The sequence below is a fragment of the Antechinus flavipes genome, chromosome 2 (genome assembly GCF_016432865.1).
Source record: "Antechinus flavipes isolate AdamAnt ecotype Samford, QLD, Australia chromosome 2, AdamAnt_v2, whole genome shotgun sequence".
Lineage (NCBI taxonomy): Eukaryota > Metazoa > Chordata > Mammalia > Dasyuromorphia > Dasyuridae > Antechinus > Antechinus flavipes.
In genome coordinates, this window is record NC_067399.1 from 114,987,724 (window position 1) to 115,131,902 (window position 144,179).

The 144,179-nt window shown below is 36.0% G+C and overlaps 2 protein-coding genes across 3 annotated transcripts; one reads left to right on the forward strand and one right to left on the reverse strand.

The window, feature by feature from the left end:
- Window positions 1–8,315: 8,315 nt before the first annotated feature.
- Window positions 8,316–45,650, forward strand: CEP68 (centrosomal protein 68). Of its 2 annotated transcripts, XM_051975394.1 has the most exons (7): window positions 8,316–8,481; window positions 21,136–21,563; window positions 25,212–26,726; window positions 28,135–28,257; window positions 29,927–30,023; window positions 39,686–39,846; window positions 41,725–45,650. In XM_051975394.1, the coding sequence occupies exons 2-6, from the start codon at window positions 21,150–21,152 to the stop codon at window positions 39,838–39,840; spliced, it is 2,304 nt and encodes a 767-aa protein (XP_051831354.1). In that variant the 5' UTR covers window positions 8,316–8,481; window positions 21,136–21,149; the 3' UTR covers window positions 39,841–39,846; window positions 41,725–45,650. The 2 variants fall into 2 exon arrangements, with proteins under 2 accessions (XP_051831354.1, XP_051831353.1); XM_051975393.1 differs by lacking the exons at window positions 39,686–39,846; window positions 41,725–45,650 and having other exon boundaries at window positions 8,319–8,481; window positions 29,927–32,354.
- Window positions 45,481–93,383, reverse strand: RAB1A (RAB1A, member RAS oncogene family). Its single transcript, XM_051975395.1, has 6 exons — window positions 92,931–93,383; window positions 68,559–68,631; window positions 53,414–53,509; window positions 52,277–52,372; window positions 47,881–48,012; window positions 45,481–47,461 (listed from the first exon to the last, which is right to left on the reverse strand). Exons 1-6 carry the CDS (start codon window positions 92,951–92,953, stop codon window positions 47,264–47,266), a joined length of 618 nt encoding a protein of 205 aa, XP_051831355.1. The 5' UTR covers window positions 92,954–93,383; the 3' UTR covers window positions 45,481–47,263.
- Between the last annotated feature and the right edge of the window lie 50,796 nt (window positions 93,384–144,179).

The following is a 144,179-nucleotide window of genomic DNA, read 5'->3' on the forward strand; positions in this document are numbered from 1 at the left end:
GTAGAGTCAGCATTTGGATCTAGGTGTTTTGATTTCAAATACATCATCTTTTCACTTCATTATCCAAGAAAGCAATTCCTGTGAAGAAGGAGCCAGCCATCCTCACCAATTGCCAATCATTGGCCACACACACAGGTCAGGCAAAACCAGCCTATCTGGGCATCTTGAAGGAAAGACAAGAGGTAACAAAAACTGAGTAAGTCAAACTACCACCTTTGATGAAGACTTTCCTTAGAACCAAGAAGTAGATAGCCAGAATAATATAAAAGTGAGAGCTCGCACATTCTGACTAACAGTATCTTTCTTTTAATGATCCTTAACTGTGGGCTCCTGCCTAGCCGTTGTAGACTCCAGTTTACCTATATCTGGTGCTGTAATCAGCTTTAGACTAGTCAGAACTCAAAGCCAGGTACTACATAAAGCAGTGATTACTGTCCCAAAAACTTCATTGGGCTGTTGTGGAGCTGAGGTCTTATAATTGCTATGGCAACATCCATCGGGTCTTTTCAAACATTATGGGTTTTGCATTGAGAGAACAGCCTTGACAAATAATTACCAAAAGACCGGGTTTGTGGCTCAAAGGAAAGGGCTTTCTTATAGAAGCAGACAGAATGAAGCAGTCTCAAGGAACTGGTTAGTCTGAGGAACTTGCCTGTGATGTATATTTAAAAAACTCCCAGGAACAGTTAACTCTTCAAACATTGGTTGGGACTAACAAGAGCCATAGAACTTGAAATATTTAGCAAAAACCACATTTCCTATACTTGGCTTGGGTAGGTAACAGCATTTCTGCTCCCTGAAATTAGCTGTCCACAGAGTCCTGCTGGGGTCTATTCCAGGTTTTAAACATTTGTTTACAATTTAACTTGTTCTAATAGAATTTGCTGATTAGGACAATTCTGGAAATAAGAGGGGGTATGGGCTATGGCTAAAGTGGTGGATTTAGTGTATAAGAAATCTGGATTCAAATTCTGCCTCTGACACTAATTAAATGTATAACCATCAGCATGGCCTTATCATGAATGACAATTAACCTAAATGAACTTCAATTTTTTCATCTGTAAAATGGGAATAATAATTAATTGTAGTATTGACCTCACGGAGTCATTGTGCGATTGAGATGAGAAAAAACATACAAAACAATATATAAACTTCAGGAATTGTGGATGTCAACTAAGTCAAAGGCATAAAGAAATACCGGCTCCAGATTTCCCATTGGTCCAAATGGCATATTTGAATGTTACAAGCACTATAACAATAAAATGTCTAAGAAGTGGATTATTGCATACTCAGTTTACTCCAGGAATATCAGTTAACCTAATGGAGGAGGGATAAGCAAACAACTATTTACAAATAAACTACATGAGGATAAAAAGGAAATAATCAGTAGAGGCCAAGCACTGGAAATAAGAGGAACTGAGAGAAGTCTCCTGTAAAAGATGAGATTTTAATTGGGACTTGAAGGAAGCCACACCATTCCAGTACCTTCCTCAAGAAAACCCCAAATGAGTCAGTAAGAGCTGGACTCCATTTAAATGACTGAACAACAAATGAAGAAAGCCATGAGGCAGGCATATAGAGGGAGAGTGTTGGAAAGGGACAAAAAACGACCAGAGCAGGAGAGATGGGAGTGTTTTGTTCTCAGAACAAGGTCAATAGCACTGAACCAAAGAATGGGGGAGATGAAGGGATAAGAAATCTAGGAAGGTAGAATTGAGCTATATTTTCGAGGGCTTTGAATGTGAAACAAGGGTTATCCCTCAGGGGACAGTTTATTTAGAGGACCGTGATAAGGCAGGATCGAAGTTTAAAAGAATATCACTTTGTAGTGAAAGCAAGCAGAAGCAGAAAATTGTACACAATAACAGCGATATTGAAAGGATGATCAACTTTGAAAGACTTGGCTACTCTGATTAAGACAATGATTCATCACAATTCTAAAGGACTGGTTGAAAATGCTATCTAAAATATGGAAATATATCTAGGAAAATTGCACAAATTTTACGTATATTGGATTACTTGCTGTCTAGGGGAGTGGTTGGGGAGAAGGAAGGGAGAAAAACTAACCTCTTCTATTTCAATATTCATCATCGCTCCATTCTAGCCCTATCCATTGCCCTCACAATTTGAACACCTTTACCCATGTCCAATACACTCCTAGACCTTAATCTAGGACTCATCTTCGTTCTTCTTTATCAGAACTATCAGTGTACTCAATTTTATGGTCAGGGTGAGCATCCAACTCAAAATACACTCTAATTAGGGCCCTACGAGCAGTTGCACAAACAATTTCATATGAAGTATCACTAGCTATTATTCTCCTCTCAATCATACTAATCAACGGCTCATTTACCTTAAAAACACTTTCAATCACTCAAGAGAAGTAATGACTTATCATTACAGCATGACCACTTGCTATACTACGATATATTTCTATCTTAGCAGAAACAAACCAAGCACCCTTTGACCTAACTGAAGGGGAATCCGAATTAGTATCAGGTTTCAACGTAGAATACGCTGCTGGCCCCTTTGCTATATTCTTCCTAGCAAAATACGCAGATATCATTGCCAGGAACGCCATCACAACTATCCTATTCCTAGGTCCCTCTCACACCCCCAATCTCACCCACATAAACACCATTTCCTTTATACTAAAAACACTCCTCCTTACCATAGCTTTTTTATGAGTTCGAGCCTCATACCCACATTTCCGTTATGACCAACTAATACATATCTTATGAAAAAACTTTTTACCTATAACACTAGCAATATGCTTATGATTTATCTCCCTTCCAATTGCTTTATCATGTATTCCACCACAAACATAGAAATATGTCTGACAATAGAGTTATCTTGATAGGGTAAAAAATAGGGGTGTAAGCCCTCTTATTTTTAGGACAACAGGACTCGAACCTATACCAAAGGACTCAAAACCCTTTGTGCTCCCATTACACCACATCCTAGTAAGGTCAGCTAAATAAGCTATCGGGCCCATACCCCAAAAATGTTGGTTCAATCCCTTCCCATACTAATGTCCCCCTATGTACTCATTATTTTAACACTAAGCCTCTTTATTGGTACATGCCTAACCTTATTCAGTAATCACTGATTTACTGCTTCACACAAGGTTTTTCAAGGGTAAATGTTAAAAAAAAATATCTTCGCATGTATTTTGAAAATAAAAAGCTATTTAATTAAAAAAAAGAAAAAGATACTATCTACCTCCAGAATGAGAACTAATGGATTCTGAGTACAGATTGAATTTTTTTTACTATTTTTTCTTACCCCCTTCCCTTCTCTACCATGACTATCATAGAAATGTTTTCTATAACTTCATATGTATCATGCATAGGTATCCTATTTCTTGCTTTCTCAATGGGAAGGGGGAAGTGAAGAAAGGGAGAAATTTTTGAACTAGAAATAAATTTTTTTTAAAAAAGTCATGTTTCCACTACCCACCTGTCAAAAGATAATGACGAATATTGGAGGAGATGTGGGAAAACTGGGACATTGATGCATTGTTGGTGGAGTTGTGAATGGATCCAACCATTCTGGAGAGCAATTCGGAACTATGCTCAAAAAATTATCAAATTGTGCAGTGTTACATTAAAGAAGGGAAAGGGACCTATATGTGCAAAAATGTTTGTGGCAGCCCTTTTCGTAGTGGCTAGAAATTGGAAATTGAATAGATGTCCATCAATTGGAGAATGGCTGGGTAAACTGTGGTATGTTAATATTATGGAATATTATTGTTCTGTAAGAAATGACCAGCAGGGTAAATACAGAGAGGACTGGCAAGACTTACATGAACTGATGCTGAGTGAAATGAGCAGAACCAGAAGATCATTATACACGGCAACAACAATTCTATATGAGGATCAATTCTGATGGAAGTGGCTATCTTCAAAAATGAGAGGATCCATTTCAGTTCCTTTTTTTAAAAATTTTTATTTAATAATTACTTTATATTGACAGAATCCATGCCAGGGTAATTTTTTTTTTATAACATTATCCCTTGCACTCATTTCTGTTCTGATTTTTTACCCCTCCCTCCCTCCACCCCCTCCCCTAGATGGCAAGCAGTCCTTTATATGTTGGATATATTGCAGTATATCCTAGATACAATATATGTTTGCAGAACCGAACAGTTCTCTTATTGCATAGGGAGAATTGGATTCAGAAGGTATAAATAACCCGGGAAGAAAAACAAAAATGCAGATAGTTCACATTTGTTTCCCAGTGTTCTTTCTTTGGGTGTAGCTGCTTTTGTCCGTCATTTATCAATTGAAACTCAGTTAGGTCTCTTTGTCAAAGAAATCCACTTCCATCAAAATATGTCCTCATACAATATCGTTGTCAAAGTGTATAATGATCTCCTGGTTCATTTCACTTAGCATCAGTTCATGTAAGTCTCGCCAGTCCTCTCTGTATTCATCCTGCTGGTCATTTCTTACAGAACAATAATATTCCATAACATTCATATACCACAATTTACCCAGCCATTCTCCAATTGATGGGCATCCATTCATTTTCCAGTTTCTAGCCACTACAAATAGGGCTGCTACAAATATTTTGGCACATACAGGTCCCTTTCCCTTCTTTAGTATTTCTTTGGGATATAAGCCCAATAGAAACACTGCTGGATCAAAGGATATGCACAATTTGATAATTTTTGGGCATAATTCCAGATTGCTCTCCAGAATGGTTGGATTCGTTCACAACTCCACCAACAATGCATTAGTGTCCCAGTTTTCCCGCATCCCCTCCAATATTCATCATTATTTTTTCCTGTCATCTTAGCCAATCTGACAGGTGTGTAGTGGTATCTCAGAGTTGTCTTAATTTGCATTTCTCTGATCAATAATGATTTGGAACACTCTTTCATATGAGTGGTAATAGTTTCAATTTCATCATCTGAAAATTGTCTGTTCATATCCTTTGACCATTTATCAATTGGAGAATGGCTTGATTTCTTATAAATTTGAGTCAGTTCTCTATATATTTTGTAAATGAGGCCTTTATCAGAACCTTTAACTGTGAAGATGTTTTCCCAGTTTGTTGCTTCCCTTCTAATCTTGTTTGTATTAGTTTTGTTTGTACAAAGGCTTTTTAATTTGATGTAATCAAAATTTTCTATTTTGTGATCAGTAATGGTCTTTAGTTCATCTTTGGTCACAAATTTCTTTCTCCTCCGCAAGTCTGAGAGATAAACTATTCTATGTTCCTCTAATTTATTTATAATCTCATTCTTTATGCCTAGGTCATGGACCCATTTTGATCTTATCTTGGTATATGGTGTTAAGTGTGGGTCCATGCCTAATTTCTGCCATACTAATTTCCAATCATCCCAGCAATTTTTATCAAATAATGAATTCTTTTCCCAGAAGTTAGGGGCTTTGGGTTTGTCAAACACTAGATTGCTATAGTTGACTATTCTGTCTTGTGAACCTAACCTTTTCCACTGATCCACTAATCTATTTCTTAGCCAATACCAAATGGTTTTGGTGATTGCTGCTTTATAATATAATTTTAGATCAGGTACAGCTAGGCCACCTTCATTTGATTTTTTTTCATTAATTCCCTTGAGATTCTCGACTTTTTATTGTTCCATATGAATTTTGTTGTTATTTTTTCTAGATCATTAAAATATTTTCTTGGAAGTCTGATTGGTATAACACTAAATAAATAGATTAGTTTAGGGAGTATTGTCATCTTTATTATGTTCACTCGGCCGATCCAAGAGCACTTAATATTTTTCCAATTATTTAAGTCTGACTTTATTTGTGTGGAGATTTTTTTATAATTTTGCTCATATAATTCCTGACTTTCCTTTGGTAGATAGATTCCCAAATATTTTATGGTATCAACAGTTATTCTGAATGGAATTTCTCTTTGTATCTCTTGCTGTTGGGTTTTGTTGGTGATGTATAAAAATGCTGAGGATTTATAGGGATTTATTTTGTAACCAGCTACTTTGCTAAAATTATGAATTATTTCTAATAGTTTTTTAGTAGAATCTCTGGGGTTCTCTAGGTATACCATCGTATCATCTGCAAAGAGTGATAGTTTGGTTTCCTCATTGCCTACTCTAATTCCTTTAATATCTTTCTCAACTCTTATTGCTGAGGCTAGTGTTTCTAATACGATATTAAATAATAATGGTGATAGTGGGCAACCTTGCTTCACTCCAGATCTTACTGGGAAAGGTTCCAGTTTTTCCCCATTGCATATGATGCTTACTGATGGTTTTAAATATATGCTCCTGACTATTTTAAGGAAAAGTCCATTTATTCCTATGCTCTCAAGTGTTTTTATTAGGAATGGATGTTGGATTTTATCAAATGCTTTTTCTGCATCTATTGAGATGATCATATGGTTTTTGTTTGTTTGGTTATCTAAACTTGAAATTCTAAAAATAAAAGGAGAGATCAATAAAATTGAAAGTAAAAAAACTATTGAATTAATTAATAAAACTAAGAGTTGGTTCTATGAAAAAACCAACAAAATAGACAAACCCTTAGTAAATCTGGTTAAAAAAAGGAAAGAGGAAAATCAAATTGTTAGTCTTAAAAATGAAAAGGGAGAACTCGCCACTAACGAAGAGGAAATTAGAGCAATAATTAGGAGTTACTTTGCCCAACTTTATGCCAATAAATTCGACAACTTAAATGAAATAGAAAAATACCTCCAAAAATACAGCTTGCCCAAACTAACAGAGGAAGAAGTAAATATCCTAAACAGTCCCATCTCAGAAAAAGAAATAGAACAAACTATCAACCAACTCCCTAAGAAAAAATCCCCAGGACCAGATGGATTTACATGTAAATTCTACCAAACATTTAAAGAACAATTAACTCCAGTGCTAAATAAACTATTTGAAAAAGTAGGGATTGAAGGAGTCCTACCAAACTCCTTTTATGACACAGACATGGTACTTACTGATACCTAAACCAGGTAGGCTGAAAACAGAGAAAGAAAACTATAGACCAATCTCCCTAATGAATATTGATGCTAAAATCTTAAATAAAATATTAGCAAAAAGATTACAGAAAATCGTCACCAGGATAATACACTATGATTAAGTAGGATTTATACCAGGAATGCAGGGCTGGTTCAATATTAGGAAAACTATTAGCATAATTGATCCATTTCAGTTCCAATTGATCAATGATGAACAGAACTAGCTACACCCAGCGAAAGAATACTGGGAAATGAGTGTGAACTATTTGCATTTTTGTTTTTCTTCCCAAGTTATTTTTATCTTTCTAAATCCGATTTTTCTTGTGCAACAAGAGAACTGTATAAATATGTACACATATATTATATTTAAGATATACTTTAACATGTTTCATATGTTTGAGACTGCCTGCCATCTAGGGAAGGGGGTGGAGGGAAGGAAGAGAAAAGTTGGAGCAGAAGTGATTGCAATGGTCAATGTTGAAAAATTACCCATGCAGATGTTGTCAATAAAAAGCTATAATAAAAATAATAGTCATGTTTCACTTGAGTAACCTTTAAGAATGAAGGCTCGTTCCCATACTGATAAAGCATTTTATAGAACTTTTGTAAAGATGTTTTTAACAATTCAAGTATTCTGTCCCCACTCAAAAAAAAAAAAAATAGCTTAAAACTGCACAAAGACCTTTGAGACACCCTGCATCTTTTATAAATTTGGGTCATGTCGAAAAGTACCAAGAAAAATAATAGCCACCATTTATGTAGTGCTTTAAGGTTTGCAAAGCACATTACAAATATTCTCTTATTATTTCCTCACAAGGACCCTACTATCTTATTATCATTAACCCTGTTTTGCATAAGAGGAAAATGAAGCAGTGTGAGAGACTCAGTTCGGGTGAAAGACGGGAGATGTCTGAAAACATTTAAATTCAGTTATGTTCATATCTGTTCAGATTCTAGGGCCCGCGCTTTACCCAAGAGGGCTTGCTAAGTAACTAGCTGGATGGATGGGTGGATAGCAGGATGACTAATTGAATGTTTGAAACTGTTAAACTGCACTCGTTAGGTCGTTTCCTCTCTTCTCCTTTCGATGCTCTTCTGTCCCCAGCCTTTCCCTCTCCCTAGGAAAGTACGTTACAGACAGCTGCGTTCAAACCGCAGAACTACTAAGAACCGACTTCCACAGAGCAGCAAGCCGAGAAAGGGGCGGTTCGAAAAGACGAAACTTCCCATTGGCCAAGGCCTATTGCTGGAGAGCCGATTGGCTAAGGAAGATCAGCCTGGCGCCAGATCCGGGGGTTTCCTTCTGAGGGGTGGGGCTTGGCTTGGCGGGGCGGAGCCTTCGCCGCGGGGGCGGAGAAGTGGAGGGGAGTAGCGGGATGGGGCGGCCGTGCAGCTAGAACCTCTGGTTAGCGAGTCCCCGCTAGCCCCCTCCCCCTCTCTCTGCCTCATCTTGGGGCATCGGGACCCCAGGCCGTGTGGAATTGGCGCTGCGGCAGGACTGCGGATTCCTGGAGGCGGCCGGTAGGACCCGTGAGGTTGTGCGTGTACTGAGCTGGGAGCGGACGCGGCTCACGCCGAGCCCTGGCAGGGCCACCCCGCCCTCCTCTAGGCGGAGGCCGAGCCCTCAGCCAGGCCCCCTTCTGTCCCCGGCCCGGCGGCCGTCTGTTGTGCGGCCTTTTCTGGAGTTGGGCCATGAGAGCGTAGGCATGTGCGGCGTCCTCTTAGGGTGCACTTCCCCCTGTTTGTCTTTCCTCCATTTTGCAGGTGGTTGTTCTATTCACTTGGAGAGAGCGCGCACGTGTGGATTGTACGTTCAGGGGTCTCGGGCCAGCGAGAGGGGCTGGACTCTGAAGAATAAAACACGCAGAGGGTGGATCTGAGTGTGTGTATCAACAGGCTCTGTGTGTGTGTATGTGTTTGTGTACGCGCGCGCGCGTGCATGCGTGTTGTGGAGAGGGGGCCGAGGGAGGTCGGGGCTAAGGCGGGCATTAAAGAGTTAGCACTTAATGCTTTATTTCCACCTCTATCCGTCTGTCGCTGTCTGTCATCTTTGTTTCTTTCTCCTATCTTTATTATTTATTTATAGTTGTCTCTCCTTAACTCTTTATCTCCAGCTATTTATTTGAATGTTTTTGTTTTTGTATTTCTATTTCCTATTTTTATCATGTCTCTACCTGCCTATTTATTCTGTATCACTAACCATCTATCCAAATCTTTACCACCTAAATACACTTCCCTATATCCCTATCTTTCTGTTTCTATCATCTGTTTTCTGTCACCTGTCTACCTTCCTATATCTTTACCCACCTATCTCTACCTGTCTATTTCATTCATTCATTCATCCATCCTTCCATCTATCTTACTCCATTTCTATCTGTCTGTGTGTCATTTACCTATCTTTTTAATCTCGTGATGAGTAATGCCGAATCATACCTTGATGCCTTGGAAAGGATAGAAATTTTTTTTTAAAAGTGCGAATCTCCCAGGTGAGAGGTGGTAGTACATCTGTTGACCCTTTCTGAACAGCAACTTGACTACACACTGTGATTGGTGGAACTCAATTTCCTTTTTGGATTGTTCTGAAGCTCCAGGCTCTTTTTTTCCGGTTTTTGTTCTTTAGGGGCCTGATATCCCGGATGGGAGTGAGGCTTTTCTGCTTGCTCTAGTTCCAAATAATTATTTTGAAAATCAGCCATCATGAAGGCTTGTCAAGCAATAGGAAAAAAAATGAATTTTTTTTATTGTTAGCATTCTTCTGAACTTGACTGTAACAGCCTCAGATAATAGAAAATGTTTACCGCAAACTCTCATCACCAGATCAGATAGAGGACAGGAAAATACAAAACCTTTGATAAAGAAAGTTACTAGGCTGGTTTCAGTTAAGCAGCAAGCATATTGTATGTAATTAAAAAAATAAATAAAGGAAATAGGCCAGTTTCAGTTAGTGGTGAGGTAATAACAATTTATAAAAGTTTAGATAATAACTTGGGATTGGGTGGAAGTTTAAAAAAAAAAAAAAGCCCCAACACATACTGTAGACTACAATTTTAGAACATAGGAGGAAATTACTTGCTAAATAAATTGAGTAGGAGGTAAGAGATTTAGATTACAAATTTTATATGGTCATAGACCACAAATAGATTGTTTCTTAGAGCTAAGGATTTCATGTATTTTGTGGTGGTTTGGAGTCTGAATAAGTGTGATGATAAAGTGATAAAATAACTGGCCCATTTTCCTCTAACTGAATAGTAAATTAGAGGAAAGAGTGAAATCATGTTTTTCATTTCCTGCTATTCTCCCTAATTCTCATCTAGCTCCCTTTCCTCCACTTCTAGCCTCTTCAGACTACTTGATTCAGTTTATTGGGAGAAGGAAAGAAAGAATTGTGGATTGAAATCATAGACTTTTAAGATTGGAAGAGAGGTCATATATCTAACTAACCCTTTCAAATTACAGCTAAGAAACTGAGGCACAAAGATTTTGTTTTTAAATCCTAAGCTCTTGTCAGTAAACCAGATGTCTCACTAATTAAAATGGGTATAAGAAAATTCTCTCCAGCTAAATTAACTGAACATTTTTTTAAGTAAATTTTATTGATTTGGGTTGTTTTTTTTTTTTTTTTTAACATCATCATTGTTTTCCCCAATATCTCTCTTCCTTTTTCAGAGAACCATCCCATCTTCCTGTAAATAAATTCGTGGAGGTATAAGCCCAATAATGCAGTGATAGGGTCAAAAGTTATGGATATTTTAGTCATATTACTTGCATAATTCCAAATTGCTTTCTAAAATGGTAGTATACTAGTTTATATCTCCACTACATGTATTAGTATGCCTATTATTGCTATTTTTTGTCATTTTTGCCAATTTTCTGGTGTGAGGTAAACCTACAGGGTTGTTTTAATTTGCATTTCTCTTAGTATTACTGATGTGGAGCATTTTTTCATGTGATTTTTAATACTGTGCAGGTGTGTGTGTGTGTGTGTGTGTGTGTGTGTGTGTGTGTGTGTGTGTTTTAAAGTTTGTTTATATCTTTTGACTACTTTGGGGAATTAACTGAACAATACTGTATAATCTTCTCTCCAGTCTTTATCTCCTTTTTTCTAGCTATCCCAATTTTTAAAAGTCTTAAACTCTTTCATTCATTTTCTTTTACATGATGAAGTTTTTCCCAGAAATAATCTCATGTGTGCAGGGCCTCAACTACTATTATTAAATGCATTGCAGCATAGGATTTGATATATTCTTAATCTAGAGCTTCCTAATGAAACCTCGAGTTACCAAAAAACACAGCTGGTAGGGGTAATTCTCATTGGAATGTTAATAAGTAATCTGCTGAGATTTGGGATGATGGATGTGAAATATTGCATATAACATAGACAGGATTGAAGTACTGGTTTTGCTGAACTATTTTCTGCCCCACCTTTTCTACTAATTATTACAAGGAATTGGGGAAAGAATATAGACAGTTCTTTCTTTACATAAGTAGACCATTCCTTAGACCTCTAGGTCACGAAGCAGTAAAATGATTTTTACATAGTACAAATTTGCCCCTATTTACATATTTTAACTTAGCTTATATAACAAAGGCATACACAAAATAATACCTTTATGCAAGTCATAAAAAGTGCTGTAATGCAGGCATTAAATACTGTACCATTACAATAAACAGAATTATGAAATTAAAGGTAAAATTAATGATAAAAGTATGCCCAGTACTGTGAAGTTAACAGAGGTGTGCAGTACCTTGCCCCTACCCATTGCACCTAGCCTTTGTCACTAGTATTTAGTTGTACACAACTTTTTTTAAAATGAAGCTATGGAGAGGTGTTTGTGCAGTGGCTTCTCCCTTCCTGAATCTGATGATAGAAAAGAAAATTAACCTCTATTAGTTTTTGAACTTTTAAAAATCCTGAAGTATTTGGATCTATCTTTTTAATAGAAGAAAAAATTCACTCAAATGATGAAATGTTTCTACCAACTGTTTCATTGTAAATTCCTTTTGGTTTGACCTCAACTTCCTCTGCTTTTTCTTTTATAACCTTTGCCACGAGCAGCTCTATGGGATCCTCATTCAATGGTTCTCTTTTCAGACTCAATCAATTCCTCCAAATCATTTTCATCTATTTCTAGCTCCAATTCTTGTGCTAATTTTTCAGTCTTCTTTAAACATGATCTTTGCTAAATTCATGAAAACCAAAGTGTGGGCGCACTTTTTTTTCTGTTCTCTTTGTACATATTTCTGTTAAATTTTCCTATGCCTTAGCAATATTATGGATTGCATGATAAATATTAGAATTCAAGAAAAAGATTCAAATTCAAGAAATCTCTCAATGTCAAGTCTTTAGATCCAAAGCTGCAACTGGCTGGGCATATGAAGTGCTACCTTGAAATTCACAATCACTCCCTGATAGTAGTAATAATGAAGTAGTGTTTGGGAGAAGGTAAACCCCTTTTTGCATTTTCTTTAAAGCCATCTGGATGGAGAGGGTGACCTGGGGCATTATCCAAAATAAGTTGAATCTTGAAAGGAATGGCATTATCATTAAAAATTTCTCAATTTCTGGAATAAAGCAGCAGGAAATAAGGCACAAGTAGATCACTTCAGTCACTACTTAAAGAAATTAATTCATACTTTTCATTGGAAGGAGAAAACTAAAGCTGATGCTTAAATACTTTGACCAATACTTTGACTTGTTGGGGGGGGGGGAGGAACTGATATTAGGAAAGATTGAAGGCAAAAGGAGAAAGGGGAATAAGCAGAGGATGAGATGGATAGTGTCATGAAGGCAATGAACATGAGCTTGGACAGACATGGGAAGTAGTAGAATATAGAATAGCTTGGTGTGATATGTAGTCCATGGAGTCATGAAGAACTCAGGACATGGTTGAACAAATGACAAGCAAGTGTTGCCTTGCTAATTCCTTTCAATGCTCTGGGATTTTCAGAATAGCCACAAAAACAGGCTTTAATTTGCAAGTCTCATATGCATTCGTTTCCAGCAGAAGAGTATTTTTCTAAGCTTTGTACCCTGACATTTGTGTTTTCTTCTGCTGGGATGTAGGTTCGAGATAAAATAGCCTAGTTTCATCAGCATTAAAGATTTACTCTGGCAAGTAGGGATTTTCATTCATCTCTTTTTTGCAGAAACTCTGGAGCCTCTTATTTCAATATCTTCACTAGTAGGCTCTCCTGACACTCGCATATTATAAAATTCTGTATGATTTTAAAATAAGAACAGGAATGTGGATTTCTTTCAGAATTTTTTAAAGTCAAATTTGCATAATGTGAATTTAGGTAAAGTGAAAAGTCTGCATTTAGAAATGAAGGTGGTATGAATCCCAATTTTTAAAAGGCATCAATAAAAATTTAAATTTGTGACCCTCCACCTCCTAACATGAGGGAAATGTTTTGGTGGCTTAGTTTTGGAGAGAGCATTGAACAATGAGGGATGAGAAGACAGAGATTTCAGTGTGGCATTCATTAGCTGTGGGACATTGGAAAGTTTTCCTGTTTTTTAGAAGGTCAGTTCTCTCCTCTGTAAAGTGAGGGGATTGGACTCTTTCATTTCTAACATTCTATATGTGATGGAAAGTGATAGTTTCTTTGGAAAGGACTTTTATTTTCTCCTCTTAAATTAGCCTTCATGGAGGAGAAAAGTCAAATCTCTTACAACAGAAAAAATGGGAAAGATTTTTGCTGTTCTAGAAAAATGGTATCTAAGCAGCACAATCTGGTAGTTGCTGCCTTGGAAGATAAAAGGTGCAAGGTACAAGAGAGGATATTATCTCACTTCCAGTTTTGTTTTGTTTTTAACTAAATAAGCTTTTTGAAGAGCTAGATTTTGAAATTTGAAAAGGAATAAGCTGAAAAAGTCATGGAGAGTGGGGAGGAGGGGACTGGACCTGCCCCAGATGTTATAATCTGTTACAAATTATTTTGTTACCTCATACAGGAGCCAGTCTTACAGATGAATTTTTTCTCTCTTTTTCTACTATAAATAACAGAACTTGAGCAGTTTTGCCTCAAAGCAAGTTCTTATCTAGCCATGGTAGAAATCTGCCACAGAGCTGTTAAAAGGCGACATTGTCCCTAGCCAAATAAACCTCTTTGGAAACTTGGTATCTGATTTTGCATTAGGCACATTTACTTTTCACTAGTCGGGATCTGTTTTAGTAATGTAGCTGCAAGAGTCAGGTTTGACTTACCTCTGGGATGTAGAGAATATCTTACTTTGGGGAAGATGTTTCTTATTGTTGAGATTTTTGTAATTGCAGGTAACATTTTTCTCCCTTTATATTGAGAACAAGTTAGATCTATTTGGCGTGATCTATAGCATGAATGTTTTAAGCTTTGTTACTATGCTCATCAGCATGCAGCTGAAGTGGCAAGAGAAACTGGAGAGTAGGGGGATTATTCACCCAAGTTCTTTTGTCCTTGTGGCAGCTGCATATCTTTCATGGACATTTGAAAGCCTTACATTGACTAGTTTGCAGACTAGCCTTCCCTTTCCTCCTCCCCGCCTCCTTAAGAGTGAAAGTCATTCATTTAGGGTGTTCTTGTAGTTGGAATCAGCAGAGTGGAAAGGGAGACTGAATATAGGTAGTTAAACAGTAAATACTCTGCTTCTCTGAATTCTTGAGACACTGCCCTCAGCCCTACCCCTCAGACCAATAATAATAATGCATGTTTCTATAATTCTTTAAGATTTACAAAATATATTCTTTAAAAATCTTCAGTGCATTAGGTACAAAAACCACTATCCCTATTTTAAATATAAGAGAGCTGAGATTAAGACTTATTTAATGCCTCACTGGTTCCTAGAAAGCTGGAGTTTGGTTTCCAGATGTTCAACTCTCTACTACACATTACCTTCAAAGGGGAAAATACCTTTTGCTAAGCAGGGACTTCAGAAATAGCTCTAGCTAGCAAGAAGAGGAGATATAACTACTGGTATTTATTTAAAAAAAAAAAAAAAAAAGCCAAGACCTGAACTTCATAAAGCAAGAACCACATGTGATTATGATTGAAGATTAGATATCTATGGGAAATGATAAACAGGATGCTCTCAGAGAAACCTGGAAAGTCCTCCATGAACTCAAGTAAAATGAAATATATTGGGTACAAGTAATAACAGTGTGTGATGATCAGCTGTGAATGATTTTGCTATTCCCAGCAATACAAAGATCCATGACTACTCTGAAGGATTTAGAATTTTTTTTAATGCTATTCATACCCATAGAAAGAATTGATTGTATCTGAATATGAATTGAAACATTTACTCTATTTTTATTGAAGGTTTTTTCTTTGTGGGGGGGGGGGGATCTGTTTGTTCTTTCATAATATGACTTATGGAAATGTTTTTGCATAACTCTACATATGCCTTCTTAAAGAGGTCTGCATAAGGAGGAAGGGAGAGAATCTGGAACTGAAAGTTTTAAAGCAAATGTAAAAAATTATTTTATATGTAATTTGGGAAAATAAAAATATTTAACATTTTAAAAATGAGAATTTAAAAAAACCTAGCCATAACAAGTCTCACCAATTTTCATTAATTCCTTCCCTTCTCCCTAAAAAAATCAAGGAAGAACTTTTTCCTCTTTTTTCTGATTTTTGAAAGTTTTGGATTTTCTTTCAGGTGACAGTTCTCAGGATGTTTCCTGATATAAAATATATCTATTACAAGATAGAACCGAAATGCCATTCCTCTTTCTTAATCTATCCTTAATGTAGTTACTTTATTCTCTCACTTCTTTTTAGCATTTCCTTATACTTTTTTGCTTTAAGTGTTCTGTAACAGTGAGCATCGACCCTTTTCTTTTTCTTTTCTTGGAATGAAACTACATTGTGATATGACTTCCTGGATTTCTTTGTTCTTCCATATATTTCCTAAGACATTTCTTTTGTGGATTATTTTTCCCTTCAGAGTGGCCCTTGATGATTACTTTTTTCTTTTTACTTAATATAGTATTTTTTTCAATTACATATAAAGATCATTTTCAACATCATCTTTGTTTAGATTGTGAACTCCAAGTTTTTTTTTCCCCTTCCTCCATTTCCCAAGACAGCAAGTAATCTGATGTAGGTTATACATGAACAATCATTAAACATATTTCCACATTAGGCATTTTGTGAAAGAAGAATCAAAACAAATGGGAAAACCATGAAAAATAAAAAATAAAAAAATGAAAATAGTATGCTTCCATCTGTATTCAGACTCCATAGTTCTTTTCCTGGATATGGTCACCATTTTCCATTATGAGTCCCTTAGAATGGTCTTGGATCATTGCATTGCTGAAAAGAGCCAAGTCTGTCATAATTGATATTGCTGTGATCTCCTGGTTCTGCTCCCTTCACTCAGTATCAGTTCATGTAAGTCTTTCCAGGTTTTTTTTGTTGTTTGTTTTTTGACATTTGTCTGCCCATCATTTCTCCTAGCACCATTACATTTGTACACCACAGCTTGTTTAGCCATTCCCCAGCTGATGGGCATCCCCTCAATTTCCAGTTCTTTGCCACCACAAGAAGAGCTGCTACAAGCCTTCTTGTACATGTTGGTCTTTTCCCCTTTTAATGATCTCTTTGGGATACAATAAACTTAGCAGCAGTAGTGCTCGATCCAAGGGGACACACTTTGAGAGCCCCTTGCACAGAGTTCCAAATACAGAATGCTGGCCTGGATGGCTGCTTAGCTTGACTTCACTTAGGAAATGTTTGGGAAGTTGTGTATACTGACTTTTCCCGTGTCTGGGAAACCTGATATAGAGGTTAGGCCTAGGCTGCCCTTGGGGAGTGCAGAAAACAGCTGCTGAGATGGGTGTATTTAGCTGCCTGTTCTGGCTCTCCAGCTCCGCCTCCTTCCTCCCTCCTCGACCAGGCTTCTCTCATGTTTGACTGCTTTCCTTTTCTTGGCTTCTAGTCTTTATAACCCCACCTCTTTTTCATACTCTCTCTTATTACCAGATCCAACTTCCATTTTAAAGTTCCTCTCTTTCATAAATCTCATTCTTCCAAAACTTTTCATGCAACCTACCACACCCAGGCTTTTTTTTTTTTTTTTTTTTTTTTTTTTTTTGGCTTTTTCCTGTGCTTGCCTGGAGGGTCTTTCCTAAGGTAGGGTGGTCTCTCTGTGGTTAAGTACTCTGCATTTTCATAGCACTTAGTACTTCAGCCAATTGGCTGTCATTGTTGCATAATTGAGTTCTGACCTTAATGCTTACCAGCTAGTTGATCACTGGCAGCCACAGTTGCATTTTCTATAAAATGTATATAATAATAATTATACTGCCTAGTTCATGGGACCCTTGTGAAGAAAGCTTTTTAAAACAGATAGATGACATTGTAGATAGAGCCCTGGGCCTGGTGGCAGGAAGAGTTGAGTTCAAATTCACCCTCAGAAAATCACTAACTGTGTGACTCTGGGGGTGTTATTTAAATCCTGTTTGCTTAATTCACTGGAGAAGGAAATGACAAATCACTTTAGCATCTCTGCCATGAAAACCCTTATGGGTTCACAAAGAACCAGACACAACCAAACAACAGCAAGTTTATAAATGTGAGCCTTTTTTATTCTCAAAAATCACAGAATTGATATGACTTGACATCATAGAACTAGAGCTGAAAACCTTAATTCTAGTCATCTAGTCTTTTTACAAAGGAGGAAACTGAAGTTGAAGTGCTCAGGGTTACACAGGCAGCCTAAGGTAGAGCTGTGATTCTTCTGGGGAGCTGTCCCTGGATATTCAAGTTTTCATAAGCCTGTAGAATTATATATGTAAGGGACCCTCTGCTTCATTTCATATAATTGATATGTTGTTCAGGAATTTGTTCTAAGTAAAGTCATTTTAATGATCTTGTGATAAAGAGAGCCAACTATACCCAGAGAGAACTCTGTGGGAATTGAGTGTGATCACACACAGAATTTTCACTCTTTTTGTTGTTGTTTGCTTGCATTTTGTTTTCTTTCTCATTTTTTCCCTTTTTGATCAATTTTTTCTTATGCAGCAAGATAATTATATAAAATTTTATATAAATAAATACAATTTTATATATTTTATATAAAAATTATCCATGCAAATGTTCTGAAAATAAAAAACTTTAATTTAAAAAAAAAAGTAAACTGAACCAGGATGTTCATTGAAATACTGAAATCACTCTTATTTTTATAGAAGGGAGCTCTCCCCTAACTGATGCCAGGTTTGTTAACCCCATTCAGCACCTTCTCTCGGCTCTGTACAGAGGTGATGTACACAGTCTGTTAGGGACCATAGAGCTGGGCTGCCTCAGACACCAGATAGCCAGCCATTCTTGGCCAAGTTAGAATCATCAGACGGGTAATGTGTGTGTACATATTTTTACTGTGCACTAAGAGCAGACGGGGCTGTCTGGCTTCTCATTGTCGGGTGAGGACAGAGCTCCTCTCAGTTGCTGCAGATTTGGATTTTTACAAGAAAGGTAGTAATCAAGTTAAGTTTACTAGGATGTCTTGAAAAATCTCTGAATTATAGCTGGTTTTAGACTGGAGAGGGGAGACAGATTTGGTTTTGTAAGGATTCCTAATAGGTTGACCATGGGACTGCATTCATTATTCATGTAGAGTCTAATGTCCTCTCCTCTTACTGTTGTGAGAGTGAGACTGTCTGGGAAAATGCTTTGTCAGGCACTTGTATCATCTGGGTACCTAGCTGAGAAGCTTTACTTACTGTTGTGACGCCGTGGTCTGGAGCCCCGGCTTATTGTCCAGGCCTTGGCCTTCCTGCTACTCTCTGTGACCTTGGGAGGTCCTGCCGGCCCTCTGATGGCCTTGACCTCCTCTCCTCCCTCGGACCCCAAGGATCTGAAGCTATTGTATATATATAAAAGTGGTCATACTGCATTCCTTTTAAAAAATAGGATAGAGGCTCTGTTTTAGATTGTCAGACTCAGCCCAAAGAAAATAACTTTTTTTAATACAATAAATGCTACCTTTGTGGAAGAAAGGAGAATGTGATGGGATGAAATAAGTGTAGAGGGTTAACAAGCAGATATGTCAGGATCAACGATTTAGAGCTAGAAAGATCTTAAGAAGTCCTGTGGTCCAGATCACTCATTTCACATAAAGGAAAGTTTAAGTGACTTGTCCAAGTTACAGGGAAGTAGGTGGTCAGGGTCTCGAAGGTCCTCTTGTAATTAGTGATTAGAAAAATTATATTTGCTTCAGAATGCAGATTAAAATGTGCCCAATCCTGGCTTCTGTCACCCTTTTGTTATACATCTCAAATTGGATAAGAGTTTAGAAGTAATCTAATCTGGCCTTTTATTTTACAAATGAACCGCTCAGAGAAATTAGTTCATTGGTGCAAGGTCACACAGGTAAGTGGCAGGTTCAGAATTTGAACTAAGTCATGTGACTCCCAAGTCCCAAGTGTCTGTCTACTATATAATTCTCCCTACCAGGAGACATGAGAGATTTTATAGAGTTGAAATAAGATAGGTTTGCTTCTAAAACAGAAGTAGGGAATGATTCCTGCATAAAGCCCTCAATTTAATTTCATCTATTTTAGGGAAGTTCTTGATCTTTTTTTATGTATCATAAATTCCTGGCAATGAGGTAAAGCTTATGCCCCCCCAAAAAAAAATTTTTTTTAAATGTACAAAATAAAAGGCAGCTAATTTTATTGAAATAGTTTTCAAATCAGATTCATAGGCCCCAGGTAATCTGTGCTCTAATTAATGAGAAAAGTACAGAAAAACTTATAACTCTTTATCCCCATAGTTATGGAACTATAACATGGAAATTGTCTTTTGCTGTAATATTCTAAAATACTACATGATGAAAAATTTATGAAAATTTGTCTACTTTTGTCTCCTATACTTGTCTGCTTTCTCAAGCACTTTTTATGATTACACTTGCTTCTATCTGATACTTTCCCTTCCTAGCCTTTTATGTTGCTTTTAAATATAATTAACCTTGAAACAAAAACTTTTGAAATTATTAATACTTTCTGACTGACTAAAAAAAATTTCCTCTTTAACTACTACCAGTTTTTCAGGTCTTTTTAAGAGCTAACTTGCCTTTGATGATTTTGTTTTCTAATCTCATTCTGTAAAACAATTTGTTCATTATGTTAAAAGGCAGCTAAGTGAACAGTTGGTTGATTGCTATGTCTGAAATCTGGAAAGACTTGAATTCAAATCTAGCCTCTGACACTTTCTGGTTATATGACTCTAGAGAAGGAACTTAACCCTCTCTTTGCCTCAATGTTCTCAGTTGCAGAATGGGGAAAATAATATCACCTACTTCACAGGGTTATCATAAGGATTCAATGAGATAATATTTATAAAGTGCTTAGCACAGTGCTTTGGCACATAGTAGGAGCTTAATATATGCTTATTCCCCCTTCCTCCTTTCCTTTTTTCATATCGCCAATATTTCCCTAATGTCCCTAGTTCTACTTATTCCCTACTCTGAAAATATTAACAGTGAAAATCCACATTTATATTTTGTAGTTTTGGGCTATGGGGAAACTGATTAGCAAATAATCAACAACAAATTAATGAGGAATGATTTTTTTCCCACAATTGGGTGTCTTGGGCTTCATAGCAAATACAAATGTTTCTGACCTCTGTGGTAAATACTGGTTAGAGTTGCTGTCCTTAGCAGCATGAAAAGTTTGCCCTTATTGCCTAGATGACTTCTCAGGTGTTTTGGGAAGCATGGTTTGTGGTCTAGGCGTGCCCCAACTTGTAGTATTGCAGGACTGCCAACGAGAACTGGTAGTCACAACAGAAGAGCTAGCAGTGCTGGAGGGACCCTTCTTCTCTTCCCCAGTTAGAGCAGGAAGAGGAAGTGTGAATAAAAATCTGTTGTAGAAGATCAGAATCCTGACTGTGATCACAATAGGTCTCGAGGTTTATTTCATTTGGCTCCATTTATGGAGTCTGCGGAGTCTGCACCTTATGCTGGAACTTATACTAACTACTCTAAGTGCAGGTAACAGAATGCTGTTTTCGCAAGCTACTTTGGAAGGATTTGGTGCAAGAGGAAGTTGTGACTTCAGATTCCCAAGTTCCTTTTGCAAGTAATGCTTATGGCTTTAGAGTTTTTTTCTTCTTTAGTTAAATTCTGTGATAGGTGGAAAGAGAAGGTACATTGAATTATAAGAAAAATAATTACTTTTTTCCTTTTTCCTTTAGGGAGCTAAAAGCCAATGGGCCCTGATCTAGGGAGAAGAAGTCTCTCCTCAATGGCACTCAGTGAAGAAAAGACTTTGGCAGAGAGTGAGACTGAAGCAGAGACAGTGCTGGATGGGAATGTGAAGCCCCATGGAAGTTGGAACAGCCAGGAACTAGAGACAGATTGCTCCATGGCTCTGGGCAGCTTGCAACATTTTGTAGATGCCAGGGGAGGAAAATGTTTCCCACCGGGGGAAGAAGAAGAGCTGACCAATAGGAAGGCTATGCCTGATCACATTGTTGCAGCTGGAGCGTGGAAGAAACACCATAGCGAGGCTTCAGAGGGAGAACCCTTCATCACTGAACCAGAACCTGTATATAGTCATTTGCTTCCTGAAGACAGGACTGCAACTGGAACAGAAAATCTTTTGTTCAAAGTAGGAGCCCAGGTAGGAAATTTTGTTTATGATACACTGGCTATATAGATTACCTTTCTTTCAGGTTGCTGTGGCTTTTTATTCAGATCTTGTTTTATTTGTTCACTCCAACCATTGTACAAGCTGAGATAAGAATCTAAGTGCCTACTTTATGGATGGAAAAACTGATTCATGATGAGATCAAGTTAACCTTCATCAAGTCATCTGTATTTGAGTGATTGGCTTCTGAGATCAGTAGAAAGCAAAGGACAAAGTTAAATGTCATCTCTAAGAGATAGAAACTTGCCCCTGCTGTGGAGAGTACATCACTCCCTTGATGATGCCTCATATCCCCCACCTCAAAAAACATTTTATTTCTGTGTCTGTCCTTTTTATTTACTTACTTGTATAAGTGTTGACCCCTACCACCACTCCTTAAAGGGCAGGAGCTTACTTGCTTTTGTAATTATGTCTCCTCTACTTGAACCATTGCTGGCACTTAGTAAGCATACAATAAATACTTATTGTTTTGGCATCCAGGGAGCCAAAGGAAAAAGTGGAGGTTATCTGTAAAATGGGGATAATGATAACTGTACTACTAATGACACAAGAGCTTCATCACAAGATGATTGTGAAGCTTAAATAAAAGAGAGTAAATGTATGTAAAATGAGCTTTTGAAATCTGAAGTGCTATAAATATTACCTGTCATTATTAATGAGACCCTGAGAGACTGCTAGCTCTTGTGCTCTGCCCTCTGATGGCATAAGATAAGGAGTTATGAAGGATATCGGGTCTTCAATTATTCTCCTTCCTGCCCCAAACATGGCACCCCAAAGCCCAGGGTGCCAGCATTCTAACTTGAAGTGAATCTTGTGCCATGACCTTAGAAGCTTCTGGGGTTTGGGGTATATCTGCCGCCTTATTCATGACGAGAAGGGGGCACATGATCAGAGCCTTGGGAGAAACTAAGGATTCCAGAAGGGTGGAGGTGAGGAGGGAAGGGCATTGTGGGCATGGGGTCAAAGTGCACAGAGACTTGGAGAACTTGGGTGAATGCCAAAGGGAGAGGAATAGGGCACCACTGAAGCTTTCTGAACAGAGAGGGGATAAGGGTATGCTTTGGGCAGATCCTTTGTTAGTTGTGTGGAAGATGATGGGGAGCAGGGAAAACTCTAGGCTTAGAGATATGGCAACAGTTTTTGTGAAAGGGATGGAGTTAAAGGACTAAGATAGCTGTGCTCTGCATAAAGAGAAGGTACAGATGCAAAAGATATAGCAGTACAAGGCAAGATTGGGCAACTGGCTATGTGGAGTGAGGGAAAGAAGTGGGGATGACATTGGGCTTACACAACTAGGGTTTCTGTTTTGGACAGGCTGCATTTGAGATGCCTATGGGATATCCATTTTGAAGTGTCCTAGTAGGTGATATAGAACTAGAAGGAGCTTTGGAGATTGACAAAAGCTAAAAATCTAGATGTTAGAGTGATCTGAATAGAGATAATTGAGCCCTTGGATGTTGGTGAAGTTGATGTGGTTCTAGTGGTAGAGAATTGGGGTGTGAGTATCCCCTCTGGCACTGGTCCAATGTGAACGAATTCACAAACCTGAAATCTGAATGTGGCAAGGAAAGGGATTTTTATTGGCACTCAAAAGCCAGCTTTGCTACGAAGACAGACTCCGTTGTGACGAAGTCCTGTCAGAAATAACAAAAGGTTATCAATGAGAAGAGAATGTCTTCACAGCGGGCAAGAGTCCTGGCAGGCAGCTGTGCCAAGAAGAAAGGTTCCTTGACAAGGCATACTCCTGCTTCGGACTTGAGATTTGGAGTTCAGAATTGTCCTTTATTGGTAGTCTGATACTTATCTTGGAATTTCAAGCCACTCAATAGGAATAACAGGTGGAGATCTCCAAGTGAATAAGACCACTTAAGTTCGAGCTACCAGGAGTGGTAGCTAATCTTCAACTCAATAGAGGGTGCAGCTAGTCCCCTGCCAAAATTTCCAACAGAACCAAACCACTCAACTGCCCTGAAGGGCAAGTCTCTGTCAGAGGAGCTGTTTCAAGGTTCACCCCCAAAGTCAAAGGGGATACAATTTGCATCAAAGTCACTAAATGAGAGGGTATAGAGAAACCAAAGAGCCCTGGACAAAACCAGGGTACCTTCCCTGGGTCTTTGTTCATTTATGTTTATCTTCCCTTTGAAATCTGTTGACCCTGTGTCCCATGAAGAAATCAAATGTCAGAGAGAAGACAAAAGGATGTAGTCTAGGATCTGTCTGTATTATTCAAGAACTGAATAGTCTGAAATGCTCTGGCAAAGTTATAAGAAATACAGCCTTCGATTTCCAGGGCCCTGGGGCTCACGAGAATCAGAGTTTTGCAATGTTGTTTGTTCCAAGAGCATTGAGTTTAGCATTGTGTTTCTGCCATTAGACTACTTGAAAATGTTAAAGGGAAATTTTGAGATTTTCTTATTTTATTTTATTCTTAAGAATTTTTAAAAAGTAAACCTTATACTTAATGACACAGGTATCAATAGTAATTTATCAGTAACTTGCTACCTTTCTGAATTACATATTCACTCCTATGTATATGTACTTACTTAGTAATTTAAGGGAGCTTTAATTTCAACCAACGCCTCTTCCATTGACACACTTCACTATTGTATTCTAGAGCTGCTGTAGCTGAAAAATTCATCAACGTAGACCTGATGATAAACTTTCTGAAGTTAACAAAGCTTGTCCTTGGATGACACAGTCTTGGAGTCTTTTTTAACTTGTGTAGGATCTACATGCCAGGAAACCAGGAGTAGTACACTCCACAAGGAGGCCTTAGAGGAGAATTTCCCCAAAAAGTGTCATCAGCTAAGAGAATCAACAAGACCTAGAGAAGAGGGTACTTCTTGGATTTCAGAAATAGCTGAGTTCAAATCCTCCCTCCAAAATTTAATGGCTGTGACCCTGGGCAAGTTCACTTACATTCTTCTGTGCCCCAGCTACTTTCTTAGGATTTAGATTTGAGTTACCATTGGGTTGCAATCTAATCCATATCACAAATTCTGCCTTTATCTTTTAAACAAAACTATGAGTGGTACTCCTTATTCTGCTTTTCCTTGATTAGAACTATCCAGTATTACAAAAATCACAATCCCTTGAAATAACAAACTTTTATTTCATATAGGAGAGCTGAGTTATACAATGGTATTTGAATATATATCTCTGCAGGTTGCCTTTTGCTAGTCCTGGGATCACAATGAAGAAGATTCATAGATAGAATGAAATCCTTTCTTTCTACCTAGACATTTCTCAAAATTTTTTTCAAAAGAGGATTTATTCTGTTTTCAGGAGGGGCATAAATTTGTTATCATTCCTCTCTGTCCTATTTGGCTATTCCCCCATCCTAAATTGGCAGTTTTACTGTTTTATCTGTTGAGAAAGAAATCCTTTGAAAGCTGTTTTCTCTATTCAAAGATAATAATATTGTACTAGTGACATTAATTAGATTCTTTGAGTCTTACAATTTGGGAATCCTTGCATTTGCCATTCTAAAGGGTTCTTTTCTTAAGTTGGGTCTTGTGGTTGTCATCCAAATGCTAAATAAGAGTCTTTGGCCCTATTGTTATATTATCAGATTGCTTCGATATGGTTATGTTTTTTCTTTATCTTCCTTCTTCACTACAGATTGAAGAGAAATTATGTCTTGATTCTCCAGAGCTCCTTCAGAGTATTGCTGATCCTCTAGCCAGGACTCTCAGCTCAGGAGAAGTTGCTGATGACGAAGATGACCATTCCAGTTTGGAATCCCCCCGAATCCATGATTCTAGGCAACAAACCTGCAACTCCAGTTCTTTCTCATTGAAGTGGAAATCTTTGTTGAACCTAGATGTATCTGCCCTTTCTTTTTCCAGTCACAGCTTTCCCACCTCCCCTCCCCCAAATGGCTGCCTACAACAGAGAGAAAAGACAGGATCCCACAACCTGTGGCCTGCTACAAGCTCCTCATGTGTGCCATCTGGCTTGCTGAGCTCTGCATCGGGCCCCATGCCTTCCGTCCCTGGAAGCAGCGGAGCCATGGCTGAGGCAAGCAGGCGGCGGTCCTCCTTTCAGGCTGATTATTGGGCTTGTGTGCTGCCCGACTCCCTGCCTCCATCTCCTGATCGCCGCTCCCGTCTCTGGAATCCAAATAAAGAGTACGAAGATTTGCTGGATTATACATATCCTTTAAAGCCCAAGGCCCAGCTTCCAAAGCAGCTTCCAAAGCATGCTGACAGCCATGTGCTGGCCGACCCCTTCCTGCATGATTCGGGGGTTGACCTGGACAGCTTCTCCCTGTCTCCGGAGAACACTCTGAAGTCCCCCGCTACTATGTCTCATGACTGCCTTCCAACAGAACCAGATGTCCAGCTTCCTTCAGAACCCAGAAATTTTGAGGACAGGTTTTCTACTATGGTGTCCCAGACCCAAGGTGGCTTGAGACTGGCAGCTTCTGGTCACCTTACATCTACTCCCAAAGCCAGTAGTAGACAAGCTTTTCAGAATGACAAAGAGCACTCCTTAATGAACCTCAGGAAATCTCTACCTGTGGGAAGATGCCTTGAGGCTCACTTGCCATCATCAGGAGAATGGTCCAGAGGCAGTTCTTTTTCAACACTTTTAGGAAAGAATGGTGCTAGTAGTGATCTCCAGAGTCTTTCCCATGAGGCTTCCATGGAATCAGGGTGGAAAACACCAGAGGATATTGAAATTGAAGAAGAGTATCTTGCTCTACCCCCTCGGCTGACCCAGCTTTCCAGTCTGGCTCCATATCTGTCCACCATTCAGATGAACAATTCCCAGCCTTCTGTAGCCACTAAAGGGCAAGATTCACCAGCTGCCTCTAGTGAAGAGCCAACTCCCCTTCTGCACCCTAGCACCCAGAAGTCTCCTGCTTGGGAAAAATCCAGAGGGAAGTGGGGTACTGCACACAGGGATTGCTGTACCCAGATCCCCCACTATGAGTTTCAAGAACTTGATAGAGAAGGTGATATTAACATATTGATCAGTCAGGACCCAAGAGGCCCACTCAGTCAGCCAAGGACAATCTCCTCCTTAAGGAAAATGCTTGCTGGGCTGACTTATTCTGACTTAAAACCAGAAGGTCAGCATTTAAAGAAAGAGAGGGACCAAGAAAGAGAATCCCTTCTCCAATGTGTAAAGGTAAGAAAAAAGATATGTAGACATATACATGAAGATCTCTTTTAACACTATTCTCCAGCCCCTCAAGTGAATTTAAATTTTTGACTGAGTCAAAGCTAAGGTTTACTTTGCAGTCTTATTATGTGGGAGATGATCTCAACTCTCACTTCAAGACAGGCCATTCTGATCCAGCCTCTTGGTGTTGGTTATAAAACTGGGTGTTGGTTGGGAAGATGCCTTGAGGCTCACTTGCCATCACCAGGAGAATGGTCCAGAGGCAGTTCTTTTTCAACACTTTTAGGAAAGAATGGTGCTAGTAAATCCAAGGATTTAGACATTTTATTGTAGACTCATAAGTTCCAAGTCAGACTGATCCTTCTTGGGACAAGGGGAGAGATTATGGAAGCTGCCCCACCAGATTTCAAATACAGAAGCATGATTTCATCTGCTACATGCTACTTTAGGAGGCAGAGGGTACATGTAGGAGGACTTCCTTGATTCTATCTGTAGTCTGCCACTTAAAAGAAAGTATTTCATATTTATGGGAAGCATTTTACTTTCTATAAACAAATCTATTATCTACTCAAAGGAGATAATGCTGGGCAAATAATATCCCCATTTACAATGAGGACATTGAGATACAAGAAAGTTGAAGTAGCTGGCTGAACCAAGGCTATACCCAGGGACAGAGCCAGGATTCAAATCCAGGTCTCTCAGATTATGGTGTATATGGTGTAAAAGCAATAAACGGAGAGTTGGGAAACCCAAATTGTGGTCTCAGTTCTACACCTCAGGTAAGTGACAATCTGAAGGCAGAGCATTTGTGATTGGTCAGTTGCTGTTGGGCAGTTCTCAGGGCTTTACTTTTCTTACCTATAGAATGAAACATCAGAAGTAAAGGATTTTCCACATCTCTTTCAGTTCGGAGATTCTGTGATGTGTTAGTGTTCTGGTCCTTAGGTTTGTGAAGAAAGGTAGAAGATGCAAGTTTTTATAATTTTTAGCAATGTTTTAAGACCAGGGGTGATTGTAGCCATTTGCTTTAGGCTAATCTTGTTCAGCAGAAGTAGCTCCTTAAAGTTAACATGCTATATAAGCTGACATTTATGTAGTGTTGTCATGATTTTTCCCAAGCAATATTGCATTTTCTCAAATTAGATTGGCATCTTTTTTGGGGTACTAACTCAGGGGGGCAGAGATACTGAACTAAAAGGTTAAATATTTTTAAAGATCACTGTGATACAGGCCTCTTGCAGAACAGTACTTCAGAAGTACAAGAAAGGCACCAAAGAAAGATGAGGTCTAAGAATCCTTATTCATACATTAAGTAATCTTGGATAAAGGCCTGTGTCTGCAGTAAAAAGAGGTTTGTCTTTATATAGGTTTCACCTAGAAATAGATAAATAACAGTTATGTTTGGCCTCAGTAGACATTTTGCTGTCACCTGGAAGAGCTGATTTGCTGGCTGTATAAAGTAGCTGAAGTTACGGACAACTTGATTCCATCAAAATCTAATCTTGCAAGTCTCAAGTCTTCCCTACAGCTTTATCGGGTGAGTGTAAATAAAACCTCATGTGTTTATTGTTGCAGTATCCACCTTTGAAGATGAACCCTAGTGATCTCTATGGGAACTTTCTTCGGTTACATTCTTTCTCCTTTGCCTGCTTGTCTTAAAACATATATATATATATATATATATATAACACTGCTTGTTATTGTAACCACTTCTAGTTTTGGGGTGTGGGGGATAGTGCCTCTGGCCTTAGGTCCCCTCCTTTCAGTTCTCCCCTCTGGCCTCCTGTAGGCACCAGCAGCCAGCAGACTCCCTCCCCCACTGCTTCTCCAGCAGCATAGCTAGGTCTGGCATTCCTTGTCAGCAGAGGCTCCATCTATCTTCCCTGGAGAACTAGCTAGTCCCAGGGCTCACTACTTGCTGTTTCCTTTAAACTGGCCTGCAGGTATTTTGGGTGTTTTTCTTTAGATCTTGGTTGTTCTGGGAGGACCACCTTCTACCCCAATTCTTGTTTTGTATGGCTGTACATTTGCCTTGAGGTGACATCTGGAGAGCTTGGAATTTTCTGATCCACTCTGCAGTCTTCCCAAAATCCTTCCCTTTTTAGAATGGTCCAGTCTTGATTAAAATTAGGATTTAATCTGGTTAGAGGTGGTGAGACAGGTTTGTCATGAAGCGCCAACTTGATCAGGATTGTGGCAGAAATAATTAGAGGCTGCCTTCTGTCTATGCCTCCAAAATCCACGAACAGTATCATGAAAGCAAAGCAGAAAGATTCCAATCCTGGCTCTTCTACCACTGATGCTCAATAAATGCTTATTCCTTTCCTTTTTTCTCTCCCTCAGAACAAAGTCACCCCAAAGTGATGTGAGACTGTCTCTAGGTGGTTTTCAGAATGCCATCATTCTGCTCTTCTCTAAAGACCCTTGGGTTGTGGTGCCTTCAGATATTTTATCTTCCACTCTCCCAGTGGGGAGATGATCTTTCACTGCATTATATTGCAGTTTGGAATTAGTCTGCGAAGAAAGACATCCTTCTTTGTCTCAAATAGAACTGTCTAAACCTCAACAAAAAGTTTTGCTTTGTATTCTCTGGTATTTGAGTATATATATTTTTCAAAGCCAATTAATTAAAATTAGTTTGCTTTGAAAAGTTCATTAAATACCTTGAGACAATTTGTAATGTTATGAGGTATGGGGGTGGGTAAGGAGAGTAAAAGAAGAGCTAGGAATTTCTTCTCAAGACATTTGAAAGAGAGAAGAGATGAAGATACAGATGACTGTGGTGGATTTGGTATGTGAAAACCTGGATCCAAATCCTGGCTCTACTGCTTATTATTCAGATACAAAATAGAGAGGTTGGACTAAATGAAATTTAGCTGCCTTCTAGCTCTAAATCTGTGCCCTTTTGAATGACTGTCTCAAACTGCCTATGAGCTGTGCTCTGCCACTGCAGTCTCATTCTACCATCAAGCAAGCATTATCTAGCAAACCACAGTGAAATTTGTCCCATATTTTTCTTAGTTTCAAAGACTCTAATGCTAAGCAAAGACATTACTCTTGGAGTAGAGGGTTTATTTTTTCTTCATCTTAGAGCTTAATGTGGTTTCTTTGTATTATTTTGATTTGGGGGAACTTTTTCTTGTAAAAACTTGTTAAATTATGCCCATAAAATGTTATTTTTCTTTATCATGATACCCTTTTTTCAGCAATTTAAAAAAGACATAACTGAACACCAATCCCTGACTGAGAGTGTCTTACAGAAAGGGGAAATTCTACTCCAGTGCTTGTTGGATAACACACCAGGTGAGATATTTAACATTTTGCTTCATATAGACTATAATTGTTATCACTCTCCTCTCAAGAAAGCAGTATTTACAGTGGATAGAGCCCCTGCGCTGAAGTCAGAAAGACCTAAGTTCAAATGCAATCTTAGACACTTAATACTTTCTAGCTGTGTGATCCTGGGCAAGTCACTTAATCCCAATTGCCTCAGCAAAAAAAAAAAAAAAAAAAAAAGGAAGCTGTATGTAGAACCCAATATTTACTTTGCACAGAGATAAGAAACTAATATTGTACAAATCCTAGATCATATGTCTTTAAATTCTCCTTGTGGTAGCTAAACATCTATACTACTCATCTTGCCCTGAAACTTCCTGGCATTGCTTAGTCTTTCTACTTAAAAGCATAAAAATGTAACTGATTTGGCCCTGAAAATGGGAAATTGAATCTGCTGTAGACAGTATGTGATGATCTCTTATTTTTATGTCCATTGAAGCTTGGTTTTTAGAGAAACAAGTATGATTATGTAAGGACAATAATTATGTTTTTAGTCTAGAGATACACAAGTACATCATTGAAGGAGGAGAGAATAATGAGTGGGTACACAATGGCCCCACAAAATATGGCATAGACTGATGCCAGTGTTGTAGGGAGGTGATGGTATAGATCTAAGATTAGGGAGAGGCAAGGCAGAGGGAGAGGTGGAATGTCAACAGATTGCAATGAAAAGTTCGTAAACATGGAAGTGGAACACATGATAAGACAAGATTGAGCCTTTGACTATCTCTGTGGCTGCAGTGTGGTGATGGATTAAATCAGAGGAAATGAAGAGCTTCAAGATTATGGTATTTGAGTTAATGTCATTATGAATGCTGAAGCTTTAGTATAAAGGCAGGAGCTGGGGAAGAGAAAAAGAGCCCATTGAGGAAAGAAGGGGAATGCCCTGGAGTTTGGTAATCAGCAGGTACTAGAATTTTAATTTGGTGTCAAAATATACATTAAGTGAGTCTCAAAGGAGAAGTTACTAAGTGGTGTGGTTAGGAGGAGAGCTTGGAAGTGACCATGAGAGGTAAAGTTTATTCCAATTCCCCTACAGTAAATTAGATTCAGTGAGTGAAAAGTACAACTAGCCCTGGAAAAAATGGCCAGGAAATCGATGTCTCAGTGAGATCCAGAAGGTGAAAGGGGCAAGAAGGAAAAGAAAAAGACTTAAGATAAAAAGTAAAGGACTCGAGAATATTTAACTGGATCTTGAAGCTCAGAGGAAGAAGTATATGTCTATAAGGATTGGTCTTGTTGGGGAAGATTTTATGGAAAAGGAATAGAATGAGTGAATGAAATCAGAAATAAAAAGAAAGTGTATCTGGAACAGTGAAAAAATGAATCTGACTAGTTTGGGCATCCATGTTGGAGAGGAAAACCGTTAACTAGATAGATTGAATCCTGATTTTAGAACAAGCACAGAGAAACTTAGATTTGATATAGTAGAAAATAGGGGGTTCATAAAAGACTGGTATAACTCCAAAATTGTGTCAGGATCTAAATCTTTGAATGTGAATTCTTCAAATAAATACTTTCCCCTTCAACTTTCCATTTAGCTATTTTCTATTTCACCAGAGTGGTAGTAGGAGGGGATAGAGGAAGTTAAATGAGGTGAATCTTTGCTATTTTTGTTAGCATTCTTACTTAAAGGGTGTAGGTGGGAGGAAGAGGCATAGAAGGGGAGAAAACAGATGTAATGGTAGGGAAAATTTCTTAGTGAAGATTATATTATATTCAGGAGGAAAGTTGGATCTCTTTATTAAAAGTTTTTGGTCAGTTACAAAAATTTTTATTATTGATTTCATTCTTTATATGTCCCACCAGTAATAGTTGTCTAGTTAAATGTTTACCAACCCAGATTCAACTGTAGATCAGGTAAAATGCCTGAGTATTCTACCCTCACTCTACCTCTATAGTACTGCAATTCTCCTACTGCCTTGGAAAAAGGAGGGAATTGGAGATAGCAGGAGCAGGATGAAAAAAAGAATAGGAGGACTTCTAAGTAAGTAAGGAATAGTAAAATTTTGTGCATTGTTTAAAAAATTGGATGTGAACTGATGCCAAATCATCAACCACATGGAGACACATTGATTTGGATAGGTTTTATTGTGTTGGCTATATTATTGTCTGGGAGAAGGCCATTTAGAAAGATAAAAACTTGAGCTGAAAAATAAAAAGGAATTATGATTGAGAATTGCCAAATATTTGAAGTGTTTGGGGTTTCTGTAAAATGTTAAAGTTCTAAACTTAGGAAGGGGAAATTTGGAAGAGCTTTAGGGAAATTGAAGGTGGCAAAGGATTATAGCTGAAGGAGGAAGAGGGAAAGGATTTAAAGAGAATTTGGGACTAGTTGGTAAGACAAAGGAAAGGAAATTGATGAGGAATGTGATGGCTCTACAAACAGTTTACTATGATAGTACTCTAGAGGAGCTACTAGGAAAGTCAAAAGGACTGCGGATCTTTACTTCCAGGAATTTGAGAGATTTGGAGGAATTGTACAGGGACTTGCATAGTATTGGTTGTTTCTATTTCTTCTGTGGCCAAGTGATTACTGTCTTTTCTCAGGGTTCAAGCTGATCTTTCTAAAAGAAGATAAAGGGACATGAATGCTTCTCTGCTGTACAAGTGATCAGAGAGAATGAAGTAATGCTTTAAAAAGGGGAGGGGGCTTTAATGTGAAAACAGAAGAAAAGAGTTCTAAAAGGGGAGAAGGGAATGGAGGGTGAGGAAATATCAGAGGAGAAAGGAAAGTAGGACCGTTCTCAGCTTCTTGAAGCTGAGAAAAAAGCTATGAAGTTTTTCCGGAAGAGGAAAGAGCTAGACCCTCCATGAAGAGGAAATGGCAGCCCGTCCTTAAAGGAATGAAGATATAAATGCATAGTCATTATCAGGTGAGAGTTCCAGTAGAAGTGAGAGGGGGGAAAAAATGAGTATTCGTGTTTAGTGAACCCTGAGGAGGTATATTGAGACAGCTCTTAAAAAACCACCTAACTGTCTTCCTAGGGCATCCACATAGGTAATCATAACAGAAAATTTTCCAAAGTTTATCATACCAGATGACTTCTGTCCCTTCTAGTGATTCAAATAGGCACATAGTCATATTATCAGGAGAAACTTAGAGAGCTACACAATTTTGGACAAGTTCCTGAAGACCTTTTCATACTTGCTTTTCATCAGAGAAGCAGCACATTTAGGAAGTGAACAGCTGGTGAAGAAAAGATGTCTGAGAAGAGAATATGGATTTCTGGACCACAGCTTAATTGATTGCAGTGACATAACTGTTGTTACGTCCATCCAGAGATGGAACTAGAAGCAAAATAGATGCCCATTGATTGGGAAATTATTAAACAAATGATGATATAGAGATAAAATAGAATGTTACTGCATCATAAGAATTCATGAATATAAAGAATTCAGAAAAGTCCTGCAAGACTTGTATGAACTGCTATTGAATGAAGTGGAAAACCATATTCCCACTGTCTACAGTAGTACAAATAGAGCAGCAAAATTAAACCTACCCCTGGCTTGGTCTCAAGACTATCTTGTAAGAAAATGTATCTCTTTCTCTACCTTAACCGAGGTGGAGGACTATGAAGATGAAACATTGCGTATTGTTCAAGCTTATCAGTGTATGTTGGTTGCTTTGTTGAATTTCTTTTTTTTCTTCTTTAAAAAAAAATTTTTTTTTGTTAAAAAAGGATGTCTCACTGCACAGAAGAGACATATTAAAAATTTATCTTGCCTGGATTCCAACAAATCGAATCAGAATAATTTTAAACTTTGAAGTCAGCTGCCTGTATATACATCCATCAAGCTAGATACCATTAAAAAGAAGCTACAATGTAGGAAAAAAAATAATAGTTGAAAACACCTTAGAAATTCACAAGAGAGAAAACTGAAGAAAAGAATCTTCAATAATGCGTATAGCTTCAGATACCTATATATAAATGTCTAAAATGTTAATAAGAACCCAAATGAACTACAAGTCCCAATGTAAGAAGGCAAGTTTAACCCTATAGGTATCACTTGAGAATTGGAGAAGTGAGATCTATGACTAGGATATGTCTCTGAAAAGATAATGCCTTGTTGAAAGGATGGAGGAAGATGTGGTAACTAGCAGTTTATAATAATATGTATATATATATGAGAAAATCTAGGAATCAGGAAGTGAAGATTAATAGCAGAAACAGGAGTCATATAATTATATTACATATGACTTAGAAAAAAGGAACTAGATAAATTAAATATTTTTGTAGACAGCTAACAAGCCTGGCACAAAGGTAAAAGATTGTAGTGATTGGGGTGCTTCCAGGATCTAGGCAGGGGCTGGAGTGCTCTCTGCCAAAAATTGTTTAAGGCAGAGAAGCAATGCAGAGAATGTCTGTTCTGGATCTGATTCTTACCCAAAAAAGAACTAGTTGCTGGAAGAGAAATTTTGGGAATCTTGATTGGAGGGAATTACTTCATATTAAAATCTTTGACAGTAGAAAGAAAAGCCAGTTCAAAGTTCAAAAGACCTATTATGACAGTTATACCTATTATGACAGTTACAAGAAGGAAGTGGGTAAGCATTGTGTAAACCTTACTCTCGTAGGATTTGGCTCAAAGATGGGACCATATATTTGGGAATAGAAATCTCTTATTCTATAGTGAAGTAGAGGGGTGGGGAACAAGAAAGAGGTGATACAGAAGGGAACAAAGATTAAGAGAGGCAGTTAATCAGAGGCAAAAAACAGGGGGAGGGTAGGAAAAGAAAAGTATACATAGGGAAAATAGGACAGAAGGAAATATACAATAATCATAACCATGAATGGGATGAACTCACCCATAAAATGAAAGCGAATAGCAGAGTAGATTAAAAACCCAAATCCTACAGTATTTTGTTTGCAAGAGATAAATTTGAAGCAGGGAGACAGAGTAAAGATAAAGGGCTGGAGCAGAATATATTGTTTTAACTAAAGTTAAAAAAATCAGGGGGCAATCATGATCTTAGACAAAGTAAAAACAAAAATAGATCTAACTAAAAGAGATAGGGAAGGAATCTACATCTTGATAAAAGGTAGCATAAACAATGAAATAATATTCTAAAAATACATGCACTAAAAAGCATTCACATTTTTAAAGGAGTTAGTTACAGGAGGAAATAGACTTTAAAACTTTACTAATAGAGACTACTCTCAACTTTCCCCTCTCAGAAGTAGGAAAAAATCATAAATAAGAAAAAGGTAAATAAAACTTTAGAATAGATGGGAAAGACAGACCTCTGGAGAAAATTGAATAGAGTTAAAGGAATATGTCTTGCAGTGGTTACATGGCACCTACACAAAAATTGACCAAGTATCAGATAGGGCATAAACAACTCACAATCAAATACAAAAAAGCAGAAATATTAAATGTATCCTTTTCAGATTGTGATTTGATAAATGTTATATTTAATAAAAGGCCATGGAAAGATATATTAAAAATTAATTGGAAACTAAATAATTCTGAAGATTGGGTCAAAGAACAGATCATAAAAACAATAATTTCATTAAAGAAAATGCTAAGACAACATACCAAAATTTATAGGATGCCGCAAAAGCAGTACTTAAGGGAAAATGTATTTTCTTAGTGCTTCATGAGTAAAAGAAAGAACAGATCAATGAATTGGGCATGCAACTAAAAAAAACTAAGAAATTTAAAATCTCCAATTAAATACAAAATTGGAAACCCTAAAAATCAAAGGAGAGATTAATAAAAGTGAAAATAAGAAACCATTGAATAAATAAAACTAAAACCTGGTTTTGTTTTTTAAAAAAATGGATACACATTGTTTAATTTGGTTTAAAAAAAATTACCAATATCAAAAATGAAAAGATTGAACTCACCACCAATGAATAGGCAATTAAAGCAACAATTAGGAGGTTTTTTGCCCAGCAATATGCCAGTGAATCGTGACAATCTAGATGAAAAGGATGAATACTTACAAAACTATAAATTGCCCAGATTAACAGAAGAGGAAATAGAATACTTAAATAATCCAATCACAGAAAAAACTTAACAAATTATCAGTGCACTCCCTCAGAAAAAATCCCCAGGGCTATATGAATTCACAAGTGATTTCTGCCAAGTAAATTAAGAACAATTGGTCCTAATGTAAACTATTTGGAAAAATAGGCAAAGGAGGACTCTTCCTAAATTCCTTTTATGACACAAATTTGGTGCTAATAACTTGAAGAGTCAGAATGGAGGAAAGGAGAACTATAGACCAATTTTCCTAGTGACTATTGATGTAAGTATTTTAAATAAAATACTGTTAAGGAGATTACAACAATGTATCACAAGGATTATCCGCTATGACCAAGTGGAATTTATATGCAGGGCTGGCTCAATATTAGGGAAACTTTCAGCATAATTGATCATATCAATAACAAAATCAACAGAAATCAATAGATGTAGAAAAAGCATTTGATGAAAAAACACAAGATCCGTTCCTATTAAAAACAGAGCATAAGAATAGATAGTTTAGATGCTACTTGTCATTTTAAGAAAAACTATCAGCATACATTATATGTAAAGGGGGATAAACAAGAAGCATTCCCCTTAAGTTCAGGGGTAAAACAAGGTTGCCCATTATTACCACTACCATTCAGTATTGCACTAGACATGTTAGCTATAGCAATGAATGAAGAAAAAGAAATGGAAGGAATTGAAATAGGCAATGAGGAAACAATTATTTTGTGCAGATCATATGATGGCATATTTAAAGAATCAACCAAAAACTACTTGAAACAACAGCATTAGCAAAGTTGCAAGATATAAAATAAATCTATATAAATTAACACTATTTGTATATTATCAACAAAACTGAGCAGTAAGAAATAAGAGAAATTACAACTAAAATAATAGTAGACAATATAAATACTTGGGAGTCTACCTGCCAAGACAAATCCAGGAATTATGTGAACACAGATACAAAATACTTCACACAATAATAGCATATCTAAACAATTGGAAAACTATTATAGGCCAAGCCAATTTATAGATGACAATTCTACCTAAATTAAATTATTCAGTGCCATACCAATTGAATTACCAAAAAATTATACAGCTAAAAAAATTTAACAAAATTCATTTGGAAGAACAAAAAGATCAAGGGAATCAGTGAAAAAAAAAGTGAAGTAAGGTGGTCTAATTCATACCAGATCTCAACTGTATTATAAAGTGGTAATCAGTAAAGCAAAAACAGTGCTACTAGCTAAGAGAGTGGTGAATTGATGGAATAGATTAGGTACACAGAACTCAGTAATAAATGATCAGACTTATCTAATGTTTGATAAATTCAAAGACCCCCCCCCCACTTTTGAAACAAGAACTCACTACATGATAATGTCTGGGAAAACTGGAAAACAATATGGCAGAATGTAATTAGAGACCAATTTTTTATATCATATACCAAAATAATGTCCAATTGGGTATATTGTTGAAACATAAAAGGTGATACCCATAAGCAAATTAGGAGAACAAGGAATAGTTTACCTGCCAGCTCTATGGAGAAGAGAATTTTTGACCAAACAAGATAGTATTACTAGATGTAAAATTGGCAGTTTTGATTATATTAAATTTAAAAGGTTTTACACAAACAGAACCAATGTAACTAACATTAGAAGGAAAGTAGAAATGTAAGAAAAATTTTTTATAGTAAGGGTCTCTGTATAAAGGCCTTGTTTCTAAAATTGTTCCTGGAACAAGAAGGGAATGTATGGGTAGGAGAGGATTTCCTCTCCAAGGTCCCATTTAACTGATAGTTTTGGTCTTAACTATAAAAGTTTTCATTTTCTGTCTTCACTCAGCCTGAAACCACTAAAATGTGCATTATTTTTCATTTGATTCTTGGACAACTTGGATGCCTCCAACTCCTTTTTATACCAAGACTTGGACATTGCTACTTAATGATGAAATTCCATTCAGCTAGACTTCTTTTTGAATTCCAAAATTTTGATTTCTTGCCCTTTGTATCTCTCTCCTGAGTATGTTCCTACGAATTTAAGATCCTTAGGATGAGAACAAAACCTCATAGTAGAAAAAGAAAACCACTGCAGAGTTTCAGAGAAATAGTATGAGAGGGCAGTGAGAGTTGTCCAAATCCTGTGAGCCTGGCTTCTCTACAACATCTCCTCTGCTAATCCAAGTCTCTTTTTATAAATCTGCACAATTTAGAGCCAAGGATCTGCTGCATACACATAAGGTGAATACCTGTTCTAATCACATTTGGAATCCCTTTCCTTGACTTCTCTTGCCAAGCCATAGAGCCTCCATGGTATCTTTACCTGATGACGCTGCCTTGGCGTGGCTTCCTCCAGAGGCTGATCTCCAGCCCCCAGTTCTCGGTCTACTTTTCTTCTTATCAGCATTGTCCAAAGAGCGGTAGTTTCCTCTTCCTCTGCTGGCAGATGTTGTAGCTGGGGCAGGAAGCTTGAGAAAGGACTGGCAAGACTGATCGTGCATGATAAGGGCTCAAAGAGTGAGATGAACTTTGTTTTCTAACAAGGGCTGCATGTACTACAAAAAAACAGAGGACACTTGTCTGTCATAAACAGGGCCACAAGCATCCTGTCCTTGTGCGCCTTAGGGTCTTGGGATTGGAAGGAATGGTCTGAAATTAAAGGGGGTAGCCTGAGAATTCAAGTATAGAGATTCGCTTTTCCTGTCTTTACATATCCCCACTAGCTTGAATGTTTGTCAGCCTTGAGAAATAAAAATGGTAAAACTGTTTCTTTGAATGAAGGACATGAGGGCTTTTGACTTTGTTTTAAAAACAAAGTTAAAGAAATTTAGTGAGAACTTTACCTACCAGGGCCCCATGGTATGTGACATGGCCTGATAATTGAAGTGAGCTTACAAGTCGGGGTCCTATGGCAGCTCCTTTAGCCTCCATGGTCCAGGAGTCATCAGAAAGGAAGACAATAAACTGCAAGAGATTTAAGTGATTTACCTTATTCCCCTGACTACAAATTTTGGGGCTTGGCTTGGAACCCTGATCCGTTTCCTAAAGTGATTTGTGTAATTTGTTAAAATACTGATTTTGTGTGTCCATTCATATTCTTTTCTCCAGAATTACATGTCAGTCTTCCTACTAACTAGATTATAGGGCTGGAAGGAACTTTAGAAGTCACCTAGTCCAGCTCCTTTGTTTTGCAGGTGAGGATTGTTTTTTTCACCCACTTGCCCTAGACTTGCCACTGTGACTCATCTACTGCCTCCCCTATCAGCCCCTTCTTCAGTTGCAACAGTGAATTTTTTCTGCAATTTTAGGGAAGGGCCTAGACCAGCCATTCTTCATTCTTTACACTTTGTTGCCATACTGCCCAGTTATTTAAACCCAGACACCATTACATGATGGAAGTTTAGCTTTAATTTGAAGGTGAAAATGTGGATTTCAGAATTTGAACTAAAAACTTTTGAACAAACATCTGCCATCAGTTTCTGGGCCTTAGTATACTAAGTAGTAAAGAGTGCATTAAGACTGTTTTTAAACCAAGGATTATCATCTTGATGGGGGAAAATATTTCTGTAAGATCCAGTGGTATGGTTTTTTGTTCTCTTATTTCTTGACTATCACTTGTATATTCTGGGTACTAATTACTCCGATCTCCCCTTGTTAGTTTTAAAGGATGTTCTTGGGTTGATTGCAAGGCAATCCAGTGAGCTTGAGGACCATGCAGAACGACTGTATGACTCGGTCTTGGCAGCTTTAGACATGATGGCCGGGAGTACTTCTGGCCCAGACAGCAAGCCAGCTACATGTGAAAGGATATAATATCAGGTAAGCAAAGAAATGGGGGGGGGAGAGGAGAGAGGAAGACATTTCTCTCCGTAATCTCTTCAGAAAACACTTGTGCTAAATGTTTGTTGAGTGAATGTCTGCTGTGGTCCTTAAAACTGGCTGAGCTCAGAGTTGTGATATGTTAAAAATGATATTAGAACCGAGAGAAGATAAACAGTATAAATGTTGCCAATTTGAATTGGGTGGGACTCCAAGCAGAACTAGAAGATGGGATGGTCCTGCCTTGTCATGATGGATAAAATGCAGGGTTTGAAGTCAGAAAAACTGAGGTTCAAACTTCTCCAAGCACTTTTCAGTTCCAGGGAAATGATGTCTTTGAAATGCTTTGCAAACCTTACAGCACTATGTAAATACGATTTATGTAAAAATGTGACATTGCTAATGCTGATCAATAAGCATTTAATATGCTGTGCACTAGGCTTTAGGGACACAACCCTCAAGCCATTTACATCCTCTTGGGAGTAACATCAAGTATATATGTCATATGCTTAATATATTGTCATATTTTTATGATTATAACAATTATATTTACCCTATATTATGTATTAAATATATGTGCTATCTATGCACATGTATTATATAGGGTAGTTTGGGGAGAGGCCTCATGCAGACAGGAAGTAAGTGAAGACTTTATGTAGGTGAGTGCTGGGACAGCAGGGAGGATAGTGTGCAGACCAGGCATGAGGTGGGACAGTCATTGCAAATAAATGGGAGATGGAAGGTGGAATATTGTGTGAGGAACAGAAATGCAAGAGGGAGAGGGATTTGTGTCCATAAGGTAGTTTGGAATTGGATTTTGAAAGGCTTTAATATGGAAAACCATCTACAACTTAATCTTCATTGCTTGGGATAGTAAGAATTTAAGGACCTTGGCTACATGGTCCCACAACCAGCATATTTCAGGCGGGACTGAAATATCTCTTTTAATCTGATTCTTATAATGGCCTGCTAGCTTGTGTCATTAGAATCATAGAATCAGCTCAGTTGCTAGTGATTGTTCATTTTCCTGAAATTAATCATTTCTGTTAGATTAGAGACTGGCTAACAAGGTATTTCTGCAGCAACTCTAGATGAGAAGATCCAGCTTCTTTTTTCTCTGCTAACCCACAAGAGTATCAGCCTTTGCCTCTGAAACCTCTAGTTATTCCCATTTGCATTTAATAGAACTTAAAAAATTTTTTCCCTGCCCTAGCTAATCCCTCATAACTAACAGGGATTCAAGTGTCTCAGGTTTTATTACCCTGCTTCCCACCCCCATGCTTCTCCCTGGCCATAAAAAAATCAAAGGGCATAGCTACTCCATGCTTTTTAAAGAAGAAACAATTCCATTTTTTGGTCTATGAGGAAAGGTGAGGTGACAAGGATCCATGGCAGCCAAATGGTCACTACCACTCAGACTGCCCCTTCACTGCTCATCCCCACTGTCTCAGTAAGGGTTTAATAAATGGACTAAGCTGGTGATTTAGTACAACATTCTTTTCTAGAATGGTCCCTCGGGTGAATAGAATACTTCTTGTACCATGTCAGGAGCAATCTGTAGCAAGAGTCTGTGTTGTTCACAGAATGGCTTAAGAAACACTGAATTAAGAATCCTAAAATCCCAGTTTCAAATAGCTCTGTAACTCTATGTGTGACTTTGGTCCAGCCACTTACATCTCTTGTAGCCATAATTTCCCCATTAATAAAAAACTAAAGGTAGGATGGTGTCCTTTCTTAGTCTAAATTAAGATCTACAGTGCCTTAATTCAATCTACGGGAGCAAGTCACCCTGGCCTGGCTAAGGATGCACATAATCCTTGAATTTGGTTTTTCTTTGCTAGTTCCTGCCTATAACACATGGCCTCCTTTCTATTTCAGGTAACATCTCAAGCAGTGTTGGAATCTGTTAGCCCAAACCTAGTTGTTTGGAAAAACAAGAATTTGCTGGAAGCCAAGCCCAAGCAATGATTGTTTTGTCGGATCATTCTGATGTAGCAGAGAGAACCACAGCATTGGTCTACTGGCTCTTAAGTGATTTTTCATGTGTGAAGTGGACAGCTACTTGAATTATTGAAAAAATACCTTCTAGATCAAGGTTTTTTTCAAATGGTGCTTCCAGTGACTCTATGGGGATTGCCAAGCCACTCAGCTTCTCAATTCTTAATAGAAAATAGCCTAAGTGACAAGTCTGTCCCCTTAAAAAGAAAAGGGAATGGTGGCAACTGCCCTCATAACCAGACTTAAGTCTCAGGAATCATTTTGCGTCACCTGTTTTTATTAAGTGTCCACAGAGAGCTGGGAAATTTGACATTGAAAATACTTGGCCTCCAAACTGCGAACTAAAAGAGTATTGGCCTATCTTTCCACAAAGAAACCTCATTTGGGAAAACCAAACCTGGTTTGGTTTTTTTGAATATTTACAATAGAAAGGTATCAACACTGATGACAACTGAATACATCCCATCAAAATGTTGGGAAATAGTAACACTAGTTTTCCTGCTATGACAGTTGTCTTTATTAAATTGAAAGATGGCACCTCCAGTACACATTAAATGCCTATTACTGAAGGCACTTTAGATTCTTTTCAAGTGGATGATTTGATGTGATTTGTATGCCCATCTCTTGGGTGACTTGAGTGTTTGGCTGGCCTCATTTAATTCCTTAAAGTTTAGGCTCTAAGTGTATTTTGCTATCCTGAGTGTAAACACTAGAAAAAGAAAATGCATTCTCCTCACAATTTTAAAGTGGAAATGTAATTTAACCATCTAAATAATTCTATACCTTTTTAGAATGACACAAGAGACTTACAGAACAGATCATTTTCCCAAACTGAACTTACTCAGGTCATGAATGAACGAACATAGAAGAGGAAAGCAAGTAGAATATAAACTTAACTAAGAATTGAGAAAAGGATGTTTAGTAGTGGAATATTAGAGGAAAAGAACTCAGAGCTTTGGGGAAATACTTTTCAGTTTGAATAGGTTACTTTTTAAAAAAAATGAAATGATGAAAGATGGAATAGGTCAGCTGTAGAGTTAATCATTTCTGAGATTAACCATTAAGTCTGAGGTACACATTTCTAAATTGATTCATATAGACATGAAGTCCCGATGACAGCATTAAGATTTCAAATACTTGAGTGTTAGGGGGTATAGTGAATCAATTAAACTACTATCCTTAAAAATAGAAAAAGTCCAACACTCAATTCTAGCCAAAGAAAATTTTAAGTCCCCTAGTGCAGTGCTGTCAGATTTCTTGAAAATTAGATGATAATAACGTTCCTGGGACATATAAAATGTAAAATGCTTACCTATATGAGCTAGCCAGCTCCAACCATTTCAAATTGTTGGTCACACGTATTTATTACAAAGATGTAATTTCTGTCTAGTTCTTTAGAGAAGATTCTCAATTAGGTGGATAATGCTTATGGGAAGGAGGTAACACCCTTAAGACTCAAGACCGATTAAGACATACAATCTTTCTAGATGTATTGTTAACAACATACACTATGAAGTCACAAGCTAGACTTCCGGTTCAAGTTCTGCTTCTGACAATATGACTGTGATCCTGAGCAGAAGTGACCTAAATCTTGCAGTATTCTGTCCTCTTTTCCTCCCTTTAGGCAGTTCTCTTAAGACTGGAGGAGTTGCTAATCAGTATTGATGGAATCAACCTATTAGAAATGAAATGTCCTAGAAATATTTTTCCTTTCCCTTTCTCCCCCCCAAAAACTATAAAGACAGTTTGGTTTAGGAGAGAAAAAACCATTGGGATTAGAGTTTAAAAAAAAAAAAAGGCTTAGTCCTGCCAGACACTAATCATGTGACTGTGGGCAAATCACTTTAGCTGTTTTTTTCCTCTCGAACAATGTGTGAATACTTATAGTATACATCTCATGGGTTTATACTGTGATGTTAAAATGAAAATATGGGTAAAACAATGTAAAAAATATTAAAGAGCTTCTCAAAAATGTGGTCAAAAAATAATTGAGACAGGCTCTAGGAAGTGGGAAATACTTTCATAACTGCATTTTAATTCTAAATTAGAAACTTTAAAGTCCTCAGTTAAGTATAAAGAGGTCTTCTTAAGAAGGTTAAGAAAACCATTGATCTGAGTCATACTAGTTTTGTCATAAGTAATGGAGGGAATTCCTGATATTAGTGATATCAATAACTTCATATTTTGTCCCCAAATACATGGTAATACTTAAGAGAAATACCAGTTTGTCACATTTAAACTGATTGGAAAATAGAAGTAACTTGTACATGAATTAGCTATGAGTAGAACATCCTATAGAAGGCGATTGGTTACTCAGTACTATGTAATAAGTGATGGGAGAAAATGGAATTCTGAATTCTGCAACTAATGGTGCCTTCTGAAATCTAATACTGGATTTATACAATTTCCACAAAACGCTCTTGGGAGAGGCTCTTTTTAAGTAAAGAATTGTATCATACAAAAGGTTTTTTAAGCTATTACCATTCAAATCCTTTTTCCCAATTGAGTAGCAAAACACCATTAAGTATCTTCTCTGTGGAAGCTAACTTTATAGCTGGCTGAGAATGCCACTGAGTCCAGTTGATAGCCGCTATTCTTTAAAAACAAACAAAAAAAACTCATTTTGGCTTAGCAGTCATTCAGTAATACTAAAAGTTAGGCCAATCTCAAAATCTTGGGCAAAAAATAAGATGTTATAACCAACATTAAATCTACTTGGGCAAAATGTTCCTGAAATCATTAAGACAGATGGGAAATGTTGCCTTGCTTTATGTACCTCTTGCCAACAAGTTCTGTTAAATCTCATGTCCACTGTAAACAACCTATCATCTAGAATGGTAAAATGAACACTGGATTAAGTCCCACTTCTATTAAATGACTACATATATGACAAAGTGTAGGTGAACTATTCCTAACCTATCTATGAGTTGAAGATGTTAATGTACAGTTACAATGACATGTTTCTGAAAGCACTTGTTCAAAACATAAAGCAGTACAGAAATGTTAAGAGATAGTCTTTTACTAACCATGTAAAGTCAGCATTATTGCTAATAAACGAAATTTCAACAGGTTAAGGAGGCTCAGGTTAAGAAATAATGGCCACCTCATAAAGATCCCCTATTTTTCTTTAAACAACTGTTTCTGAAATATCCTTTATAATTCCCAACATCTAACCACAATAAAGTCCATAGCCCAACATTAAATAACTTGTTCCTAAAAGTCATGGCAGAAAGGAATGTTTTTCCCCCCATGCAACTAACAACTTACTTTCCCCAATCAATCAATCAGGACATTAAAAAAAAACCAATAGACATATTACACAGCATTATTTTCCTTGTTTTGAATGTCTTGGGGAATCATATTGGGATTTTCCAGATTATTCAAATAAGCATGTAAATTTCATGAAAACTTTGCTAGATCACCAATGTAATACATCTTACTTCAGAATCCAAAGTTTGTGATTTATTCATTCAATTATTTTTCAAGTGTTTCTGAAAGCTGTGTTTTATGCTGTTTTAAGACAAATGTAACTCTTCGTTTGAAGGTGTTTATTTTTAAAATTACCCAAACTATCTGTGACTTCAGGAACTGGTCAGTTGCCTTATGTAGTATGAATAGATTCTCAATAAGCACATCTATAATACAAAGTAAACTATGATTTTATTGTGAAATTCTCATAGATGGAAAATTCAATTGTATATTTATTCTGTTCATTCATTTTACAATAATCTTAACCACTTATTTTTGTACCATGTTTTACGATTGCCTGTTTAGTGAAAATAAAATAAAAAATATTTTAAGGGTTGCTTTTACTTGTATTTTAACCCCTGAATTAAGTTTAAAGACTTCACCATAGGATGTGTTTGTGTACAGTGTTTTGGCTATTGTAGCATATATTTAAACAATAAGGGGAGAATCTTAAATGAAAGCATTTAGGGGAAAACAAAGATTTGGTATCCACTCAAAAAGGAAAAAAAAAACACCCCCAAAAAACAAAAAATCTAACCCAAGATATTCTTGAGACTTTTTACATTGTCATGTGGGTGCAAAAATTCACCCAGGCAATTAACTTCCTTTTATAGTTTCCACCAAGCCACAAATCGTTTTAACTCATTTTAGGGGTGTCATTTTTCAGGTAAGGGTTATCAACTAATGAGAGAAAACATACTCCCAGCTTGCTTCTTCATTGTTTTAACTTTTCGCCCCAACACAAGTTATATATAGCTACAGTTTATGGAGGGCAGAATAATTATTAAAGATAGTGCACTAAACTTATTTAATAAAGTTGAAACGGTATTGATTCAGAATATGGAAGTAACAGGATATTAAAAAAAAAAGCACATACTGGGCTAAATTACATCAGCTTGAATTGTTAGTCTGATCATTCACAAGTTAGGAAAAAGATACAATTTTCCACCTCTACTACAGATGAATTAACAAAAGCATTTCTAAATAAAGCCATTTTAAAAATGGTTTTAAAGATCAGAGATAATAGACTAAATATTGTACATTCAAAAATGTACTTGATCTCCATAAATACCACTTTAATTTCCCTCCAAACCAAATTTGCTAAATTCCTGTACAGTATACATGCCTGCACTGTTGCATCATTTATCAGGTAGGTATATTAGCTGGGAAGCATTGTTGTTGCTATTCTAAAATAGGTCTAAAGTGCCCTGTTGAACATAAATGGCTATGTTTTGAGCACAATGCAAGCCTATATTTCCCCTTAACCATAAGAATTAAGACAATACTTATCACCATACAGTTTGATATTACTTCCAATAAGTACAATATTTATTAAACATTTCTTCAGTTGTTTGTTACATATTGTGCAACAAATTACAATATTCTGCAGCCACAAATTATATGCAGAGTATGAAGAAACTAGTAATCAGATAGTGTAATCTTTCCATTTATAACTCTACAAGAAAGAACTAGCAAATCAGATCTTACATATAACATCTCACTAAACTTTTATGCATGGAAAGTGACAGACACTGTTGTGCTGTTTGATACAAAATGGCTGAACTTCATCTTCAGAAGACTAAACCCGACATCTAAACATGCCAATATAAACATCAAAACAAAATATATTCTAACCAACCACGGGAAACAGTCTGGTATCAGGAAAGCAACAAGGATTACACACATTATTTTATAAACCAGCACACAAAGGTTTAAAACAGTTCTGAAAATGAAGTTAGCTGTCTTGAGTCAAGGGAATAAAAAAAAAGTCAGTATTGACCATTTACAATCTCTGACCTTTGTGGAGACGGTAAGAATCTGTTGTAGTGCAGCTACATACAGTACAATTCAGGCAATTTTGTTTTTTTTTTTTTGTTTTTTTTTTGTTTTTTTTTTTCACTTGGGTTCAGATTGCAAATTCATTGTGGTGAGAAAAGAAGGGAGGCAGATTTTAGCAGCAACCTCCACTAGACTGCTTGACTGGAGTGCTCTGAATTTTAACATTGGATTTCTCTGCACCCCCTGCTGTTGCTCCAGGGCCCATTCGCTTTTTAATCTCAGCCGCCATTGTCATGAAAGACTGTTCTACGTTTGTTGCATTCTTTGCACTGGTTTCCAAAAATGGAATTCCAAGAGAATCTGCAAATTCCTGGCAATATAAAATATGAAATGAAGAATAAAGTTAGACCTATTCTCCATGAGTATTATTATCTGTTAAGAAATGTATTAGTAATAAAAACATTAACCCTTTCCCCCATGATGATATTTAGGAATGAATTATTCTCATTCCTTTTCATCTGAATTCTTGCCATTTTACACCTCAACACAAATGTCGACTCAGAAAGTTTTTCTTGCTTCCACAGAACAATTTGTCCCATATATTCATTATTTTATATTTGAATTATGTTAAATCCTCCAAGTTCATTTTGATTCAATTGAGTATTTCTCAAATACTCAGTTTTTTGATTCAGCAAGACTACTCAAATAAGTAGTAATAGTAATTTTTAAAAGTTTTACTTTTTCAAGCTTAAACTTCAAATAAAAATATAAAGAATAAAACTGACATACCTTTGCTGTTGTGTAGTCTACTACTTTCTTTGTGGTCAGATCACATTTGTTCCCTACCAATAACTTGTTGACGTTTTCACTGGCATAACGATCTATTTCCTGCAGCCACTGTTTTACATTATTGAAGGACTCCTATAAAAACAGGTATCAAGAAATATTGTCAAAATCAACTTCTGGACATCAAATATTCAGTTTCCTAAACTGGAAATTTTAGCACTATCTTTGACTGTTTTTTCTTCACCCCTCAACTCTACCCTGGTTCTTATTGATTTTAAAATCTCTCAAACATTGCCCTATTATTCATTCCTCCTTCACCCTCATCTTCACCCTACAAGCCTCACAGCTATCAATTCAAATTATCTTTCTTATTACTATCTAGTCACTGATTGTGATTTAGTCTCTGCATAAAAATCTTTAGCCACTCCCTAATGCCTGGCTCACCACACAACCTTAAATTACTTCACCATATACACTACACCAACGGTGCATTGTTGCCCAAACTCTCTACTTTTCAATCTCTAAGCTTTTTTTCTAAAATAGTTTCTAGGAATGAATTGCTCTCTCTTCCCTTTGCCTAAATTCTTCATCCATTTTAAATCTCAACTCAAATATTAACTCTTCCGAGAAATACTAACTCCCCAGTCATATCATTTGGGGATAATTGTCTACTTTAGACTGTACAGAACAATATTTTTGTACGTGAATTATTTTATATTTGAGTTCTAGAGTTGTAATATCCATTCTACCAGGACATAAGCTCCATGAGGCAGGTGACCAGGTTATCCAAACACTACCTCTCCTCAATGTTCTGCCAACAAGAAGGTATTAAAACTTTGAGTAATATAATGAATACATCAAATTCACTGGAAAAGAGGGATGGATGGATAAAGAAAAAAAATCAGAATAATGTGTAAAAGTTGCAAAGAAAATAAAACTGAAGCTCCACATAAAGGGAAGTTTCCTAAGAAAATGAACTCTCTCTTTATAGGCAGTGCCTAAAGTTCCCCCAACTCTGAAGTTCAGAGAAAATAGGCATAAACAAAGAAATATTCCTAACACACCTCAATTGAAAAAGCAGCAGAATGAGGACTATCTTAGGTGAATACTGTTTTTAGAGAAAATTTAGAAAGAACACAGTATAGGATACAGAAAACTGGTCTTAAGTTTATCAGGAAGACGCAAGGTCATTCTGAGCCTTGGACACATCCTAGTCTCTCCAGTCCTTTCTCTGCCCCAGGCCAAAGTCTAAAACTAAGTTATAAAAGACAGTAGGCCTGTATCAGGGAGGTGGGTTTCAACACTTAGGAAATTATAAGAAAAGATCCCATGTTCCCTACCCACTTAGCTTTAAACCACAGTTAATGTAAATCTATTACAAAGCAAAGAATTTTGTACTAGACAAGAATAGTGCAACATTTATTGTCCACCTAGGACATGCAGAGCACTGGGACTATGTATGAGACAATTCCCAGTTCCTGATCTTATAAAGTTTTAGTATTATTACCAAGATATTAAGTCTGTAAGAGACACAAGGTGCTATGTAAGATTTGGATGGTATGGGGAGATCCTAATGTATGATATTAATATGTATTATAAATTATTTTACTAAGTTTTACTTTATGTTCTTACAAATTAATAAACAAGTTAACTTCAGAGGATCCCATCTCTCTTAAATTTTCTAGCTCTTCTCTAACTCAGCTTCAATTGATCAATGATGGACAGAAGCAGCTACACCCAAAGAAAGAACACTGGGAAATGAGTGTATAAACTGTTTGCATTTTTGTTTTTCTTCCCAGTTTATTTTTACCTTCTGAATCCAATTCTTCCTATGCAACAAGAGAACTATTCGGTTCTGCACACATATATTGTATCTAGTATATACTGTGACATATTTAACATGTACAGGACTGCTTGCCATCTGGGGGAGGGAGTGGAAGGAGGAAGGGGAAAAGTCGGAACAGAATTACCCAGGCATGGGTTCTGTCAATAAAAAGTTATAATTTAAAAAAAAAAATTTCTAGATCTTCAAAATTAAGAAAAGCTTGTTAAACAACAAGAGTTTATTTCCCAATTATACCAAATCTAGATACTAAGAATAGGAGCAACTTTTGGCCAAAGTTGAAAGGAAGACCTTTCCACTTCTTTTTGTTCACACCAGTAGAATTTTTAATACTTTCTACTCCAAATGAATTTCACTTTCAGAAAATCATACAAAATAATCAGCCTAAAGTATACAGTTGATGATAACAATAACAACAGTTAGCATTTACACAGCACCTAATATGTGTCTACTATAATACTAAAGTCTTTATCTCATTTCATCTTCACAACTACTCTGGTATACATATCGAAAATTATCCCCATTTTACAGTTGAAGAAACAGCTTCAAACAACATTTAAGTGATTTGACCAAGATTATACAACTAATAAGTATTCAGGGCCATTTTTGAACTCACAACTTTTGACTTTAGGTCCAAAATTCTATCCATGGCACCACTGATATGTATGAAAAAGGGTAGAGGAAAAGAGGGAGGTGGGAGACGAAAAGGATGACCCCCCCACCAGTCATGTAGATGAGGGCAAGGACACCAATGGACATTTTATGGTGCTTTACTGGAATACACACAATATCGTAAGTACCAGAAAGTGAAGTCCCCAAGGAATATTTTACTGAGGGATAGAAGGCAGAGACATGTACATATAAATGGCACATATGAACACAAGATCACATATCTATAATAACTGGAATAGCTAACATTTAAGCAGTCCTTACTACATGTTAACCACTGTGCTATACACTTTATAATTATTTTTATTTGCTCCTCCAACAATCTTGGAAAGTGGGTGTTATTGTTTTACCCATTCTACAGATAAGGAAACTCAGGCAGACAGAGGTTAAGTAGGATGGAAAGGACCTCAAGAACCATAGTTTCAACAGTCATGTTATATATACATTAAGGAAGGAAAAGACTATGATTTTTTATCACTTAAAGTTGCCACATTTATATGATCACAAATCTATTGAAATACCAGTATTATCTTTAATTATATCCTTATTGAAACTTTAGAAAACAACTCATTTTAATTCTACAATTAAAACAAAACTGAAAAAAATGTCTAATTTAAAAGTAATTGACTCAGTTTTTTCAACAGAATATTTTAATTGCAGGCTTTCGAAACAACAGATCATTTTAATCAACCAACATTTATTAAGCATATACTATATATCAGAGACATTGCTAAGTTCTGGGTTTAAATGCTCTAAATTTTAAATTATAATTGACCATCAAAATTTGGGATTTTAAATAATTCTGGAAGACAAACCTTGCCTAAATATAAAATCACTTAGAAGTGAAGGTTTATTACTGTCGTCCCCCCGCCTTTTTTGACAAGTACTTCTTTTGATTCCTGAATTCTGTATATTCATAAATTTCCACTCTCCAACAATTTATTGATCTCCGACTCTTTATCCTAACCTTTGTCTTTAACCTAAGCCACTTTTGCACCTAAGAACCTGTCAAATGTTTACCAAATTATTTATGTGCTTTTATTCCCCTCCAAATCTTCTGCAGTCTCTTCTCTCTTTTTTCCAATACCAAAACCCTCAACTAGAAGTTCTAAGACTTCAAATCTTACTTTTACTACTTTTTATTGATTTGACATTAGGTATATGAAACATGGTAAAGATTTAACTCAGCTCTCCTAAACCTAGTCAGTGACAGTAAAATACAACAAACCCTCTAGTTTACTGGATACCAGATGCTATCAAGGTATCAGCAGATACCAATCTCATTGTGAAATATAGCACTGCCCTCTACAGATTTGCATGATAAAAAGCAATCTGAAGATATCATTAAGTAAAAGCCAATTAAAACAAAGATTGTCCAAGAAGCTGTTTCAAAAATCAAAACTTAAAAGTGATACATAAATAAGGGAGTTGAGAGAGAGGAAATCTGTAAAGGAAAGATATCAACTACAGTGATTGTGTTTGTGGTTTTTTTAAAAATGTGAAATTCAAAGACAAAATGACCACAAATGAACCATCCCCTAGGTGATTAAGTTAGGACATCCTTCTACAAAAATCTGCATTTAATAGTTATTTAAAAAAAAAATCCTCAAAATACTAACACAAGAATTACTACTATTGATTATAGTCTATTCATTTGAAAATTGGCCTAGCTTTCAAACTCAATTCTCTTTAACAGAGTAAGATTACCTTTTGTTCCCATCTTATATTTTCTACAATTAAAAATATAGAATATTACATTTAACATTTTGGTTTTTAAAACACTTACTTTTAAAATTGACAATGGTTGCATTTTAAAGTAAATTACTTGAATATGACCATTCTCTGATAACAGGCTTCTACTAAAGCAATAATTTTTGAAGGACTCACCTGGTCTGTCACATCATACACTACTATGATGCCATGGGCTCCTCTGTAATAACTGGAAGTGATTGTTCGAAATCTCTCTTGGCCTGCTGTGTCCCACTGTAATTTAAAAGAACAAAAACAGATCCACAAATCATTGGATTAAAACTTTTTAAAAACTCCTCAAATATATTAAGCAGATATTTTTTTCAGACGATCAATGATTTAATTCAATTGTTGAGTTGCGTTAATGTTAAGATGAGAATGAATACAAGTGGATGCATACAGTTGTGCTAAATAAGATCTTTATATAACTACTAATATTGTTTGTTACTAAAAAGGCTACATCTACAAATCAATCTGTACCAAGTTTTTCTACTCACCAGTCAACTACAAAGTAAGGAATTCATGTCAGTTTTTTTAAAAAACTCTGATGAAAGTATTTTTGCCCTAACTTCCTTTAAGTAATATGCCTTATATATGAGAAACAGCATGTCAGTATTTTAAAACATCAAGATGATTTTATTTTCCATATTAATTTTCCATGTGAAACTACCTAAGAACTACTTAGAAGTAGCCTTTAATTAAAATTTGTCATTCAATACTTTTTGATGCACTGGAGGAGAGGATAGAGGGGTCTATCTTTGTGGGCCTTTGGGCCAGTCCCTACTACCTATCATTAGCATAGAAAATTTAACTAGACCAGCTGTTTCTGACTGGGGTCAGTTTAAATCTTTTTACACAGTAAAAAGTGCCCCCTGTTCCTGGGAACTCATCATACTAGTGCTAACTTAGTGTGGAGACCCAATAGGTTCTAGTAGTTCCTTGTAGCTTAGACTTGAACTCAGAGACTACTGCTATGTACGACTGCAGTCACCCTGAATATACACTTAAATACACTTTTAGTAAATAAGATGTGTATTTTTTTCTTGTTTTTATGGAAAATTCTGATTGGAGAATCAATATAAAACACAAGTCAAATCTTGATCCCAATCATGATTTTGCTGCTTGAAATGGCTATAGATTTCCAAAAGTTAATTTACAATTACTTGATTTTATTAAAATTAAATCAAAATTTAAAAAATTAAAAAAATCAAAGCTTAGAAATCACTCATTATAAATTCATATTCTAAATATTACAAGTCTCAAATGAATACTTACAATTTGAAGTTTAATTGTTTTTCCATCTAACTCTATGGTTCTTATTTTAAAATCCACACCGATTGTGCTGATGTAGCTTTCTGTGTATGTATCATCCTGTGAGAACAGAAGAAAGATGAATCAGCAAAATTCAGTATATCTAATCAGGTAAAGAAAAAATAGCATATACAATCTGACATTCAGTTTCAAGTTTTAGGATTAATTACACACTGAAATGCAGTAGACAGTGCTGGACTTGGAAGTAGGAAGACTTGAGTTCAAATCCTACCTCAAACTTTAACTGTGTGATTTTAAGTAAATTATTTAAACCTGTCTGCCTCAGCTTCCTCATCTATGAAATGGTAATAACAGAGCCTACCTCCCAGAAGTGTTGTAAAGATAAAATAATATTAGCAAAGAAATGTGCAAACAAACTATTATGTAAAAGCTAGATATAATGCACATAATATTCTAGCCTTTTCTGAGTCCTGTCTTACTATTTATATTTACTTCATTGTCCTAATTATAAGACAATAAAATAAAAAATTTTAAGAATATCTAAAAATCTTTCCACATGAATTTTTTTAAACTTTTCATTAACAAGAAATATGTTCATCATTTATTCTATACTTGATATTGAATTTTTTAAAGAAAAAAGTCATTCCTTCATGCAAATTACAGTAACAAAAAAAACTAAAAAAGGAACTATGTAATATCTCACGTTTTTCTATATGCCTATAAAAAGTGACATTTAGCCTTCAAGAATGCCAACTTTTGCTAAGTAATTTATAAAATGCTAATTTAAGTTTAAATATGAATATTTTTGTTCCTTTAGCTATCTTAACAATTTAGATGAAAGGACTTGGTTACATGGTAATGACAGTGGACAACTTTTGCATGAGTAATGTTTAAAACACTTATTACATGAAAATCTATCCTTCAATTAATCATGATTTCATTAATGTAAACATATTATAAAAGCAGACCAACCAACCTCTTAATGACTTAGTATATTTTTAAAGGAGTTGTTGGCCAAATAAATTTTGTCCAGAAGTTAGCCTGGTAATTAGCCCCTCTAGACTTAGGTAGGCAAGTATTCAAATGACATATACCAAGCCTACATTATTTGGCAGAATCTGCTTCCTGGCAAACCTTCAAGAATCCAAGACCACCACCACTTCATGAAAAGGAAGAGGATTTTAGTGGAAGATATACTGCAGATAAAAGCTTTAAAACAACATCTTCTCATAAGAAAAAAAAAAAAAGGTTTAATTTCTATCTTTTTTTGTTTTTTTATCTTACACTAAGTTACTAAAGCAAAGAGAGAACTGCCATCCATATAATTTTTAGGGAAGATTGAACCAAGGTAAAATATACATATACTTCAACTAATTTCACTGATTAACCAACAACAACAAAAAAAGACAAGACGATGATAGGCCGAACAATGTTATCTGAATAGGCAGGGATATAGGAATATAAATCATTCCACTGGACAATAAAATAATACAAACTGAAGACCCATACATCCATACAGGAAAAAGGGCTCACAGTGGAGGTGGATAGAAGGTGAGAGACTGGGATTTGGGTGACCTGGCTTTAGTCAAATGGCCTAAAATTATTACATGGAAATTAGGAACATTATTGCCTATTTGTTAAAATGTCTTAATACTGCTGTAAAATAACTGGGGCAAGATTACAGGGTAAACCCCAGAGATTAAATCGCAAACAGAAGCTAAACACTTCATAAGATGTTGAATATGGATATATTAACAAGATCTAGACTTTTGTCATAACAAACATTCAGATGTTAATTGTAGAAAAAGTTGTATTAATTTGAATTAAACAACTTGGATAGCTAAAGAAATGCTATTCTAGGAGTCAAAAAGATCAGTTTCTAAGATAAAAACAAAATGGTTAAGGACTCTAAAATTCTGCCATAACCACAATTTGGGAATAGTAGTGTGTACATATATAAAAATCTGTATATATAAACAGATCTTTATTTTTATAGAGTGAAGAAAAAAAAAAGCAGCTAGCTAAGTAAGCAATAGAATGGACTTTCTAAAAGAATAAAAATGAACTACTTTTAATGTAGAAAAGGTTCAGAGCTGAAAGCTAAGGATCAAGCTTCCACTGGGTCCAACATTTGGAAGAGGCATTATAATTACTTTCCTCAATTTGGGTAGATGACTATAAATGCCTCACTGTAACAGAGAAGCATTGATCTGTCCCAATGAAGACATTTACAACTACCACAGCCACTGAGATTGGCTATAATTTAGGCTTTATCTATAAGAGATCTGTACAGAATTTTTCATTATTTTAGACACTAATTAATTCAAGAATTACTCATTTAGCAGGACCAGGGGATCATTATATAATTTAACAACAATACTATTTGATGATCAATTCTGATGGACGTGGCCATCTCAAGCAATGAGATGAACCAAATCAGTTCCAATAGAGCAGTAATGAATTGAACCAGCTACACCCAGAGAAAGAACTCTGGGAGATGGCTATGATTAGAATTACATAGAATTCCCAATGCCTATATTTTTGTCCACCTGCATTTTTGATTTCCGTCACAGGCTAATAGTATACTATTTCAAAGTCTGATTCTTTTTGTACAGCAAAATAACTGTTTGGACATGTATATTTATATTGTATTTAATTTATACTTTAACATATTTAACATATATTGGTCAATCTGCCATCTGGGGGAGGGGATGGGGGGAAGGAAGGGAAAAATTGCGGGAGAGGATGGGGGGAAGGAGGGGAAAAATTGCAACAAGGTTTGGCAATCATCAATGCTGTAAAATTACCCATGCATATAACTTGTAAATAAAAAGGTATTATAATAATAATAATAATAAAGAATTACTCATTTAAAGCATGAGTAATTTGCTTGACCTAACATTTTTAAAATTAAATTATATTTTTGCTAATTAAAAAAAAATTGCTATCCCCCCTCAAGAACAAAACAAAAACAAAACCTGTTATAAATATGTAACAAATTTCACACTGGCCACATCCAAAAGAAATTACAACCATTTTATCCTAGAACAACAGTTGGTCATTGTACTGATCAGAGTTCCCAAGTTTGACGATATTATCGTTACTGAATAAAACACCTGGGTTTTGCTCATTTCATTCTGTATCAATTTATACAAATCTTCCTAGGTTTCTCTGAAACCCTTCCCTCCCACATACTTCATCATCTCATATTTATATCCTATAACTTGTTCAGCCATTTCCCAATTGAGGAGCACCCCTTAAGAGTTACATTCTTTACCACTTTAAAAAGTTTATTTTTGTACATCATTAATTTGTATTGCTTACAACTAATGCCTCCCTTATTCTATTCTCCTCTCAATTTTACTGTTTTATCTCCCCCACAACCATTTCCCTATGTGTACATGCACATGCATGCATTCTTCCCACCTAGAGGCAGCAAGAAGGTGTGGCAGACAGAGCAGTGGGCCTGGATTCAAGATGTACCAAGTTTAAATCTGATCTCAAATACTTATTAGCTGTGTGACCAAGGAAAACCAATTAATCTCCACTTCAGTTTCCACAAATAAAAGAACAGCACTAACCCTGCAGGATTATTCTAAGGATCAAATGAGATAACAAATGTAAATTGCTTGGTATATAGTGGTAACAATAAAAGGTTCTTTCCTTCCAACAGTTCAAATGAGCATTTCAAATGTCAGTCATGTGCATCCTGATTATATAATTTAGGTTAGGTGTGCTACCCTCATCCCCAGTCTTCCTTTTCCTCTTTTTTCCATTCTCTTAACAGCATCAAGACTAACAATGTAAGAACCCCTTCAGGCTTTCTATTTAATTACATTTCCTCTATGAGCTCTGATGATAGGGTTCAGGAGACATATGTACATTTTTCCTATATATAAAAGGAGGCAATTTATACTAGTTTAACCCATCATTTTTTATTCACGTTGGCCTTATAGTTTCTTTCAATGCCTATGATCGAACTTCAAAAATTCTGCACAACTCTAGTATTTTCATCAAGAATGCCTGGTAATCCTTCATATTTTACCAATAAATGAATATTTTTTCCCCATAGGCTAATACTCTACTTTTCTGGCTAAGTTATTCACGACTATTATCTGGAATTTTATGCCACCTTTGAATTCTGAAATATCTTATTTCTAAAAGTTCTGTTCCTTTTTCATGCTAAATCATTTGTAGTTCTTACTGGAGTTTCTTGGTACTGGAGTTCTTTCATTCTGGCTATTTGTAATATATATATATATTTTTTTTTGACTTGAACACTGTAGATCTTAGCTGTAGTGATCCTGTTAGGTCTTGTTGGAGTTTCTCTTAGGACGTCTCCAGTGGAATCTATCTATTTCCACTTTTGCCCTCTGGTTCGAAGGAAATCAATTTATTACATTTTTTGATCATAACATTCAGTTGCCCAACGATTCTTATATTTTTTTTCCTTTGTCTGTTTTCCAGGTCAGTTATTTCTGCTATTGGATACCTTTATGGGTTCTTCTTCTTTCCCCTCAGTCTCTTGACTTCTAAGATTTCTAACTGCCTCATAGAATTCTTGGCTCTTATTAGATAGATTCATTCTAATTTTCAGGTAGTTGTTGCTGAGCAACATCAAGCTGTTAATTCCCTCCCTTTTTGAATTTGTGGTCATACTTTGTTTTTCTTTGTGGTTTTGCTTGTGGATGTTTTCAAGTCATTCACTTTTATCTCTACAATAGCTTTTAATAATGAAATTGTTATTCTTTTGGACTGGTTATTAATTCCAGCCTACTTTCTCAAGTCTACTTAAGACTTAATATTAAGACTAGGTTTGGTAAATTCCAGAGGAAAGGTCTGGGTTATTTCAAGATCACTGAGATAGCTCAAGCAAGGGACATGTGCAAATTAAATGTGTTCCCAAGGTAGTATGATCAGGGCAAAGTATGATCATTACTCCTTAAGTTTAAGCTCTGCATGATCCTCACATATGGGAATTGGGTCAGAGCAATAGTAGATGGCTGCTAAATACAACCACTATCATTTAGCTGGGCAGCTGTGGTAGTTCAAGATAAGAGAACTATAGATTCACCTTTGGTATGGGATTTCTGCCCCAGTTACTTCTCAGCATGTTTCAAAGACTGGGCTAGAAATTGGAATTAAAACCATCCTTCATTTCCGAGGTCAGTCATACTTGCTGCTGCTTGCTTCTGAACTTATTCTTTGATAATACAAAGGACCCAAGGGACTCCTAAATCCTAGAACACCAATCCAACACAAAAGTATTCTCAACCCACCCTGAATCTTGACTCCCTAAGTGACTGACAAAGCTGCCAGATAGCCTCCGTTCCCACATCTTCCACAAGGTTATTTAGCATAGGTCTAGACCTCCTTTTGCCCTGGTGTACCAACCTTTTCCTGCACGAAACACATGAAAGCCAAGACTCCCATCCCAATGTCCAGAGACAATTTTATAACCCTATGCCAACTTGGACTGGAAGAAAGGCTCCCTCCCTGTAACTGTGTAAGTATAGGGGGGGGATTTCCTCACCAGGATGTGGTCTAGATCTGTTTGGAGATCAGGGAAAAATTTTCAGTATTTCCTGCTACATCCATGTTCTACCCTCCTAAAATATATATCTCTAACTAGACTTGTTTCTTAAATTTTCTCTGATATTGCATGTTTTAATAGCCTGTTGCTTTAGTCACTAATTTGCCACTTCAAATTTTTTTTTAATATTTTTAAGGTTATATATGTACATTACATATTTCCACATAAATCATATTGAGAGAGAAAAATCAGAACAAAAGGAAAAAATTACAAGAAAGAAAAAAAGTGAAAACAGTTTGCTTTTGATCCACAATCTTCATTGTTCTCTCTGGATATGGATGGTATTTTCCATCCAAAGTTAATTGGAATTGCCTTGTATCCCAATTCCAATAAACTCTGGATGAAAAGTGCCATCCACATCCAGACAGAGAATTATGGAGAATGAATGTAGATCAAAACATGTTTTCACCTTTGTGTGTGTGTGTGTGGTTGTGGTGGTGGATTGCTTATTTTTTTCTTTTTCTCTTTTGATCTAAATTTCCTTGCACAGCTTAAATGAATATGAAAATACATTTAGAAAAACTGCACATTTTATCTATATTAGAATGCTTGCTGTTTAGGGGAGGGTGAAAGAAGAAAAAGAAGAAAAGGAGAAAAATTTGGAACACAATACTTTGCAAAACTGAGCGTTGAAAACTATCTTTGCATGTATTTGGAAAAATAAACTACTACTTTAAAAAAGTTTATTGGAATTGCCTCAGATCACTGAATTACTGAGAAGAATTAAATCTTTCATAGTTGTTCATCACACAATTTTGCTATTGTTGTGTCACTTGAATTAAAAAAATTTTTTTTTCCAATTTCACTTTAATACATGACCACCACAAATAGATCTTACAATTTGTACTTACACATCACTTAAGTTTGAGCTTTTCTTTTTTCTTTTTTGACTAAATTTTTGATTATTAAACTAAAACTTAACTTTACATCACAACAAAAGGTTTTGGTCTTTTATGACTATTAACATACACAATTCCAAAATCTATAAAAAGAATTTTGAATTTTTTATGCAGCAAATTCACCAAAATATTAAGCCTTATCTGGTAAGAGCTATATCATAAGAAAGGAAGGATTTTTAAAAAAGCAATGTTGGGAAAGCCAGGGGTGTAGTTGGTAGTATATTGGCTCTGGAGTCAGGAGAATCTCTCTCTCTTTTTTTTTTTTTTTTTTTTTTTTAAACTTTTTATTGACAGAACCCATGCCAGGGTAATTTTTTACAGCATTATCCCTTGCACTCACTTCTGTTCCGAGTTTTCCCCTCCCTCCCTCCACCCCTTCCCCCAAATGGCAAGCAGTCCTTTACATGTTAAATAGGTTACAGTATATCCTAGATACAATATATATATATATGTGCAGAACCAAACAGTTCTCTTGTTGCACAGGGAGAATTGGATTCAGAAGGTATAAATAACCCGGGAAGAAAAACAAAAATGCAAGCAGTTTATATACATTTCCCTGTGTTCTTTCTTTGGGTATAGCTGCTTCTGTCCATCCTTGATCAAATGAAACTGAATTAGTTCTCTGTATCGAAGAGATACACTTCCATCAGAATACATCCTCAAACAGTATTGTTGTTGAGGTATATAATGATCTCCTGGTTCTGCTCATTTCACTTAGCATCAGTTCATGTAAGTCTCGCCAGTCCTCTCTGTATTCATCCTGCTGGTTATTTCTTACAGAACAATAATATTCCATAACATTCATATATCACAATTTACTCAACCATTCTCCAATTGATGGGCATCCATTCATTTTCCAGCTTCTAGCCACTACAAACAGGACTGCCACAAACATTTGGTACATACAGGTCCCTTTCCCTTCTTTAGTGTCTCTTTGGGGTATAAGGCCAATAAAAACACTGCTGGATCAAAGGGCATGCACAGTTTGATAACTTTTTGACCATAGTTCCAAATTGCTCTCCAGAATGGCTGGATGTGTTCACAATTCCACTAACAATGTATCAGTGTCCCTGTTTTCCCACATCCCCTCCAACATTCCACATTGTCTTTCCCTGTCATTCTAGCCAATCTGACAGGTGTGTAGTGGTATCTCAGAGTTGTCTTAATTTGCATTTCTCTGATTAATAATGATTTGGAGCATATTTTCATATGGCTATAAATAATTTTAATTTCTTTGAGAATTGTCTATTCATATCCTTTGACCATTTATCAATTGGAGAATGGCTTGATTTCTTATAAATTAGAGTCAGTTCTCTATATATTTTAGAAATGAGGCCTTTATTAGAATCTTTGACTTTAAAAATGTTTTCCCAGTTTATTGTTTCCCCTCTAATCTTGTCTGCATTTGTTTTGTTTGTACAAAAACTTTTCAATTTGATATAATCAAAATTTTCTATTTTGTAGTCAATAGTGATCTCTAGTTCTTCTTTGATCATAAATTCCTCCCTCTTCCACAAGTCTGAGAGGTAAACTATCCTATGCTCTTCCAATTTATTTATAATCTCATTCTTTATGCCTATGTCATGAACCCATTTTGACCTTATCTTGGTGTGCGGTGTTAAGTGTCGGTCAATGCCTAGTTTCTGCCATACTGATTTCCAATTTTCCCAGCAATTTTTGTCAAATACTGCGTTCTTATCCCCAAAACTGGGGTCTCTGAGTTTGTCAAACACTAGATTGTTAAAGTTATTGGCTGTTTTGTCCTTTGCACCTAACCTATTCCATTGATCAACTAGTCTATTTCTTAGCCAATACCAGATGGTTTTAGTAACTGCTACTTTATAATATAATTTTAGATCTGGTACAGCTTGGCCACCTTCATTTGATTTTTTTTTTTCATTAATTCCCTTGAAATTCTTGACCTTTTGTTTTTCCATATGAACTTTGTTATTTTTTCTAAGTCATCAAAATAGTTTTTTGGGAGTCTGATTGGTATAGAGCTAAATAAATAGATTAGTTTAGGAGTATGGTCATCTTTACTATATTTGCTCGCCCAATCCAAGAGCATTTAATATTTTTCCAGTTGGTTAGATCAGACTTAATTTGCGTGGAAAGTGTTTTGTAGTTTTGCTCATAAAGTTTTTGATTTTCCCTTGGCAGATAGATTCCTAAATATTTTATACAATCAGTAGTTACTTTAAATGGAATTTCTCTTTGTAACTCTAACTGTTGGGTTTTGTTAGTGATATATAAGAATGCTGATGATTTATGTGGGTTTATTTTGTGTCCTGCACCTTTGCTAAAGGTGTGGATTGTTTCTAATAACTTTTTAGTAGAGTCTCTGGGGTTCTCTAAGTATACCATCATATCATCTGCAAAGAGTGATAATTTGGTTTCCTCATTGCCTATTCTTATTCCTTTAATCTCTTTCTCAACTCTTATCGCCAAAGCTAGCATTTCTAATACAATATTAAATAGTAACGGTGATAGTGGGCAACCTTGTTTCCCTCCTGATCTTATTGGGAATGGTTGCAGTTTGTCCCCATTACATATGATGCTTATTGCTGGTTTTAAATAGATGCTCCTGATTATTTTAAGGAAAAGTCCATTTATTCCTATACTCTCAAGAGTTTTTTAATAGGAATGGATGTTGGATTTTATCAAATGCTTTTTCTGCATCTATTGAGATGATCATATGATTTTTGTTAATTTGATTATTAATATGGCCAATTATACTGATAGTTTTCCTAATATTGAACCAGCCCTGCATTCCTGGTATAAATCCTACTTGATCATGTTGTATTATCCTGGGTATGATTTTCTGTAGTCTTTTTGCTAATATCTTATTTAAGATTTTAGCATCAATATTCATTAGGGAGATTGGTCTATAATTTTTTTTCTCTGTTTTCAACCTACCTGGTTTAGGTTTCAGTACCATGTCTGTGTCATAAAAGGAATTTGGTAGGACTCCTTCATTCCCTATTTTTTTCAAATAGTTTGTATAGCATTGGGGCGCTAATTGTTCTTTGAATGTTTGGTAGAATTCACATGTAAATCCATCTAGTCCCAGGGATTTTTTTTTAGGGAGTTGATTAATAGCTTCTTCTATTTCTTTTTCTGAAATGGGACTATTTAAGCAATTTACTTCCTCCTCTGATAATCTGGGAAGCCTATATTTTTGGAGGTAGTCATCCATTTCACTTAAGTTATCAAATTTATTGGTATAAAGTTGGGCAAAGTAACCCCTTATTTCTTTAATTTCTTCTTCATTGATGGAAAGTTCTCCCTTTTCATTTTTAAGACTACTAATTTGATTTCCCTCTCTCCTTTTTCTAATCAGACTTACCAAAGGTTTATCAATTTTATTGTTTTTTTTTTCATAAAACCAACTCTTAGTTTTATTTATTAGTTCAATAGTTTTTTTTTTTACTTTCTATATTATTAATTTCTCATTTTAATTTTAGAATTTCAAGTTTAGTAATTGATTAGGGGTTTTTAATTTGGTCTTTTTCTAACTTTTTAAGTTGCAGGCCCAATTCATTGATCTTTTCTTTCTCTATTTTATTCAAGTAAGCCTCTAAGGATATAAAATTATTACCTTATTACCGCTTTGGCTGCATCCCATAAATTTTGGTATGTCTCACCATTGTCATTATCTTGAGTGAAATTATTAATTGTGTCTATAATTTGCTGTTTCACCCAATCATTCTTTAAAATGAGATTATTTAGTTTCCAATTACTTTTTGGTCTATTTACACCTAACTTTTTGTTGAATGTAATTTTTATTGCATTGTGATCTGAAAAGAAAGCATTTACTATTTCTGCCTTCCTGCATTTAATTTTGAGGTCTTTATGTCCTAATATATAGTCAATTTTTGTGTAGGTTCCATGAACTGCTGAGAAGAAAGTATATTCCTTTCTGTCACTATTCAGTTTTCTCCAGAGATCTATCACACCTAATTTTTCTAATATTCTATTTACCTCTTTAATTTCTTTCTTGTTTTGTGATTTGATTTATCTAAATCTGAGAGTGCAAGATTGAGATCTCCCACTATTACAGTTTTGCTGTCTATTTCTTCTCGCAACTCTCAACTTTTCCTTTAGGAATAAGTTAGATGCTATACCACTTGGTGCATATATGTTTAATACTGATATTGCTTCATTGCCTACAGTATCCTTTAGCAAGATATAGTTTCCTTCCTTATCTCTTTTAATTAGATCAATTTTTGCTTTTGCTTCATCTGAGATAAGGATGGCTACCCCTGCTTTTTTGACTTCACCTGAAGCATAATATATTCTGCTCCAGCCTTTTACCTATTCTGTATGTGTCTCCCCGTTTTAAATGTGTTTCCTGTAAACAATATATTGTAGGGTTCTGACTTTTGATCCAGTCTGCTATCCGCCTCCCTCTTTATGGGAGAGTTCATCCCATTCACATTTACGGTTAAAATTACTAATTCTGTATTTCCTGCCATCCTAATATCCCCAAATTATACTTTTCTTTTTCTTGCCCTCCTTCCTTTCTTCCCTAATATTAAAACTTATTGGTCCCACTTGCGTCACACGCAGCTCTCCCTCTTTAGTATCCCTCCCTCCTCCCTTTGAATCCCTTCCCCTTTCTTGTACCCTTCCCTTATTACTCTTTTTCCTTTTCCCTTTTCCTCTCCCACTTTTTAATGAAGTGAGATAAGAATCTCTGTAAAACAAATATGTCAATTATTTCCTCTTTGAGCCAACTCTGATGAGAGTAGGATTCACACAATGTTCCTCCCCCTCTCTAAGTTCCTTCAGATATGATAGGTTTCCTTTGCCTCATCATCGCATGTAGTTTCCCTCTTTTTATCTTCCCTTTTCCCTTTTTCTGACACTATCCCCTTTCCATTTCTACTTCCTTTTTTATGTTATATCGGTAAAATCAAATTATACATATGGTTCTTATGTATATCCACACAGAAATACAGTTCTCAAGAGTTCCTTTTACCTTTTTCTACTTCTCTTGAATCCTGTTGTTGGAGATCAAATTTTTTGTTTAAGTCTGGTTTTTTCCTTAGAAACAAATGGAATTCCTCTGTTTCATTAAATGTCCATTTTCTTCCATGGAAAAAAATACTCAGCTTAGCTGGGTAGTTTTATTCTTGGCTGCATTCCAAGCTCTTTTGCCTTTTGGAATATCTGATTCCAGGCCCTTCAATCCTTTAATGTTGAGGCAGTCAGATCTTGTGTGACCCTTATTGTGGCATCTTGGTATTTGAACTGCTTTTTCCTGACTGCTTGTAAAATTTTTTTTTTAGTCTGAAAATTCTGAAGTTTGGCCACAATATTCCTCGGAGTCTTTATTTTAGAGTCTTTTTCAGAGGATGTTCGATGAATTCTTTCAATGTCTATTTTACTTTCCGGTTCTATTACTTCTGGGCAGTTCTCTTTGATGATTTTTTGTAAAATAGTATCTAGGCTCTTTTTTTCATCATAATTTTCGGGTAGTCTAATGATCCTCAGGTTATCTTTCCTAGATCTATTTTCCAGGTCTGTTGTTTTTCCAAGTAAATACTTGACATTTTTTTCCAATCTTTCATTTTTTTTGGTTTTGCTTGACTGATTCTTGATGTCTCAATGAATCAGTCATTTCTATTTGTTCAGTTCTGATTTTTAGTGAGTTATTTTCTTCATTAGCTTTTTTTATTTCTTTTTGTATACGTCCAATTGAGTTGTTCTGCTCTATGGAATTTTTTTCCATTTCACTATTTTTTTTTAATGAGTTATTTTTCTTTTTCCAATTCATAAATTCTGTTTCCCTGCACTTCTTGGGAGTTTTTTATCTTTTCCAATTCACATTTCAGAAAGTTGTTTTCTTTTTCCACTTAATCCAATTTTTCTTTTAGTGAGTTCTGTGCCTTTTCTGTACTCTCTTGCATAGCTTTTCTCTTTCCTTTCCCCATTTCTCTTCTACCTCTCTTTTAAGGTTTTTAATAGTCTCCTTTAGTAGAACCTTTTGTATTGGGGACCAATAATTGTCTGGAGACTGCTATTAGTTTCTTCAGAGTTGAAAAGCTGTTCTCTTTCTGAATAGAAACTATCAATTGTTCTTTTGATTTTTTTATTCATTTTGTTAAAGCCTGTAGGGTCTGCCTTCAGAGTCAGGAGTTACTAGCTTCCTCTACAGAGCAGTGATAGGTGTATGGACCAGTAGCTGTCCTGCCAGCCGGCTACAAAAAGCAGCAAGGTACTGGAGTGCTCTGGGAAAGAGTTTCCCACCCGGGAGTAACTCAGGCCTGCAGGGTGGAGCTGGGAAAGTGCCCTGCAAAGAACCCCCACTGTGTGAGATAACAACTGGGGCTAGACACTGAGCAGTGAGAGTTTCACTACCCCAAGCCAAAGCCTGCCCTGGAGCTGTGGGTGTTAGCAGTTGAGCAGTGAATGGATTTGCAGGGACCGGAAGTGTCTGCCCGGGAAGCACAGTCTGCTGGGGAAGTTCTATTGCCCCAGGCCGAGCCCCCCACTCTGCCGATTAGAGGCTGCCCAGGCTGTGCCCCCCTGCCGTGCAGACCCAACTGCCCCCGCAAAAGCCCAGCATTGCAGGATGTGGCTGCAGGGCTACAGTAAAGTCTGCCTGAGTCACTTCCGGGTTTGAGGGGTTACAGCCAGATCTCGTTAAGTTCTGGCGTTTTTTAGAGTACCCTCTGTTTTAGGCTTTAATTTCTCTGCCAGTTTACTGCTTTGTAGTCAAGGCAGAGCAGTTAGCCTATAGCAGAGTCGTCTCTATAACTTCTCTAGCCACAGAGGTCACTCCCACCCCTGGTCTGCTCAGGATGCTAGTCTCTCACTGCCTGTGCTAGTCTGTTCCTGGCCCCTCAGGATAAACCTTTCCTGGCGAGCTTCCAGATGGACTTTGGCTGGTAAGTTGTAGAGCTTCTAATCTTCATGAATTTAAGCAGTGAAGAGCTATTTTTGAGGCTGAATTAAATAGTTGGTTATGAGGGGAATGAGAGGAGCTCTGAGAGTCGTGTGTGCCTTCTCCGCCATCTTAGCTCTGCCCCCAGTCAGGAGAATCTCAGAGTTCAAATCCAAACTCAGGCACTTGACACTTAGTAGCTGTGCGACTCTGAGCAAGCCACTTAACCCTGACAGCCTCAAACTGAGCCCTCCCCATCCCATCCCCACTCCCTAAAGCCAAGGTTTCACTGAAAATGGACACAAGCTTAATTTCCCAAATAGTGTAATATGCAGTTTTTTCTTCTGAAGTCAATCAACACACATAAACAGGGTTTATTTTCATTTTTTACTATAATTCTGTTGGTGATTATTATTTTAATGATCTTAAGGGATAGAAGTTATTTCCTGAATACTTAAATTACCAAATATTTAAATTATCTGTCAAAGGTCAGTAAAAGAATCTGTATTAAGACAGCAGATGTGAATGTAAGGCCTAGACTTAATCCTTTAATTTACGAGTTAAAGCAGCCCCCCAAAAAATGTTAAATTGGGGAGTGATAGATAAACTAGTATAGGGAAGATTCTCAATATTATCTATCAGTACATGCCATAATCTGCATGTCCAGTTCAGAAAGTTAGAACACAATGCCATTGTGAGGCTGAGTTAGAAAGAGACAGGAGCTTGAACTTCCACTTTTATAGTCATGAGTTACCTGTAAGATCTTTTTAAAAAAATCAGCTATCAAATGATTTTCTTCTATCACTAATGAAATGAATAGGTCCTCTATCAAACAGATTAGCGATTACAGATTTACAATACATATTTTAATGAAATCTCAGTAAATCACAATTTCAGAAAGTTTAATTTCATCAAGAACCTCACCCCCACCCCAACCACTTCTGATTCCCCATACAACAATAAATATGCCAGGTCTTTCTGTGCTCATTACAAATGAAGTTATTGTTTTTTAAAAGCACAACATAATGGCTGATAAAACCAGGGGTGCTATAAAATACTTATTCTCTCTCCCCTCTTTGTGACAGCAAAGAATTAAGGGGGAAAAGTAACTGTTCATTCAATTAGAGAATGACTAAACAAACTGCTGTATATGAAGATAATGGAATATAACTATGCTTACTGTAATAAACAAACATGATAAATACAGAGAAGAAAGATATGAGAACTAATACAAAGTGAAGTAAGCAGAACTAGGAAAACTATCCATAATATTCAGCAACAGAAAGAGACTATAAAAAATACCAAAACTGAATGCTTTGAAGTTATAAAAGTACAAGCTTGACCCCAAACAAGAGATATGAGAAGAAATCTCACCTCCCCCTTGCTCCTTTACAAAGGTCAGGGTTCATGAGTATGGAATGCAGCATGTCATTTTTTTAAAAGTGTTTATCAATTTTGCTGATTTCTCTTCCTTTTCTTTCTCTATTCCACCCCCCACCCAGAAATGTTTTACAGAATAGTTTTCTGAGGGAAGGAGCAAGAATACAAAGAGAAATCTAAGCAATGAAAAAAAGAAAAGCAATAAGAAACCAGAAAACACCTTACTTCTGTGTTTGACAATAAAGAAAAAAGCAAAAACCTGCATAGGCAAACTTCACAAAATAATCTGTTCCAAACGAAAAGTCTAAATAGCTACCTATGTAGACATCATCGCCAAGAAAAATATCTAATTCATTAAAAAGCAATATTGTTTTAGACTTTACTTACTGCAAACCTAAGGAGAAGGCAAGATTTCCCAACACCGGAATCTCCAATCAGCAGTAACTTGAATAAATAATCACTGCAAGACACAAAAAGGAAATACATTAAAAATACTTTAAGTTCAAAAAGACTGGCCAAGAATACAATTTTCAAACGTTGGGAAGATCAGAGCTCTTAAAATACTTTCTATGTATAGTTTGGCAGCAATAAACATTAAAAAAAGCAGAAGCTCTTTTGATACAGAAATCTTTATCTGGGATAAGCAACCATATTCCTAATTCTCAAGTTTGGTAACCATCTATATCTGTGCAAAAGTTTAAAAAAAACCTGCAAGTAACTTGTATTTGTGGGGAATCTGAATCATCCCTATTGATGTTATGCCCCTTTGATAGGGGAACTGAATTTTTTTTAATAAATCAGATAGTAGTATCTTTTGTTCTCTGTACTGAAGTCAATTCTGTACATGATCATTTTCTTCCTGAACAAGTTATCAAGTATACCCCCTTAAGAAGCACACAGAACCTTATTATCCATATTTTACAGGGATGAAAAAGTAAGCATATGGAGTCAGGTCTAGCGATTCTCCTTAATTTTTAGTAACTATTCATATAGCACACTTGGATACTGAGGTGGTAAAAGTTCAAATGCAGATTTTATTGTCTCTAGAGCAAAAATGCTGATGATATCTTCTTTTCAGTTTTATCTCTTGTTTTAGTCTCATTTGCTTTTCAGTTTTAGATTTGGGTTCAATACTACCCTCAATACTCCTAAAAAGCTATTTTAATGTGGCTACATTTTTTTAAAAGTGTGAATTTAAAACATTCTTTCAGACTTTATCTTTGCTTTGTTAAATAATGTTAGTAGTTAACAGAATTACTGCAGGTAATTTTGGATATTTAGTAAAAAATAAAATTTGAAAGATGAAATAAAAGCAGGCACTTTAATTATACTATAAGTGAAAATGAATCTTTTGTTATCTGTCATTACATTCTACTTGAGCAGAAAACTATTATTTGAGCTATAGATCTTATTTAGATAATTTCATTTACTTTAAAGATTAACCTATAGAATAAAGGAAAGAACAATAGGTTTAGTCAAGGAATGTTTCCAATTGTAGTTCTCAGTCTCACTACTATCACTTCTGTGGTTTTATGATCTAGAACAAATTACTTATCATTACACACCGGATTTTCAGTTTCCTCTTCTATTAAGTGGATGATGTATATATACCAATGACCTCTTTTAACTTTAAATGGTATGAGGCATGCTATGCTTGTAAATAATTATAACTAAAAAAAAAAACTCATAAAAGAATATCAATTGAACAGCATTTCAACTATCTCAGATAGATTCAGGGCCACACAAAAATCTTCAATTATCAAATTACCAAACATATAGTTTTTTTGTCTTAGAAATTCTTGCCAATAAATTAACTTAGTTTACTCCTTTCCCCCTTTCTTCTCTCCCCTGCCTTGAAGGTCCACAGTTACTTCATTCTCCTATTCATAAGAAGGGAGTTTTCTAGAGGTTTGCTTTTTAACATGTGTTTTACCCTTAATAAAGAGGCAAATGTTTTATTTCTGAAAGCCTATACTATAAACACACAAATATAGAATTGTGGTGAAGTCAAAAGCTACTTATGCATATGCAAACCTTATCCAAATATTTTAGGCCTGAAAATAAGTATCAAGGACACAGTAAATCAGTTTCATTTATACTCATTAATTTCAGTTTTAAAAAGTAAACTTAATTCCCTAAAACATAATTATTCCAGATAAGATGTATAAGAGATAATAAAGTAGGCACAATAATTGACTTCAATAATATTTTATTTTCCTCTAAACTCATTAGCAATTTTATTAACATGACAATAGTCACAAAGATAATGAAAAACTGAACCTGGCCTATGAACTTCCAGTTCTAAATAAATTACATAATCTGCCTATGATCTAGTGGCATACATCTACCAGCCTTTATTAGGGATAAAAAAAATTACAAAAAATGCCCATAGATTTGGATAATGGCCTAAAAAAATTTATGATGTGAATGTAATGAAAAATCTGGAGAAGCAAAGAATTACATAAAATAATGTAGAGAAGAACCAGGACTGGCTACAATGTAAATGCCCTCCCACACAATTCTGTGTTTCTTCATGAAAAAGAAATGAAAAAATTCACCACTGTCCTTTGAGAAAATGGGTACAAAGCTTGGAACACTGGATATTACTGGCAGACTCATGAGTTTGGTTGGTTTTGCTTATCTGCTCTTCCACTCCCTTTTTTGTTGTTAAAAGGGAAGGCTGGCAGGGTAGAGGAGGAAAAAGAAATTCAAGTTAGTGTAAAAGTTTAATCCAAAATGAACTATAAAGCCTCATAAAGATCATAGTAGAAAATAAAGTAGTAATAAAAAATTTTGTGTGTGTGTGTGTGTATGTGTGTATAAAACTAGAAATGAAAATCCCTAAACTAGGAATTCAAGTTTTTAGAGAAATTTATTTTTTAAAAAAAATCTGGATTCACTTTTTTCCCCTAAAATTTTTTGAACTTTGTAATCTTTATTATTTTTTTAAAAATATTTTATTTATCCGCAATTACATGTAAAGACAATTTTTTAACAATTTATTGTTGTTGTTTTAAAGTTTTGAGTTCCAAATGCTATCCATCCTCACTCTTTGAGATAGTAAGCAACCTGATACAAGTTATAGTGTTCAATCATGGGACGCAGGGAGGAAAAAAAATTAGTATGCCTTCAGTCTCTATTGAAATGCTATAAGTTCTTTCTCTGTAGATAGACAGTAATTTTTTTCATCATGAGTCCTTCAGGATTGTCTTGGTATTATTGAGAATAGCTAATTACGTCTTTGCCATTGTTCATCACATAATATGGTTGTTACTGTGTATTGTTGTTACCGTGTGTACAATGTTCTCCTGGTTCTGCTCACTTCATGTAAATCTTTTCAAATTTTTCTTTAGTCATCGTGATTATTTTTTATTGCGCGATAATATTCCATTACAATCATATGCCACAACTTATTCATCCATTTTTCAATTGTTGGACACCCTCTCAATTTCCAATTCTTTGCCACCAGAAAAAAAAAGCTGCTACAAAATTTTTATACAAATAGGTTTCTTCCTCTTACCTCCTATTTCTCTAATCTCTTTGCAGTGATATTTTTAGATCAAAGGATATGTACAGTTTGATAACTCTTTGGGCAGAGCACCAAATTATTATCTAGAATGGTTGGATTTTACTTTTTTTTAATATTAGTAAACCTGATGGGTGTGAAGAAGAATCTCAATTGTTTTAATTTGCATTTCTCTAATCAACAGTGATTTACAGCATTTTTTCATATGGTTATCAATAGCTTTATTTCTTGTTGTAAAACTACTTGTTCAGATCTTTTGACCATTTTATCCTTTGATCATTTATCAATTGGGGAATGATTTGTTCAATTCACTTTCAACTGCTTAACTAAGTAGAAGTACAACAAATTGACTTATATTTTCATGCTGATACAAATAAAATTTAAAGACCAAAGAAATACACAATCATAAGTTTAGTTGCTGAGCCATGACTATTTCCAATTATCAAAAAAAGTTAAAGACTGTATAAATTTTTCTGAATGCTACAGGTATAGATAAAACCTGTGTTTTTATCATGTTATGTCAATAAAAACATCTGAGCAGATTTTATTGGTATAGTATCTTGAAGTATTTTTTTTAAAGCCAACTACTTTCTGTGTTAAGTACAAGAATAAACCATGCTACGCTATTTTAAGGAATAAAGTTTAATATTCACAGTCCTTGTAAATTATCCTGGGGAACATAAAAAACAGAAAGCTGACCTTACTTACCTCTCAGATTGGTGGGGAAGGAAGGAATTTAGGGCCAAAGAAGAACTAGAGATCATGAAATGTAAAATAACTTTGATTATATTAAATTTTAAAGTTTTTGTACAAGCAAAACCAATGCAGCCAAGATTATTAAAAAGGAAGCAGAAAATTAGGGAAAATTTTTTACATCCAACATTTCTGATAAAGGCTTCATTTCCAAAATGTAGAGAGAAATGACTCAAATTTATAAGAATACAAGCTATTCTCCAAATGATAAGTGGTCAAAGAATATGAACAATTTTCTGATGAAGAGATTAAAGCCACTTTTAGTCATATGAAAAAATGCTTTAAATTACTATTGATTAGAGAAATGCAAATTAAGAAAACTAAGATACTTCTTCATACCTCAAGATTGGCTAAGATGACAGGAAAAGATAATGATAAATGTTGGAAGGAATGTGGAAAGACTGGGACACTGATACATTGCTGGTGGAGTTGTGAACTGATCCAATAATTGTGGAGAGCAATTTGGAAGTATGCCGAAAACGCTATAAACTGTGTATACCCTCCCCTTTTGATCCAGCAGTGTCTTTATTTCTACTGAGCTTATATCTCAAAGAAATCATAAAAAAGGGAAAAGGATCACCATATGCAAAAATGTTTGTAGCAGCTCTTTTTGTTGTGGCAAGAAACTAGAAACTGAATGGATGCCCATCAGTTGGAGAGTAGCTGAAGGTAATGTAATATTATGGTATATGAATGTAATGCAACATTACTGTTCTATAAGAAACGATCAGCAGGATGATTTCAGAGAGGCCTGGAAAGAATCGTACTAAGTGATGCTAAATGAAGTGAGTAGAACTAGGAGATCATTGTACATAGCAACAGCAAGATTATGTGATGATCAATTCTGATAGACTTGGCTCTTTTCAACAATTCAGGCTAATTTCAATAGACTTGTGATGGGGAGAGCCATCTGTAACCAGAGAGGACTGGGGGGGCAGAAAGGGAATCACAACATAGATGTTATATTGAAAATGTTGAAAACATTTTCATCTTTTGTGTTGCTTATTTACCTTTTTTTTCCTTTCTTGATCTAATTTTTCTTGTGCATAATAATAAATGTGGAAATATGTATGGAAGAACTGCACATGGTTAACCTATATTGGATTGCTGTCTAGGGGAGAGGTAGATAAGGTAGGTAGGTAGATAAGGAGAAAAATTTGGAATACAAGGTTTTGCAAGGGTGAACACGGTGAAAACTATCTTTAATGTATTTTGAAAAATAAGCTATCCGGATTTTTAAAAATTTGTAAATTGTTTTTTAAAAGCTGCCTTTATATTATCATTTGACTTCCAACAGTTCTCTCTGGAAACATATGGAAGTTGCTGCCAAGTCAGAAAATGTAAAATAACAAAATAACTTGATTAAATGATGTGATTTTTAAAAAATACAAAGCTGTCTATCAGTACATATTTTAGTATCACTTCTACAATTTATGTCTTAGGAAAAGAAAAGCAGCATGCAGAACGCTTAATTCTGGAATGTTCAAATTAAACAGATTTTGAGAGATTTTAATTAATTTACCTCACATATTAATCTTTTATAATTTTTTTATAAAAACCAGTAAACTCATAAATGTGGGGATAACTTCTAAATTCATCCAAATTAGCAATTTGTCTGAAATTAACAAGATTCAGTATATAAGGCACTGAGAAACTAAATAATTTATCACCATGACAACTATTATATATCAGAAGCATTTTGAAATCAGGTTCTCCCTAATTCTAAGGTCAACCTTCTAGTATACCATATTATCTTCTACTAACGTAGATAAATCATAGTTTCCAGTTTGATCCTAGATCTTTGAAAGCTATGCAGTATACAGGGAGGTCATCCAACACCAGGATGTAGCTTCAAGCATAAACTCAGCAATGGATTATTTTATGTTTTTATGCAACAGTCTATCTACTTTTTAATCATCAGAATGTTTACCACATAAGTAATAATTTTTCCAGTGATGATTCATAAAGAATGTGCCCAGAAGCATGAAGATTACAACATAACAGATCATAAAGTTACTAATGCTGTATTTAAAAGCCTAAAAGCAAGGGTTACTTAAAACGAAATTCTAGAGCAACAATTGTAAATTTATTTTTATGTGTAAACACAAGTGAATCAACTATTCCAATAGTTATTTATTTAAATTATAAATTTCATAATATAGAGTAGAGTATTATGAGGCTTATAAGACATACACAAAATAATTACAATATAGGAAGAGAGATAACAAAATGCAATATAAGATCTATAGAATAAGAATGAGAAAAATTAGATCAGTACTTAGAATTATATAACTGCAATTTTACTTATTCATTTATCAAATTATATTACTTGGCATTTCATTCAAAATATAGATCTTAGGTTCTTAACAAAATGTTAGTATTTTCTTATGCATGGCTAAAACCAAATACCTAATCTTGGGCAAGGAGAATAAGAGCTAAGTAAACAATCAATTCCAGAACCAGCAATTTCAAAGATATTCTGGTAGTAATTGACCAAGTATTGGATGAAGGAAGGTAGCAAATTTCCCTGATCTCATGCTTTCTCCCAGACACTGCCTACAGCAGCTATCAAAAGCAGAATCTAGAGCAGGAAACTAAGTTATTTGTCCAACCCTATATGTTTGAAAGACCATTGGGTGAAGGACCTTAAGACTTCAAATCTGGTCTCAGACACTTAACACTTCCTAGCTGTGTGACCCTAGGCAAGTCCCTTAACTCCAATTGCCTCAGGAAAAAAAAAAAAAAGAATTGCAGGTTTAGTCCATTCTGGATTATTTGTTATCTAAGGGAAGGGGAAGGAGGAGGAAGAGAAAAATTTGGAATACAAGATTTTTGCAAGAGTGAATGTCAAAAACTATCTTTGCATGTATTTTGAAAAATAAAAAAGCTATTATAAAACAATAACAACAAGAAGTTCTTTGACACCTTTCAATTAATCTCAATAAACACAAAGTGCTTTGAATCAAAGTCTGGTGGATAGACAAAAATGAAATAGTCTGGGTCAAAAAGAGTAATCTTTTGGGGTTGGAGAGGAGACATACAAATGAATACACAACAATTACAGAGGAGGGGTTATTCAAGAAAGGCTGTACTAAGAGGTGCTTAAATTGAACCTAAAAGGAAGACTAAGGATTCTAAGAGGCTACTTTGATGAGCTAACAGCTTTGGGGAAATGAAAAGAGGTAGATGGCTCTAAGAGTAATAATAGTCAAGTTAGATTATGGAGAGTTTGTGAAAGGAACTAGTGTGCAAGACTAGAAAGCTGAGTCAGAATCCAACTGCAGCTATGGAATTCACATTTTATCTTATAAGACCTGAAAGGGAAGGGGAAACAGGATTGACAGTTTTAAGGTGGGATAAGGGGTGTATGACATGGTTAACCAGTGCTTTTCAAAGATTCTGCAGATTTTAGGGAAGACAGAATGGGAAAATAAGAGACAGGAAGCTGGGAGCACAATTAAGAGGCTTTTACAATAGCTCAGTGGAAAAACAATAAGGACCTAAATTAAGGTGGTGCAGTGTAAGATGAACAAAGGAAGCCCAGGAAAGACAGGTTGGCTTACTAGAAGCTTCCCCAACCATGGCATTCTACCTCTAGCCACCAAAACCTCTAAAGCGCTCCAGGCTATTGAAGAGTCATGCCTATGGGAAACTTCCTCCAACTGCACAGTGATTAATGCTCTCTAGTTCATCAAATTATATTTATCTTTTAAAATGCTATTTCCTCCCAAACAGAACATGGAAATATTGCAGATAAAGAATAAATAAAAATCAGTGAATGATGAGGTAAAGGGAAGTAACTGGAAAGTTGACAGTGCTCTCAACAAAAATAAAGAAATTAGAGGAAAAATATGAATTGTCATACAATAGAATATACTGACTGGAATCAGAGGACCTGGATTCAAATACCAACTTTAAGCGTTACAACTAATGTGATCTTGTATTTAATGTGATCTTGTATTTATCCTTCCTCCTTTCAGAGCACCTCAATTTCCTTGAGTAAAATGAAGGACTAACTAGATGGCCTGTTAAGTTTCTTCTTACTCTAAATCTAGAGTCCTTTGAGTACTGTTTGGATTATGCTAAATTTAAGAATGAAGCATAGCTCCAAAATATGAACAAAATACATATAATTTATAAAAGCAATTAGGAGTGAATAGGTAGGTAAGACTCAGGAGGGAGGGTGTGTGTGTGTGTGTGTGTGTGTGTGTGTGTGGCACTAATATTTGACCCCATAGCAGATGAAATGATGAAATGAGTGGTGAGAAAAGGATTCTGGGCAAATGCCACTGATGGACAGAAAGATGCAATCTGGCAAAAAATACTTGAGGAATGGTCAGACAAGAAGAAAAAGCAAACAGCCCTGGTATGGAAGCAAGAGAAAAGAGGGAGGTCTATAGTACCAAAAGTTACATAAGTCAAACAAATGAGAAATTCCAAAAGACAAGCTCACTGGTAGTTTTAGAGAGGGGAGTTTCATTTGAGAGGCGGAGCTTAAATTAGACTTTAAAAGGCATTAAGTGAGTCACTGTTGGTAAGTTGGAGAAAGAAATATGGATAATTATAGGAGTTTGGCAGTGAAAGGAAGCCAGAGGTAATATATTAGCTTGAATGGATGTCAGTACCAAGTGAAGGATTCTTTTTAAAGTAAATTTTTATTGATACCTCTTGTTTTTACATCAAAGTAATTTTCAGATATTTATTCCTATCTCTTTTCTACAACCAAAGAAGCCTTCCTTTGTCCTTTAACAAGAGGCAGAAGTCAGCAGAACTAAGCTAACAGTACTAACCAGCTCTGATAGCGTATTCAATACAATATTCTGTACTATTTCCTCAATGCTCTACAAAAGGGAGAGAGAAGCTTCTTCCTTTCTTCTCTTGGACCAAGATTAATTGTTATAGTCACTGAGTGTTCAGTTTTGTTCTAAGGTTCATTTCATTTACATTATTGTAGTCATGGTGTGTTATTCTCCTGCTTCTGTTTATTTCATTCTTCATCGACTCATCTAAATCTTCCCATATTTTTCTGAATTTCTCATGTTTTATATGGAATTGGAGTTTTTTGTTTTGTTTTGTTTATCAATGATATTCCATTACTTTCATGAACTGCAATGTGTTCAGTCATCACCCAATCAATGGACATATATACTTTGCTGGCATTTTAATTTATTTATTTTTGCTACCACAGAAGTGCTATTAATAATATGGGATATATACAATGTTTTTTCTTTTATCACTGACCTCTTCGGTCAAATAAAGGTTTCTTTAAGGAAAGAGAAGAATGGATCATTTATATAGACAATGGGGTAAGAATGAGTAGATAAAAAAAGACAGGAAGAGAAGGAATAAATGATGACTATCAAAGGTACACATGATAGAGATTTGCTATGGCAACGAGAAGATATCTCCTCAATAAAAAAAGGATTGTAAAGGCTAACAGAAGTACAATATAACATTGAGAGCTTTCACAATTAAGAGACAATTAAAAATGCCACACAAAAAAAAATTGTAAATCAATCAACTAAAAGACCAAAAGTGATTGAAAAAACCATTCAAAATATCACAAAAAGATGTCCTCAGGTGAGTAAATCAGTTCCAAAGAAATGAAGCAAGCATTAAATGCTGATAAGAAATAAAGCTAGAAATATTGTTAAATAGAGGTATTGAAGGTTGACACCATGAAGCCCATACTAAAATACAGATTTACTATAATAAAAAAGAAAATTACAACTAACACTGTATAAAGTGTATAAAGTATAGATACTATTAGAGAAATACAGAAATGAATGTCAGATCTGGAAGATATATTCCAACCTACAGAAGGGAGATAGAAGGAAGGAAATAGCAAAGATAAGCACCATCTAATAAAATGGAAGTACAAATAAAAGATCCATAAAAAGTTAATATAAAATGAAATTTTTAAAGGGATTATTAAATTTAGGTTAATAACAGAAACAAGTATATAAATTTTCTTATAAAAATGCTGAACACAATCCTCACAAATCAGATAGTAAGAGATACTACGTGCTAAGCAATGAGGATACAAAAAAAGATGAGAAACAAAAATCATGGGTTTGAATTGAACATTAAAAATATTTAAAAGTAAAAAAAAATTTTTAGCAATGATTGTATCAAGAGTTTAATATCCAGAATTTATAACGAACATAAGATAAAATGCTTTCTACAATAGAGCAATAATCAAAGAATGTCAATCAATTTTTGAATGTGAAAATTAAAAATGATTATATAGATAGAAAAGTGCTTGAATTCCCTAATCAGAGAAGCATATATCAAGAGAAGCTCAAAATATAACCATAAAGTAACTAAAATAACAAAAGTAAGAAAAAAATTGAATGCAATGGTTATGGAGATTTACGAGAGAAAGAGAAATGATTATAAGTCACTGCTGGTGAAACTCTATATTGGTACAAGCATTTGAGAGTGGCCTAAAAATATGAGTAATAAAAGGCCCAGATCTGTAAATAAAAACTAAACCTGGAAAAGGTAGCCATCCAGGTTTCCCATCGCCCAAAAAATGACATTTAACCATCAACTGGAGATTCCTGAGAACACAATGACACTACTCAGAAAGGAAATTTTTTATCTGATATTTCAAAGTTTTCCAAGTATAAATCTGTTTTTATTAACCCTCCTATATGACCCTATGCAACTCCCAGAGGCTATTTCTGTCAAAAGTAAATGCACAGTACTTTATATGGTGGAACTGTGTCTACTGCAGGTTAATCTCTGGAATTAGTTATCCACTCAAAAGGTGGTCTAATCTAACCCAGAGATTAAACAACTGTAATGTACAAGATACTTAATATCTAAAGTTGAGGAGCAGCTTATCCCTAAGAAATTTATGATCTAATAAAGTTTTAAATAAGACCTGTACACAAATTGATATTCCTCCTCCTAAAATAAATTTACATTATAAACAAACTTCCCTGTAACATCATGAAATTTTATTAAGATTTTTCTCAACTAATTTATAAGAATTTATAACCAGCCTAAATTTTTGGGTTCTCCAACTTTACCTTGACCTTATTAGCCTCAATACTGATGGAGGTTATAAGAGGTTATGGAAACTGAGTCCTAGCTCTTTTTCCTTCCCTTTACTTCAAAAATCTTTTGATATCATCCCCCACTCTCTTTTTCCCAATAAATCTTAGAGGGGACAGACTATCCAGCAACAGAGTATAAAATGTTCCTCAATCTAAGAAACAAACAAAAAAATAAACTAAACCCTCCTATTTCTTCAAACTATAGTTTTATTCTTAATGGCTGGGTTCCCTTCCCTCATCTTTCTCAGCCAAAGTCCAACATAAGGCCTGAAATTACTGTCCTCCAACGTTACCAATGCTACCAAATTAACTGCCAAATTTCAAACCCCACTCTTTTTTAGACCTCTCTGCAGCTTTTAACATTTCCAATCATACCCTTTCCTTTTAAGAATCTCTTTTCTTTAGATTTTCATGATCGTTTCTTGGTTCTCCTTTTACTTGACCATTACTCATTTTCTTTTGCTCTTCCACACTTCATTCATCTAAAGCCCAATAACAATTAGTATCCCTTCCAAGGCTCTGCCATGGGTTCTATCATATTCTTTTATATTATTTTAATTAGTCATCTTTTCAGTTCCCATAAATTCAATTATCAACTCTTTCTCAAATCTATTTATCTCCCTGCCTCAAATTTCTTTCTTCCAATCCATCCTCCAGTCCTCTTGTCAAACTGATTTTCTGTTTCCAAGAAGCCAGTTCCCATCCAATCCCAATGTTGTTTGACTTTTAAAGCCCTTCATAACCTGGCCCATTCCACATTTTATAGTGTTCTTATGTTACTGCCATTCACACAACTCTATATTCCAGGAACTTTGGTCTCCTTGCAGTTCTTCCCATATGGCATTCCATCTCCTAGCTCCAGTCACTCCTTAATTCCTGGAATTCTTTCCCTTTTCAATTGCCTCCTAGTTTCCCTAGTTTCCTTCAAGTCTCAACTAAAATCCTACCTTCTCAAAAAAGCTTTTCTCACCTTACCTCTGACATTATGTCCAAATTATCTTTATATTTTCAATTCCCAGAGAACAAGTACTGCTTTTGCCTTTATATGCCAGTGCTTATAAACAGTGCCTGGCATATTGTTTAACTTGTTTACCTGATGACTTGACTTGTTTACACTTGCAATCTCCATTTTCTTTCCTCTCACTCTTCAACCTTCTGCAATTTGGTTCTTACATCAATCAAATGAAATTCTCTCTCCCAAGTTGCCAATGATCTTTTAATTGACAAATCTGATAGTCTTTATGCAATCTTCTTCCTTTTTTGATCTATTGCAGTGATGTCAAATTCAAAAACAAATAGGGCCCAATAATCCATACATAAGAATCCCTGCAAGTTACATACCAACAGTTTTGAAGTGTAAGTCATCTCTACTTTACAGTATTATCTCTACACTTTGCTGCATTTTTATTTTGTTAAATATTTCCCAATTATCCTTTAATCTGGTTTGGGACCTCCTGGGGAGTGTTGGTGGCTGTGTTTTACACCTCTGATTTACTGAATTTGATACCACTGATCACTCTTCTCCTCCTGGATATTTTCTCCTCTCTGTTTTCATAACACTTTTCCCTTTTTGAGTTATCCCTAACCCATTCTTGGCAGTTTTTTCAGGTTTTTTTGGATGCCTTTTAACATCAGTTTTCAGTTCTTTTCAGTTTTTTTTTGGTTGCCTTTTAACATCACCATTTCTCTCTCTTCTACCCAAAAACATTAGGGGAGGGAAGTAGTAAAACAAAACCCCATCAACTTTATCTGAAACCTCATTTCCTACTTTTATTAAGAAAAATAAAATTTAATATATTTTTACCATGTTTAACGTGGCAAAATCTAAGGGAGGGAATGGGGGAAAGGGGGGGATTGGAATACAAGGTTTTCCAAAGGTCAAAGTTGAAAAAACTATCCTTGCATATGTTTTGAAAATAAAAAAACTTCAATAAATAAAAAAATTAAAATTAAAATAAATGAATGAATAAAATGGAGGGAGGGAAAGGAAGGGAAGAAGGAAGAAAAAGAGCAAAGGAGGGAGGGAAGAAAGGAAGGAAGAAAAATCCAAGTTGTATTTTGTTAGCTCTCAAAAACTCCATTACTACATACTTCAAACTCTATCACCTTTTATATATTTTTTCCTCTGATCCAGCCTGAAGAGATGGTCCTTTTCACTATTAGAGTTAATCCTTACCTATTTAAACTTTTGATCTTACCTGTTTCAAGAGCCTTGTCTTTTTCATCATCCCTTCTCATCTACAATCTCTTCTAGCTACCAGATTTACCTGCTGCCTGAAAACATGCCTCATCTATCTTTTAAAATTTTCATTTTACCAAGTCAGCTCCTAAAACTCGTCTTTTCTCTCTTCTCCCTTCTTTCACTGACAAAAATCCTAAAATCATTTTACATTTACTTCTATTTCCTCACTCAACCCCATGAAGTTGGTATCCGATACTACCACTTGTCTAAAGCTTCTCCCTAAAAGATCACCAAAGGTTTCTTAAATGTTAAATCTTATGGTCTTTTTTCAAGAACTTCCTTTGATGTCTTGCAACTTTTAAATACAGATATAAATAACTACATAATCTCTTGACTGCTTTTTCTTCCCTTTGCTTCCATGAAATACTCTCTCTCTCTCCTCTGATATTACAGCTCCATCTCAACATCCCCTGCTAGATCACTGATTCCTCACTCTTATAAATGAGAACCAATCAAATGCACACTAGACTTTCTCCTCTAATTTTGCACTTGTTTCATCATTTCCTATGGGTTTAATCATTATCTCAATGAAGACAATTCCCAAATGTATGTCATCTAGATCTGAATTTCTTAGCAGAGGTCACGTCTTATATCTCCAGCTACATGCTAGATAAATCTGTAAGTACTAGCAATAGTATTCTCAGACTTACCATGTTCTTAAGAGAAATTGACAGTTTCCCCAAAAACAGGTTCATACTGAGAGGTAATACAGTATGGAAAAAATACTGAATTTGTGGAGAGATACAGATTCAAACCTTGTTTCTGATGATGATTAGTTGTTTATCTACAGACAAGTCCGTTAACTTCTCTAAATCAGATTCTTCTTCTGTAAAATGGGGACAGGAAATGATGTAGAATTTGTAGTTTAAGTAGGTGGGGCACAAAATTCAGGACAGAAAATATGAAATAGGCAGGTAAAACTGTATCAATTTACATTACACTTTTGAATTCCTAAAGAATACAAAACTGATTCAGTAAATACAACCCTACAGAATTATGAACCTCTAAAAATCTAAGCAGATCTAACAGTCAGATCTATGTAGGGATTGTTTGGAAAGGGAAAAAGTAGAAAAAAATAGTTAGCATTCTATCACAGTCCAAAAATAAAAATCAGTAATAAAGGCCTTATCATTGTGCTATCTTCAAAGAATACAAAACACAAATTTTTTTCATTTTTTTTTTTGTCTCCCCAATACCTAGGCACAGTAAGTGACACAAAATAGGCACTTACTGGAGGCAATGAGAATGGGAAGAAAGAAGAAGTTATAGAAAAAAGTGCAGGGTAGAATTAATATTAAAATAATCCCTACCATATCTCAGAGGTTAGGAGTAAAGTGTCCCATAATCTGAAAAAAAGTGCATAAAATCTTTTGGACCTCCATGCCAGGGAAGTCTGAATTTTTTTTTTTACAATGTTATGGGATGTTTAACAATATCTTATTGTAAAATTTGGGTTGTATTTCGTCATAGGATATATGTGGGTCAATGTGTTATCTCTACATTTCTAGCCATTGTGTATGGTCTGTTGGTTTTGGCATACTTTTCAAAAACTTAACATTTTACTTATTTAACTTCAAAAAAGGAAATATGCATAATTGTGAAATTAAAATAAGTATGCTATAAATACTTGTACATAGTATACAATTTTAAACATCTATTTCAAGCATTTCTGAGTTTCTAAACTTTTTTCTGTACAGTCTGGTGGTTTTCACATGTCATCTACTGCTTCCACAAAACTCTCCCCAAAATTCTAATTTAATTTTTTATGCCAATCCACAATATATTGAAATCTCAATAGGAAAATCATAATATAGGAAGGGATAACTATCATGGTAATTGGATAAGAAAAGTAAAGGGGAGAGGAAAGTATAAAGGTAACAAGATATTGAAGTTGAAAAGGTACAAATTGCAAAGTTTTAAAGTAAAGGTAAGACCTACAGAAATGATTCTTATAGCTTTATTTCATACCTAATGCATTGTCAAACAGACTATAAACATACAAGAGAAGAGTACACAAATGAACCTGAGAAATGTACAAAAGATAAATCTCCACATACTCCTAAATACTGCCTCAAATCAGTTTCTGAAATGCTCCTACTATTCCTTTCTCTATATATAACTGAAGGGTTAAGAAGTGCCTAGTAGCTAAATAAATTTTTGGACAAAAAAATTCTTTCTCCTCAAATCAAAACACTCAAACATAAATGAATTCTCTTCCTGGGAGGACTTTACATGACAAAATCAGCATATAAAGAATTATTAGTCAGCAAGAATAAATTTGTTGTTGGAGCTAAACAAACTTACACTTTTGTGCCTTCAGAAGGCAAGAAATTTCTTAAAAGTATACAAAATATGACTAACATATAAATATTTATATAAAAATTCCAATGATCCAAAAAATAAAGAATTAGCTAAAAACAAAGAGGCAATATCTACAACTTACTCTTTGAAATGTTTTCCAAGACATCTAATATAAAAATAATAATACTTAATATACCCATATGATAAAGAGTTTGGTGAATATATATATTCCATATTTAGAAAGTGGGCCTTTGGCTGCTCACAACTTGATATCAATACAGACAAACAGGATTTGCCAAAAGGCAAGGAAAATCTTGGGACGCTTTTGCTCAGCGAAAAACAAGAAAGGATGAGTATATGGAGAAAAAAACTACACTTGTTGGTAGCAGAAAATTGGTTCAATCTTTCTGGAAAGGAATCAGGTAATATGGTCACCAAACTATAAAACTTCATGCACACCGGTCCAATAATTGTATTTTGGATATTATATCCCAAAAGGGAGGAAAAAAATAAATCTGAGCAAAGATATTTATAACATCATTTGTTTACAATGAAAGAAAATCTGGAACTAATCCAAATGCCCAATACTAGAGGGGAAGAAATTATGCTATGTTAGTACGATGAAATAGTATATAGCTATTAAAATGACATATAAAGACTATGTTAATATAAAGAATTGTTTATAAGAAACTAAGTGGAAAGCTTCCAACATGGTTATATGTGTATGTAGTAGAGATGAGTATATATATATATATAACAAATATAAAAGAAATCTCAAATGATGTACAGCTTGGTAATAAATTATTCTTAGTTCATAATTTTTAAAGTAATTAAGCATGTAATTTACTAAAAAAAAAATTACAACCACAAAGTTATAAATATTTTATTCAGATACAGCAGCAAGACAACCTTTTTCATTCACTTTTTAGACTAATACTTTGTTGAAGAGGTAAAAATCAAAATTCCTTAGATTGTGATATTTTGGACTCACCTTCTTTATTAATATAGCTATAAATTCGAACTGTGTTTTAAAATGTCTTTCACCCCCAAATTTTATCTATTTAAATGCAAATAAGATCTGAGATAGTGAAAGCCTCAAGGTACAACAAAGCACTTTACTTTTTGTATTATCTCAACAATGCAGTGAGGTAAGAACTCATTTTAGAGATGAGGCTTTCTTAGAGAGTTGCCTGTGTAACATCTATTAAGTGCCAGAGGCAAGATTTTGAAGCCACAGTGCTGACAAAAAAAATTGCAATGCAACCCTAAATGTAGAGCAGCAATTTTGTCTTACAGTATTGTTGATTCCATGCTCTCTGGGATAATATTCCATTAACCTTGCCAACTCTTTCATTTTTCTCTCCTTCAGTCTAGAAAATGCCAGGAAATATTTTCTAGTTTTAAAAAAACAAAACCGAGAGTACTTCCCTCTCCCAAAAAATTTGACTCCGCTTGCTTCTCTGATTACCTCTCAATTTGATGCTCAACTTCCATATTACTGACAAGTCCTAATAAAATCACTATATATAAGGCATTATGACACAGAGACCTTTAGGAATCATCTATTCCAATCCTCTCACTTTACAAATAAGGAAACTGAGGTATAGAGCTCTAACAAACCAAAGTCACAAGGCTATTAAGTAGCACAGTTGTTTCTTTGGACAGAAGACTTGAGGTAAAAAAAAAAACAAAAACCTCAAGACCTTTAAGAGCTGTATGGCCTTGGCTAAGTCACTTAAATCCATCTGCTTTGTTTTCTTTAACTATTACTGTAAGACAATAATAGCACCTACCTCCCAGGGTTTTTGTGAAGAGAAAAATGAGATAATATATGTAAAATAAGCAAAAACTTAGCACAGATTGTACTCATCTTCTCATTTTATAGATGAGGAAATGATGGGCTGGATAGTTGAGACTGATTAAGGACACATGGATATTAAACACACACTACTGTGTGTGTGTGTGTGTGTGTGTTTTGAGTTTTTTGCTGAGGGCAATTGGGGTTAAGTGATTTGCCCAGAATCACAAAGGTAGGGAATGTTAAGTGCCTGAGGTCATATTTGAATTCAGGTCCTCCAGACTTCAGGGCTGCTACTCTATCCTCTGCGCCATCTAGCTGCCCCCTTGTGTATATTTTTTTTCCCTATCAATACACCCAGTTTTAATTATGTACATAGGTTTACCAAGAGCAAAGTTGATAATAATGCAAAGAAATGTCATGCAATTTATTGAAATTAATAACACATTTTCTTTATTCCCTGAGGTAGCAAAGTTCCCTTAAGTATTAGTGAGTCAATGAAACTTGAGGGGAATACCACATTCTTTAGCCCCTAAGGAGAGGCATCCAGAATTTCAGAAACCTGTTGTGTCAACTAATATTTATTGTCTACTTAACAGTTTATAAAGCACTTCCATCTGATATTCAAAAAGACTGAGTAAGAGAAGTGCTACTATCCTCATTTTGCAGATGTGGAAACTGAGGCTCAGAGGTTAAATGATTTCCAGACTCAAAATTCATAGTATGCAATCAAGTAAGTCCAGCAACACTAAAATTTATAAAATTAAATTTAAAGTCTTCTAGAAACTATTTAGTGCTATGATACATTTGTAATAAAGTCTGAATATAGGTAAGTATAAATTTGCAAGGTGTTCTGTAGAATATAATCAATGAAATAAAACTATTAAAAAAAAAGTCCAACTTAGGTAAGCAGCCTCCTTATCTAAAAAAGTAAAGAGCACTAAACTAAAATGACTTTTGAGTTGCGATGGTTCCCTTTTGTTGCAAGGTTGAATGGTTGTGGAACAAAACAAAACTAAGTGGTACTAACAAGGTTATAATCATGATCTTGGCTTTTCATTAGCTCCAAATTATTTAAAACAAACAAACAAACAAACAAAAAAATCTAAATTTAAAAAAAAAAAACTTTGAAATTCCCACATTTTCCACAGCCTACCTATTCAAATACTTAAAATATTGTAATCAACACACTCACTCTGCCCCCCCCCCAATAATTTTTGGATACATCATCTTCTACCAATATTTCAGAAATCAAAGACTGAAAGTCATTGTTCCTCCTCCCAACATGGCCAGGCTCTACTCCAGATATCAAAGGAGAAATCTTGACCCCACCTTCTACAGGAAAGCAATGAAAAAAGTCTTACCACACCTCTTAAACCTCCTCCCCCTTCTTCTCCCCAGCACAACAAAAAAATGGGCATTTCTCCTGTATCTTTTATTAAAATTACAAGTACTGTTTAGCCAAATTGTGAAAAGTTGATAAGCCAAACCACTAAAATGGTGGGGTAGCGATTATTAACTCATACTCATACACACCCATTCTGGCTTTTATTCCAGCTTTACAATGGCATTTAAAAGTTCAGGAAAAAAATCTGTGTCCTAACACTTTAAAAACATTTAATTATTGAAGTATATTTTTTCAAGGTATTAAAACTTGGAGGGCAAGACAAGTCAATAATAACAAAGGCAAGGAAAAAAACCCTAATATTTGTCCTCAGAAGTTATTTAATTTCTACCACTGAAAATAAAAGAATAAAGGCAATTTAAAAATATATATTGATAGACATATCAGAAAAAAATATAAGCCAAGATAAGTTAAATATTAGAAAAAAGTTGTAAAACAAAATTAATTAAAAGATTTTTGAGATGATATAAGCAAAATGACAAATTAAAATATATATTTAGTGTAGTTTCTTTCAGAATAAAGGAACAAAATGTCTCAAAAAAAAAAAAAGTCTTCAAAAGCTTTAACTATTCAGGATTGCTTTGTGTCCACTTGAGAAGTCTGGTAAAATTTTAAAATAGTAACTAAATTTAAATACATGAATTCCAAAGATCTCTTGTTCACAAAATATCCTGATAATGAAATGGTCAAAAAGATTTCAACAACTTTTTCTGTACAACTAGATAATAAGTTAAACAATTTTAAAAGTACAACAATAAAACCAAACAGGTCTCGTGTTAAGGTCCTTTCCAGCTCAAACATTCCAATATTCAACTTGTCTTTAAAATGAACTAATAAAAAAAGGGAGAAAATGAGTTCATCAGAGATGCTGTTTTAAATACAAATAGATGTTTTGTTTTAAATACAAAATTCTCTCTTAAATTCCAGCAATCAGCTGAAAACAGTATTTAAATCTTAAGAGTAAGGTAGACCATATATGTAAAAAGTATGTTTCTCTAATCTTCTATTAAAGAAACTTCATTGCTCAGAATTATAACTAGTGAACCTACAGTCATTAAGAAGTCATAGGTTGTTTTTGCTCCTTCAGTCTACAGACACACAATGTCTTCTTTCACTATCAGGTTTTTGGAAGAAATGGTTAATATTTGGAGTTTTTTTAATTTTCATAAACAAATTAAATGGCAGAGATTTACTATGAAATCTGGCGATTATTAAAAAGGTCAAATGCCCTTCAAAATCTGCTATGGCTGAGAAAGCAAAGTCCAAAAGTTAGTTTTAAGACTTCAAAATACTAAGACTTTGGAGACATGGCATTTTAAAAGGTCAACAAATATTGCTATTAAAAAAAAAAAGACTCAAATTGATGACTTAAATTTTATGAAATCTGTGAAAAACACTATAATCAACTACAATTCTCACTATTAAAAAAACAACAAAAAAGAGTGAATTCCTAAGATAATGTTTTAAATATCTTTAAGAAAGTAGACATCTAATGTTTTGATTTTCAACAATACTATCATAGCTACTTTGTAAAGCTTTCTGGTTTGACATCATTAAATACTTAATATAACCAGAATCCCCACCCCATAAGTATGCCAGAAAAATACTGCTTTAATCCCTTCTATTCCTTATTTCCCTATATTTTGAAATTTAGTTAACTCAGTACCTAGTCCTAGTTTGTAGTACACTGTATTTCAAATTCTAACAAACATTCATCTCAAAATAGCCAGGTTACTAAGGAGAAAAGAGTAAAAACAACCTTAAAAGTTATCTATTATTGTTATTAGCAACGATAAGAGCTAACATTTATATAATACCTATTATGTTCCAGGCACTATGCTAAGCACTTTATAAATATTATCTCATTTGATTCTCACAACTACTCTAAGAGATTGGTTTATTATGTTCTCATTTTACAGATGAGGAAACTGAGGTAAACACAATTATAAGTAACTTTCCCACAGCAACCAAGCAAGAGTGTGTCTGAGTCTAGTTTTAAATTTTACTATTACTAATGTCAAGTTTTACAATTTACAAAGTAAAAAAGATAATGACAAAGTTGCTATAGGCAATCTCTTTCATATTAACTAATATGAAAGCCAACTCCCCCCCCCCCTGCAAAAAACACCCCACCCCTCAAAATTGTACATAACAGTCCATTCTAATCATAGGCCTCATCTCCTACCTACCCTATTTTTTTTTAAATTAAATTCAGTAGCAGCATTGAAAATCGAAGAAAAAATCTTCAAAAAGAATAACTCATTTTGGATTATAATGAATTTATCAAAATAACTTGCTTTTAAGTTATTATAGTATTATTAAGAAATATGAAGTACATCCCTAATTTTTGAGATTGTCACACCACAGAACACCCCTTTTATCAATGACAAAGTATGAAAAGTTGGCTGGATAGACATCCAATCTACCTAGAATCCAAAGCACAACTTTCCTATGCAAAAAATTAGCTTTATAAGGAGAGCTGCAAGAACCTGAAACAATCTAATCCACCAGCCTTCCCTCTCTTATAAAGATGAGCTATCAGAAATCCAGAAAGGTTATGTACTTGACCTAAGCCAGAGTTAGTGGCATACACAGATCTGTATAAGCCCAGTGGTCAGTTCTATTTTATCTTTCACCAGGAGTTGGCTTTTAAAAAAGGGACATTTTTGATTCTTTCAAAGGTTTCTCTATATTAGTAATTCCCTAAATTAGTAATGTGAATGACAATTTATCAATTTGAAGCAAATATTTTTAAGTATATAAATAAAAATATTTGGATACAAATTTGCAGAACATTTGTTATAAATAATATTTATCCTCAAATATAGTATGAGTTTAAATTAGAAAAAGAAACCTCAAAATTCAAGCAAGGTGCTTTGCTAAGACTGACTTTTCAAATCGGGTGGCTGACAAATTACTGTTCTTTTCCAATAAATGCTATGTCATGTAATTTTCCCCATCTGCTCAAAGATTTACAAAAACTTCCTCTTTTCAAATTCCCTTCTACTTCAACTAGACCCACTATCAGACAATCTAAAAGCAAGCAGAGGTCTAACTTCTGTACTAGGGTGGAACTATTAAAAAACAGTTATCACACAACAAAGCTATCCTTATAGGACTTGTTTCTTTAACTTCAATAAAAAGCCAATGTGCATGTAGACACATTTCATACCACATTTACTAATTTTAGTCACAAAAATCTGAAACTCACTTTAGAAACACTGGCCCTCCTCCTTTCCAGTCTGCCCAACAATGTTCCCCTTGCCTTGCATATGTCCTTTCCTTTCTTTTCTGCTTATCTGAGTCCTACCATTCCTTCAAAAAGGACCAGTTCAAGTGGCTCCTCTTAGTCTTCTCCAGACACTATGATGATCTCTTCCTTCCTATGCAGCACTCATATAAGCTGTTATAAATTACAATGTAAGATAGTAAGTACATCTCTAGTTTCCAATTAAAACTGCAAAATTCCTAAAGGCTGACTCTATGCCGTATTTTTATTTTTGTTCACAACTCAAATACCTTATGAACAATGATCAAATTTGGAATGGCAACTCTCCATGGCAGAATTATCTATGGAAGTTTTCCTAAGCAAACTATAGAAACCTTGATTTCAAAATAATCATAATAAATAACAATAATCCTACAGTTTTCAAAGTACTCAAACCAAACCTGTGGAGTGGGTTAAGCAGATATTATTACCCCTTTTTTACAATGAGAAAATAAATTTTAAAAATGTGACTTGCCCTGATCTAACATATGATTATGATGACATGGTAGTTTCCTATACTATCTTTAACCAAACTGAGTCTGTGTAAGAAGTTGCCTCAGCAGCAGGACCACCAACTTCTAAAGTAACAGCAAATCAGTGTTTTTGACTGTTGCCAAGAAACTGCTGAGGAGTAGTTAGGGACACCAGTCAACTCTGCAACTTTGTTTTCTTGGGCCCCTTTTCCTATAACTTTGTAAGGAAAGTTGAAACTGCAAGACTGCAAATAAATCATAGTAACATTAGCTACATCTTCAAATATGCAGAATTCTAATCAAATATAATGCCTTCTCTGCAATTTAGTACAAACAAAAGGAAACATTTCAGTACCAAACCACAGTGTTACAAAACCTGCAGTCAGAATGCATTTTGCAAGAGCCATGTGACACACACATGACTGTCAGCTAAACTGATGGGTGGACCAGAGGGGAAGGGGGTAGGGGTTCAGGGACATTTAACAGCAACTAAATTCAAATTTTAGAAAAACATTCTTTAGTCAGGCTTTAGAAAAACCTGTCAACAGTTAATCTTTCCTTTTAACATACCTGTTTATTTAAAAAGTATCCACTTCAATCACCTCATTACTATTTGAGTAATTTTACATGTACTCAAGGAAGAAAATGGGGGGAGGGGGAATAGGAAAGCCAGAAAGAAAAGTGAATTCAAGTTACTAGGAAAGGTGCCAGGTATGCAACATCTGTTGTCGCTGCTTTCCGATTAAGCAAGAAAAAGAAATGCATTAACTTTTTATGACACGTCATGAAACCTCATTCCTTATCTGCAAGCATTCAGTTAAGGTAATCCAAAACTTGCACATCTACGAAAGATCCCCCCAGTTTCTCTGTCTACTATGACTTTAAGGATAAGAATAGGGACAAGACCTGCAATTTCAGTGGTATTCGAAACGCTTAGGTGAAGAAACTCGCTCTACCCTCTCTTCAGCAACTGAAGTGTCTCAGAGTGTGGCCTACAAGCCCCGGCAGGGGTTAAGTGATTTGCCTAGGGACACAAGGGTCAGTTTTTTTGGTCAGAGATGGGCATTGAACCCAAGTTTTCCAAGCTTGGACATCAGCTCTCCATCACACACTGTGACAGGTTACTAGACTAGGTTCGTTTTAATTTGGTAATGCTGGGTTGGTGCATTCGATTCTGACCGACAGAAAACAGTGTTTTGGAGGGCGAGGCAGTCATTCTAGCCCAAACGACCCGGTACTTAGAACAAGAGGACTGGCTTTGCCGGCTCTACTCCAAGAAAGAAAACTCGGGGAAGGAAGTTCATTTCAGAAGTCACTCGGCACCCCGGCCCTTCTTCGCCCCTCTCCCCGAGGAGCGTCCGTGCTCACCTGCAGCCCGGCGGGGCCCCGAGGAAGGGGGGCAAAACAAGCTTGGGAGGAGAGCCGTTCCCCTCTCCCAGTCACCCTGCCCCTCCAGCACGAGTAGGGCCAAAGGCCGGCTCTGACAGCACATCATCCCGGCCCACGGAAGTGACAGTGCCCTGAGAAGGGAACTCCTAGTCTGGCCCTCCGAGGCAGTCTCTCTCAACCCCCCTCCCCCGCTTCCCGGGCCTGCTTCAGGGAGCCTCCATTTCACCGGACCCCGCCCCCCCCACCTGGGTCCTGCGGCTCCCTCTCAGCCGCACCCCCCTCTGCCGTCAGACAATGGAGCCTGCCTGGCCCGGCTCGGCCCGGCTCAGAGTGGCGGCCTCGCTGGGCTGAGCGCCGGCCGCCTACAGCTCAGCTCGGCCCGGCTCGACTCGGCTCGGCCCGGCCCAGCCCGGCCCGGCCCGGCTCAGTATCTCCTGGCCTGGGCTCCGCGGTCCTCCTCTTCCTCTTCCTGCCCGGTGCCCGCCCCTCACCGTTCAGGCCCGGCCTCGTTCTCGGTCCCGCTCCCAGCCCCTTACTCACTATTCGGGATTCATGCTGGACATGTCACTGCAGCTGCTGCCGCCGCCGCCGCCGCCACCTCCGCCCTTGGTACTACTGCTACTACCGCCGCTGCCGCCTTGATTCTCCGCGCCCGGAACCGACGAAAAGGAATGAGAAAATCCGTTCCGGGAGCGCAAACGTCTTCCCCCCTCCGCACCCAGTGAACACAATCAGCTGCTACTGCCGTCGCCGCCGCCGCTACCGCCGCTCGGCTCTCGCTTCCACCCAAAATGGCCGCCGCCGAACCAGGAAATAGGGAAGCCTCAGACCGAAGGGCCTTTACACAGCCCAGAGGGCGGCCGCACCGCACTGCATGCCGGGCAAGATAGTCCAGGCGCGTGCCTGGAGGCCCCGCAGCCAGATGGTTTGGCAAAGGGGCTGGGACTCGCTTTCCCGACGAGCCCGGCGCCCTGGGCGCATGCGCATTGAGGGAGCTGTTGACCACCCCACTTTACTCCACTTCTCCCCCCCTTTCCTCTCCCCTCCCGACCGTCTCTCGGGAGAAGGCTCCGCTCTGACTCCCCCTAGCGGATTGGCTAAAACTGAGCGGCCTCGGTGATGTCATCAGTGAAACGTGGCAGCTGGGCGAGTCAGCGACCTAAAGGGGAGGGGGAGGTGTCAAAGGAGGGGCTGAATTGCGGGAGAGGGGTGGGGCGAGAAGCGAGGGGCGGGGAAGGGGAAGAGAGAAAGGGGCCGGGAGGAAGGAAGAAAAGGGAAGGGTCCAGCTGGATAGGAAACCCTGAGGGGAGGAAGCGCAGAAAGACGACTGGGTGGGAAGCCGCCCTGAGCCGTTTCACTTTAGTGCCTTAATTCCACGAATAGAAGATCCCTAGAAAAAGACTTTGAAAGAGCCTAGTAGCAAAGGCAGTGCCTCCGATGTCTCCGCTACACCTGTTGGAACTCTGGAATTGTGTTCGCGTGTCCAACCGCAGTCTTCCTGACTTCTCTCTCTCCTTCGCCCCCTCCCCCGCCTCCAAACACACATGCACCCCCAGACACACACATACATACATTCTCTCTCTCACATACTTTCAAGTCTCCTAATTAGCCCTTCGGCCTCTTCTAGTCCGATTTATCTTGTTGGTAACCAGGCTGTCAGCAACCTAACTGAAGTCACTACTATAAACTGGGTGACCTTGAGTCAGGCATTGAGCCTCAGTTTTCCTTACCTGTAAAATGGGGAATATTTTCCCCTCTGGGTTGATGTGAGGTAACTCTGTAAACCTTAAAAACCTATGAACTGTAGTCTTTAAAGATCAAACTTAAAATTTTTAAGTTATATATGTGACATACATATATTTTTTTTATATTTCCACATTGGCCATGTCCTTTAAAGAAAATTGCCCTATTTTGCACTCTGATTTTTTTTTTTTTTTTATATTCTGAAACCTCTTTATCAGGATGTGGGTAGCAGGTTTCATCATTACTCCTATGGAATGGTGGTGAGTTATTATGCTGATAAGAGTGCCTGGTTGTTTCTCCACCCTCATTTAGCAATACATGAGACAAGTGCTTGCCTTTACCATTTTGCTATCTCTATCATTGTACAAATTGTTCTGTTTTGGCTCACTTCATTTGGCATTAGTTTAGACAAGTCTACCCAGGTTTCTTGTGAAAACATCCCCTTAAACACTAATTGCAGCACAATAGTATTCCATCACATACAATAATTTCTTCATCCATTCCCCAATTTATGGACACCTCTTCAGATTCCCATGTTTTACCACCTCAAAAGAGCTCTAAGTATTTTTGTACAAATTTAAAGGTTTAGCTTAAGATTATTTCTTTCCTTGATCTATCCTCCTTCCAATTTTCCCTTTCTACTTCTCTTTCCCTCCTCCACTGAATGAAATATATTTCTGAAAACAGGTGTGTGTGTATATATATATATATATATATTCTTCCTTCACTTAATCAATTCAGATGACAATGAGTTTGAAATGTGAAATGCTCTCCCCACCTGTCTTGTTTATATAGTTGTCTATTGGTTCACTCTTAATTATGTCAGATTATTTTCCCTAATCTTCCTTCTCTATCACTATTCCTCTTCCGCTCTCTCTCCCCATTTTTCTCTTAGGATCAAGAGGTTGCAGAACTGCTTCTTGGTTTCATCTAATTAGATTCCCTTTATGAAAACTGATAATAAGGTCCAGAAGGTATACATATGTCATCTCTCTATAATAGAATGTGAAAGTTAAATCTAATCTTTGTTTAGGCAATTATCATTTTTTCATATTTACTTATTTATGTTTCTTTCTGTTTAAGTTTCTATACAGCTTTAATCTTTTCACCAGAAATATTTAGAAATCCTTTATTTCATTAAAAGCCCATTTCCCCCTTGTTGCATTATGTGCATTTTGCTGGGTACATTCTTAATCTGTAAGCCCATATTCTTTACCACTTGAAACATATTTCAAGATTTCCATTCCTTTCTAGTGGTAAGTGCTAAATTCTATGTGATCTTGACCGTGGCTCATTAATATTTGAAATCTTGCTTGCTGTATTTTTTCTTTGACTTGGAAACTTTGGATTTGGGCTATGATGTATCTGGGAAATTTCATTTTGGAATTTATTTTAAAAGGGCACTGGTACATTCTTTTTATTCTACTTTGCCTTCTTCTATAAGATCTGGACACTTTCCTTTTTATTTTTTATTTTTTGATCATGGTGTTCAAATAGTCCAAAGATTATTCAGTTTTTTTTCCTCCATCTGTTTTGTACATGAGTTGTTACTTTGGGACACTTTCCATTTTCTTCCATTTTTCAACCTTTTGATTTTGTTTTAGTATCTCTTGTTGTTTCATGGAACTAATGGTTTCTATTTGATTTATTCTATTTTTCAGGAAATTTGCTGCTTGGCCAAGGTTTTATGCTGCTTGTCCCAAACTGTTCATTCCCTTTCCAATCTAGCCTTCCTTTCATAGCTCTCATTTCTTTTCCATTTTTTCCTTCAAGCTCTTTCATTTCACTAATAAAATTATTCACATTCTCGCTTTCATCTTGCCTAATCTTTTCCAGAAATCCAAGTTAAGTTTTTGCCCAACTTGTGTTTTTTTTCCTGTGGTATTACTTATAGATGTTTTGGAATCATTCTCCTCTTTTGCATTTTTTATCTTGTGTCCCTGCCAACATAATAGCTCATTCTAGTGGAGTTTATTTCTTCTAGTTTTTTGTTTTATTTATTTTTCTTAGGTGGTGCAGGAGAGAGAGCACCTACATCTGGAGTTAGGAAGATTTAAGTTCAAATCCAACTCAGACATTTACTAGCTGTGTGACCCTGGAGGTAAGTCACAACCTGTCTCTCCTCATCTGTAAAATGGAGATATTAATAATAACTGATCTCCCAGGATTGTTGAGGATTGAATGAGATAATAGTTGTAAAATATATAGTAACTTTTCTATAAATGTTAGTTACTATTGTTTGACCATTCTTCCAACCTGTTTCTGGCTTTGTATTTAATATTAGTTAATCTCCATGCCACTTTTTGAGGAAAGATCTAGATTAAACCTGTTGCTGCTTAGTAAGTCTTGTGTAAGTCTAGGCTCTCAGGCAAAAGCTGGGGAGCTGCAATCTTTGATGTTCCCAAAGTGGTCTGAACCAGCACAAAGTCTGATGGCTGCCTTCTGGGTCTTAACTCTGCAAATACCTGAGATGGGTTTGGGTCAGAGAGCAATAGAGTGATACTGAACTCAGCCCCAATCAACTAGATAGGAAATTTTGCTGGTTCAGAGTAAAACAACTGTTGGCTCCCTTTGGCTTGGAATTTCTCCCCTGATTATTCATCTGTAGGCTGGGCTGTGGTGCTAGAACTGAGATCCCCATTCTGCTCCTGGGGTCTGAGCCAACCTCCTGCTTCTGAACTTGTTTCTTTCTCAGTATATCATCAGGGACTTTCCCGATGCAGCAACATTCCCCTTTGTGTAGGACTATAATCCAGAACTGCATAATGGGCAACAAAGATTTCAGTTAGCACCTGTTCCCATCACACTACCCCAGTGTAGATTAGGAGTGCCTATCCTAGGTCTAGGATCCCGGCCTCCCCTGGGGCACAACCTTGGATGCTACAGAACTCTGTCAAAGTGTTCCAGCCCCAGCTCCATCCCCTCTATCAGAAGACAGTGTCTCCTTATGTCAACTTGGGTCAAACAAAGGATTCACCTTGATTTTTTCTGTCTTTTCCTCATCAGGATTCAGTCTGGTGCATTTGTAGTTTGATTTGGAGGAGTTTTGTGGATGGGAACTTGGTACCAACTTGGCTTGGACTACTTAGTCCTTTACCACGTTGGCTCCACCATGCCTGAATTTAGAGAATAATTCAAGAGCCTCTGAAAGATGGCCCAACTTTTTTCCCCTCAACTTTATCCCTCTCTGAAGGAATTCTTTTTTTCAACCAGTCTGAGTATGCCTTACTCCTTCCAGGCTTCTGAGCCTTTATTCACTAATTCTCACAGCTATTCCTTCCTCTAATTCCTATCCGCTTTTCTACCTCCTCCTTGAAGACTTCCCTAGCTTCTATAGCTTATTGATATATCCTCTATATAGCTAAAGAAAGCATCAGTTGTATGTACCATCCAAGAGGCACTTTACAATACAGGATGTCCCCAAGGTCTTAGTGAAGTTTAAAGCTTTACTAACCTCTCTAGAATCTGCCAAGTAAGGAGAGAATTGCCTACTATGAGAGGGGGGAAGGAAATAAACATTTATTAAGCACCTATTACCTATCAGGCATCTTGTTAAGTGTGTTTTACAAACATTATTTTATTTGTTCCTCCCAACAACCTGCCAACGTAGATGTTATTATTAACTCATTTTATAGCTGAAGAAACTGAAACAGACAGAGGTTAATTGACTTGTTCGGATTCATGTCTTCCTGACTCCAAGGCCAGTGCTATCACCTAGCTGCTTAGTCCCTGGCTTCATGAACCCATCATTTAGCCTTTTCCTCCTAGTGCCTTGTGTGACTCCTGCAACTCTACCAAGCCCCCCATCTGAGCCCGTCCCCACTCTGATACCTCCCTCCTCTCACTGATTAACAAATTTCCCTTTTTCTGACTATGAACCTGCAGCTATTTGTTATAAGTTCCCAACCACTGTGTGTTCCAATTTTTTCAAATCCATTCTGACTGTTCCCCATTTAGGTGACACAGTAAATAGAAAGCTAGGCCTGGAGTCATCTTCCTGAGTTCAAATTTGACCTCAGACACTTAATAGCTATATGATCCTGGACAAGTCACTTACCGTGTCTGTCCCAGTTTTCTCTTCTAGGAAACAGAAATATTAATATCACCTATCTCCCAAGGTCATTGTGAGGATCAAATGAGATAATAATTGTAAAGCATTTAATACAGTGCCTGAGACAGAGAGCTCTAGAATATTATTACTTTTATTTTTTCCATTACCTGCAATCCAACCATCCCTGCACCCTTCAACTGTGTTTTTTGGAATGTCTACTCCAAAGGTAACAACTTACTTTCATTTTAAACACTTTCCTTTCTTACTCCTTTGGTCTACAGGAATTTATTGAGATCTGGCAGCTTCTCTGGCCTCCCTTTACATGCCAGTTGCCCTTTCATTTATATCCAACTAATCATGGTAGGTAAATTAGAATAGTCCTTTTTCCCTTTTGCCACTAGGCTCCCCATCCATCACTGAGTAAACCTCTCCTTTGAGGTTTATCGAATGTGTATTTACTACCCAATCCAGATTCTGGTAGTTATTACCAGCTTCAAGGATACCATCCTTTTGCTCAATGAAATCAATGCCTGAATCTTTTGTTTGTCTCTGTCTGTGTTTCTGTCTCTATGGCTGTTTCTGTCTCTATCTCTGTCTCGGTCTTTGTCTTTCTCTTTCTTTCATTCATCTCTATCTCTCTGCCTGTTTCTCTATCTCTGTCTCTGTCTCTTTCTTTCTGTGTCTCTGTCTCTGTCTCTGAATCTCTTTTCCAGCTGCTAACCTCACACTAACAGAATTCAAGACACACTGTGATATTCCCCAAACACCCTAACTCTTCAGTTCCTTAAATGAATGAGCACATTTCTCAGGGCTTACTTCTCTACCCACCTCAACAACATACATAAGTGGTCCTGTTCTTGATTTTGCCATCTCTCACATTTATTCTGCTTCTGTGTTCATGAGCTCTGAAATTCCTTCATTTGATCACAGCCTATAGTCATTTCATCTCTTCCTCTGCCTTCTAATCCCTAATTTTGTTTTTTGTCCTCATCCAACTTTTAATCTTTCCACTCCTCAGTCTTTTTCCATGCCTATTGCTCCCTACACTGACTATATTCTCTTATTTTCCAATCTTGATCCCTTGGTGAACCAGTTCAATTCCTCCCTCCAAAGGCCCCTGCCTCCTTATTCTAATGAAGATCTTGTCCAGCCAGCCTCTAGTTTTGAATTACTCTCACCATTTAATGCCTTTTCTCTTCCTTTTGTGCTGACAAATTAAACCGGAGGAAAATCATGAAACTGTACCAATTGAATTCACTATAAATTTATGTTCAAAATCTCAGTTGGGCCTTTTTTTGCCTCAGCAAGATAATACTTTTACACTTCTTAATTAATTTACCATCCCACTCAAAACAGACTTTCCTAAACCTTTTCTATCTCCTCAAGCTTATTAAGCCTCAAGCCGACTACTATCAAGGCTCAAGCCAGCAAAAAAGCATACCCTGAGGACCTCACCCTAAGGAACGCTACACTGAAAAAATTAAGTTTACTTGCCCCCTCTTATCTCTTCCTCTTCCTTTCACATGACTCAAATGCCTTCCCATACCATTTCCTCCTTTATTCTGTCTCACAAAGAACTTCCTTCTCCTTTCTATGGCAAACCCCTTTACCTACATCAATGTTCTTCCTATTCTATCCTTCTCCAGTAAATTATCCCTGCTATCATCCTTATTCCCTACTACCTATATCCATATCCATTTTTCCCCATCCTCAAAAAACATTTGATTCACTCATCCCCAATACCTTTTGTTCCATCTCTCTCCATGATTTCATGGCAAACTTCTAGAGAAAGTCATTTGTTAGCATGATTTCTATTTCCTTTTTCATTTTTTGTTTTCAAAAGTCTGGCTTTTTAAAAATTCAACTGAATTTGCTCTTTCCAAAGTTACCAATGATCTCATAATTACCAACTCTAATGACCTTTTCTCAATCCTCATTTTCAGTAACTTCTCTGAAGGAAGCCTTTCTCTTTCTCTCTAGGTTTTGTTAGTAACAGTAACAATAACAATAACGAATGTCTTATTATGTTCCAGTACCTTGCTAAGCACTTTCCAATTATTATCTCATTCAATCCTTACAACAACCCTGCAAAGTTGTTGCTTATTATTTTACATTTCTTAAGTTATTAAGCTGAGGCAAACAGTGGCTTGCCCAGGACCAAACACCTAGGAAATAAATGAGGCAGGATTTTATTCAGGGCTTTCTAACTCCACACCTGCCTACCTTAAAAAGTTAACACTACTTTCTTCCATTTGTCCTCTGACTTCTCTTCAGAGCTTTTGCTGGATTTTCATCCCAGTCACACCTGCTAGTTACAGATGTCTCCCATGGCTCTATCCTAGACCCTATTCTCTTCTATACTATTTAACTTGGTGACTTCATCGACTCTCAAGGATTAAATTATTATCTCTGTGATGATGATTCTGGTCTACTTATCCATCCCTAATCCCTAACCTCCCCATTTGCAACTACAAGTGCCTACTTGATACTTGAAAATAGATATCATGTAGACATTTTTAAATCAACATCTCCAAAACTCATCATCTTTCCCTCTCTTGATAATTTTTCCTCACTTCCCAATTACCTTTCAGGATATCACCCGCCTCTCAGTTACCAATCAATAAACATGTTATCCTCGACTTCTCTGTTTTTGTTCTCTGCCCTTATTTTCAGTCTGTTGCCAAGTCTTATTGATTCCATCTTTACAATTCTTTTTTTTTTTTGCAAGAGCCTCCTTCTCTGACACTTCTATCATAGGTCCATACTACCTCATTTCAAAAGACTTCTAGTTTGTCTCACTCTTTCAAGTCTCTGACCTTCCTAAAGTAAAATTCTGATCAGGTCACCTCAACTCTACCATCTTCAATAAACTTCAATGGCTCCCTTTTGCCTCCAGAATCAAATATAAAATCCTGTTTGACCCTCAAAACCCTTAATAACCTGACCCCTTTGAGCCTTTATAATCACATTTTAATCTTTAATCCCCTGCACATATTCTGTGATTCAGTGACATTGGCTTTCTGGCTGTTTCTCCCATGAAATACTCCATCTCCCAGCTCTGGTTGTTTTCTGTAGTTGTACCCCCCCAAATTGTTGTACTTCCATCCTCATTGCTGACTCTTGTGGCTTCCTTAAAGTCCCAGCTATAATCCCACCTTCTACAAAAAAGCCTCTCCCAATTCTCCTTGATTCTAATTCTTTCTCTCTCAGATTTTCTCCAATTTATCTTGTATATATATCTTGGTTGAATGTTGTTTCTCTCCCAATAATAGATTGTGAGCTCCTGGAGAGAGTTTGTTTTGGCTTTTTTTGGTATCCCCAACACTTAGTATTGTACTTGGCATAGAGTAAATGCCTAATAAATGCTCTCTGACTTGACTTGACTTGACTTGACCTGTCTCTCTCCATCCCTTATATTCCACACTTTCTATACCACAATCTTTCAACAAAGGCCTTCATCATTTTCTACTATAAATATGTTGACTGTACATTGTCCAATTTCCGTCATCTCATGAGAAGCTCCCACTTCCCACTCTACATCTCAGAACTCCTTTTGATCAGCTATCATCTTTACTCTAGTCCAGAATGAAAGGATGATCCTTCTTGCCCTTCTACTTATGATCTTAATTCTAATCCTTCCTCATATCTTCCAGAAGCTTGAATCCTTTTTCATTTTTTCTCTCACTTTTTCATTTTTAATTTCCCTATCCACTGGCTTCATTTTTTTTCTCCCAATGAATCTTAATTTTATTTCAAATTAAATTGTAGTAGGCATAAGTAAAAAATAGTATGAAGGAAGGGTACATTGAAGTCAGACTTTAAGTAGTAGCCAGAAAACATTTAGATATATCAGTCACTTGTCTCTTAACATATTGGGAACTCTATTTTATTTGATATTATATAGGTGTTATTTGCAAAACATGTGCAAACCTGTGAATAGTGGAGATTGGAGCTATCATATGTTTAAATTTAAACTATTTTAAATATAGATATATATATAATCTGAAAATCATTTTTATAAAAGAATGCTATATTATGAGTTCAGTTCTTTAGCATTAATTTTGTTCTTAGGTTTATTGAATGTACTTTTATGGGACTTTTGTGTTGTTAAGTTGATACAATTAATTGAAAGAATACAATCAAAACAAAAATAAGAATGTCATAATGATTAATAGTGGCTTTTTACTTCTTCTAAAAATAAGGGGAAAAATGCAGCTTTTAAAGTCCTTACTAAAGGTTATTACTCTATTGTGCTGCTACAGTGAAATCTTAACTCTTCAGAAAATGGGCTTTTAAAGCTTCATTTTATCTTTGACATATTCAGGTGTTAACATATTATTTGACCCTACTATCCCCTCAAGCTTTTGTCCTGTTACCTTATCTCCCATTCACAACCTATATCCTAGAAAGGGTCATCTATAATTCTGTCTCCATTTACTTTTTTCCTCCTATCTATTTTTTCCAACTCTTACAATCTTGCTTCTAAGCCCATTTCAAATGAAAATGTTCTTATCAAGATTATTTTGAATCTCTTTATTTCACATTCTTCTTTCCAAATCCAATGGCCTTTTCTCTTATGCTCATCCTTCTTGGCCTCTTTGACATTGTCAAAGGCTGTAACTGCACTTGACATCTCTCCACACCTTTTGAGACTATTAATCACCCCTCTTGGAAACAATCTTCTCCCTTGTCTTGGTCAACACTACTCTTGTGTTCCACCCTCCTTTCTGACTGATAATTCATTCTAGGTCTCATTTACTAGATGAGTCTAACTCCTTGAGAAATAGGGTTATCTTTTGCCTTCCTTTTGTAGTCCCCAGCTTTTACCACAGTGTCTAATACTTAGTAGACCATAAATGTTTGTTGATTGACTGGTAGATCATCACAGTGGGCATGTCCAGGGCTCTATCTGAGATTCTCTCCTTTTTTTCTCTACACCCCCTTTCTAGGTGATCTCATAAATTGGTTCATTTATTTCTATGCATGTGGGTTCATTTCTACATATCCAATCAATCAATTCACAAGCATTTATTAAATGCTTATTATGTGTCCGTATTACACAGACAGAAAACAAGTGGTGGATAAAAGTTTCTACTCTTAAAAAGTCATAGTTAATCTCTCTATTGAACTCCAGTCAAGTTTTAGCATCTGCCTGAACATTTTTCCTCATGGATGTCCGGGATGTCATGGAATCTATATTTTCCTTCAAAATTCCTTCTTTCCAATTAACTTAAATCCTGAACCTTATTTTATTCTTGACTTCCTTCTTCATTCTTCCATATTTTAAAAAAATCAACAAATTTTGTTGATTCTATCTTCACAATATATCCTTTTGTCTTCTACTCTACCTCAGTCTCTACTATATCTTAGAGCCTGACCACTTCTTGCCTATATAATTTTTTTATTAATAAATGTTTAATGGATAAATATGTGAATGAATGTATCAATATTATTGAAAGAGTCTCCTAATTGGGCCTGGAGACCTTCAGGAGAGTTTCTCCCCTCTAATTCATTCATCATCAAAGCTTTCAAGTGAATATTACTAAAACACAAATTTGACTGTGTCACTTTTCTACTAAAAAATCTTCAGTGACTCTATTTCTTTTGGGATAAAATCCTACTCAGTATAGTATCTGCCCACTTTTCTACATTTTTTTGTATACAGCATTTTTTTTGTATACAACATTTTAAATCTATCCCTGGTGTTTTGCCTAAATAGATCCCCATGTATATAGTGTTCTTCCCCTTCATATAGTCCTGATAGAATTCCTAATTTCCTTCAAGGCTCATTTTAAGTACCATTCTCAATGGGAGGCTTTTGATGATCCCTTCAATTGTTAGCTTTTTTCCCTCTTAACCTCACTTTTTTTTACTTCATTAAGATTTCGTATTTACATATATATGTATGTTTTATATCCTCATTCTTAAACTAGGCTTGTTGAATTTAATTGAAGCGTTTAAAGCAATATCTGCCTAATTAAAATAGGCAGAACAAAATAAGGAACCTTGTATTTCTCCTTATCTTTTCATGCGTCTTAGTGACAGAGGAAGTGATGAGTAGTGGATGAAGAACCAGGTTCAGAGCTGGGAAGACTTAGATTTAAGGTCTACCTCACACATTTGATCTGTGTGACTCTGGAGAAGACATTTAAACTCTTGGAGCTGGAAATCAGAGGTGTCAAACACAGGGCACAGGACCCCCACATGGCCTACAACACTTCCTAGTGTGGTCCAAACCAAATGAAAATGTAATTAGGAAAAATTTAACAAAATAAAAATACAACAAAACAGACAATAATGTATTTTAAAACCAAATCATTATGCTACTGTAGGGATCCTTACAGAGAGATTAGGGACCTTTTTTTTTTTCTTTCTTTTTTTTCTTTCTTTCTTTCTTTCTTTCTTCCTTTCTTCCTTTCTTCCTTCCTTCCTTCCTTCCTTCCTTCCTTCTTCCTTCCTTCCTTCCTTCCTTCCTTCCTTCCTCCTCCCTCCCTCCCTCTTGTCTTCCCTCCTTCTCTCTGTTTTCTTTATTTCTTTCTTTTTAAAATTTCAATACATTTTATTTTTGCAATTACATGTAAAGATAGTTTTCAGCATTCATTTCTATAAGATTTTGATTGCCAAATATTTTTTCTCCCTCATCTCCCCTCATCAAGGGAACAAACAATCTTGTATAGGTTATACATGTACAGTCATTTTAAACATTTCCATATTAGTCATGTTGTAAAAGAAAAATCAGAATAAAAGGAAAAAACCATGAGGGGAAAAAAAAGGTGAAAAAAGTTCTTTCTCCAAATGTAGATGATATTTTCTATCCCAAATCTATTGAGATACTTCCCCAAACCAGTGAAATCAACAGATCTGATCTTTCTTGTCTTTTGCATCCTCCATGATGTTACACTACTTGTAGTTTGGTTGATTTCAAGTCTCAGCTCCAGGGATTACTTTTTTGTTGTTCAGTCATTTCAGTCTTGTACAATTTTTTGTAATCCTCTTTGGGGTTTTCTTGGCACCGATAATAGAGTCGTTAGCCATTTCCTTCTCCAGCTCATTTGTAAATGAGGAAACTGAGGCAAACAGGATGAAGTAACTTGCCCAGAGTTATACTGCTGATGACTGAGGCCTGATTTGAAGTCAGACTTTTTGATTCCTGATCTGGTTGTCTATCTACTTCTCTACTTAGCTAACAAAGATTTGTTATTTCATTTAAAAATATCTTTTAGGATTTGATTATGGGTGTGGGGAGAAAGTTTTTGCTTGTTTAATTTTATAAAAGAAAATGATCAATGTCTAGACAAAGGGAAGAGGAAATTCCTGTATAATTTTAATTATTCCTCCATGAATTGGTTAGTGATACTAATGATACTCTATCCTAGGAATAAAAGGTTGCTTGGGTTATTCCCTATTCTCCTGTCAAAACTTTTTAATCACTGCCTCTGTCTCTCTGCCTCTCTGTTTGTTTCTATATATAAATAAATAAATATATATGTATGTTTATGTATATATAAACATATATATGTGTATATGTGTGTGTATGTATATGTATATATATATATACATACATACATATATATACACACATGCACATATACATGGAATTCTCAAACTAAGGACATTTGCAGAACACAAGAGACAGAAAATGTATTTGAAAAGGAGGAGATTTAAAAATTGATTAATTTTGAACTAAGAATTAAACGTAGTTCATTGTATGGCTCAGCAAAATCCAATACATGCTGCATTTTGGTTTTTTGTTTTTTGAAGGGTTTTTTGGGTCAGGAATTGATTTCAACCTCCAAGGACAATATCAAGACTGTTTGTTGTATTGTGCCCTTAATGTTATCTTTATTTAGTTTATTGGATAAAAGCTACTTGTAAATTGAAGTGTATTATCTTTTTTATAGTTATTTTATAGTTTTAATAATTTACCTGCCAGATCTGTATGATTAGAAAAGAGAATCATGTGAGATTATTAATATGAATCTACCATTGACTCAGTGGCCATGTACAAAGCAGAGCCCAGCCAATCTACGGTTTAGTAGGTTAGAGAAAACAAGTTGGATAACATTGAGAGCACCCTGAAGACAGAGTGTGCACCCACTGCTGAGAAGTGTCAAAGGTGTGGTCTGAATTGAAGTTGTCCTAGTTAGGAAGACTGCTCTCCATCCAAAAAATAAAAATAAAAATAAAAATCATACAAATTCTGATGGCCCTGTAATGTGTGGGAATTTGGTTGGTAACATTTAACGGACTTTTTTTTTTTTTTTTTTTTAATCTTGCAAGTCTTAACAGCTCTTTTTAATCAGGTTTGGAATTTAAATCTCTACTAAACACACGCTATCTTGGGTTATTTAATTACAAAGGGCATAGTATAACACACTGACCAAAGTTTATCTTCCAACTTGTTCTAAGGAACCAAGAAAATAATCTGCAGAGACTGATTGCAAAATCGCTTTAAATACCTTTGATACAAAATATGCAAAGTCGTCATTTTTTATCATTACAAAATGAGCTAACAAACAAACTATACGGCCAAAACCAAACGTCATGTAATAATGACAGAATCTATACTACCTAATTGGCTAAAAAAAAAGCCGATTTCTTTCAGTACCAGTTTCTGCATTATATGATATTAACAAATTAGTAAATTTTATTTTGTTTACTTTTAATGTATTTATTAAATAAAATATATTTACTAAAATGTATTAGGTGATATATTTCATATTATTATTTATAATATATAATTTATAAATTTTAATAAATCAGTAAGTTATTAAATATTAAAAATAAAGTTCATGACATTTTCATTAAAATTTACACCATTTAAAATATCTAAAATCATACTTTAAAACAGTTTTTCAAATGAATCCGTTTAATTCTACTTCATATTTAGATATTTAGTAGCAGTTACATTTTCAGAAGAAATGAATCAGAAATCAACTGAGAGAAACAATATATTATAGAAGAAAGAGTATTGGAAGAAGATTCAGAAGACAGGAACTAAGTTCTGGTCCTGATATATGCTAGATTTGTGGGACCATGGTCACTGACCTCTTTTTTCTGAACCAATTGCTTCATGTATTTAAAAAAAAAATTTTCCCCCTTTAGTTTCATCAGTAAAAATTTCTCTCCACTAATACAGATTCTATTTTATCTGTAACTTTGTTGTCTAGAGACAGCCTGGGGGCACTGAAAGGTTAAGTGATTTCCTCAATGACACATATCCTAGGGGTATCAAAGGTGTCTTCCTGATACCAAAGTGATAACATTTGTACTACCTTTTGGTAGTACAACTTTTGAAGTTGTTGCTTTATAAATGTGAGTTGTAATTATTAATTAATTAATGTGGATTATTTGGGTCAAGTGCATTGTAATGCCATATTGTTGTAATATATAAGTTCTTGGATATATGTCTAAAAATTCTAAACTTGGAAACTCTAAGAACTCATTAAGTTTCAAGGACATGGTCAGAGATCACATATGTGTCACACTGGACCCTCGTCACTAAGCTGGTTTTAGAATGTCTGCCTATTTGGTATCCTTAGGGATGCTTCAGAGCAAATATATATCACTCTTCTCTAACATAGCCGTATGTAGCAGAGGTGGTGGGTATTATATATGTGTGTGTGTGTGTGTGTGTGTGTGTGTGTGTATAAATATATGTGTGTGTGTATATATATATATACACACAATTATAATTTGTTATTGCTGTTCAGATGTTTCAATTACATCTGACTCTTCCTGACCCCATTTGAGGTTTTCTTGGCAAAGATACTGTTGTAATTTTCTTTCCTTCTCCAGCTTATTTTACAGATGAGGAAACTGAGGCAAATAAGATGAGATCACTTTCCAATGTTACATAGCTAGGAAATGTCTGAGGCCAGATTTAAATTCATAAAAAATGAAACTATAAGACTCAAGAGACAGAGAAGAGAGGTGGGGAAGAGGAGAGAGAAAGATCTAGGCAGATGAAAATTTGGAGGTAATCTCAGAGGAACTAAAATTAAAGGGGATTGGGCAGAACATAGGACTTTATCTGAGACTTAAAGGAAACCAGGAAAGCTAGTAATTAGAGAGGAGGAAGGAGAGAGCATTCCAAACAAGCATTCCAGTGAAAGTGCTCCAAGGCAAGTGAAATATCTCCTTAGGGGAATATTACTGAGGTGAGTGCCACCGGATCATGGAGTAAGTGGAAAAGACTGAACAAGACTGAACAAAAATGAGAAAGCCAAATTTCACTGATTCAGTGTAGGGTCCTAAATACCAGGCTAAGGAGACACCCAGAAACATCAGAAAATCCCTTAAGGGTTTGGGGTGAGTCATGTGGTTAAAAACTGTCAAGTTCACAAGTCAACAAGCATTTATTGAGCCTCTACTATGTACCAGGCATTTTGCTTCAACAATGGGGATACAAAGAAAGGCAATATTGATCTATTAGGAAGATGGTTTTGCAGCAGAGGGGAAAATGGATTGCAGCAAGATCATAGCTAGCTTCAAAACTTAGAATTGGACACAACATGCTTTCACCAAGTTTTTTTTTTCTTTTTTAAACATAATGTCTTTTATTTGATAAGTGTAAAAACCTAAAATTATGAGATAAGAATTATTAGGAAAAATTGTTGAGTAAATTTGAAAGCAACGTGGCAGAAACTAGACATAGATCAATATCATACATTGTTTACCAAGACAAAGTAAAAAAGCATACATGACCCAGACTGTCACCAAGTTTCAAAATGGTCCACTTAAAGGAGTAGATAGGCTCACTCAACTTAAGGTAGTAGCATAATAGTTAATTTGTCTTCTTTTTCCTATAAATTTATTTTTTTTAACACAAATTGCTTTATGAATTATAGTGAGAGAGAAAAATCAGAGCAAAAGGGAAAAACCATGGGAGAGATTAAAAAAAAAAAAAAAAACAGAAACAAGTGAACATAGCATGTGTTGATTTACATTTGGCCTCCTTAGTTCTTTTTCTAGATTCAGAGGACACTGAACCATTGAGAAGAACCAAATCTTTCACAGTTGATTATTGCACATCCCTACTGTTACTGGGTACAATGTATTCCTGGTTCTGCTCATTTCGCTTAGCATTAGTTAGTGTAAATCTTTCCAGGCCTTTCTAAAATCAGCTTGTTCATCATTTTTAGTAGAACAACAATATTCCATTATCTTCATAAACCACTTGTTCAGCCATTCCTCAAATGATGGATATCTACTCATTTTCCAATTCTTTGCTAACACAAAAAGAGCTGTAGCATAATAGTTTCAATGTTTAAAAGACTATTGGATGAAAAAATGGTTATCTGCCTCCAGAAAGAGAACTGATAAACTCAATGCAATTTGAAATATAATCTTCTCACTTTTTTCTTGTTTTTTTTCAAATATAGCTAATATGGAAATATGTTCTGCATGATTTCACATATATAATTGATATTATGTTGCTTGCCTTCTCACGTGGTGGGAAGGAGAGAAAGAATTTAAATTCAAAATTTAAAAGGGAAAAAATGTCAGAAATATATAAATGATAATTTTTTTTTAAAAAAGAGACTATTAGAGATCATTTTGTCCAACCTTCTTCATTTTACAGATGAGGAAATTAAGGAACAGTGGTCAAAGGAACTTGTGCATAGTCACATAAGTACTTAAATTCTAAAGCTGAGACACAAACCTAGGTTCTCTGATTTCTAAATCCAGCATTTTTTGCATTAAACCATCCTGGCAATTTCTACTTTTTGGAGGGGGAATAGAAGGAGGCAATTGGAGTTAAGTGACTTGTTCAGGGTCACACCGCTAGTGCATACTAAGTGCCTAAGACAGTTTTTGAACTCAGGTCCTCCTGACTCCAGGGTGGGTAGTCTAGCTACTGTACTATCTAGCCAATTTTGTCTTTCCATTGCTTATGAAATTTTTTCGGGGGACATTAAAATATAAATTAGATTTTTTTCCCCTGAGGCAATTGGGGTTGTGACTTGCCCAGAGTCACACAGCTAGGAAGTGTTAAGTTCTAGATCAGATTTGAACTCAGGTCCTCCTGACTACAGGATTGGTGCCTCCTACCTGCCCCCATAAATTAGATTTTAAAAATCTTTTACCTGGATTAGAAACATCTAAAATATTATACTTCAGTATTTTTTAAAATTTCTTTTATCAGTTCAATCATATGTTACTATATCTTAAGAGAATTTTCCTTGGGAAGAAAAGATTAGGAGGAGAGTTAAGAAATAGTATGATGCTGGGCAAACAGCAAAAGAATACCTGATTACAAGTGTAGGCATGCATATGAACTTTGTGATCTTGGACAAGTCATTGTAATCCTTATCAAATGCAATTATTTCTAGCATGAGGACTGAAAGAAAAAAAGAGAAGGGGGAGTAGAGGTTGCAGTTAAATATTTACTCTCTGGGCCTTCTATCAGTGCTGAGTTCTTTCATTGCCCTGTAGCCTCCAATGCCCTTTCCCCCCTTCTCTTTGCCCAAATTCCTCTCATCCTTCAAAGTCCAACTGAAGTCTCACCCACTTCTGAAAGTCTTCCTTAACCACAGAAGTCTGATACAATCTCTTCCTCCTCAGAACTCCTATAGAGCTCATTGTCTAAGCCATCTATTTAGCCATATGACCTAATGCTTGCCTTGTATTGTTAATTATATTTTTTGTATGTGTTGTTTCCCCAACTATATAATAAGCTCTTTGAGGGCAGAGATTGCTTTTTGTTCCCTACCCCCCTCCCCTTTGGTTCCTAACGTTCTATCTTGTACACAATAGTCTTCAGTACAAATTTGTTGATTGATTGACTGATTGGTTGCTCTGAGGTTTGGGGGGTTTGTTTTGTTTTTTAATATTTTAAGGCACCCTAGGACCAAGTATGTCTATCTTTTTACTCTGCTGCAGACTTTGGAAACTTTGGCACCATGGCTCAGCTGCTTCAGTATCTAGGACCTCTCCTAAAGCATCTCTGTTCCATGCTGCCAAGCTCCTTTTCCCATTGGTGAATTCCTCCCAGGGCCTATTTGAGGAAATTCCCCAGGGCAGCTATCTGACTTTCCTTTCTGGCTTTCCTTCTGACTTTCCAGAAATAATGTAACATCATGCCCCTGGCAGGACCCTCCCCATCTCAATTTCAGCTTTCTTTTGTGCATTGCCTTTACTCATTGCAGTTTAAGCTCTTCCAGCACAAGAACCGTCTTGTATATATATAACTATACATATATATATATAGTTATAGTTATAGTTATAGTATATATATATATATATATATATATATACTTAAATATAGTTATTTGTATCTCTGGAGTTTATCACAGTGCCTGGCACATAGTAAGTCCTTTAATGTCTGTTTCTTTCTTTCCTTTACTCCCTTGCAGCCCCACATAAAGTTCAACCTTTTTTTCCTGGGAGATGTACTGTATTTTAAAATCTGATTGAGAAGTCACAAAATCAGACATGACCATCTCTGCAGAAGTAGAATCAAAAAATCAGTAGTGATTGACTTGTGTCCTAAGTGGTTTTAAAGTAATTTTTACTTGGTCGTGTTTGACTATTCCTGACCCCATATAGGGTTTTCTTGGTAAAGATACTAGGGTGGTTTGCCATTTCTTCTCCAGCTCATTTTATAGATGAGGAAACTAAGGCAAACAGAGTTAAGTGACTTGCCAAGGGTCACAAAGCTAGTAAGTGAGACTAGATTTGAATTCAGGAAATGTCTTTCTGACTCCAAGTCTGGCACTCTTTTCACTGAACCACCTATGATTTTTAAATAATACTTTAGATTAATCATTCAGGATCTTGTCATGGAATAGTAAATACCAGGACAGAGAACAAGCTATTAGTTTAGTGTACCATCCTTACCACCTGAGTATCTGTTGGGCTTTAGGATGCTTACCAGAGTATCCTTGGGTCGCCTCTTATTGGAAGGAACCCCTAAAGAACAATGAAGTTCTAAGAATGCTGTCAGAGATCAAGTATATGTTATGACTACCATAAGGATCCTAGATGAAAATCAGACCTTGTAGTCACTGAGCTGGTTTCAGAATGTCTTTCTGTTGATGGAAAATGCCCTGCATCCAGAGAGAGAACTATAGAGACTGAATGTGGAGCAAAGCATAGTTTTCACTTTTTTTGTTGTTGTTTTTCGTTTTCTTTTTTGTGTTTTTTTCCTTCTTGGTCTGATTTTTGGTTTGCCCAACATGACAAATATAGAAATATGTTTAAAAGAATTGCACATATTTAACCTATATTGGATTGTTTGCTCTCTGGGGGAGGAGGAAGGTAAGAGAGGGAGAGAGAAAAATTTGGAACACAAAGTCTTACAAAAATGAATGTTGAAAACTATATGTATTTGGAAAAATAAAATATTATTGAAAAAATTTTCTATGTCTCCCTATCCCATGGACTCCTTAGGAAAATTTCAAAGCATACATCACTCATTCCTCATTTTACCACACTCTCCATCCTGTAATGGCCTACCACTATTGATAACCACATGTCATTTTGAGCAAAGACTTAACTAGGTTTGGGGACCTTTCAAACTCTAGGTAATATCAACATCACTTTTCCTGACCACCCATAGCTTATTTAATTCATAACACACATTTCTGGAACTTTGTTACATTCAATAGAAAATAATACTATGGGAATTATATTTGGAGTTAATACATACAAAGGTGATGGGCTCATGGTGGGCATGAACAGCCCACAACACATCAGTCAACCAACTTTTGTTGCTGTTATTCATCTGTTTTTCAGTGGTGTCCAACTCTTCACAACTCCATCTGGAGTTTTATTGGCAAAGATACTGGAGTACTCCAGTTCATTTTACAGATGAGTGAGTAAACAGGGTTAAGTGACTTATCCAGTCACACAGCTAGTGACTGTCTGAAGCCAGACTTGAACTTAGGTTTTCCTAACTCCCCTGCACCACACAGTTACCACCATCAATCAATACCCTTTTATTAAGTGACTAAACATGATAGGTATTGTTCTGGAGATACAAAGACAAGTGTAAAATAATCCCTGCTTGGGGGAAGGAGCCATCAAACAAATGGAAGGAAAACCAAGAAATAGCAGTGGCAGAAAAAACTAGAAAAGAGAAAGTATAAAGGAGGAGAAGGTGGTTGACAGTATAGAGGTCAAGAAGGATGAGGATTCAAAAACACCCATTACATTTGGCAATTAAGAGGTGATTGGTAACTTTGGAGAAAGGAGTTTCAGTTGAGTAATGAGGTCAGAAGCCAGCCTACAAAGGGGTTGAGAAATAGAAAAAAAGGAAGTGGAGGCAATAATCAAAGGCAAAGTTGTTAGGTTTTGTTATTGTTTTGTTTTGCTTTTTGGAGTTTGGAGTTTGAGAAAAGAAAGACACTAAAAATCTCCTCAGGTACTTGAAGGGGGCAGGGTAAGATCTGGTGAGGGTTTTTCAAGGATGGTTATGACTTTGGACATCTAGGCAATAGAGGAGTAGCTTTAATGAGATACTCAAGGATAGACCAGTGAGGGGGTAGTGAAAAACTGAAGATTAGAGTGAGAAGGTGGTTCTAGCTATTGTCTTTTGTTCTCTAAGAGGCCCAAAATGGCATCAACTCGAGTTACAATGTGTCTTACTGTGGCTCATTGGACCAATAGAAGCTCAGAATGCTCTACCACAGATTGGGCGCAAATAGTTCCTATGAACATTTGGGGTGGATTCTCTAAATTTGCACATCTCACATTTCTTTTGGGCTAATTCAATTCTGCTTTGTTTATAGAACATAGCACCTTCTCTGATGAGGGCACACTATGCTGGGTGGACAATCAATGACATAGAGACCTTGGGAATGTCCTTGTATCATTTCTTCTGACCCCTAGGTGAGCATTTGCCCTGTGTAAGTCCTCTGTAAAATAGTTTCTTAGACAAATGTACGTTGGGATATCTGAACAATGTGGCCAACCCATCCAGGCTGTGCTCTCTGCAGTAGAGTTTGAATGCTTGGCAGGTGAGTTTGAGAAAGACCCTCAGTGTCTGGTATTTTCTCCTACCTGGTGATCTCCAGAAATTCCTTAAGACGATTCAAATGGAAGCAATTCAGTTTCCTGCCATGGCGGTGGTAGACTGTTCAGGTTTCACATGCATACAATCATGAGGTCACTCTGGTAGTCAGTCTAAACCTCTCCTTTCCCACATTTTCCTTCAGAGTCTCCCAAACACTGAGCAACATGTGTATCAATCTCATTATCATTGTGTACATCTCTGGAAAGTGTACCGTCAAGGTAAAGGAACTTTTCCACAGCAGAACTTCTCCATTTATTATAATCAGTGGTTCCACAGATGGATGCTGGGGTACTGGCTGATGAAGGACCTGTATTTTCTTGGTGTTAATTATCAGGCCAAACTTAGCACAAGCAGCAGAGAATTGATCCATACTTTGTTGCGTCTCAGCTTCAGAGGCTGTACTGAATGCACAATCCTCTACTAATAAAAAATTATGCATCAATACTTGGCTTGTAGCCTTTTCAAGTTGAAGAATTTAACATCAGTGACGTAACTGACCTTGACGCCGTGTTCATCCTCATTGAAGGCATTTGTCAACATGCCTAGAAAGCATCATGCTAAAAGCATGGGAACAGGCACACAGCCTTGTTTCGCTCTCTTGGTGACTGGGAAAGCCAGAGAACATTGTCTGTTATCCAGAACACAGACAAGCATGCTGTCACAAAATTAATGTATAATGCTGATGAATTTTTCCAAGTAACCATATTTTGACATAATTTCCTATAAGCCCTTGCAACTAACAGTATCAAAGGCCTTGGTCAGCTTTACAAATGTACACAGACTCCTGTTCTGCTTCTAGCATTTTTCTCAAGGTAGTTAAACAGCAAATACGGTATCAATCATTCCTCAGCTTTTTCTGAAGCCATACTGACTCTCAGGTAGATGACTACCTGACTTCCAGGTAAAGAATCAGCCTATTAAGGAGGACTCTGGCCAGAATTTTGCCAACAAAGACTAAGAGAGAGATCACTCTCCCTTCCGACCCTGTAGTTGTCATAGTTTCTTTTACCTTTATACAGTATGACAATAGAGCCATCCTTCAGCTCCTGCAGGGTTAATCTCCTCTTGCCACATGATCCAGAAAATTAAAATCAGTTTTTATATGAGCAACGGACCCCTTCCTTCCCCTTTGTAAATCTCATCTGGAATAGAATTCCAACAAATACTTTACTAATGGCATTAAAAACCTTTTTTTTTTTAAATTGGAACTTCAGCTAGGGAAGTATTGACTTCAACTTGAGGTAAATGGTCAATGGCTTCAGCAGTGATTGATGATGGTCTGTTGAGGACACTATGGAGGCATTCAGTCCATCTCTCTAAGATCATGTCCTTATCACCAATCAATGTGGCTCCATCTGAAGTTGAGATACACCATAAATCTTTGATGTATAAGTAAGCCTTCAGGCCACAGGGGTCCTCAAACCAGATGCAGCAGATGAGGACGTTTATCTCCTCACCCAGGGCTATGAAGTTTCTTTATTTAAAGGCCCACAAAACAAAGTTTTTGTTTTTATTGTAGTTCGGCCCTCCAACAATCTGAGGGACAATGAACTGGCCCCCTATTTAAAAAGTTTGAGGACCCCTGCCGGAAAGTTCAGGCCATCATAAAGGCATTTTGGATTATTATCTCCATAGAAATGAATTTCATCTGCCTTACCTGAACCAAGAATTCTGAATCTCTCCAAACTTTGCATGTACTTTACTTTTAATGGAATCAAATGTTTTCTTAGAGATGGATAAACTTTTGTTAGTACATGCTGTGTAGTTCTCATTTTTCATTTAGCAGTTTCTAAATTTCCCCATCATTTTTGCCAAACTGGTCTTGATGTTTCCAAGTGTTTTGATCCAGATGAGCAAATGCAATGCTGTCCACCAAATCTGTGAAAGCTGCCCATTTGTATGTTGGTTCAGCTTTCCTTCCACTTTAGAAACAAGCCTTTCCCTCTCAGAGAAGCTCTCTAATCTGTTGACGTTAATTCTTTTTGCCTTGGGGGCTCAGTTTATGTTGAATGTGAATATTCGGCTTGGAGAGGGCTATGATCAATCTAGCACTCTGCACCAAACATTGTCTTCCTCCCTCTCACATTCTGTCTGTCTCTTCTCCATACAATCACATAGTCTATTAAAAGCCAAAGTTTGCTATGGGAGTGCATCCACAAAATTCTGTTGCATTTAGGTAAACAGAAGACAGTGTTAGTGATAAGAAGGTCATGACTTTTTTCTTTTCTTTTTTCTTTTTTTTGCAAAAAGAGCTTTTCGACTTTGAGGTCTACTGGATTTTGTGTTGTTTATGTGTGTGTGCACATTCCAAGTACCGATGGTGAGTGGAATCAACTTTGCAGAGATTTTTGAACATGTTGGGGGATTTTGACTAAGAGTAAGACCTCCACCAACCTCAGTAATCAGACCAGGGCTGGGTAAGCAGACAATCTTTAGAGTTCCTTTTCTAGCCCCTTCCTCACATATAGAGGTGATTGCTGCAATCCCACTGCTGCTTCCATTGAGAAAATGACCACATGTCTTGGGCTGCCAGTGTGCAGGGTTGTGACATAGATGACACAGGTATGAACACCTGAGTTCGAACTCAGCCTCAGATATTTACTAGCTACATAACCCGTAAAACTGGGACAGTAATTGTGAGGATCAAATGAGATCATATTTGTAAAGTGTTATAGTGTGTGGCACATAGAAGGCACTTAATAAATGCTTGTTCCTTCCCCCTTTTCTTCTCTCCCCTCTCCTCCATGGCTCTGCCCAAACCAAAGTTTCCTTCATTTTCACTCTCCAATATGTGTTATATATCCTGATAGAATTTAAGCTCCTTAAAAGTAGAGGCAGTCTCAGTTTTTAAAAAGTCTTCCCATTATTTACCCTAGTTCCTTGCACATAGTAGATACTTAATAAATTCTTATTGATTAAGTGATCAAAGGATTTCAAAGAGTCAAAGTGCATGGTAACATTTGATGTCTTATATGGGACAGCTCTTCCCTACCACCTCTCTCTCATAATAGAGGGCAGATGATATATACCTTTAGCATTTAGTCTTTATATCATTTAATAATAACTTTTGCTGTTTCTTGCCAAGACATTCTTTCTCCTGGCTCCATACATTTTCACTGACTAGCCCCATGCTCAGAATTCCCCTTCACGATTACATCTCCTTCACCATGTCCCTGGTTTCTTTTATGTCCCAGCTAAAATTCCACCTTCCATTAGAAATCTTTCCCTTAATGCTAGTGACTTCCTTCTATTAATTATCTCCAAAATTTCTCATATATATCTTGTTTGTGCATTAATTGTTTGCATTTTATTTCCCTCTTTAGATTAGGAACTCCTAGAGAGCATGAATTGTTTTTCCCCTTCTTTGTATCCCCAGCACTTAGCATAGTGCTTCACTTAGTAGGTGCTTAACAAATGCTTGTCAAAAGTCATGCTTTGCAACCTGGCCATAGAAAAACACAATTACATAGCATCACACAACTATATGTCACACAGAAAAATAAAGGCACAAGAACAAACAACAATTCACTGTAATACAAGTTTAAGTGGCTGTAGTTTTGTTTTGAGTTACTCACAACAATTAGTCTGGGGGTGGGAAAAGGAGGCAAAATTATTATATCTTTCCCACCCATTCAGGAAGAAGTTTCCAAGAACAAGTTTTAACTCTCAGTAGCTTTGGCCTGATTATTGGAATCTAAAAATACTCTGACCTCCTAAACTGGCTGAATGTCATCCTCGAATCAAGATCTGGCATTTCCTTGAAGGAAAAGAGAGAAGAATTTGCTTCCATACTCTTTTGAAGTAATAGCAATAGGGCCAACTTGTTGCCCAACAATACCAAAACCAGTTTTAGGACAACTTCATGCACCAGCTCAAACTTCCAGTCAAACTGGCTGCTCTTAGTCTGGCCTGGATACTCTGACAGTTAAAATAAGGACAAAGAGTATCTTGGTGATTAGATTTTTCATTTCTTCTTTTTTAAAAATTTCCCTTGGAGACAATTGTAGTTAATTGACTTGCCAGGGCTATACAGCTAAGAAGTGCTAAGTGTCTGAAGTTAAATTTGAATTCAGGTCCTCCTGAGCCCAGGACCACTGCTCCATCCACTGTGTCATCTAACTAACCTCCATTGCTATTTTTTTTTTTAAATCAGATCTGTTATTTCATCTGTAAAAAGCTACTACAGATAGATCAGCAGCTTCTCTGCAATTGATTATCTTAGAGAATTGCCTAGAGCACTCAGAACTTAAATAATTTGCCCAAAGTCACTCAGCCAGGATGTGTCACTAATAATAGCAGGACTTTTAAGGTTTGCAAAGTACTTCACAAATCTTATCTCATTTTTTAGTTGAGGAAAGTGACCTGGTCAGAGGTTAAGCGTTTCATTCAGAGATACACAACTGGTAAATGTCTGAGATCTATCAGATCTTCCTGGCCACTGGACTGGCTCTCTAGCCACTGAACCACCCAGCTACAGATGGGAAACTGAGCTCACCCAGTTTAATAAGTGGCTGAGTCCAGATTTGAACTAAGAATCTTCCAGCCTTCTTTTACTCGGGACTTGCTATTTGGATGCAGTACCTGCCGAGTTCTCCTGCAAAAGGAACTATTTGTATTTCAGATGTACTGTATTTTTTCCATGTAATGATACACATTCCACTTTGCCACTTATCTGGTAAACTTTTATTTGGAAATAGGGACTTTTTATGGCAACCTCAGTTGTATATTTGCATATTCTGTAAGCTTAATGATTGGGTACTTAACACAGCAATGATGCATCATTCAGTCATTCATTCAGAGAGTCAAATAGCACTAGGATTAGCACTTGTAGAGAAGCATCTTCATGTGTATTCTTGTATTTACTGAAGGGGATTATGCTGCTATTTCTAAACATGGGAGAGTTATCGCTGACAATTTTATGTAAAAATCTGCTATCTAGGTATAGGAGAAACATTATTCCAAGAACACATGGGACAAATAAAGTTCTCTTGTATCAATATTTTGTGGATAGCAAGTGTGGAGAAAAATTATCCCCAGAACACATGGTACAAATAAAGTTCTCTTGTACCAGTATTTTGTATAGAGCAAGTGTGGATTACTCTATCAGAGACAGATTACACTTTTTGGTTTCAGTCCAAGTAACCATATAGAGGCTCATTGGGAGCCATATTCTGATATTACATGTCTGAGGGTCCGATAATGTATGATGTTGAAAAATCTTCTCCTTGGCTTTGGAGCTGGAAGAGCTGATGACTCAGGGGTTGCAGAACTGGATCTAAATGGGTGTACATAAGGATGACCCACCTTTTTCTTGCCCTCTTTTCCTTTGCAGCTGGGAAGAAGTAGGACTGCTTTGGGCTCATCCCAAGAATAGAGTGGGGGAGGGAAGGTAGACACGTATTCCACCCAGTCATGAAGGGTGTGAATACACGGCCATATTTCATATTCATTTCTAATCTTAGGTGAATGAATGATCCAGGATTTAAGTGTCTAGGTTACCTTTGGGGATTGTGGAGATCCAGAGATGTTATAAAAAGTCCCATGAGCAACTGGAACAGTGGTCACCAGAGTAGTAATGCTTGAAAGAAGTAGGAATGGCCATAGATGGAGTAGGAGAGTGCAAGTTGGGAGAGTGATCCTGGAGAAATTTGATACACTTGAATGTACAAGGATACTCTCAAGGTCTCTCTGAATAACAGGGCTGCCCAGTGTGGCGTGCTCCCATCAGAGAAGGTGCTGTGCTCTATGAGCAAAGCAGAATTGAAGTAGCTCTAAAGAAACACTAGATGTGCACATTTAGAGCCATCTCCACCCCGAATGTTCCCATGGGCTATTTGTGTCCGAACTGGGCTAGAGTATTCCAAGTTTGTGTGGATCTGATCAGCCGCAGGAGGACGCAATGACCCTGATATAATGATATCACTTTGACCGTCTTCTCTTTATCCTTCCCCCCGCCCCTTTTAAAAATGTCCATCCTCTTCTAATCCAAAGGACAACAAACACACCTGGATGTGACAAGGTTAATTAATAAAATTGCTTTATAATGCCATTGGCAACCAGAGAGAGACAGAAACAGATAGACAGACACACAAAGAGACAGAGACAGACAGAGACAGAAAGAGTGCTATGGAGACTGAATACAGATTGAAGCAAACTATTTTCACCACTTTTTTCTTTTCTATTTTTTTCTTTCATGTGGTTTTTCTATTTTGTTCTGATTTTTCTTTCCTAATATGACTCTTAATGGAAGTATATTAAAAATAGATGAACTTGTATAACCTATGTCAGATTGCTTGCTAAGATGGGGAGGGGGAAGATAAGAGAGAGAAAAAAAAATTTAGAACTAAAAATCTTACAAAAATGAAAGTGGAAAACCATGTTTACATGTAATTGGAAAAATGATATACTATGAAAGTTAAATTTTTTAAAAGTGAATGCTAAAAATTGGGTTTACCCATAATTAAGAAAAACATGTTATTAAAAAAATTACTTTAGATTTTTCATCTGAACCCAAAGAATGCCCTCATTTTACAGATGAAGAAACTTGGGCCTAGGGAGTTCCTCCAGGTGGTAAGTGGCAGAGGCAAGAGATCAGGGATCTAATAATTATGGCTCTTCTACCTACTTCCTACATCATCTTGGGCAAGTCACTTCACCTGCTAATGCTCCAGATTACTTTTCTAATATGACAAGATTGGACAAAATAATTCTAAGAAGATTTCTAGCTTTAAAATGCTATGATTCTTGGCCACTGTCTATATAATATGATTTGATGGCACATAGGTGCCAAATATTTGAAATGCTATTCTTCTTTGGTTTCCTTTGATACCACAAAAAGAGTTCTGATGGGAATATGTACAAGACCTTTATTTCCATCTCTCATATACTCGGGATGTCTGGGCCAAAAGGCATGAAGAGTTTTGTCATTTTCCTCACATAATTCCAAATTCTTTTCTAGAATGGCTGGACCAGTTCACATTACCAGCAACAGTCTTTTCATTGTGCCTGTCTTCTCACAGTCCCTCCAGAGTTGGCTTTTCTCACCTTTGCTAATTGGGTGTGAAGTCAAATCACAGTTATTTTTAATTTGAATTTTTATTATTTGTGACCTGAATTGGTCTTTTTTTTTTTCATTGATAAGTGTAATCTTTATTGAAAATGGATTAAATACATCACAAAATAATAATAATGAAAAATGGATAAAAATGATCTGTGACATTCAAGAAACACACAGTGGTTTATACAAATATGTGAATATATATGAAATATAGATATATATGTATATATATATGTATATATATATAATCATAGATTCTTGTATCCCACAAACTGTACGCGGTTGTTAACAGTTTACCACTGCTCTTTCAAAAGTTCTTTGTTTGGTTTTGTTGACCTTGTACCCACTGGAGAAAGGCTCTTGGTCTTGTCTATTTGTATTAGTTCGCTAACCTTCAGTTACAATTTAAAGGAGAGGCCGGTTGTGACATGGTGCCCTCTAGTGATTTCTAAACTTATGAGGGTTGGCTTGAATTCAAAATCACATCAAAATTACACTCACACGACCCCACCCATTTCTTTTAGACCAGTCAGTATTTGTCATATGACCTCCTGTCTCATAGAAACAAAAACAATTTTCTTAAAATAGAAAACATTGATATCAAGAAAGTATCCTATGACAAATGCACTAAAATACAGCAAAAAAAAAAAAAAAAAAACCCTGTCCCTAAATCACCTTCTCCTTCATCCCCATCTTTGCTCCTGACTCGGGACCCACAAGTAGCCCGGGCCATTAGTGTTTCCAAATACTGCCTTATCATGCGGAGTCGCTCACAGAGCACAGACTGTGAAACACTTGTGCAATAGATTCAACTTCTGAAATGTGGATCGTCTTTTTTGTTCACAAAATTAAGGGGTAAGCGATAGTGAGGAAGGTGGTAGATTCTCCTACAACCTCCAGGAACTAATGAGATAATTTCCAAAGAGAAGGGATTTGGGGATCATGGCTGTTCAGAAATTGGGTAAGAGAAAGCTTGCTATTTTAAAGAATAGAGACTCTCAACCCGAGATGGGCACCCAGAGCTTTGTAGTAGATTAGCAACTAAGAAAATCTTTTTTCCCCCTCCCCTTTCTTCCTTTTGCCTGCCCACGTGCAGATATTGACTCCTTTTACATAGATTTTTCATTGTGAAATGGTGCTTTTTGGTTAATTTTTATTTGTTTAGATATAATATTCAGGGAGAAAGAGGAGGGAAAAGAAGGGGGAAAAAAGGAGACAGATTTTTAAAAATTATTTTACCTTTCGGATCTAGACCATCAAGAATGAGGACAAAGACTGATTGCTCTACAGTTACAATTGTTTAGTCATTATTCAGTCATGTCTGTCCCTTCATTACCCCATTTGGGGTTTTCTTATTAAAGATACTGGAGTAGTTTGCTATTTCCTTCTCCATCCCATTTTACAGATGAGTTAACTGAGGTAAACCAGGTTAATTGACTTGCCCGGAGTCACATATTGTACTGAGGTCAAATTTGAACTCAGTTAAAATGAATGTTCTTGACATCAAGCCCAATACTCTGATTACTGCATCATCTGGCTGCCCTTCAGGGATACCTAGAGGCTATCCATACAAATTCTACTTCCTCCTAATCTTATTTTCCCAATATTCCCATCTTCAGAATGTTTACCCTGCCTCTGGGAACTGGAGAACTGATTCCCAAGGCTCCTGGGATCATAAAGGTCCAAAAGAACTTCTTAACAGTAATACTGTATTACTAATATACTTTTAAAAGTTAGGCTTCAATTAGAAGGAAAGCAGGAAATTTTATAGCGAGTTTCTCTAATGAGGATCTCATTTCTCAAATGCATAAGTCAAATTCATAAAACTATGAGTCCTCCAGTTGATATATGGTCAAAGGATATAAATAGGCAGTTTTCAGAAGAAATCAAAGCTATCTATAGTTATATGAAAAAATGCTCTAAGTCATTAATGATTAGAAAAATGCAAATTAAAACAATTCTGAGGTATCACCTCGCACCCATCAGTCAGGCTCACATGACAGAAAAGGAAAATGATCAGTGTTGGAGGGCATGTGGGAAAATTGGGAACCATTCTGGAGAGCAATTTGGAGCTATGCCCAAAGAACCATAAAACTGTGCATGCCCTTTGACCCAACAATACCACTACTAGGTCTGTATTCCAAACAGATCCAAGAAAAAGGAAAAGGTTCCATAGGTACAAAAATATTTATAGCAGCTCTTTTGGTGGTGGCACAGAATTAGAAATTGAGGATTTTCCCATTGATTGAGGAATGACCAAATATTTATGATTGTGATGGGATACTATTGTACTATAAGAAATTATGAGAGGGGCTGGTCTCAGTAACTACAGACTGGGAGGACTTATATGATGCAAAATGAAATGAGCAGAATCAGGGAAACACTGTGATACAAGAAAAGCAGTGTTATATATTGATCAACTGGGAATAACAGCTATTCTGATTAATGCAATAATCCAAGGCAATTCTGAAGAACTGCAGATGAAAGTTCTGATAGAAAGAACTGATAGAATCTGAGTGCAGATTGAAGCATATTTTTCATTTTGTTTATTGTTCTTGCTTTTTTTTTTTGCAATATGGATAATATAGAAATATGTTGTGTATGATTTCACATGTATTAATATCTCATTTCTTGCCTTTTCAAAGGTTGGGGAGGGACAAAAGGGAGATAATTCATAACTCAATTTTTTAATTAAAGCTTTTGTTTTCAAAATATATGCATGGACAATTTTTCAACATTAACCCTTGTAAAATCTTGTGTTCCAATTTTTCTCCCCTTTGCCACCACTCCCTCTCCTAGATAGCAAGCAATCTAATATATATAACTCAAAATTTTTTCAAGTTAAAAGTAAATAATTTATTTTTGAAAAAATATATATTTCAGAAATGTCATAAAACTTGAAAGGAAGTAAAATTTACTGAGACAAAGTTAAAGGAAAGACCAATAGAAATTGGTCAGCTTTCAATCAGAAAAGTCAAATGCAGGGAGAAATACTAGCCACAGTATATATGTTTTTACTTTAAATCAGAGCATCTAAGAAGGCCTACAGAATAGGAATGTAATTTTTTCCTAGTAAGTTTTTAAAGAACTTTAATTCCTGGAAGATTTCATTGGTATAGGAAATTCCCCAAAGAAGATTACTTTATTTATCAATTCAGAAGTCCACACCTTTCCTCTTAGAGAATTGTCGTTGACACGAGAGAGGCTAAGACTTGCCCAGAGTAATATAATAGATATCACATATCTATTATAATAGATAGATATGAGAGGTAGGAATCAAATCCAAGTTTTCCCAGATTTGAGGGTGTCTCTCTAGCCATTATAACACACTGCCACTTGTACAAATCATACCTCCTCCCTTTTTAAAAATTCTAATAGTAAAACTTACTGCTTAGAGAGTAATCCAATTATTTCTGGCTGAGGAGTAGGGTATATAGATTGTAAAACGAAGGTCCTACCAAATAAAGCTTGTGTAAAAACCAGCTGCTTGGGGAAACTACCATTGCTCAATCAATTGGTAACTTGGCTCTTTGGGAGGGATCTTCTGGATCCACCCTCTGGTCACACCTTATTTCTGGCCCCAGATTGTAGCATCTGCTTTATTATTGTTTTTATTGTCACCTTATTTTTTTTCATGTTAAATATGTTAAAATACATGTTAAATCCAATATATGTATACATATTTATACAGTTATCTTGTTGCAGAAGAAAAATTGGATCAAGAAGAAAAAAAAATACTGGGAAAGAAAACAAAATGCAAGCAAATAACAGAGAAAGGGAGAATGCTATATTGTGGTCTACACTCAGCTCCCACACTCCTCTCTTTGCGTATATTACCTTATTTTTAAAAAATCCTCTTTTGACCTGAGTTTCAATTGATAAATGATGGACAGAAGCAGCTACACCCAAAGAAAGAATACTGGGAAACGAATGTGAACTATTTGAATTTTTGTTTTTCTTCCTGGGTTATTTTTACCTTCTGAACCCAATTCTCCCTGTGCAACAAGAGAACTGTTCGGTTCTGCAAACATATATTGTATCTAGGATATAGTGCAACATATCTAACATATATAGGACTGCTTGCCATCTAGGGGAGGGGATGGAGGAAGGGAGGGGAAAAATCGGAACAGAAGCGAGTGCAAGGGATAAGGTTGTAAAAAAATTACCCTGGCATGGATTCTGTCAATATAAAGTTATTATTAAATAAAATAAAATATTTAAAAAATAAAATAAATCCTTTTTTTACTGTTTTTTTTTTCTGGTTATATATATGTATATTGATTTTTTAAATACATATTTCTTTATGAATCATATTGGGAGAGAAAAATCAGAGCAAAAGGGAAAAACCACAAGAGGAAAAAAAAACAGAAGAAAAAGAAAAAAAGTGAACAGTTGGTTTACATTCAGTCTATAGTTCTCTCTTCAGATGCAGATGGCATTTTCTATCCAAAGTTTACTGAGATTGCCTTGGCTCACTGAACTGCTGAGAAGAATCTTTCATAGTTAATTATTACACAATCTTGCTGTTGCTGTGTGCAATGTATTTCTGGTTCTACTTGCTTCACTCAACATCAGTTCATTTAAATCTTTCCAGACCTTTCTAAAAACAACTTGTTCATCATTTCTTATAGAAATAATATTCCATTACTTTCATATACCATAATCTATCCAGCCATTCCCCAATTGATGGATATCTACTCATTTTGCAGTTCTTTAGCATTTATTTTAGAGGTTACCTCCAGTCTGCTCTTTTTTATAGACGGGAAAATATAACCCAGAGAGAGAAGTAATTTTCTCAAGAAATAAGTTAAAGGACCAGGATCTGAATGGAGATCCTTCAGACCCAATGCTCATTCTCAATTAGACATTGTTTTCACCCTATTTGACTCACCCTGAACTTTGGCTTTTCCATCAAATCATAAAAGGATTTTGTCGAGTCTGACTCTTTGGGACTCCATTTGGGGTTTTCTTGGCAAAGTGGTGGGTCATTTCCTTTTCCAGATATGGAAACTGAGGCAAACAGGGTTAGGTGACTTGGAAAGGGTCTCACGGCTGGTAAGTATCTGAGGCCAAATTTGAACTCAGACCCAGCTCTCTAATCACCTAATTACCCCCAAAGAATGATGGCTATTAGTCATAGAGCACCAGCTCTGTGCCCAGGACTGTGCTAAACACGGGATGATTTTTACCTCTTTGGGGGAAAGCAGGTGCTAGTATTATCACCTCTATTTCATAAAGAAACCAAAGCAAGCAGAGGTTGTGACTTGCCTTTGTCACAAAACTAGGTCTAAGGCAGAATTTGAACTCAGTTCCTCCTGACCCCAGGATCCAGACTCTACCCACTGCCTCACCTCCAAGGTACTTCTAAAAAAGGTGAATGTTAGTGTTCCCTGAAGGTAGCTAAGTAATTCAAGGATTAGAGAACTGATCTTAGAGTCAGAAAGATCTGAGTTCAAGCCCAACCTTAAGCATTTCTTAGCTTTGAGATCTTGGCTAAGGCCAGTTTTCTCACCTGTAAAACGGGGATAATATCACCTACATCTCAGAATTGTTGTGAGGATCAAATAAGATAATATTTGTAAAGGACAGTAAATACATTGCCAGACACCTAGGAGATGCTTAATAAATGCAGGTTTTCTGGAGGCTAAAGTTAGGTGGTATAGTGACTGGAGCACTGGTGCTAGATTCAAGCGATCCCAAGGTCAAAACCAACTTCAGACATTTCGTAGCTTTGTGGGGATCAAATAAGCTTTTTTTTTTTTTTTTTCCCCAGGATCACACAGCCAGGAAATGTTAAGTGTCTGAGACTAGATTTGAACTCAGGTCCTCCTGACTTCAGGGCTGGTGTTCTATGCATTGTACCACCTAGCTGCCCCCAAATAAGCTATTTGTAAAGTGCACTAAATATAGTATCAGGCACCTACCGTGTTTCCCCGATAATAAGACCCATCCCTAAAATAAGCCCTCCCCTTACTGTGTAAGATTCCTCTAAAATAAGCCCTTCTCCGAAAATAAGCCCTATTGAGATTGCATCCAATCAGAGCTGCAGCAGTGAGTGCGTCATCCTGTTCTTCCCCAATGATTTGATTAAAATAAGCCCTCCCCTGAAAATAAGCCCTCTGGTGTTTTTCTGTCCAAAAAAATAATAAGACAGTGTCTTATTATTGGGGAAACATGGTAGGAAGTGCTGATGAATAAATGCTGATTTATTTGGGGTAGTTAGGTGGTATGGTGGCTGGAGCACTGGCTTTAGATTCAGGAGGTCCCAAGTTCAAACTTAGCTTTAGACACTTAGTAGTTCTACATGATGGGGCAAGTCACTTAACTGTTTTTGCTATTAAAAAAAATGCTGATTTCCTTCCTTTCTCTCAAATTCTCTTGTACATGCAACCTCTTTTTAGAGAAGGGGCAATTTGTCATGTTTGTCTCTTATTCCCATTGCATAACCCAGTGCCTTGTACATTGTAGGCAATTTATAATTGCTCAATAATTACAATGAATTAACCTTTCTGAGCCTCAGTTTCCTCATCTGTAAAAAGGGAAAATAATAATGCTCTATTAACTTCAATGAATATTTAGAGAAAAATGTTTTGTGAGTTGTAAAGTGTTATTTAAAGGTAAAACATTCCTTTTTAATATAAAAAGAGAAAGGCATTGTACTATTTCTTGAAAAGAAGGAATAAATCCCTATATTTTTTCCTGCCTGCATTTTTTGATTTTCTTCACAGGCTAATTGTACAGTATTTCAGAGTCCAATTCTTTTTGTACAGCAAAATAACGGTTTGGACATGTACACTTATTTTGTATTTAATTTATACTTTAATATATTTAACATGTATTGGTCATCCTGCCATCTAGGGGAGAGGGTAGGGGGAAGGAGGGGAAAAATTGGAACAAAAGATTGGCAATTATCAATGCTGTAAAATTACCCATGCATATAACTTGTAAATAAAAAACTATTTAAAAAAAAAAAGAAGGGATAAAAACCTGAATTAGGATGATGGTAGTGGTTTTGGGGAAGGAACAGATGGATGCAAAAGACCTGACATCAATACAATCTATAAGAAAATATGGATACTAATTACAGGGAAAGAGGGGGCAGGAGGAGAAATTTAAGAATGATTCCCTTTTGTGAATCTGATTGTAAAAATAGTGGTGCAAGAATTATTATGTGTCTAAGACTGAATCAGTTGATAATCAGAAGTATTTCACTGACTATGCTTCACACAGCCAAGGAATGAATCTGGCCCAGTTGTGATTTATATTAGTTAGATATATTTGCTAGCATCCAATTATTTCTTGACAATTTTCTTTTAAATTTATTCAAGGTGCCTAACATATTTTCTTGTGTATGTTATTTCCTCTGGGGATATGTATTTAAATGTTTCCTTTATGTTAAAGAGGGATTAGAAAACATACTGATTGTGACTTTAAAATTTCAGATTTATGAATGAAATGTTTCAGAAATAGAAAATGTATATATTTTATCATAGAATGATTTCTAAAACTCTATTTTTATATAATCATAAAAAACACTAAGCCTCAGTTTCCTCATCTATAAAATAAAGATAAGAAGCTACTAATTTACAATGTTATTAGAAGGAAAGTTCATTGTAAATTTTAGGATGTTATATGAATTGCTGTTATATACATTTAACTCTTAATCTTAAAGGACTCATTTAAAATAAAACATGATTTAAGTTCCCTAATATTTAAATAAATTAAAATTTAATGAAATTAAAATTAAAAAATAAAATTAATGAGAAAAAAATGAAAATTAAAACAATCATGAGATTCTACCTCATAGCCATTAAATGCCATAATAAGATGAGCGTGAGAGTTAGGCCTTCTTTTGTAATTTTTAGCAAGGAAATAATTAAAAAGAAAAAAAGACTTATTTGTAGATAGATGGCTATAACAGCATTATATATATATAATGGCAATACTTAAAACAACCTAAACATTCTACCTGGATTTCACAGTGTTACAAATGATTATATTTTCATACAGAATGAAAAATATGAAGGGGATATTGTGCTGGACTCAGAATCAAGAACCTCAGGTTAAGGGCCATTTCTGATACATACTGAGTGACTCACTTTATCCTGTTTGCTTCATTTACCTTAAATAAGCTAGAGAAGGAAATGGCAAACCATCCTGTATCTTTGCAAGAAAACTCCAAACAGGGTCACCAAGAGCCAGACATGACTGAACAACAATAAAGTTTCCTCATTGGAAGCTCTCTCCACCAATGAAAATATTTTTCACCAATAGGTATAAAGGGAAAATACAGAACTGAGAATGACAAAGATAAGACAAAAAGAGATATGGAAAATTCTCTGAAACAATTCAAGTGAAGCAAAAGTAAAATTAAGAATTATTCATATAAGTATAAACATATGACATGCTATTATAGTGTTACTTATAAGATAGCTTGATATCCACATATGTGTGTGTGAATTCCTCTCAAGCTCACTTTATAGATGCGAAAACTGAGTGATTTGCCCAGAGTCACACAACTAGTAAGTGTCTGAGGCCTGATTTGAACTTGAGAAAATGAGTTTTCTGATTCCAGGACCCGGCACTCCATCCCCTGCACCCCCTAGTCTGGCACATTAACAGTTGTGCTCCCCCACCTCTACACCCCCCCAAACAAACAAAATTCTTGCATTACTTATTCATGTTTTTCTATAAGATCAGAGAAGATCTCATGATTATGTCAGATTCTTCCTTTCATTCAGTTGCAGCTGGATAGAGCACCAGCCTGAAGTCAGAAGGGCCTGAGTTCAAATGTGATCTCAGACATTTAACACTTCCTAGCTGTGTGACCCCGGGCAAGTCACTTAACCCCAATTACCTCAGGGGGGAAAAAAAGCCAAAAAGAAAAAAAAAAGAAAAAGAAAAAGATGATCAAAGTATCTCTGGGCTTGTTCACTAGATTTGTCCATTTTGTTGTCTTCATTCTTACTACATGATCAATATTCACTTCTAATTATACATAGTCTCAATGGTACTATTTATGCCAATCTTTGCACACAAATTATTGATAGATTCTGCATCCTTCCTATTGCTATTTAAAGAATTTGTCATTTCACTTCTTCTGAGAATGTGGAATTCCATAATTTATAGTCCTAGAGCATTTGGGGGATGATAATGGCCGTAACTCACGTCCTAGACACTCCCCAGGAGCTACTTGATATATATATATATATAGATTGAGTAGAACCTCAGGGGATTACCCCCCAGAGGTCATTTTCTCTCTTTTGCTTGTCATTCACCCCCCTGGAATTTTACCAATCTCCAAATAAAGGTTAAAGATAGTGTCTAGATTTCCACAAAAATAAATAAAGGGAGTCCCTAAGCTCCCTAGCTAGCAATCAGAGTAACATTGTGGGTTCAGGGCATGGGATAACCTTTATTTTATGCCACGGAAAATAAAGATACCATAGAGGGCTCACAGGAGTCTATAAATGGATACAGAAAACATATAAAGCACTCAAATAGCCTATAAACTTCTCCCGGAAGAGAGCTGCTGAACAAGAAATAGCCCTTTTTGTTATACCTCCACCTTTCAAGTTACAATAACAGAGACGGGGAGTGAAAGTCAGAGTCCTTGTTTCTCCAAGTTTCCAGTCTTTTTCTTTAGCCAAGCAGACCTGAAAGATGATTCTTTTTTCTCAAAAATGCATGCTTTTCAGGAAATCCCCTGCTCTCTCTCTCTAAAAGGCCAGGTCTATAGACTCTTGAACTTGATATCTCCCATGAGGTAACTTCCAAATCTAACACTGCTTAGAAGGTAAATTCCTTTTTTCTGTCTAGAAGGCTAGGTACTAGGGTATCAAATCCTCCCTTTTCAGATGTGAACAGACAATTTTCAGATGAAGAAATTAAAACGATTTTTAATCATATGAAAAGTTGCTCTAAATCACTATTGAACAGAGAAATGCAAATTAGAACAACTCTGAGATACCACTACACACCTGTCAGATTGGCTAAGATGATAGGAAAAGATACTGATGAATGTTGGAGGGGATGTGGGAAAACTGGGACATTGATACATTGTTGGTGGAACTGTGAACGAATCCAACCATTCTGGGGAGCAATTTGGAACTATGATCAAAAAGTTACCAAACTGTGCATACCCTTTGATCCAGCAGTGTTTCTATTGGGCTTATATCCCAGAGAAATACTAAAGAAGGGAAAGGGACGCACATGGGCAAAAACATTTATAGCAATTTTTTTGTAGTGGCCAGAAACTGGAAACTGAATGGATGCCCATCAATTAGAGAATGGCTGAATAAGTTGTGGTATATGCATATTATGGAATTATTGTTCTGTAAGGAATGACCAGCAGGATGAATACAGAGAGGCCTGGAGAGACCTACATGAACTGATACTGAGAGAAATGAGCAGAACTATGAATTGTGCAGGCAATCCCAGATCCTGAACAACAGTCCAATGCTGGCTGTGAACTCCCACCAAGACGCCAAAGACAACCTCTACATTATTTGTGCAAAGGTTTTTTTCTTCAGTTTCAAATCCTGAGCATCATCAAAATGATCTGGAAGTTCACCGGATTTCATCAGGAGACTTCCTTAAATCAGCCTCCTTTACTGCAGTATTAAGATGATGGTTTTGTGTAGTTTTGTTTTGTTTTCAAATAATAAAGTTCCAGAAACCTGCTATTCAATTCTAATTCCAACTCATTGTCCATCTGGAGACTTTATTGTAGCTAAAAATGTTGTTGGATATTGTCTATGACTCTAAGGGTTGCCTCTGTTGTTCTCCTTGCTTAACACTTGATTTTGATGGCAGTACTTAGTTTGCTGAATAAAACAGTTCCTTATTTTCTCTGTCATGGAATCTCATGTAATTATGATGTACATGTAAAAGACATGCTTAAAGAAAGCTTTTAAGGATATTTCTTTGTAAAACAGTATTTTCGCTATGTTTTTCTATAATCAATAAGGGGGAAGGGAAGGAAGAGAAACAAGCAATTATTAAACACCTAGTATGTACCATGCACCGTGCTAAGCACTTTATAATCTGATTTTCACAACAACCCTGTGAGATAGATATATAATTATTTCTATTTTACTAGATGGGGAAAGTGAGTAAACAAGTTAAATGACTTGTCCAGGGTCACACAACTAGTAAGTGTCTAAGAGATGGATTTGAATTAAGGACTTCCTGATTTAAGGCTTGATACTTTTTTGGTCCCACCTAGCTACTTCTAATAATAGAGTAACAAAGATTACTAGAGATTAAGAATTTGAATCAGCTTATCAGCTGGGTGAATGGGCATATTGTTTACTCTAAACCTCAGTAGAAAAAGGGGTGTTTTTTGTTTTTGGGGTATTTTTGTGAGAATCAAATAACAGAGTAAGCAGAATGCTTTTCAAACCTTAAAATTGTACTACATAAATGTCGTTATTTCTGTTGTACCTTTCAATCAGCCATATGACCTTAAAAATATGGTCTACTGGTGAAAATTGCCTATGAAAGTCTGATCATTGCTTTCTCATGTTTTCATCAGGATCACCGTTATTATGTGCACAGGGTAGTCTTAAAAAGATTTTACAGAGATAGGAAAATAGGCACATTTTTTGATAGTTGCTTTTGACTCTTGGGCTTTCTTATTTTGTAAAAAAAAAAAAAAAAATACCATGCATAATCTTTTTCTATTTTCTTGGAAACCTGTGTTATTTGATCAGGTCCATTTTTTCTTTGGGATTTTGTCTTCTTATGTTCCATCATTATTTCTTCACCTGCTAGAACCACAACTAGCATGAGGTGAATGGAACTTTTTCTCAGGCAGGCTTCCATGCAGGGGTCCTCAAACTTTTTAAATAGGGGCCAGTTCACTGTCCCTCAGACTGTTGGAGGCTGGACTATAGTAAAAACAAAAACTTTGTTTTGTGGGCCTTTAAATAAACTTCATAGCCCTGGGTGAGGGGGATAATCGTCCTCAGCTGCCTCAGCTGGCCTGCGGGCAGTAGTTTGAGGACCCCTGAAGGGGGTTACCTTTCCTAGCCAACATGACCATTATCTCTGAGCTGATGCTGTAGAGGCCCTTCTCAGCATCCCTACCTCCTGAAGATCCCCAAAGGAAAGATCTCACCACCAAACTCCTTGACGCCATCCCACAGTTCAATAGCACAGTCCAATATTGTTTTATTAATGGAAATGACACTAAAAAAGATGAATTACCATTTTCTTTGCCACTACATTCTAAGGTACATTGAGACCCCCCCCCCCGTCTGTGTTGTCTACCCCCATCAGAATGTGAGATCCTTATAGGCAGGGACTGGCATATTTTTCAATTTATATTCCCAAAATTTGGCATAGTGGTTTGCACATAGGAAGTACTTAATAAATACATTTTATTCACATTACATTGTATTAGGGACTAAATTTACTTAATTAAAAAATATTTTAAAATAGAAATATGAGGGGGAAATCACAGGAAAACACGTTAATAGTTGATACTTTCAACACTTGTGGTCAAAAGCAAATTGCTTCCCAATCTCTTGGGTTGAAACCCAACCCAACTTGGGTTGCACAAAGTCGTCAGCCTCTCTGCTCCAGAGTTACCTAGAGGCTGGAACAAAGTTGGGATGACTGGTGACGGCCAGGGATGCAGGAGATGACTGTAGCATCTTGGGTGTGTGCTCCATGGAGCTTGCTTCAGCTTCAGCCACTACGTGATCATTTAAACAAGTTGCTCTCATCCACCCATTCTGCTGGGGAAAGTCTTCAGCTGCAGGGGTTAACTCACTGAGGGCAGGTGTAGCCTGTCTGCCAAGATGGTTTCCCAGAGAGTGGCCACTGGCTATGGTACAGTTTCTTGGAGCCACAGATAAGCATTGGGTGAATCAGGTGGACACCAAAGGGGACAGTTCACAAAGGGGACTAAATTGTCCTGAAAAGGGCTGGGTAGCCCTCGCACCAGAGGCTTATCTTCCCTGGATACCTCATACACCCTGCTGAACTCTATAGTTTGTCTATCTAAACATAAGTCCTAATGTAGACAATAGATATTCTTCATCCACTTGGGTTTTTTCGGTGCGGATAGTTATGTCAAACTCTTTGGGGTGGCTTTATTTATTTATTTAAATTAAAGCTTTTTTATTGTCAAAACATATGCATGGATAATTTTTCAACATTGATCCTTGCAAAACCTTGTGTTCCAATTTTCCCCTTCCTTCCCTTACTCCCTCCCCTAGATGGCAGGTAATCCAATATATATATATTAAACATGGTAGAAATATATGTTAAATTCAATATATGCATACATATCTTGCTGCACAAGAAAAATCAAATCAAACAGGAAAAAAATTAGAAAGAAAATAATATGCAAGGAAACAACAATAAAAAGAGGGAAAATGCTATGGTGTGATCCACATTCAGTTCCCACAGTCCTCTCTCTGGGTGTAGATGGCTCTCTTCATCATAAAGTCATTGGAACTGGCCTAAATCACCTCATTGTTGAAGAGAGTCACGTCCATCAGAATTGATCATCAAATAGCCTTCTCATTGCCGTGTATATTGATCTCCTGGTTCTGTTCATTTCACTCAGCCTCAGTTCATGTCAGTCTCCCCAGATTTTTCTGAAACCATCCTGCTGATCGTTTCTTACAGAACAATAACATTCCATAACATTCATGTATTATAACTCATTCAGCCATTCTCCAGCTGATGGACATTCAGTCAGTTTCCAGTTTCTTGCCTCTACAAAAAGGGCTGCCACAAACATTTTTTGCACATGTGGGTCCCTTTCCCTCATTCCAGGAGGTTCTTCTGTGGCTTGAGGCAGCCAGGGTGTCACCATCTGCAAACAAACATTTGGAATATCTGCAAGCTCTTCAACTTGTACCTTCTTCTGATGCTTCTTTATGATGAGAAAATGCCTTTGGTGTCCACTTTTGTTTCCTGTTTTGTGACTCCCCTGATTTTAATGATGACAGAGGTGATGGACAAGGTTATTGTTTTATCTTTCAGATAATCTTGAATAATTGTCATGCTAGCATCTAGTTGGAAGAGATTTTAAGGCCGAATTTAAGAGGGGAATTATAAGAAGAAAAGTAGGCAATGTAAACACAAAAGGTACCAATAGTCTATTAAACTTTTTACATAACTGTCTAATTTTTAAACTAATTATTGTTCTTCTAGTTTTATCTTTGAATAATGCTCTTGGGATGACTTTGACTAGATGGATTTTTCATCAGGCTTTCTTTAAATGTTTTTTTTTTTTTTTATTCCATTGTCCCTCTCTGTTTTCTGAAGAGAAGTTACTCATAATTTTCCACTATTCTTCTCTAGAAAATTTTATTGATAAATTTATGCTCTAAACCAATAATGCCTATTGCTGCAGTATCTTTTTGTTGACAAGTCAGTCAAATGTTTGCTAAAATGCTATTTTAGGTTCTGATGGTTTCCTTCTCCTTCTCCTTCTCCTCCTCCTCCTCCTCCTCCTCCTCCTACTTCTCCTCCTCCTCTTTCTTCTTCTTCTTCTTCTTCTTCTTCTTCTTCTTCTTCTTCTTCTTTTTTGAGAAGCAATTGGGTTAAGTGACTTGCCCAGGGTCACACAGCCAGGAAGTGTTAACTGTCTGAGAACAGATTTGAACTCAGGGCTGGTGCTCTATTCACTATACAGTCTAGCTGCCCTTCTGATGGTTTCTTTCTTAAGGAAAATGACTTTCATTGGTCCATCTTGACACCTTCCCTATTGCTTTCCTGATTCTCTTTACCTTGAACTTCACTTCCAGAGTTCTAGAATTCATGCCCCTCATTCCTGAATAAATTAATATCCTTGGCTCTGGAGCTGTTGCCTTAGGCTGGCTGAACAGCATGATGAGTGAATGAATGAGCACTCACACAGACCACAATATTTGGATGGTTCCAAAGCAGACCACCCACCACTCTCATTATTTTGCCATCTGCCTTGCTGTTTCACTTCCCATTTCATATCCTTCCCCTCCTATCTTCCATTTCTTGCTGTGAGAACAGTAACCCTCTTTAAGTCCCCATGGCATGAATCCCTGTGACTCCCCAAACTAAAATTCTCTTTCCTAGCTGTCACTCTATGTGTAAGCCCCTTATAAGACTGTAAGCCCCTCAATGAGAAGGGCTATGTCACTTTTGTATTTGTATTCCTGTCACTTGGCAAAGCACTTTGCTTAGTAGTAAATGCTTAATAATTTTTTTCATTTATCTCTTCATTCACAGATTAAAATTCTTTAAAAATTATTTTAACCTGTGTCCACATCCTTTTTTCCATCCAGACTTGATTTTCATCATCATTAGCTTATTTAAATATGTCTGGATAGAATTATTTTAATTATATGTGACATCTCCTTACATGGATTATTTCATTTTATCTCAACAAATGCATATATAATCTGTACAGATAAATATGTATGTATGTCTATAGGTTTGTACATTTATATGTATACACACAATACATATCCATATACACTAAAAACAAAACACAACACCTAAGGATCTATTAATAGAAGTCGATCTAGATAAGCTTGAAGGTCCCTAATAGTATGATGTTGACAACTTCTTGAGTTGAGTTTGTAGAACTTCTTGAGTGGGAAACTATATTTACAAATTCAGATCCTAACCTGTGAACTCAGCACCTGAGAAGTTAATAAAGTTGTAGGAACTTGTTGGAAATACATTTAATTGATTTACACAGGATTACACAGATACTAGTTAAAAGGGTTAGGGTTTAAACCCAAGAATTACTGGTTCTAAGCCTTATAGTCCATCCATTCTGTGTGTCTGTGTCTGTGTCTGTGTGTATACACACTTGTAAATCAACAATTGCACTTATACATTCAAGGCATGGGAGCCTAGAAAAGAGAATGTTCAGGAATAAGAACTGGCCAATCGTATCAAAAACTTTACAAATAAATAGGAAGATTAAGATTGAGAAAAGGCTATTAGATTTAATAAGAATAGTCTCCCCACTCCCACCAGAAAGGAACTTGTTTAATTGTGAGGTAAAGGGAAGAAGGCATCTTTAAAATTATAGGAAATGAGTGTAAACTTCAGGATCTTGCTCCAAATCCAGAGCAGATTTTGGACTAGATTTTGGTAGGAAGCTTCAAGAAATTATAGGGTAGCAGGGAGGGAGGGAGGGATGCTATTTGCACTTCCAGATTATGGGGTATTGTTTTTGTCTCCACATTTAGTGTTATTTTTTTTCTTGTCCTTTATTTTTTTAGTCACTAATGTCAAAGAGAGCGCAGCAGAATGACAACTTTGATTCTGTGAATTAAGGGCTAGGCAGAAGAACTTGTCTGAAGCCATATTTCTTGACAAATATTTGGACATTTAATGAATGTAATTAGTTGTTCTCATTTATGAAGAAGTTATTGATGTTCAAATGGTAGATCCTTAGATCATTTGCCATTTCAGAAGACATTAATCCAGTCCACAATAATGTGTATATGTTATACTTGGAGAATTGAAAGTTTAGATTAGGCTTAAGGAGCAATTTAGATCAGGAGTTTGGACACCATGAGACATTTTCTTTTATTTATTTTTTAACTTTGAGTTCCAAATTCACTCCCTCCAAGAATAATATTTGAAAGAATAGTCTCTAGGATAGTTTATCTCTCAGACTTGTGGAGGAGAAAGAAATTTGTGACCAAAGATGAACTAGAGACCATTACTGATCACAAAATAGAAAATTTTGATTATATCAAATTAAAAAGCCTTTGTACAAACAGAACGAATGCAAACAAGATTAGTAGGGAAGCAACAAACTGGGAAAACATCTTTACAATTAAAGGTTCTGATAAAGGCCTCATTTCCAAAATATATAGAGAACTGACTCAAATTTATAAAAAATCAAGCCATTCTCCAATTGATAAATGGTCAAAGGATATGAACAGACAATTTTCAGATGATGAAATTGAAACTATTACCACTCACATGAAAGAGTGTTCCAAATCACTATTGATCAGAGAAATGCAAATTAAGACAACTCTGAGATATCACTACACACCTGTCAGACTGGCTAAGATGACAGGAAAAAATAATGATGAATGTTGGAGGGGATGTGGGAAAACTGGGACACTGATGCATTGTTGGTGGAATTGTGAACGAATCCAACCATTCTGGAGAGCAATCTGGAATTATGCCCAAAAAGTTATCAAACTGTGCATACCCTTTGATCCAGCAGTGTTTCTATTGGGCTTATATCCCAAAGAGATACTAAAAAAAGGAAAGGGACCTGTATGTGCCAAAATGTTTGTGTCAGCCCTGTTTGTAGTGGCTAGAAACTGGAAAATGAATGGATGCCCATCAATTGGAGAATGGCTGGGTAAATTGTGGTATATGAATGTTATGGAATATTATTGTTCTGTAAGAAATGACCAACAGGATGAATACAGAGAGGCTTGGAGAGACCTACATGGACTGATGCTAAGTGAGATGAGCAGAACCAGGAGATCATTATACACTTCGACAACGATATTGTATGAGGATCTATTCTGATGGAAGTGGATTTCTATGACAAAGAGACCTAACTGAGTTCCAATGGATAAATGTTGGACAGAAACAGCTACACCCAAAGAAGGAACACTGGGAAACGAATGTGAACTATTTGCATTTTTGATTTTCTTCCCGAGTTATTTTTACCTTCTGAATCCAATTCTCCCTGTGCAACAGGAGAACTGTTTGATTCTGCAAATATGTATTATATCTAGGATATACTGCAACATATTTAACATATATAGGACTGCTTGCCATCGTGGGGGGTGGAGGGAGGGAGGGGAAAAAACAAAACATAAGCGAGTGCAAGGGATAATGTTGTAAAAAATTACCCTGGCATGGATTCTGTCAATACAAAGTTATTATTAAATAAAATAAAATTAAAAAAAATAATAAAATAAAAAAATTTTAAAACCCCATAAAATAATAATAAAAAAAAATAAAATAAAATTCTATTATTTTCAAAAGAAAAAAAAAAGAAAGAAAGAATAGTCTCAGTGGAGTGATGGGTTAGAAATCAGGTTGCAAGGCATTGGGAAGTAAGTGGATTCTGAGGAAATTGAGGCAGCTAATTTAATTCTAAGAGTATGAGAGAGTTATAGTACAATAGCTAGGGAGGGTATTAGAGTCAAGCAAAATATTGCTGTTTTTTTCTTATAGAATTGAGAGATTTGTACATGTTTGTAGAAAGGAGGAAAAATATCAGGAAATAAATACAGTCTGAGAGAAACACCAAAAGATACATAGAGAAACAGAACAGGAACTAGAATATGGGAACAAAGGCATTGACAAAGAAAAGAGTCATTTCTTCCTCAAAAACAGAACTAACAGAAGAGAAAAGTGTCTGAAGATGTAGGGGATGTTGAGACATGGAACAGTATTAGACATATTGGGGTTTAAAAATCATTTTTACAAGGAAGCATGGTTAGAAAGTCATTTGTTTGAAGAAGATCTGAGGGTCTTTGAATAAGTTTAATATGAATAAGAAGTCTTACAATAGCCAGAATGAATCAGCCAAACTAATGAAATATGTGTGACTATATATAGAGAGAGATATGGCTTTAAGGAACAAGATGTATTCTGCCCTGATCAGACTACATCTGAAGTTTAGTTCTGGAGGCCACGATTGAACATCTAGAGGAGGACAAACAGGATGGTGAAGGACCTAGAACTTATGCCATATGAAAAATGGTTAGAATAAAGTACATCTATCCTGGAGAAGAGAAGTTTGAGGATTCTCAAACAGAAATTAGATTAGACTTATTCTGTTTGGTCATAGAAGGTAGTGCTAGGAAGAATTGGTGAAATTTGCCTCAATGTAAAGTAGAACTTATTTTTTTTTAAATAGCTTTTTATTTTTCCAAATATATTCAAAGATAGATTTCAACATTCACCCTGGTAAAACCTTGTGTTTCAATTTTTTTCTCCCTCTCTCTCTTCCCTCCTCTAGCCAGTAAGCAATTCAATACAGGTTAAATATGTGCAATTCTTCTAAACTTATTCCTATATTTGTTATGCTGTGCAAGAAAAATCAGATCCAAAAGAGAAAAAAAAACACAATAAAAAAAGCAAACAAAAACAACAAAAAAGGGTGAAAATACTATTCTTTGATCCATTCATCAAATTAATCAAAGGTTTATCTATTTTTTTCATAAAACCAACTCTTAGTTTCATTAAAGTTTTCTTACTTTCTTATTTATTAATCTTTTCCTAGATTTTCAAAATTGCTAAATTGGTATTTAATTGGGGTTTTTAAATTTGTCCTTTTTCTAGCTTCTTTAGGGATAAACCCAATTCTTTGATCTTCCCTTTTTAAATTTTATTCATGTAAGCCTCTAGGGACATAAAATTTCTCCTAATAACTGCTTTGGCCACATTCCATAAGTTTTGGTATTTTGTCTCCTTATTTTGATTCTCTTGGATGAAATTATCAATTGTTTCTATGATTTGTTGTTTTACCCATTGATTCTTTAGGATTAAATTATTTAGTTCCCAATAAACTTTTGGTCTATTTTCCTTGGTCCTTTATTACATGTAAGTTTTATTGCATCATGATCTGAAAAGGATATATTTACTATTTCTGTCTTTCTGCATTTCTTTGTGAGGTTTTTATGCCACAATACATGATCAATTTTTGTGTAGGTGCCATATACTGCTCAAAAAAAAGTACATTCCTTTCTGTTCCCATTCAGTTTTCTCCAAAGGTCTATCATCCCTAATTTTTTAAAAATTCTATTCACTTTAACTTCTAAAGAAGAGCTTACTAATTAGAACTATCCAAAAATGAAATAGGCTGCCTTGGGAGTTGGTAAGTTTCTCCTCCTACTTCTCAGGGATGCTATGAGAATCAAATGATATTGCTTAAGTTTAAAAAGCACTTAGCACAGTGCCTGGCATAGAGCAGGTACCATATAATGCTTGTTTCCTTTCCTTTTTCTTTCCCCATTTAAGCAAAATTTAGGTGACTATTCTGTCACTCTGTGACATACTTCATTCCACCTTAACTCCCTCTCTCCTGCCATAACTGTGGCCTGTTGCCTGGAAACAACACAAGGCTGTAGACATTGCCACTACTTATTGTATTGTTATGTATTTTACCATTTGATATATATATAAAATTGCATTACCATTTTATAAGGTTCTTTTTTGTTTAATGACACTGACAATATTTTTGAGTGTTATGCCCCTAACTACATTTTACCCATAAGCTTTGTGGTTTTTATGGTATAATTTTGCACAGCATGGTGATTTAGGAACAAATATACAGGTTGGACTCAATAGTTTCTGCAGATTCTTTCAATTCTGAAACTTTATGATCCCATCATTTATCTAAGCACTTCTTGTTAAACATATAGTCTCTTCAGAGAAATTCAATTCAAGTCCAATAACATTAAGTGCTTACTATGTGTGAGTTACTACTCTAGGAACTGGGGATACAAGAACAAAACTTATAACAGCCTCTGCCCTCAAGGAGCTTACAGTCTGCCAGATAAAAGACTCCCCTGCATTTATTATTATATCATTTAACTAAACTCATAGCATGGGATGGGTTAATAACACATGTTGTCCACACTCTGTGGGGACAAGAACCTTCTAGACAAGGTAAAGGGTGACCTCGATAAATTCCCAGTCAAGTATTCCTTTACTCCTTGTTCTAGTCTAATCCTGCAAATACATATGCATAAAAAAGAGCACTTTTCATACTATTAATATCATCTAGATTTTTATTACTTTTCAAGAGCAACAATTTTTTTAAATTTTAAATTTTTTTTATAAAACTTTATTTTCAAAACATAATTTTCAACATTTACCCTCGCAAAACCTTGTGTTAAGAGCAACATTTTTAACATCATTTTTTAAACATACAAAATTGAGTTAATCAAAAGAAATGAATGATCTTTGGTTGCATGATTCAATCATATCAAACAACAAATAAAACAAATACTAATTTCTAATACAAACATTTTGCTTCTTTGATGAATGATAATATTTAAAAGGACAGTGTCTTTCACGCAGTACACACTCAAAAAAATGTTTGCTGATTTGCTTTGAGGAACCAGGTAATCTTAACAACAAAATCAGCTTTGAAAAATGAAAGCAATGAAAATAAAGAAATGAAGCACCTGTAAAATCATTGAGGTCTGAAATGAGTATGTGGAAATAAACTTAACGGAAAAAGATGAATTCAAGATTTCATTTATTTTATATTTATCTAGATGAGTTTAAGTAATTGATAGACTAATGAATGAACAGTAAAAATAAAATGCTTGATAGTATTTTCATGATTGAAAAGCTGGTTGTATTAACTGTCTAATGGAATCATTTCCCTCTGATCAGACATAATAGGTGAACTGAACTGATGAAGAAGCTCCAGTTTCTCCCTAAAAGAAAAGAAACAAGCATTTATTAAACTCCTATTGATCTCCAGCACCTGTGCTGAGATTTTTATGAATATTATCTCATTTGATCTTCACAACAACACTGGACATGGGTGCTTGTATTATCACCAGTGAGGCAGAGGGGTAAGATCACTGTCATTCACCTAATAAGAGTCGTTTGGATTGAAATTCAGATCCTTCTGACTCCCAGGCAAGTACTCTGTCTACTGTGCAAACTGCCCTCGGGAAAACAGTAAAAGTTATGGGAAAGAGAGAAACCTAATGTGTGTGTATGTGTGTAAAATGGATTCATCTACCATATATGGGGGTATACCTGACTCCACCTCTAACATATACCTGACTCCGCCTCTGGCGTACATATAACATTTATAACTGTAGTGGCTCCCCCAGACCCTTGTACTGCGTGACTCCAATGACTATGGTTAGATATGGTGTTGCCTTTATACTGCCTGATGGAGCAGGCCCTAAAGTAGGATGTCATTTTATAAGGTTTTCAGGGAACGGTAGCTTACATTTATGCAGCCTTCCAGTGTGAAATCTAGACAGGATTCCTCTTACTGGCATACTGTGGCTAGGATGTTGGTCTTGGGGTGAGGAAGTCCTTTCTCTGCCACAGACTCCTAGCTGAGCCAGCCAGTCACCTAATCACTCCAGGATCATGTCTTACAGGAACTGGCAGTCTTCTTCAGGGAAGAATGTTGTTTCCACACTAGGAGTTCCTGGCACTGACAAAATTATAGGTAGGACCAATTTTTCCCCTCATTCTATCTCATTTATACCCATATTAAAAAAATTCACATTTCATATCTTCATGTCCATTGCAATAATTCCAAGTTCAAACATATTGTCATGTTATATGTTTAAGGACAGATTCATATGCCTCCTTGGGAAATAAACTCTATAAGAGAAAAAGTCAGATTTTAATAGGTTTTTAATATAAGAGAGAAATATAAAAGTAATTCAGGAGCTAAAGTTATTCAAATAAAAATATAACCAATACTTGCAATATATGAGAGAAACCAATGAAACATTCTAATTCTAAGATTCCATCTCTCACATAAAATCATAAGAAGATTTGAAAATAACCTTAACCAACAAAACACATCTGTGGTAATGATTCAGTGGTGTCCTGTTTGCTTCTAATTTTTAATCTCTACTTTCTTCATAGCAACCTTTTAATAACTTTATTTTGGTATTTAATTAGAAAAAATATTAAATTCAAAGTAAAAGTACAGGTATAAGAAGAAAACAAATCATTTTAAGTGTCACAGGCATACCTAAAGATAATTTTTTTTTTGAGACAATTGGGGTTAAGTGACTTGTCCAAGGTCACGCAGCTAGGAAGTATTAAATGTTTGATCCAGATTTGAATTCAGGTCCTCTTGACTTCAGGGCTGGTGCTCTATCTACTGTGCCACCTAGCTGTCCAAACCATCTCATTTTTAAAGGAAAAAACTGAAATTCAATGATTAAAGTAACTTATCCAAAGTCACACTGTTATCTGGGAAACAAT

Coding starts and splice junctions, on each gene's coding strand:
- CEP68 (XM_051975393.1), top strand. CDS start 21,150: ATGGGCCCTGATCTAGGGAGAAGAAGTCTCTCCTCAATGGCACTCAGT. Junction 21,564..25,211: donor TGTTCAAAGTAGGAGCCCAG/GTAGGAAATTTT, acceptor TCTTCACTACAG/ATTGAAGAGAAATTATGTCT. Junction 28,258..29,926: donor CTTCCCTACAGCTTTATCGG/GTGAGTGTAAAT, acceptor CCCTTTTTTCAG/CAATTTAAAAAAGACATAAC.
- RAB1A (XM_051975395.1), bottom strand. CDS start 92,953: ATGTCCAGCATGAATCCCGAATA. Junction 53,510..68,558: donor GCCTTCTCCTTAGGTTTGCA/GTAAGTAAAGTC, acceptor CTGTTCTCACAG/GATGATACATACACAGAAAG. Junction 52,373..53,413: donor AAACAATTAAACTTCAAATT/GTAAGTATTCAT, acceptor TTTAAATTACAG/TGGGACACAGCAGGCCAAGA.